The 144,179-nt window shown below is 45.2% G+C and overlaps 1 protein-coding gene across 1 annotated transcript; it reads left to right on the top strand.

Annotated features, from left to right (window-relative positions):
- Positions 1-51,849: 51,849 nt before the first annotated feature.
- On the top strand, positions 51,850-125,823 carry ASRGL1 (asparaginase and isoaspartyl peptidase 1). Its single transcript, XM_068249911.1, has 7 exons — positions 51,850-51,929; positions 82,818-83,009; positions 86,334-86,476; positions 96,154-96,308; positions 103,342-103,460; positions 110,826-110,936; positions 125,129-125,823. Exons 1-7 carry the CDS (start codon positions 51,905-51,907, stop codon positions 125,341-125,343), a joined length of 960 nt encoding a protein of 319 aa, XP_068106012.1. The 5' UTR covers positions 51,850-51,904; the 3' UTR covers positions 125,344-125,823.
- Positions 125,824-144,179: the final 18,356 nt, after the last annotated feature.

Genomic DNA, 144,179 nt, shown 5'->3' with positions numbered 1-144,179 from the left:
TTTACAGTACATGGAAGCTAAGTGTGGTGCCATCTTGTGGTCGAAAAGTAAAAATGCACCCATAAAAATGTATAGAAATACATACATTTTTATTAATTTTCTAAGCCTATCACCCCATCCTCTAGTTATCAAAATAAAAACCTGTTAAAAAAAGACACCATTCAAAAAAAAATAGTTACCTTATGGACTTTTTAATATGTATGTCATAAGGGTGTATTACTGTTTTATTTTTGCAAATAAAGGCTCGTTATTATTGATATAGTATTGAAAATCACTAAACAGAAAAAATACACCTTTATTTCCAAATAAAATATTATCACCATGTATTTGGAATAAGGAGGGACACAATTAAAATTTTGTAATAACCGGGACAAACGGGCAAATAAAATGTGTGGGTTTTATCAATCAAAGCAAATTTTATCTTACAACTATAATAGCTGAAAACTGTTAAATAATGATTTTTTTTTCTTATTATTTACTTTAAAATGCATATAAAATAAAATAATTCGGTACTTGCGTATTATATAGTTTGAAGAGTTTGGCAGTTCCTTGTTTAAGTCCTGTTTGCTCCACTACCAAGATTTAACCCTTTATGAAAAGCTGAAAGTCCTGGCTTTCCATTAAGTAGCGCTGTTCATTTCCTTGCCATGTACTAATTTAATAGATTTTTGGTCAGCTGCTCCCACTTAACAGCTTTGACCCCCAAAAAGGGGGTCAAAAGTTGGGGGGTTGGCTTGTATGCGACTCTTTCCTGGTGGTTGGTGGTCCGTGGCCCCCGCTCCCCCCTCTCCTATTACTTGTTTAGGCAGTGGCTTCCTCTTCCCCGGCGCTTCCTCTTCCCTGCTTCTCATGCGCGTATGAAGTGATCACAGCAGCGCGCCCGGCGCTGCTGCTGTGACGATGCAGGGGGCAGGAAAGATCGGTTCCCCTGGTAACGGCGATACAGATCGTCGCTACAGGGAGCCGCGCTCTTTCCTGCCCCCTGCATCGTCACAGCAGCAGTGCCGGGCGCGCTGCTGTGATCACTCCACATGCGCATGAGAGCGGGGAAGAGGAAGCGCCGGGGAAGAGGAAGCCGCTGCCTAAACAGGTAATAGCAGCGGGGGGAGCGGGGAGCTATATTGGCCACTACCTACCTATACTGGGCACTATACTGGGGCACTATACTAGCTATACTGGGGACTATACTAGCTATACTGTGGCACTACCTACTTATACTGGGCACTATACTAGCTAAACTGTGCACTTTACTAGCTATACTGGGCACTATACTAGCTATACTGGGGCACTATACTAGCTATACTGGGGCACTATACTAGCTATACTGGGCACTATACTACCTATACTGGGGCACTATACTACCTATAATGGGCACTATACTAGCTATACTGGGGCGCACTATACTAGCTATACTGGGGCACTATACTAGCTATACTGGGGACTATACTAGCTATACTGGACACTACCTACCTATACTGGGCACTATACTGGCTATACTGGGCACTATACTAGCTAAACTGGGCACTATACAAGTTATACTGGGGCACTACCTACCCATACTGGGCACTATACTAGCTATACTGGGACACACTGGGGGGATCACGCGGCCTGCACCAATCCAGCATTTCCTACCCCCGGCTTATATGGGGGTCAATCATTTTTCCCTGTTTTTTTCAGGTAAAAGTTGGGGGGTCGGCTTATATGCGAGTATATACGGTAAATGATTTAGTCAGTGTTTGCTCATTGTAAAATCTTTCCTCTCCCTGATTTACATTCTGACATGTATCACATGGTGACATTTTTACTGTGGGCTGCTGCTAGCTGTTTTAGCCGTTAGAGACAGCTGTAAGCAGCTATTTCCTGTCTGTGAACATTGTTACATTGTGGCAGTTTGCCAGGAGCACCACGGTCCTCAGAGCTTCTTGTGGGAGGGGTTTCACCACAATATCAGTCATACAGCGCCCCCTGATGGTCTGTGTGTGAAAAGCAATATATTTCTCATGTAAAAGGGGATATCCACTACTGATTGGGATAAAGTTAAATTCTTGGTTGGAGTTACTCTTTAACCATTTACTGACATCCTAATGTATTAAAACGTCATGCTTACCGCTATTAACAGCAACATGACGTTTTAATATGTCCCGCGTTCCCGCCGCTGCTACCGCCGTGTGTCTGCCGCTACCGCCGCTTTTTCCGTCGGGCTTCCGTGCTGGGTGATTGGGGAAGAGGACCGAACGGTCCTCTACCCAATCGCAGTGCCTGGAGTGAATGGACGTGACCGCGAACAGCGGCTACGTCCATTCACAATAACAGGAAATGTAACTTGGCTATGACATTGTGGGAATAACCGAGACATGGATGGATGAAAGTCATGACTGGATAGCCAATTTAAAAGGATACAATGTGTTCAGGAGGGATAGAACAGGGAAAAAAGGTGGAGGGGTTTGTCTCTTTGTTAAGAATTCTTTTACAGCTGTCCTCAACGATGAGATGGAGGAAGATTGCGAAGATGTGGAGTCCGTTTGGGTAAATATTCATGGTGGAAATAAAAGTTGCCTATTGCTTATTGGGGTATGCTACAGACCACCTCATATTAATGAAGCTGCAGAACTGCAATTACTACAGCAAATTGAAAAAGCGGCAAGTAAAAATGAGGTCATAGTTATGGGCGACTTCAACTTTCCAGACATTGACTGGGGTATTGAGGCTACCCATTCTGGTAAAAGCAGCAGATTTCTGGCAGCACTACAGGACAATTACTTGACTCAAATGGTAACGGAACCAACTAGGGGGAATGCGTTACTGGATCTGATCATTTCGAATAGACCAGATAATGTATCAAATGTGCAGGTTCAAGAACATTTGGGAAATAGTGATCACAACATGATAACGTTTGATCTGGTGACTGATAGGCCACGGGGCAGCGGGACCACTAAAACTATGAATTTTAGAAAAGCAAAGTTCAATCAAATCAGGCAGGCACTAAGTTTGGTGAACTGGGATAATGTACTACAAGGGGAGGACACTGAAGGGAAATGGCAAGCTTTTAAACGTATTCTCAATCAATATTGTAGTATGTATATCCCATATGGAAACAAAATGTCTAGGAATAAAAAAAGGCCTCTATGGATGAATAGAAAGGTTAAAGATAAAATGAAGAGGAAAAAGAATGCCTATAAGGTCCTAAAACAGGAGGGGACCGAGACTGCACTAAGCAATTATAAGGAGTGCAATAAAAATTGTAAAAAAGAAATTAGGCTGGCAAAGATCGAAGCTGAAAATCAAATCGCTAGGGATATCAAATCTAACCCAAAAAAGTTTTACAAGTACATCAACTCTAAAAAAAGAAAGGTTGACTGTATAGGACTCCTAAAGGATGAGGGTGGGAACTCAATGGTGGATGACCAAGGTAAGGCAGAGTTATTAAATGCTTTCTTTGCTTCTGTCTTTACAAAGGAAACAGCACTGTTGCAAATTACAGAGGCGGAAGAGTCTCAATCTTCTAACTGTAATATTAAATACTTAACGCAGGAAGAAGTAAAGGCAAGACTAAATAAATTAAAAATAGACAAGGCACCTGGCCCGGATGGCATGCATCCTCGGGTCCTAAGGGAATTAAGTTCAGTTATAGATAAACCCCTTTATCTTATCTTTTGTGACTCTCTTGCAACTGGCAGAGTCCCAGTGGATTGGCGTACAGCCCACGTTTTCCCATTATTTAAGAAGGGCAAAAAATCAGATCCAGGAAATTATAGACCTGTAAGCTTAACATCAGTTGTATGCAAACTATTTGAGGGGTTACTAAGAGATACTATACATGACTTCATAGTAGAAAATAATCTTATTTCTCAGCATCAACATGGGTTTACTAAAGACAGGTCCTGTTTGACTAACATGCTCAGCTTTTATGAGGTAGTGAATGCTAATATGGATATTGGGAATGCTGTAGATGTGATATACTTAGACTTTGCTAAGGCATTCGACACTGTTCCCCACAAAAGTCTGGTGCAAAAGATGAGGATGCAAGGACTGGGGAAGAGTCTGTGTGCTTGGATAGGGAACTGGCTAATGGACAGAAAACAAAGAGTTGTGGTCAATGGATCATACTCAAAATGGGAGACTGTTAGCAGTGGGGTCCCACAGGGGTCTGTACTGGGTCCAGTGCTCTTCAATTTATTTATTAATGACCTAGTGGATACAGTAGTGAGCAATGTTGCTATTTTTGCAGATGATACAAAATTGTGCAGAATCATCAACTCTGAGGAAGATAGTGTTATATTGCAACAGGATCTGGATAGGATGGCTATATGGGCACATACATGGCAGATGAAATTCAATGTTGACAAATGTAAAGTCATGCATTTTGGTCGTACCAATGGTCTAACACCATACAAAATAAATGGGATACAGTTGGGGACATCAAACTTGGAGAAGGACTTAGGAGTACTCATCGACAACAAGTTAAATAATCGTACTCAATGCCAAGCCGCTGCAGCTAAAGCTAACAAAATTTTGGGATGCATTAAAAGGGAAATAAAAACTCGAGATGCTAGCATAATATTGCCCCTGTTTAACTCTCTAGTAAGGCCACATCTGGAATATGGAATTCAGTTCTGGGCACCACATTACAAAAAAGATATTGCAGTTTTAGAGCAGGTGCAGAGACGAGCAACAAAATTGATACGTGGGATGGAAGGTCTCACTTACCAAGAAAGGTTAGATAAACTGGGTTTATTTAGTCTAGAGAAAAGACGCCTTAGAGGAGATCTAATTAACATGTATAAATACATCAGAGGGCAATATAATAGCTTGGCGGATGAGCTTTTTGTCCCTAGGCCTTCTCAAAGGACTAGAGGACATGATCTGCGCATGGAGGAAAAACGTTTTAGCCATTTATTTAGGAAAGGGTTCTTTACAGTAAGAGTGATTAAGATGTGGAATGCATTGCCACAGGAAGTCGTTATGGCAAACTCTATACCTGCATTTAAAGGGGGCTTAGATGCTTTCCTTGCGTTGAATGACATCCATGGCTACAATTACTAGGTAATGCCAATGATGTTAATCCAGGGATTTTATCTGATTGCCATCTGGAGTCGGGAAGGAATTTTTACCTCGTAAGGGTTTTTTCGCCTTCCTCTGGATCAACAGGGATATGTGAGGGAGCAGGCTGGAGTTGTACTTTGTACTGGTTGAACTCGATGGACGTATGTCTTTTTTCAACCAAAGTAACTATGTAACTATGTAACTATGTAACTTATTAAATAGGAAATGTAAATGTAACAGGAAATGTAACTATTAAATAAAGTGAAGAAAAAAAAAAGTGAACATTTCCTATGAGTGTTCACTAGCGCCATCTTGTGGCCAAAAAGTACATTACACCTACAAAATACATTTATTTTCAAGTACATACAGATCTTAATAAAATTAAACTTCCAACCCCCCCCCCCCCCCCCCAAAAAAAAAAACACTTGTAAAAAAAAAATCAGCTAAAAAAAAATAAATAAATAGTTGCCTTAGGGACTCAGCTTTGTTAATTTATATTTTATGGGGGGAAATTAATTTTAATTTATTACATAGGGGCTTGTAATTATGGCCAGAATAAAAAAAACACAACAGAAAAATAACACTTATATTTCAAAATAATATACTGTCGCCATACATTGTGATAGGGACATCATTTAAACTGTTTAATAATCGGGACAACTTGGCAAATAAAACGTGTTTGTTTTATCCACAGGAGAATGTTTAATTTTAAAACTATAATGGTTGAAAACTGAGAAATAATGATTTTTTTTATTTTTTTTCTGTTGTTCTCATTAAAACGCATTTAGAATAAAAAAATTCTTAGCAAAATGTACTATCCACAGAAAGCCTAATTGGTGGCGAAAAAAAACGAGGTATAGATCATTTTCTTGTGATAAGTAGTAATAAAGTTATTAGGGAATAAAAGGGAGGAGCACTGACAACTGAAAATTGCTCTGGTCCGTTAGGATAAAAACCCTTGGGGGTGAACTGGTTAAGCAGGTGCATACATTTGGGAACCACAAACAAGAAATTAAATCAATATTTAGTAGATCCTCCTTTTGCATAAATTACAGCCTTTAAATGTTTCCTGTAGGTTCCGATGAGAGTCTGGATTCTGCTTGAAGGTATTTTGGATCATTTGTCTTTACAAAACATCTCTAGTTCATTTAGGTTTGATGGCTTCCGAGCATGGACATCTTTCTTTAACTCACACCATAGATTTTCAATTATATTCAGGTCTGGGGACTGAGATGGCCATTCCAGAATGTTGTACTTGTTCCTCTGCATGAATGCCTTAGTGGATTTTGAGCAGTGTTTAGAGTCGTTGTCTTGTTGAAAGATCCATCCCCGACACAGCTTCAGCTTTGTCACCGATTCCTGGACATTGGTCTCCAGAATCTAATGATACTGAGTGAATTCCATGCGTCCCTCAACTTTGACAAGATTCCTAGTCCTTGCACTGGCCACCCAGCCCCACAGAATGATGGAACCACCACCATATTTTACTGTAGGAAGCAGACGTTTTTCTTGGAATGCTGTGTTATTTTTCCTCCATGCATAACACCCCTTGTTATGCCCAAAAAACTCAATTTTAGTTTCATCAGTCCACAGAACCTTATTCCAAAATGAATCTGGCTTGTCTAAATGTGCTTTAGCATACCTCAAGAGGCTCTGTTTGTGCTGTGGGCAGCGAAAAGGCTTCCTCTGTATCACTTTTGCATACAGCATCTCCTTATGTATATAGCGCCTAATGGTTGAACGATGCACAGTGACTCCATCTGCATCAAGATAATGTTGTAGGTCTTTGGTGCTGGCCTGTGGGTTGACTGATTGTTCTTGCCATTCATCGCTTCTATTTATCTGAGATTTTTCTTGGTCTACCACTTCAAACCTTAACTTGAACTGAGCCTGTGGTCTTCCATTTCCTCAATATGTTCCTAACTGTGGAAACAGACAGCTGAAATCTCTGAGACAGCTTTCTGTATCCTTCCCCTAAACCATGATGGTGAACAATATTTGTCTTCAGGTCATTTGAAAGTTGTTTTGAGACCCTCATGTTGCTACTCTTCAGAGAAAATTAAAAGAGGAGGGAAACTTACAAATAACCCCCTTAAATACTCTTTCTCATAATTGGATTAATCTGTGTATGTAGGTCAGGGGTCACTGAGCTTACCAAGCCATTTTAAAGAGGATCTGTAACCTCAAAAAATCCCCTGGGGGGTACTCACCTCGGGTGGGGGAAGCCTTCGGATCCTAATGAGGCTTCCCACGCCGTCCTCTGTCCCACGGGGATCTCGCTGCAGCCCTCCGTGCAGCCGTGACGTAATATTTACCTTCCTGGCTCCTGCGCAGGCGCTCTGACGGCTGTCGGCTCCGAACTACACGGAAATACCTGATCGCCGTCGGGTCTGCTCTACTGCGCAGGCGCAAGTTTCCGGCGCCTGCGCAGTAGAGCGGAACCGACTGAGATCGGGTATTTCCGTGTAGTTCGGAGAGGAAAGCAGCCACAGCGCCCCCGCTGGAGCCAGCAAAGGTAAATATTGAAATTACAGTCGGGCCTGTCGCGGCTGTTCAGAGGGCTGCAGCGAGACTCCCGTGGGACAGAGGACGGCGTGGGAAGCCTCATTAGGATCCGGAGGCTTCCCCCACCCGAGGTGAGTACCCCCCAGGGGATCTTTTTCATGTTACAGAGTCTCTTTAAAGTTCCAATAATTAGTTCTAAAGGTTTTGGAATCAATAAAAATGTATGCACCTGCCTAATTCTATTTAAATAATTATTGCGCACTTTCTATAAATCCAATAAACTTCATTTCACTTCTCAAATATCATTGTGTGTGTCTCCTATATGATATATTTAACTGACATTTTTTATCATAACAACCAACGATTTATACAGGAAAATCATGACGATTAACAAGGTTGCCCAAACTTTCGCATCCCACTGTATATACTTTTTTCCTTTCATAATTTTAAAATCGATTTTCTCCAAAACTATAAGGCCTTTTTGAAAAATCTTTTTTTCCTCTTATACCCACCGTTCACCTTAACATAGCCTACAAAATTGGTGATTAGCTGTTAAGGGGGCTTTGCTATTAACCACGAAAGTCTGCAGCCATTAGGCAAAAATGGAAAAATTTTAGCGAAATTACATGGAAATCTAAAAAAGCGAAAACGCGAAAAGCCAATTGTAATTTCACAAAAACATCTCGAAAAACGAAAAGATTTGCGAGCAGCACTGGTGGGCACGTTTGTGTGCGGCACAGGCGCACGTCCACACATGCTCAGAAACCACCGACCTAACACCGGAGCTGCATCGTGGGACCTCTAGGGGCTTGAAGGAGCCGCAGATAAGTACAGCTAGTTTTTATCCATCGCCATGATGTATATAAGTACAATGTAAGTGCATAGTGTTTGTTTTTTTATATGTAAGGGATATATCTTATTTTAAAATGTATGTTTAAGCTCTGTATTTAAATAAAAATTTGTAATGATTTTTAAAAGTCGCGATCTTACGGAGGGGAGAGCAGAGGCCTTACGCAGAGTGTAACTTCACCGTAGGACCTAACAGACTTCTAGAGGCTGGAAGAAGCCCCAGGTGAGTTAAACTTTTTTTTTTTTTTTTACAGTTTGCTAGATGTATCATTTAAAGCAAAAATCTTTAGATTAGATACTTACCTATGGAGCCTTCCCGATGGGTCCCATAGAGCCTTCTTGATCCTCGTTATGTCCCCTTATTCCACTGCTGTCCCCCGACTCCTCAGCACTGTTCAGAAGTATTCACGTCCCCAAGGTGTGTGTGATCTGTTGCCTTTGTAAGAACTTGAAGATGTGCGTACTTCCCAAGACTGCTTGAGAAAAGCTGAAGATGTATTTGACTAAGCTGGTCGAAGAACTTCACAGAGGGCCGGTACTGCATAGCCCCCAACCTTCCTGAATCCTGCGGGACTGTCCCGATTTAAGGGGCCCTCCCACTATCCCGTGCTGCTCCCCCTTGTGTCCCAGGCAACAGTGGCAGAGAGGGTGAAAAAAATGATCGAGGCGCCAGACGCGTCGAAGTGGGATGCGGGATGCCAGTCATGACATTCATCCCTTCCTCCCTTGGAATCTGCCCACCCCCCAGATAGCAGAGTGCGCAGCTGAACGGAGTGGGCTATCATCTTACCGGCATCCATCCATGCGTATCGGTATCCGACTTCACTCTGCTTCCTGTGACATCACAAGAAGCAGGAAGCTGGATGAAGCCAGACATCGGTACGTATGGATGGATGCTGGTAAATAACAGCCTGCTCCGCTCAGCTAGGCACTCTGCTAGCCGGGGGGGGGACGACAGGGGGGCAGATTCCCGAGGGAGGGAGGAAGGAAGGAACTTTATGACCGGCATCCCACTTCGGCACAGCTGGCGCCTCGATCATTTTTTTTTTTTTGCCTTCTACAGGCACCCTCCTCCCCACTCATGGCCATCCTCACCCTCCTCCCCACCCAAGGGCAGGGTATATGAGGAAAATATTTATTAAAAAAAATAAGGGGATAGTATTAAAACAAAACAACAACTTTATGGTAGGTGTTACTAGGGGTGTGTGCTGGGGTGTGGTTAGGGGTGTGGCCTAATTGTCCCGATTTCTAATTTTAAAATGTTGGGAGGTATGGTACTGGAACAACAGTACAGAGAGTGGACAGGGAAGGCTCTATGACTATGAGATCCAGAGCCCTCCCTCTCCATAGGCAAGTATATAAAGTATCATTATTTTTTTTACTCAAGTGTTGCTAAATAAATAACTGTTTTGCTTGGGGCATAGGAAGTCTGCCAAAAGCTGTGGGGTATTGTTCTAAAATGACAATGTACAAATAATGTCTAAGTAGCTGTGTAAACATTTTCCTACTTTTCATGTTAAATATCAGAGGCAAAAGCTGTAATTCATTGTGTGTAGGATTTAGTTCTATTGGAACAAATCATTCTCAAAAGGGGTGTCTGCTTCAATGCAAAGCCAGTGTTGTGTTTTTTGCTAATCAGACTACAGAGTATTTTTCTTTTGAAAGCAAAAAAAAAAGTATGAAAAGCTGTGGTGTCACAGACAGTGCTGCTCATCCGGATTCCGGATATCCAGGTAACCCGGATATCTGAACTTTTTTCAGCTATCCGACCAGATTCGGATTCCGGATACCTGGGCCCAAATCCGGATAGCAAACCGCGGATATTTGGTCGCATACCCGGATATCCGTGGATACCTGTCGGATATCTGAATCCGGATACTGTAACCATGGAGATGACGTCCATGACGTCATTGAGCCAATCAGAGGGCTCCCAACCTAAGGCCAAGCAACCAATCACAGAGGGGAACCTTGGCCAGTCCCTCCTGTATATAAGGAGGGGGGCCATGATGAGAATCTTGTCTTTGCTTTGTGACTGCACACTGAGAGACAACTCTAGTGCTGTTTGGCTAAGCAAGTGCATTATCACACTGTGAAACCCAGCATTTTAACACATAAACACCTTCACTACACTACTGTTATATTGTGTTATAGATAGCTAGTTTGTGTAATTTGTCAGTGTCAGTCAGTCAGACTTTGAGCTGCAGCAGCTGCCTGCTAGTTAGGTCCAGTGTCTGTGTGTGTGCTTTGCACACTGCTATTAGCCTTAGCTAGCTAGCTAGTAGTTACAGTATAGGTAGGTAGGATTACTGTGTTATTGTGTAGTTAGTTACTGCAGTGCTATTAGTTGTTAGAGAGTCAGAGTAGTACTGTTAGCTACTACAGATTATTGCAGTGCTGCTGTGCTGCTGACTGAGCAGTGAGCAGTGTCAGTGTGTCTTGTTCTACTCTGCTGTCTGTCACTCCATTCTGATTCAAAGTCCAAGCCCCATATTAATAAAGTACAAGTACCCCACATCATCTGTGACATCACTTATCTTGTACCATGTCTGGCACTGGCCACCGGGGGAGGGTCAGCAAGGCCAAGAGGAGAGGGAGCAACATTGCGGCCTCCGTCAGCAGTTCTGCCGCATCAGTCTCCATTCCGCCGCTACCCACTGGCCGTCCAGCTGTTAGGGGGAGTCACGCTGCAGAGACGCAGCAGCATGTAGCAGCCATTTTCAAGCAGGGTCAGCAGAGCAAATTGGAGGAGAAAGACGCCGCGCCTGTGATGTAGCCATTGCCGTGCAGAGGGTCCTTAAGTGGGGGGTGCTCAAATTTAAAAAAGGGCCCTGGCAATGCCTTCCCCCGCATGCCCCCCCTCCTTGTTTCTGGCTAGGGGGGTATTGATTGTTATGCTGCTGAATGCAGATGCTGAGTGCCATGTGGGTTATGGGTGCGGGTACAGGGTGTCATGTGGGTTCTGGCTATGGTTGGGTATCGAGTGTCATGCGGGTGTTGATTGCAAGAACTTAGTGCCATGTAAGATCTGGGTGCATGTACTGGATGTCATGTGGGTGCTGGGTGCAGGTACCGGGTGTGACATGGGTGCGAATACTTGGCGCCATGCCTGTACTGGGTGCTGGCTATGGGTGGGCTTTGGGCATCACATGGGTTTTGAATACAGGTACTTTGGGTGCGGTTACGGGTTAAGTGAAAACTTGGTGCAGATAGTGGGGGCCATGTGGAAGCTGTGTGCAGGTGTGAGTACTGGGTGCAATTTTAGGCCTGGGTGCAGATACTTGGTGTCATGTGAGTGTGAGTACTGGGTGCCAGCTATGAGGGGAAGGGGTGGCTGATGGGAAAAGTAGAGGTCAGTGTGGGTGCTGCAGGAAGGGGCAGGGCCATGCAGAGGATGCTCAAGGGTGTGGTACTCAAATTTGAAATCGATAAATCGTGCTAAATTGTGTATGTCATACCCCCTCTCCATAAAGCATAAGGCAGTCTTATCCCCCCCCCCCCCCCCACACACACACCTTTATAGCAGTATCAGGCAGACTGTGTGTCTCCTTTCAACTCTTTTGGTGCTACCACCCTCACATCAGCAGTGATAGGTGCCCACTGTTAGTGGGTTAGAGAGGGCACAGTGGAGCCCACTGTAGAGGCACAGACTCACCTTTCATTACTGGGACCTCTGTCCCTCTTGATCAGCACCCAAGCCTCTTTTCAGGCAAAGAAGTGGTTACCAATATGCAGTGGTTGCTAAGCATTAGTAGATGCAAAACTGCAGTAAGTGCCAAGGCACAGTGGGTGCCCAGATGCAGTGGATGGTAAGATGCAAAGGTTCACTTTGTGGTAAATTGCAGTGTGTGCCGAGATGCCAAAGTACAGTCTGTGTCAAGCTGCTTTGGGTACCAAGGTCCAGTTTGTATTGGGTGTTTATTTGCAGTGGGTGCTATGCAGTATTGGGTGCTGAATGAGTAGCAGATGGTGATAAACAATAGTGGGTGCCATGTGAGTGCTAATTGGTACAGGGGGGCATGTGAGTGTTGGACAGGAGTGAGTAGGGAGCGCCATGTGTGGTCTGGGTGTGTGCCATGGGGGGAGTACTGTGTCTCATATGGGTACTGGCTAGTGGGATATTTGTTGTCATGTGTGTGCTAAAGGCAGATGCTGGGTGCCATGTGGGTTCTGGGTGCTGGCACAGGGTGTCATGTGGATTCTGGCTGTTTGGGTGTGTATCAAGCATCATGTAGGTGTTGATTGCAGGTACTCAGTCCCTTGTGAGTTCTGGGTGCAAGTACTGGATGTCATATTTGAGTGCTTGGTGTGGGTGCTGGGCACCAAGTGGAGGCTTAGTGCAACTGGAACTACTGCAGATGAAGCATGTGGGTGTTGGGTGCAGGTAATGGGTATCACATAGGTGCAAATACTTGGTGCCATGCCGGCACTGGATGCTAGCTCTGGGTGGGTTTTGTGTGTCACGTGGGTTCTGAGTGCAGGTACATCGGGTGCTAGTACTGGTTATGTGAGTGGGTGCCATGTGGAGGCTGTGTGCAGGTGTGAGTAGTGAGTGACATGTCAGAGCTGGGTGCAAGTACTGTGCCATGTAGGTGTGAGTATTGGGTGCCAGCTATAGGGTGAAGGGGTGCAGGTATTGGGTGTCATGTGGCTGTTTGATGCAAGTACTAAGTGCCATATTGAGGCTAGATGTGAGTATTGGGTGCAGGGTGCTTGGTGCAAGTACTGGGTGCTTGCTATAGTGGGGGTTACTGGTTGAGTGTAATGTGGGTGCTGAATATTGGTGGGATTGCTGTGGGTGCAGGGGGTGGGAGGCCACTGTGGGTACTGCTATGAATGGCATAGTTGCTGCTAGGGGAGTTCGAGGTCAGTATGGTTGATGGGGGAAGGGTAGGTCACTGTGGGTGCTGGGGGGAGAAGTAACTGTGGGTGCTGTGGAAAGTAGAGGTCAGTATGGGTGCTGGAGGAAAGGGAGGTCAGTGTGGGTCCTTTGGGGAAGATCACTGTGGGTCTCGGGAGGTAGAGGTCAATGTGGGTGCAGGGGGTGGGAGGTCACTTTGGGTGCTGCTATGAATGGCATAGTTGCTGCTAAGGGAGGTAGAGGTAAGTGTAGGTGCTGGGGGAAGGGTAGGCCACTGTGGGTGCTGGGAGAAGTCAGTGTGGTTACTGGAGGAGGGAGTGGATGCTGGGTGTTGGGAGAAGCCACTGTGGGTGCTGGCAATGGGAGAGGTCACTGTAGGTGCTGCTTTTGGGATGGGAGGTCCCTGTGGGTGCTGCAGGGGACAGGAGGGTAGCCACTGGGGGAGGGAAAAATCACTGTGGGTGCTGGGGGAGGGATAGGTCAGTGTGGGTGCTGGGGTAGGCAGGATCACTGCTAGAGCTGGGGAGGGAGAGGTCACTGTGGGTGCTAGGTGGAGGGAGAGGTCACTGTGGGTGCTGGGGGAGGGAGAGGTCACTATGGGTCCTAGGTGGAGGGAGAGATCACTGTGGGTGCTAGGTGGAGGGAGAGGTCACTGTGGGTGCTGGGGGAGGGAGAGGTCACTATGGGTCCTAGGTGGAGGGAGAGGTCACTATGGGTCCTAGGTGGAGGGAGAGGTCACTATGGGTCCTAGGTGGTGGGAGAGGTCACTATGGGTCCTAGGTGGAGGGAGAGATCACTGTGGGTGCTAGGTGGAGGGAGAGGTCACTGTGGGTGCTAGGTGGAGGGAGAGGTCACTATGGGTCCCAGGTGGAGGGAGAGGTCACTGTGGGTGCTAGATGGAGGGAGAGGTCACTGTGGGTGCTAGATGGAGGGAGAGGTCACTGTGGGTGCTAGATGGAGGGAGAGGTCACTGTGGGTGCTAGGTGGAGGGAGAGGTCTCTGTGGGTGCTAGGTGGAGGGAGAGGTCTCTGTGGGTGCTAGGTGGAGGGAGAGGTCACTGTGGGTGCTGGGGGAGGGAGAGGTCACTGTGGGTACTGGGGAGGGAGAAGTCACTATGGGTCCCAGGTGGAGGGAGAGGTCACTGTGGGTGCTAGGTGGAGGGAGAGGTCACTGTGGGTGCTGGGTAAGAAAGAGGTCACTGTGGGTGCTAGGTGGAGGGAGAGGTCTCTGTGGGTGCTAGGTGGAGGGAGAGGTCACTGTGGGTGCTGGGGGAGGGAGAGGTCACTGTGGGTACTGGGTTGGGAGAGGTTAGCATGGGTCCTAGGTGGAGGGAGAGGTCACTGTGACTGCTAGGGAAGGGAGTGGTCACTGGGTACTAGGTGGAGGGAGAGGTCACTATGGGTGCTGGGGGAGGTAGAGGTCAGTATGGGTCCTAGGTGGAGGGAGAGGTTAGTATGCCACACTAGGATTCCTGTCTGGGCCTCTTCACTTGAAAGTGTCCCAGGCTGGGGGCGGAGCCTCCCGCGGGTGGGCGGGGCTTATCGCGGTCAGGAGCGGAGCTTACTTTGCACGGCGAGAGTGGCCTTTTTTGAAGATTTTAAAAAGGGGGGTGCCTGGGCACCCAGAGCACCCCCCTGTGCACGTGCCTGGATGTAGCTGATGGTGGATGACGAGCAGGCCACCACCAGACCTAAAAAACACATTCTGGACGTAATGGGCTTTGTGGAAGAGTCTGAGATGGTGACAGTAGTAGTTGGAGGGGAGTCTGTCGTCCATGATGTGTCAACAGAAGAGGCGTTTGGGACGGGCTCATCATCCCAGCAGTTGTTCGAGGAGGGGGAGTTTGATGTTGATGATGACGAGATGAAGGACCAGGACTACCATCCACAGTAGGGGGAACATGTCAGCTCTGACTCTGAGGAAGAGGATGATTCAGTGGGTCTGGCACGGAGGATCAGCATTGCAGGAATTGGCAGGAGCAGCAGTGGGCATGGAATGCGTGACCCACAGCCTGCTGCAGCAGCAGCATCCCATTCTGAGCGACATAAGGGGCAGGGCAAATTGCAATCCCCAATATGGCAGTTTTTTCATCTGCCCTCACTGGAAAGCAAGTTTGTGGCTTGTGAAGATGAGCAGAGGGTCTAACCCCTCCAAAAATGGCAACTCCAGCTTCATAAATCATCTTTTCAATAAGCACAAACCTGAACACAAGGAATTCAAGAGGCTGAAGGAAGCTGGCGCTGGCCCTTGCAGTGGTCAGAGCACCATAACCCCCTTTGCCACTCCTGCTGACACTGAGGCCTGTTCAGGCAACCAGTCCTCCTCAGTGGTCTCCTCTGCTTCCTCCTCGCCTTCCCGTGCAAGCACAAAATGCCACCACCACCAGACCCTGCTGAGTAAGTTGTTCGTGGTCAGGGCTCAGCCCCCCGGCAGCCGTCGCATACGCTAGCTGAACGGCTTGCTTACCTGGGCCATGTCCTCCCAGCTCCTCCCGTACTCGTTTTTGCAGGAGGGGAGCCAGATGCGTGCGCTCCTGCAGTGCACAGCGCCGGATTGGCCAATCCCCAGCCGGCACGCACTGCCATCCCAGCACTGCACCAGTTTGTGAAGGCCAACGTGGAACGTGGGCTTGACCATGCAGTGGGTGCACGCGTCCATGTGACCATGGACTCATGGTCAAGCCGGTTTGGGATAGGCCGATACCTCTCTTTCACTGCACACTGGGTCAGTTTGGTGGAAGAGGGTGAAGAGGGGACAGCAGCATCATCACCCCAGTGGGTGGTGCCACCCCACAGCAGTGTTAGGGGAAGTGCAGCAGGTTCCAGCTCTGATCCAGTTCCATGCTCCGGCAAACCCGCCACCAAACACCCCCGCCTCAGCAGCAGCGTGAAGGCCCGCCACTGCCAAGCGCTGCTGCAGATGGTCACCCTGGGGAAAAACCAACTTACGGCAGACCACGTCCTGGCCAAACTCCAAGAGCAGGAGAGGAGTTGGCTGACCCCCAGAGGCCTGAAAGTCGGAGAGGTGGTGGCCGACAATGGAGCCAACCTGGTTGCCGCCATCCGCTGGGGAAACCTCAACCACATCCCCTGTCTTGCCCACGTCCTGAACCTGGTGGTGCAGAAATTCCTGCGCACCTACCAGGGGTTGGACACTCTTTTGGGAGCGGCAAGGAAAACAGTGGGTCATTTTCGCCGCTTTGGTGGTGCCACAGCATCCCTGGAAATTGTGCAGCTGGAGCTGAACCTCCCATGACACCGGCTCATCATAGACGTTCCAACACGCTGGAATTCCACCCTGGCAATGTTGGTTCATCTGGTTGAACAAAAGCGGGCGGTCAACGACTACCTGGCCAAAGCCACCATGGAGGCCAACTTGTCCGGGACCGGCACCACCTACCTCCCGGACATCATCCACCCTGCTGAGTGGGGAAAAATGCAGCTGGTGTGCTTGGTGCTGGCACCCTTCCTGGAGGCCACCAACATGGTCAGCCGGGACCATGCGTCGCTGTGTGAGAGGGTGACCATGGTGTGCATGCTGGACAAGACCCTCGATGCTCTGCTAGAAGTGGGAGAGGCAGCATTGATCCAGCAGGAGCAGCAGCCACCTGCACAGTCCACCTCTGTGCGGCAGGAGGAGGAGGTTGAGGAGGACTTGCTGTTTGAGGAGTTGGAGGTCCCTGACCATGAAAAGGAGGGGGCACAGTGGAGTGCAGCTGCAGTGGTGCGGGGGTGGAGAGAGCAGGAGGAGGATCAGGAATCAGAGGAGGAGGACAGCACTGTCAGCGGGGCAGAAGATGATGTGTCGGCAGAGATGGCATCCCTCTTCCCCATGGCAGCGCACATGCTGCAGTGCCTGCGCAGTGACCCAAGGGTGAAGCAGATGCGTGCTCGGGAGGACATCTGGATCACCCTGATGCTAGACCCACAGCAGAAAGAGAAACTGGCTCAGTTCCTGCCTGTAGGAGGAGACCCTGTGCGCCGAATGAGGGACTTGCAGCGGATTCTGGTTCGGCGCTTGGAGGAAGCCTTCCCCACAGACTCCCACCTCCCCTGCTGTCACAGTCCAGCAAGCACAGCAGCAGGTGCCTGCATCCACCAGTAGCAGGCGCCCAACAAACCTGCTGCCTCTGACAAAGGCGCTCTACGCCACGCCAGTACCACTGCCTACAGAGGCGGTGCCTGCAGCAGCATCCGGCTCTCAAAGCCAGAACCAGCACCTGACCTGGATGGTGGGCGACTACATGGGGTCCTACAGCGGGCTTAACACCGACACCCCTGTGGACCCCTTGGATTACTGGGTCAAGCACCTGGATATCTGGAGCGAGCTGGCGCAGTACGCCCTGGAAGTGCTGTCCTGCCCGCCTTCCAGCATGCTGTCAGAAAGGTGCTTCATTGCGGCTGGTGGCGTGGTCACCAAAAAGCGCTCGTCTGTCCACCCAGTCTGTGGATAGACTGACTTTTCTGAAAATGAACCAGGCTTGGGTGGTTGGTAAGTTCCTGGCCCATGTTGTTGGCAAGAGGGGGAAATGAAGTGGCTGAGTGGGAATCACTATGCCTGCCTTACCACCACCCTTTACCACCACAACCTCCTGGCTCCCTCCATCTTCATTGATAAGCCAGGTTCAAATTTTTTTACAGCCGTGGTACTACCAACACTAGGTGCCATGGTGATTATCTGAACACAATTGCTGTGTAATTTTTTTGGAGGTGTCTGTGCTGTCCAAGTTGTGGGGAGGCCCCAACTGCGGCAGTACGACCGCTTCCTGGAACCTCTCCTTTTTAATGTTTTACCTGTGCCGTGGTACCAACACTAGGTGCCATAGTGATTATCTGAACACAATTGCTGTTTAATTTTTTTGGAAGTGTCCGGCCTGAAAACTGTCATGTCCCAGTTGTGCGGTTGGACTTTGGACACAATGTGGGCTGCACGACCGCTGTCTGGAACCAAGCCCTGATGTTAATTGACAGCCATTTTGTTTATTTTTGGGGGGTGATTTTAAGTCCCCACATCATCAATTAGTGTTTCCCTGTAACAAATAATGATGCTACATGCCTCATTTATTTAAAAAAAACATTTTTTAAAGCAATTTAAAGGCCACTTCCGGTTTTTGATCCAGATATTCGAATCCGCCGGGATACCCTGGATACTGAGGGCAGATATCCAATTCGGATCAGAAAATTTTGAACTCTGATATCCGACCTGGATCGGATATCTGGGTATCCGGATCCAAATCGAAATCGGATTTTGAAAAGGGGTATCCGAGCAGCACTGGTCACAGACAATTAAAAATGTTTATAACAAGTTACATTTCCTCTGCTCTTCTCTGCACTTCAGTCAGACACGGGACTTTCTCTCACACACACAGGGTTAACAGATCTCGCTAGTACGGCGTTTGATATATGGGGAACAGCAGAGCGCGGGGGGGGGGGGGGGGGGGCTGTGGGGAGACAGTATAGCAACAGAGGCTGGGTATTATATGCAGACCCAGCCTCTGTGTGCTAATAGAATTCTTAGAACCCACCTCGGGTTCTCTTGAAAATCACTATTACTTTTCTTGTTGATAAATGATCATTCCCCAGTTTACCTGACTCATATTTGGTACATTGCTGCACAAAGGAAGTTGCAGGGCATGCTGGGTTGTCCTTTTTTGCCTCTCTTCTTTCCCCTAACTAATGCAGCCTGAGTTGCTGAAGCCTCTTTCCCTCCTGTTTTCCCCTCCCGCACCTCTGTTCCTCTCTGATTGGCCAATATGTCTCATGCTGAGACAATGCACTTTCCATAGTGGAGTGAAAGCAATGCATAAACAATCAGGCAGAGTAGAGTAAAGGAGGAAATTACATCAGGATTGGCTTCAAAATAGCCACAGTTCAAATGGGAAATGCTAATAAGGATTTTCTTTTTTTTTACTGTAGAAGAATCACTAAAATCAAAACTTGGACAGTGCAATACATGTTATGTACAGTAAGTAGAGCAAGTATTTATCTACTTATATAGTGTTTTTTCTGAGATAATATGGCTGACAGCTCCTCTTTAAAGCTGTGGCTGGTGTACTGGTAGTGTGAGACCAGTCTGATAGTGTATTGGTAGATAGTCTGACAGTGCACAAGTTAAAGGCTCTGCCTCTGACACAGGAGACCAGGGTTTGAATCTCAGTTCTTCCTGTTCAGTAAGCCAAAACCTATTCAATATGTATGTTTATATCAGCGCAACCATTTAAAATGAAATAATAATTCTTGAATTAGAAAGCAGCCAAAGTCCAACACTCCAGTATAGTGTCCTCCAGAAACATATATAGAACCTTCGGCGCTAGTCTCAAAAGTCCACCACCAAAGCACCATAAAAATAGATGCGATTACCAGATCCTTAAAGACCTTAATTACAGGGTCTGTAACATAGCATCATAAGGTCAGCGGCCGGTATCCTCCCAGCTGGCCTCCTCTTCCCATATAGGTATCCACAATCATATGCAGTGGTTCCTGCGAGGATCCGCATGGCTGCCTGTTCAGGCAGGCAGCCTTTTGACCACAGTTCAGGTCTGCATTCTGCAGGTCTCTGGAAGAGAGACCTTTTGTCAGTTGTGCAGCTTGCTGCTGAGGAATTTGCATATGTTTGTCATGCAGATTGCCTAGCCACATCCTTTGTGGGCTTGCTCTATAAAGAGCTATGTTTCCCACAGTAAGTTGCTGGTCATAAGGATTCTTCCTGTGAAACACTCTGGAGAGTGTCAGCCTTGCTCATTGTTTGAATAGTAGCTTAGAGTAATTGCTGGGACTGTACTCGGCAGGTTCCCTAGTGCAGTTAGGATTGCATATCTGTTTTGTTTGTCTGTTGCGATTGTCCTGTCCCTGCGGTGGTCGACAGGAGGTCGTTCTGATCTTTGTTCTTGGAGTATAGCTGGAGCAGCGGTTGCTACCAGCTATCTCCTCTAACTGTCTTGCCTGGATCGCACTCGCCTAGCGCTAGTGCTGTGGATCCGTCTGATCTCCATCTCTCTGTCTCCCTGGATCGCACTGGCCTCTTTTCGCTAGTGCTGTGGATCCTATCTCTCGCTTGTCCCTGTTTTCGTGTGTCTGTCTTGTCAGCTACGAACGCTTGCTGGAGGCTCGGTGAGGTAACCGTTAAGCAAGTGCTCACGTCCTCTGTTTCATGTTTGTCTGTCAGTGGTTAGTTAGGCGTGCTTGTCTCTATTGTGCTTATCATGTGGAGACAGCGCATGAACGCGTGCACTGTTGCGAATGAGTGCGGTGTTCGCGTTCAGTTAGCGTTTGTTATTTTCCTTGTCTCCTCATTGTATGATTTGCTGTGCCTTTGCTACTCTCGTGCTCCGCCTTGCTGTAGCCTTGTGTCACGTCTGGCGATCGCACCTCTCGCGATCGCGTTCCTACTTCATGTCTGCTGTGGTGTGTGCATTGTCGCGGGTTGGTGACTAGTTTGGTGCACACACATACAATCTGTCTCTGTGCTCATTCTCAATCGCCTCTCTTGCGATTGCGTTTCTTCCCTTCGTACAATTCCTGTCTGGCGTGTGTGGTAGGGCAGAGGAGCTGTTCCTCTGCACTCCACAGCTCCACCTGCCGACAGGAATTTCCCTCTACAGGTGCATTGCACCTTCTGCTGGGTTTCCGCAAATTATACGTTTGTGGAGGATTTCCGCAGTTCCACAATCGTTACAGTATGACCAGCCAAACCAAAATTCCCAGCGTAGAGGGAATTTCCGATTTGTATGATTTTGTCGAGTATGGCTCCTGTACCTTTAAGAGATTTAAAAATCTTGAACCTGAAACAGTGGATGAATTTTTGTCTGAGTGCACTAAACTTTTAATGAATCCTGAATTCCAATGCACCCCAGTATCTACCAGGGCACCCCAAATGGCCTACCTTCTGTTTGGGGGCGAAATGTTAAAGTGGGCTTATGATGTGTTAGATCATACCACCCTGAGTCAAAGACCCCTGGAATTTTTGGCATTTACAATTCATAATTGGCTGAGACTACCTCAGTTACCATATCCCCTTAACGAGTTGTTGTCGGCAGCTCAATCAGCTGTTCCATCTACTCAGTGTAAAATCTCTCAGCCTGCAAAGATTTGCATTAACAGCTCATCCTCTTCCAAACAGCAGCCATCCAAAGCCTCTAAACGTAAAAAATCTAGGAAGGCTTTTCAGCGGAAAGATCCATTGCCCATAGCAACCACAACTAAAAAGGTTATTTCTGTCAAGTCTGAAATGTGCAAAACCATTCAGTATGATAATGATGTTTACCATGATGTTGATCTGTCTCCGGGTTTTTTGCCTCAATCCAAAGCTTGTGTGGATCCTACTATAGGTAGGATCGCCCACTATATTAAAGCAGTTAAAAAATCTGTTCTTGTTCCTGAACTCCACCCATATGGAGATTATCTGGATACTGGCCTGTTTGAACCTCCATTTGCCTCATGGGACATTGGGGCCTTGATGGAGGAATTTGATTTTGATTGGAAAGCCTTTTGCGATTTTTACAACGCAAAAAGCGAAGATGTCTTGAATGATTGTTTCGATTCTATGTACCTTTTGATTGATTCCAATGAATGTGACGAGGGTGATGTGGATCTGATGATTTATGTATGGCAGACGATTTTGGATGAGTTGCACACATACCGACCAATTGATTCCAATAAAGAGACATCGTTGTCGGATGATTGTTCCTGCCTTTCTGGGGTAAAGCATGTGAGTGTTGACATTGTGCGATCTGAAATGAGTGGGTGTGCCACTGTGGTTGATTCCTGTGCGAATCCTGGAGGGTTCTCTCCTGACTGCGTGCAGTTTGAATCTGTGCGATCTGATGCCTGTTTCTCGGATGTTCCTGCAGATTGTGATCGGCATGGATGTACCAGTTTTCTCAGGGATGTGTGGGACCCCTTGTCATTTGGAGACAGATCTTTGGGATCTTCTATCTGTGATACTGCTATGGGGAAAGTTCCTAAATTATGCAGCATCAAAAGTAAAATTAATATGTCTAATAAAGTTTTTCCTGATGTTGTTGCTATTTCTCACCCTGTTCACACCTGTAAGGGCCCGTTGTCTAGTGACAGTTGCTCCGGTGTTTCTGTCCTGAACGCCTTACAGTCTGCCCCGCAGATCGCGGAGGTTTGCGCTATGGAAGCGTCAGTTTCACAACCTGAAGCGATTTTTGATTCGCAAGTTTTGCGTTCTGGCTCCTCGGATTTGACATTGTTAGCCGAATCTAAGAGTGAGACAGCGCTTCGGTTTTGCGAATCTGACTCTGAAACATCTTTGCTGGGTCCAGAGAAAGTTTCTCTGAGCCTGCCCTGTACCATGAATAACAATATGATGACCAATCACACTGACATTTGTGAATCCCTTTCTTGTTCTGAGGAAAATGCTGATTCTGCACCCTGTACTCTGGATGAGTTAAGATGGCCTTGTTTAGAGTCTCCTGCAGTGTCCCTAGGGGCTCGTCTAGGTATTGCTACTATACTCACCTGTTTTTCTGCAGTTTTGGAGTTGCAAGCTAGTTTGATCTCACTGCACCCAGAATTCTGTGTAGCAGTCAAAGTTAGGGAGTCAGTGTGTGTTCCAGCAAATTATTCTGTACGTTCCGCTCATGATGATGAAATTCAGTCTCAGTTTATGGTGGAACCTTCCCTGGGACATCTGCCCTGTTCACAAAATAAAGTTCCAGTTTTGCCCTGTAACATGGATAGTACAGAATCCTTCTTAGAAAACTTGAAAACTGATGTTCCTGAGGTCTTGCCTGATTTCCTGGAGACCTCCGAGTTCCTCCCAAAGGGTCCAGAACTTGTAGGAGATGTCTCCTGCCCCCCAAGTCCTTCTGAGGTGCTGCCCACTTCAGTAGGCATTGCTGTTGTGCTGACTACCTTTGCAGCTCTGGTGGAGCTTCACTCATATGTAGTCAATGATGATATTATTGTCACAGAGATTTCTAGGTTTGAGTCCAAGCCTTCTTTTGAAAGTCCTGTGCTTGAGACCACTGCTCATGATGATTCTCTGCCCGGTGCTGGTTTTGGTCCTGTCGTGCCGGGCTCTGAGGTTGGCAGTTCCCCGACATGTTCTGAGGTTTCTCCTATGCTGGTGTACCCCAATGTGCTCTGTGACCCAGAAAGCCCAAGTGTGCCTCGGTTACCAGCATGCTCAGATGCTTCCTCGGTGGAGACATGCTCTGATATGGCCTGCCTGCTTGCATGCCCAGAAGTGGTCCCTGAAAGTCTTGATCTTGATGGGTGTCCTCGTAATTCTGAATCTGGAATTGTCATTGGTTCCATGGGGGTTCTTGATAATTCTCCATGTGAGCCTGGTGATGGTTCTGCCCTCTTGGGATCTCTGTGGAGCTTCGAGGGGTTCTGGGAGATTCCGGGAGAAAGTTTGCTTGGTACCCTGGATAAGAACAACAGTGGCTTTTGTGTTGTAAGGGACACTTCGAACAGGTATTGTGGCAGGTTTGGTATTTTCGGACGCTCCTTGGAAGGTGGTGGGTATTGTCTGGAGGGTGTCGATGGCTTCTTCTCTGGCGTTCACAGTCCTGATGGGTGTTATACTGAGACTGGTAGTACTGATCGGCATGTTTCAGTGGCGTTTGCTTCTGATGAGGTCGGTTTCGGCTGGACTGACTCTGGAATTGGGCCTTGTCGGGCTGTCCTGACCTTCATGAGTCTTCAGTTAGAGTCTTTTGCAAATTTCAGGTTAGAGGGTCGTCTGGAATCCGACCCTAGAGGGGGGGGGGGGGTACTGTGAGGATCCACGTGGCTGCCTGCGCAGGTAGGCAGCCTTTTGACCACTGTTCAGGTCTGCATTCTGCAGGTCTCTGGAAGAGAGACCTTTTGTCAGTTGTGCAGCTTGCTGCTGAGGAATTTGCATATGTTTGTCATGCAGATTGCCTAGCCACATCCTTTGTGGGCTTGCTCTATAAAGAGCTATGATTCCCACAGTAAGTTGCTGGTCATAAGGATTCTTCCTGTGAAACACTCTGGAGAGTGTCAGCCTTGCTCATTGTTTGAATAGTAGCTTAGAGTAATTGCTGGGACTGTACTCGGCAGGTTCCCTAGTGCAGTCAGGATTGCATATCTGTTTTGTTTGTCTGTTGCGATTGTCCTGTCCCTGCGGTGGTCGACAGGAGGTCGTTCTGATCTTTGTTCTTGGAGTATAGCTGGAGCAGCGGTTGCTACCAGCTATCTCCTCTATCTGTCTTGCCTGGATTGCACTCGCCTAGCGCTAGTGCTGTGGATCCGTCTGATCTCCATCTCTCTGTCTCCCTGGATCGCACTGGCCTCTTTTCGCTAGTGCTGTGGATCCTATCTCTCGCTTGTCCCTGTTTTCGTGTGTCTGTCTTGTCAGCTACGAACGCTTGCTGGAGGCTCGGTGAGGTAACCGTTAAGCAAGCGCTCGCGTCCTCTGTTTCATATTTGTCTGTCAGTGGTTAGTTAGGCGTGCTTGTCTCTATTGTGCTTATCACGTGGAGACCGCGCATGAACGCGTGCACTGTTGCGAATGAGTGTGGTGTTCGCGTTCAGTTAGCGTTTGTTATTTTCCTTGTCTCCTCATTGTATGATTTGCTGTGCCTTTGCTACTCTCGTGCTCCGCCTTGCTGTAGCCTTGTGTCACGTCTGGCGATCGCACCTCTCGCGATCGCGTTCCTACTTCATGTCTGCTGTGGTGTGTACACCGTCACGGGTTGGCGACTAGTTTGGTGCACACACATACAATCTGTCTCTGTGCTCATTCTCAGTCGCCTCTCTTGCGATTGCGTTTCTTCCCTTCGTACAATTCCTGTCTGGCGTGTGTGGTAGGGCAGAGGAGCTGTTCCTCTGCACTCCACAGCTCCACCTGCCGACAGGAATTTCCCTCTACAGGTGCATTGCACCTTCTGCTGGGTTCCCGCAAATTATACGTTTGTGGAGGATTTCCGCAGTGTCAGCGCACATCCTGTGCACTGATCACGGAGAGAATTCCACAATCGTTACAGTTCCCCAATACATCCATGAAAGATATTGATAAACTCATCTAAGCGTATCAATCTCAGGTTTAATAGCAATTCCGTAAAAAAAAAAAAAAAAAAAAAAAAACAACAATAAAAGGTCACTCACATCAGGGTCCTTGTAACAGGGACCCAAAGCAGCTAACAGCATATATGTATCACAGGACGCCGATTTTCAAACCCACGGACCGCAATGATTTTATTCCAAAAGGATACAAGAGATGTGACTTGGAGAAAGTAGAAAGAGATGTTTTGGCAACAGATAGGTCCCTACTTCTGGAAGAGAAAAGAAATGATGTGAAGAATAGAGATGTGGCGAACAGTTCCCGAACCGTTCGCCGGCGAACATCTCTAAATTCATGGGCCTCTTACTACTTCCGGGTCGCAATGACCCGGAGTAGTACGCCTGCGCTGCCCGGCGGAGCGCGTCCTAGATCGCGCTCCCGTTGCCGGGCACTCTCTGCGCATGTGCGTGACGTCATGAGTGACGTCACGCTCATGCGCAGAGAGCGCCCGGCAACAGGAGCGCGATCTAGGACGCGCTCCGCCGGGCAGCGCAGGCGTACTACTCCGGGTCATTGCGACCCGGAAGTAGTAAGAGGCCCAGAGAGGTTCGCCAGGCGAACTGTTCGGCCCAACTCTAGTGAAGAAAACTTTATTTTGTCCTTTCGTGACTGATTATAGTGTGCAACATAATAAAATAAAGAAAATTTTGAATAAACATTGGCCGATATTAACTGAGGATCCGATTTTGGGCCCATTAATACCCAAATGACCAGAAGTGATTTATAGAAGGGCACCTAATATCAAGGATATGATAAAAGGTAGTGCCAAAGACCAACCACACTATAGGGGATTAAAGAGAAATTCCAACCTAGAATTGAACTTTATCCCAATCAGTAGCTGATACCCCATTTTACATGAGAAATATGATTTTCACAAACAGACCATCAGGGGGCGCTGTATGACTGATTTTGTGCTGAAACCCCTCCCACAAGAAGCTCTGAGTACCGCGGTACTCTGGGCAAACTGCCACAATGTAACAATGTTCACAGACTGGAATTAGCTGTTTACAGCTGTCTCTAACAGCCAAAACAGCTAGGAGCAGCTACATAACCTGCCCACAGTAAAAATGTCACCACGTAATAAATGTCAGAATGTAAATCGGGGAGAGGAAAGGTTTTACAATGAGCAAACACTGACTAAATCATTTATACATAATTATGGTAAAAAATGAAGCACTTTTTTTACTACATTATTTTCACTGGAGTTCCTCTAAGTTTTTTTGGGGAAAAAGGTTTTTTTTTAAGTGTAGAAAGTGCACAGCATGCACTACATGTATTCAGACTCCTAGAAAGCAAACTTCTTTTTCTGATACATATGAAATTAAGGAATTCATCACTGGAGTCTAAATATGTGGTGTATTTGCTAATTTGCCTCTGTGGCCTCAAATATGTGGGTAGGACTAAGAGAAAATTGAAAGAACGCTTGGGGGAACATGTGAATAATATTAAAAATGGGTTTGAGGGTCATTCGGTTTCAGATCACTTCAGATTGAGACATCGTAGGGATCCATTGGGTCTAATTTTTTGTGGTATTCAAAAATATATAAATAATTGAAGGCTCTCTAATAAAATAAGGGCGGTATCTAAACTTGAAACTAAATGGATATATGAGCTAAATTGCATGTCCCCCCCTGGGTTTAAATATTGAGCTGGACTTGAATTGTTTCATTTCTACTGTATGACAATTTAATCTACATTTGTTTTCATTCAGTATGTAGTAATAGATTTTGACCAGAAGATGGGGGTGTAGGGTTGCTGTAATGATTTGATTGTAAACAGGATGCCGTTTATCCATATGTCCCTTTACAGTTAATTCTGTTCGGATTTTCATCTTTTTGATTACATTAATTTTTTATTGATGATGTGGCCGTTGTGGGACAAAATTTTTTAAAATTGTTAAAGTTTGATTCATTATTGTTGATGCGCCGAATTATGGGCACCATTGACACTAGACGCCTTGAGGGGATGCGTACGTATGGACGCATATCCCTCTTCCTGACGTCCTTTGTTTACTGCGCACTCTCCGCTCGTAAGCCATCTCCGGCAGAGCGGAAGTGAGGTGCGTGGAACATAGCGCCATACTATAGGAAGTTCCTAGTGGCCGTGCGGCGGGGCTTTTTTGACGAACTCCTCCCTGAAAAGGTAAATAGGTATATATATTGCAAATACAGCCATATGATTTTTTAGCCCCTGAGGAAACCAGGGCTGTGGAGTTGGTACAAAAATCTTCCGACTCCAACGCCTCAGTTTCTGAAACCACGACTCCAACTCCGACTCCGGGTACCCAAAATGTCTCAGACTCCGACTACTCAGTCTAATATTTAACAGGGCTGTGGATTTTGTACAAAAATCATCCGACTCCCGACTCCTCAGTTTATGAAATCAACGACTCAGACTCCAACTCCGGGTGCCCAAAATTACCCCGACTCCGACTCCTCGACTCCGACTCCACGGCCCTGGAGGAAACGATAGCAGTGAAACCGGTCGGGCAAGGCGGACATTTGGCTGGACGGCGTCCTGTGATACATATATGCTGTTATCTGCTTTGGGTCCCTGTTACAAGGACCCTGATGTGAGTGACCTTTTATTGTTTGTTTGTTTTTTACGGAATTGCTATTAAACCTGAGAGTGATACGCTTAGATGAGTTTATCATTATCTTTCATGCATGTATTGGGGAACCACTGCATATGAGAACCTGTATATGATTGTGGATACCTATATGGGAAGAGGAGGCCAGCTGGGAGGATACCGGCCGCTGACCTTATGATGCTATGTTACAGACCCTGTAATTAAAGGGACACTTAAGTCAAACAAAAACAAAATGAGTTTTACTCTCCTAGGGCTTCCAATAGCCCCCTGCCGCTGTCTGGTACCCTCGCCGTCTCCCTCCGATCCTCCTGGCCCCGCCGGCAGCCACTTCCTTTTTCGGTGACAGGAGCTGACAGGCTGTGGACGCGAGTGATTCTTCGCGTTACTGGCCACAATAGCGCCATCTAAGCTGCTATAGCATATATCATATACCATACAGCAGCATAGAGGGTGCTAATGTGTCTGGGAACACGAAGAATCACTCGCGTCCCCAACCTGTCAGCTCCTGTCACCGAAACAGGAAGTGGCTGCCGGCGGGGCCAGGAGGATCGGAGGGAGACGGCGAGGGTACCGGACAGCTGCAGGGGGCTATTGGAAGCCCTAGGTGAGTAAAACTCATTTTTTTTTGTTTGACTTAAGTGTCCCTTTAAGGTCTGTGAGGATTTGGTAAGTGCATCTATTTTTATGGTGCTTTGGTGGTGGACTTTTGAGAATAGCGTATACAAAACCTATTCAGTAAGAAGACCTTGCCAAGCCTCCCTAATGGTGCCCATACATGGTACAATGTTTTTTTCCCGATTAGATAAATACGTTCGATTATCCCATTAGATCGAAAAAAATTGCATAGTTGTTTTCGAGGTACCATACACGGACGTTTGATTAGGCTGAAAATCCAGGGAAAATGATTGAATATGCAGAAAATTCAAATTGAGCAAAAAGATAGAGAGAAAAAGGTGTGTTTTACCTCACAGTGGGGTTTTTTTTTTTTGTGCTGAGGGAATTTTTACCACAGAGCCATTACAAATGGCTCTATTGACTAACAGGAAGAAGGCCAAAATTGCATTCACATTGTACCTGTGGACTCTCCTTGATGAGGACAAACTTACTTTACTTTAGTAAAAAAACATATAATTGTAATAAAATGATAATAATCATACACATACTTCAATATTTAATCTTTAAAGGGAAGGTTCAGGCTGAGGGGGAAAAAATGAAAATCAAAATCCACTTAGGGCCCGTTCAGATCAGAAATGCGGATGGCTATGCGTGCGGAACGCGTGCGGACCGCAACGCGTACGAACGCATGGCCATCCGCGTTTGTGTGCGTTGCGTGGCTGATCCCATCACTGAAAAGTGAATGGGACAGCCACGCGTTTTTGCAAAATCTGCGTGCAGCATGCGTTCCCGGACCGCACAGGTCCGGAACGCATGCAGTGTGATGTCGTGCGTTTTGGCCACCTGCACGCGTTTCCAAAACGCGGCTGGAAACGCGTGCAGTGTGAACGGGCCCTTACTTGGGGCTTCCTCCAGCCCGTGGCAGGCAGGATGTGCCCTCGGCGCCGCTCCGCAGGCTACCGGTGGCCGACCCGACCTGGCCAGTAGTTCTGAGCCTGCGCAGTACAGCCCGGAGGACGTCCGACGACGTCATCGTGCCCGCGTGAAACATAGATTGGAGCGCAGATGAAGCCCGACCTGGCCGCCGGCCTGGCCAGTTCGGGTCGGCCACCGGGAGCCTGCGGAGCGGCGCCGAGGGCACCGCCTGCCTGCCACGGGCTGGAGGAAGCCCCAAGTTAGTGGATTTTGATTTTCATTTTTTTTCCCCCTCAGCCTGAACCTTCCCTTTAATCTTGTTATGAAGATAATGCAAATAAAGATTACAGTCTTTGAAACAATTCTTACAATTAGGATCTAAATGATCTTTTCATACAATTTAACATGCATGAAACAATTACAACACACAATCATCAAAAATTTTCCAGCATGTCCGATCAGATTTTTCTCGAAAAAACGGGATAATCATTCGAATTTCTTGATTGAAAAAAAAAGATTCTTTCTTCATTCAATTCGATCATTTAGATCGAATAAACGGGAAAATTGAACGTTTTTATTGTACCGTGTATGGGCAGCACAACACTGCTGCTGCCTATAGAACGTGCAGCTCTGGAGCTTTGAGTTCACCAGGAGAAAAGCGCAAAATAAATGTTCTGTGTCTTGTCTTACTTGCCTTGCTAGGTGTGGGCGGAGAGGCAGTGTGTGACTGATGGTTAGATGCAGAAGGCAGAAATGCATCTACACTGAGCAGACAGCTGCACTTGAATACACTCCTTCAGGGCAGTGCACTATTCGGGTGCAATTTAAATGCAGCCGAATGCCAGAGGTTGCAACATTACCGTATATACTCGGATACAAGTCGACCCCGTGTATAAGTCGACCCCCAAAATTTGACCCTCACAAGGTGGATTTTTCCAATTATTCAAGTATAAGTCTATAGGTAAGTCTATAGGTAAGCTAGTCAGGTATCTGCCTCCAGTATAGGTAGCCAGCATAGGTAGGCAGCCAGGTATAGTTGCCCCCAGTATAGGAAGGTAGCCAGTATAGTTGCCAGTAGCATAGGTAGGTAGCCAGTATAGTTGCCAGTAGCATAGGTAGGTAGCCAGTATAGTTGCCATCAGCATAGGTAGGTAGCCAGTATAGTTGCCAGTAGCATAGGTAGGTAGCCAGTATAGTTGCCAGTAGCATAGGTAGGTAGCCAGTATAGTTGCCAGTAGCATAGGTATTTAGCCAGTATAGTAGCCCCTAGCATCGGTAGGTAGCCAGTACAGTTGCCCCCATGTATAGGCTGCAGCGGTGGGGAGAGCGGGCATGGAGGCAAACATCTCACCTTCTATCCTCCATCTACTTCCTCTCCCAGGCATCCCATGCGTTGATACCAGCGTTTCCTGTGATGACATCATCACAGGAGACGCTGGTATCAGCACAAGGGGATGCATGGTAAAAGAAAGTAGATGGAGGATAGAGGCTGTGGGAAGGTGGGATGTTTGCCTCCATGCCCGCTCTCCCCGCCGCTGCAGCAGTCTCCCCTCACCATCCACCGCTGGGAGCAGTCTCCTCTCTTCTGCTCGCTTCTCCTCCACTCGCGCGGTAACTTCCGCTCCCGACGTCATGTGACATGACCGGACCATCTCTTAAGGGGGTAGACGCGCGAGTGAGGGAGAAGAGAGGACACTGCGCCCAGCGATGGATGGTGAGTAACCCCTCCACACACACCCCACATCCATAACACACACCCTCACCCCACTCAGGCTGTAAGTCGCAAAATTTAGGACTATGCGACTACAAGTCGACCCCCCTCCCCCCACACACTTTTGTACTTTGAATCAGTCCTAAATTTTGCGACTTATACCCGAGTATATATGGTACGTATGTCAGCACTTGGCACACGGGAACGTTACCCAATGGCCGAGAACCACAAGATGTCGTATCTGAGCACAGCTGCTCACCATGGGAGGCGAGCCTGTCAGTGCCGGTACCCAGCACTAACAAGCGCCCGGCCGATGCAAAAGAGAAGCAGACAGGCGGTGAATTTGCCAACTGTGAGGTGCCCATCTGAAAGAGATCTGAGGGCGAGTGTGTAAAAATCACGCCGCACGCACGCACACACACACACACACGCACACTGTTGTTACTAGGGATGATAAATGAGATGCAAATATTTCTGTGGTCATGCAGAATTATGTAAATTGTTATGCAAATATATACAGCTTGCAAAATGGACCCAGTTTAAACTTGGGTGGGACTTGATTGGTCCATTTATAAGCTGCATATATTTGCATCAAAATGTACATAATCCTGCATGAACTCAGAAATATTTGCATCACATTGATCATCCCTAGTAGCAGGGGCGTCGCTAGCCCTGTTTTAGGGGGGCACGTGCCCCCAATCTTTCCTGGGGTGCCACGGATCTCCGCCCGGCCGCCCCCTCTGTCAAGACTCAGCGGCTCCCTCCAGCCGCCGCGTCACTGACAGTCTCAGACCTCAGGATCAGGCGGCGAGCCGGCGACCAATCGTGCGGGCGCTAGGACCCAGCGCCCGCACTGATATGCGGAAGTGACATCACTTCCGCATATCGAGCGGGTGCGTCCAGCGCCCGCTCGTACATCTGGTCGGGTCGCCGCTGATCCTGAGGTCTGCTGAGAGGTAGGGGGGGAGCGGCGGCGGCTAGAGGGGGGGCCTCCCTGTCACTCACTCACTCACTCACTAAAGGGGCTCCCTGGCACGCACTCACTCCCTAAAGGGGCTCCCTGGCACGCACTCACTCCCTAAAGGGGCTCCCTGGCACGCAACCACTCCCTAAAGGGGCTCCCCTGGCACTCACTCACTCCCTAAAGAGGCTCCCTGGCACTCACTCACTCCCTAAAGGGGCTCCCTGGCACGCACTCACTCCCTAAAGGGGCTCCCTGGCACTCACTCACTCCCTAAAGGGGCTCCCTGTCACTCACTCCCTAAAGGGGCTCCCTGTCACTCACTCACTCCCTAAAGGGGCTCCCTGGCACTCACTCACTCCCTAAAGGGCCTCCCTGTCACTCACTCACTCCCTAAAGGGCCTCCCTGTCACTCACTTACTCCCTAAAGGGCCTCCCTGTCACTCACTCACTCCCTAAAGGGGCTCCCTGTCACTCACTCACTCCCTAAAGGGGCTCCCTGTCACTCACTCACTGCCTAAAGGGGCTTCCTGTCACTCACTCACTGCCTAAAGGGGCTCCCTGGCACTCACTCACTGCCTAAAGGGGCTTCCTGTCACTCACTCACTGCCTAAAGGGGCTCCCTGGCACTCACTCACTACCTAAAGGTGCTCCCTGTCACTCACTATCGGGGTCCCTGTCACTCACTACCTAACTGGAGGCGCCTGTCACTCACTAGCTAACCTGGGGGTCCCTGTCACTCACTACCTAACTTGGGGGGGCTACCATATTAAGGGGGCATTCTGCCTATTTATGTGAAATGCTGTCTATTTATGTGCCTCATGACTGCTGAATGTGTCTTGTTGGGAGCCTTATGATTTGTTGGGGGCCTCATGATTGCTGAATTTGTCTTGTTGGGGGCCTCATGATTTGTTGGGGGCTTCATGATTGCTGAATTTGTCTTGTTGGGGGCCTCATGATTGCTGAATTTGTCTTGTTGGGGGCCTCATGATTTGTTGGAGGCCTCATGATTGCTGAATTTGTCTTGTTGGGGGCCTCCTGATTTGTTGGGGGCCTCATGATTGCTGAATATGTCTTGTTGGGGGTCACATGATTGCTAACTGCGAGACTATGGGAAAAGCTGAATCCTTATCATATGAGACAATAGCATTAAACCTACCTTTTTAGCGTTTTAAAACAGAAAATAAAACTGGGAGGTTCTAAAAAATTGAATACATTTTTCAGGAGTAGGATGGATGAAATTGTTTATCTTCACAGTTTATTTTCAACTTGGATTTTCCATAATGTTCATGTATGAGTTAAAACGTTTGTACAGTATTTAGTTTAAATTGCTGTTGCCACTTTGCGATAGATACCGGTAAGTGACTTTTGGGTTGCAGTTTGGGCACTCGGCCTCCAAAAGGTTCGCCACCACTGTCCTAATCTGATGTCCCACCATTGCTAGGTTCATGTAAATTTGTCTCCACCCGTTACCACACCTATATTCTGGTCCATGGCCCACCCATTTTTTGGTGCGGCGCGATAAGCACGCCGCACAACGTGATCGTCATATTTTTGGCACGCTAGCTGCAGTGTGCTGAATTCTGCTGCCTACAGTATGTACAGTATACGCTGTTCTCTAGTGCTTGCACTGTGTGCTGATTTACCTCCAGTGTGTACAGTGTAAGGTGTTACTCTGTGCCTTTATTGATTGTAAACCAGCTGTATTGTATGCTGATCCCTGCTACTTTCAGTATGTACAGTATTAGCTGTAAAGCCTGGTACACACATACAATTTTGATTAGCCAATTTTAGCTCTGTTCATAAAATTCATTGACTGTTGGCCCACTTACTGCACGGGGGTGGGAAATTGGGGGTCAGTGATTGACCAATCAAAATTGTATGTGCGTATACATCTTTGATCTATGCCTATACTGATTGTAAATGATCGAAATAAAGGACAGGGGGCTCCGTCCAATATTTCGATGGGCAGGCCCGTTATCCGTAGCTTACACCGCTGCTAAGTTCATGTACATTTGGCCCCACCCATGGCCACGCCCACTCATCGCATGGCCACGCCCATTTTTTGCCACCCTCCCGCCTGGTGCCCACAGGTGCCACTGATCTCCAAGGACCCTAGAAACGCCCCTGCCTAGTAGCATCCAACGGCGGACACACCCAATTGATTTTGCTGCTGGGTGTGGTCTCCATGGATACAGTGGCTACCACTCTGGCCTTTTAACACTGGAGTCCCATGTTACAACTAGAGATGGCCCGAACGGTTCGCCGGCGAACTTTCGGTGGTTCTCGTTCGCCAGCAAAGGCGAACTTTTGCGGAAGTTTGGTTCGCCCCCATAGTGCGCCATTAGGGTCAACTTTGATCCTCTACATCACAGTCAGCAGGCACATTGTAGCCAATTAGGCTACACTCTCTCCTGGAGCCACTCCCCCCCCCCCCCCCCTTATAAAAGGCAGGCAGCGCTGGCTATTACACTCACTCGTGTACCTGCAGTAATTAGTGAAGGGACAGCTGCTGGCAGACTCTCATAGGGAAAGATTAGTTAGGCTCTTGTAGGCTTGTTAGCTTGCTCCTGGCTGATTGTTATTGCTAAAATAGCACCCCTCAACAGCTCTTTTGAGAGCTAATGTTCTCCTGATGTGTGTTTTTTTTTTGTGTTGGCCACTGACACTGGACCTTGGTAATTGCTATTACTGTGCCAGCCAGGCCCTGCCTAACTATCTATACTGGGACACCTACCTATGCCTACCTAACTACTGGGGAACCTACTTACCTATACGGGGACACCTACCTATGCCTAGCTAACTACTGGGGCACCTACCTATGCCTATCTATACTGGGACACCTACCTATGCCTACCTACCTATACTGGGACTCCTACTTATGCCTACCTACCTATACTGGGACACCTACCTATACCAGGGCACCTACCTATACTGGGACTCCTACCTATGCCTAGCTAACTACTGGGGCACCTACCTATGCCTATCTATACTAAGACACCTACCTATGCCTACCTACCTATACTGGGACTCCTACCTATGCCTACCTACCTATACTGGGACTCCTACCTACCTATACTGGGACTCCTACTTATGCCTAGCTAACTACTGGGGCACCTACCTACCTATACTGGGACTCCTACCTATGCCTAGCTAACTACTGTGGCACCTACCTATGCCTATCTACCTATACTGGGACACCTACCTATACTGGGGAACCTACCTATGCCTACCTACATACAAGAAGATAAGGTTGTTGCTTCATTATGGACAGGCCAAATTTGATCAGCTGGACAGTCACTTATGTTCTATCATTGAGCTACCACAGCCCGGCGACCATATGGGCTTGAAAACCGCCACGGCCTGCACTCTCGCCATGGTGCGCACCAGTCCAGCACGGACGGCCGTCACTACGCAAACAGCTGTTTGCGGTGCCAGGGCCGGTTTAAGCAACAATGGGGCCCCAGGGCAAAATAAACCTGGGGGGCCCCCCCAACTGATACCCCGGAGCAAAAATTGTTATTAAGGGACCTTTTTTGCAGCTGGTATAGTCAGGGTTTGAAGCCCCAATCGGTCGGAGCTCCACATTCTGGCTACCCCAGCCTGCATGGTGGACAAGGGGTTAAAAAGTTTCAGGAGGGGGGACCCCACATAATTTAAATAAAACTAATTCCCACACTCTAAGCATAAAAAAAAAAATTGGGAAAATAGAAAAAAATGCTAGGGATCTTCATACAGCCATATTGCGGCTGTATAGCGATCCCTGGCCAAACCGCTGCAGCTGCGTATGGACCCCCTGGAAACCCCGTCAGGAAATGTATTGCTCTTTCTTTTGATACATGTAAAATTACACTACCTAAAAGTGACATTTACCAGATTAAAAAGTATACTTTTCCTTCGAAATTTTAAAATCGATTTTCTCAAAAACTATAAGGTCTTTTTAAAAAATTGTTTTTTCCTCTTATTCCCAATGATCTCCTTAACATATCCTGCAAATTTAGGGTTTCTAGAATTTAAGGTGGATTTGCTATTAACCATTAAAGTCGGCTGGTTTTTAAATGTGTATTTTTTTTCCTTTGAAACTTTAAAATCAATTTTCTCAGGAACTATAAGGTCGATTTGAAAATTTTTTTTCCCTCTTGTAGCCACTGGGGGCCCCTACAAGCTCTGGGGCCCTGGGGCAGCTGCCTCCTTTGCCTTAATGGTAGCGCCGGCCCTGTGCGGTGCGATACACAGTGCGTTTGGTGTGTCAGTGTGAAGCAGTACTCTAATTACACTCCCTGATTGATGTATATGTTACGGCCAGAACCCGAAGTTTGGCCACTTCTAGTTCTGGCCGGCCACTTCGGGTTCTGGCCGGCCAATTTGCGAAGTGGCCGCTGCGCTGCGGCCAATGTTAGAAATGGATTGTTTACTCTGATATTAATGTATCTTCTGGCCGCAGCGCAGCGGCCAAACGTATTAATTTGTTGCAATTAAGCCGGCGGCAATGTAACCATTCAAGCCGCCGGCTTTTTATCTGCCTCTCTCTCCTTCTCCCCCCCCCCCCCCGCCTCTCTCTCCTCCTTCCCCCCGCCTCTCTCGCTCTCCTATGGGCAGCCGGCGGGGACACGAGTGTCCCCCCCCCCCCCGGAGTCGTTCGTCGCGGCAGGGAAGCCTGCCGTTCTTGCAGAGCGGGTGCTGGCAGAAGCAATGTCTGCAGCCTCCCCGCTCTGCTGCCCCTGCTGCGACGAACGACTCTGGGGGACTCGCGTGTCCCCCGCCGGCTGGCCATAAGAGGAGAGAGAGAGAGAGAGGCAGATAAAAAGCCGGCGGCTTGAATTGTTACATTGCCGCCAGCTTAATTGCAACAAATTAACTGGTTCTACGTTTGGCCGCTGCGCTGCGGCCAGAAGATACATTAATATCAGAGTAAACAATCCATTTCTAACATTGGCCGCAGCGCAGCGGCCACTTCGCAAATTGGCCGGCCAGAACCCGAAGTGGCCGGCCAGAACTAGAAGTGGCCAAACTTCGGGTTCTGGCCGTAACATATGCACATGCAAGATGTTTTAAAGCACTTTAGGCCTGCAATTTAGCATTCATTGTGATTTCTGCCCTTAAAACGCTGCTTTGCGTCAAATCCGGATTTTTCCCCGGGACTTTTGGCGTGTATCCCACTCCGCCATGCCCCCCTCCAGGTGTTAGACCCCTTGAAACATCTTTTCCATCACTTTTGTGGCCAGCATAAGGGTTTCTAGTTTTCAAAGTTCGCCTCCCTATTGAAGTCTATTGATGTTCGCGAAAGTTCACGCAAACCGAACCTTTCGCGGAAGTTTGCGAACTGAAAATCGGAGGTTCGGGCCATCTCTAGTTACAACCTTGGCCATTCCACTGTCTGCATAGAGTTTGTATGTTCTCCAAGAGATTCAGTGGATTTACTCCAAGCACTCTGGTATCCTCCCACATGCTAAAACATACTGAAAGCTAATTCATTCCTCCCAATAATTGGCCTAAGGACCTATTCACACTTGCTGATCGCAAAACATGATGACACCATTCACACCTGGCAATTTTTTAGCGATCGAGTTTTGCGCTTCTATAGCACTGAAACGCAAAATAGTGCAGGCTACGCGTTTGCATTTTTGTGCGATTTGCGGCGATTAACGCAAATCGCCCAAATGAGAACGGGCCCATAGACTTAATACCCTAGCGCTTTGAAAAGCGCTAGCGTTTAAGTATTTTGCCAAAATCTCCGGCAAAACGCTCAAGTATGAATGGGCCTTTAAAGTGTACCAGAGATGAAAAGTTAAAAAAAAAAATCATACATACCTGGCACTTCCTCCAACCCCCTCTGGCCTGATCGCTCACTCTGCGCCGTCCTCCGCCTCTTGGATCTTCGGTAACGGGTCCTGGTATCTTCTGCTAGTCAGCGCATGTGCAGTGCAGCTGCGCGTGCTCCTCTGTCTCGCTCCCGCAGCCAGGAGAGTTCTGCGCCTGCGCAGTAACACTGCACAGGCACAGAGAGCTCCTGGCGGCAGGAGCACGGCTGGGTGGGCGCACGGGCTGCAACGCTGCAGTAAGCCCCGACTGGCCAAGATACCGGGACCTGTTACCGAAGATCCAGAAGGCAGAGGGCGGCGCCGAGGGAGTGATCAGAGCTGAGGGGGCTGGAGGAAGCCCCAGGTATGTATGATTTTTATTTAACTTTTCATCTCTGGTACAGTTTAAGGTAGCCATACATTTAGCAATTTGGCGGGTGATCACCCAACTAATTCGATAATCATTACTGATTTGGATTAGAATCGGCACGGCAACAAACATGCCTGATTGATTATTCGACTGACCTCAGTCCGAAATTGGTTGAATGTATCAATTGGACATGCTGGGAAATCTTGGGCCAATGTGGTTGATCGTGTGCGCGGCGCGAACCAGCGCGTGATATTGCGAGTGGTGGACACAAAGGAATCCCCGCACTGCTGTCCTTCTCAGATGTAATATGTGCCTCCCTATGCATTAAGATACTTTACCTGTCATGCCGCCCGCTAGTGTCCACTGGACTTTTGCATTGGGGCCCCATGTGGCTGCTGGCACCTGCCCCACGTGCTATAACGTCAGCAGCCACATGGGGTCCCAATGCAGACACTCGCGGAACATCAGACAGGTAAAGTTTGTTAATGCACAAGCACTGGGGGCACATATAACATTTGTTACATGAAGCAGAGTCAAGAGGCCGACTAACAAAAGATTTCATGCTGAAATCGATCATGAATTAGACTGTAGTGTATGGGCAGCCAACAGATCTCTCCCTAAAAAAAAACAAAAAAAAAAAACTACACAAATCTGAATTTTAATATAAACACAATTTTAACCCTGTTTGAGACAACAATAAAATATAACTTTTAATTCATACTCATAGTGCCCAGTCGATAAATCCATTTCGCCTCTAATTGACGTAACTTTAAGTCTAGATTTCCTCCTCTTGGTCCCAACTTCCATTGTTGTAAAACAAAGAATTTAACGCAGTTTACATTACCATCATGGTATTCCCTGAAGTGTCTAGATACCGGTGTATCCTTTGGGTTTCTTATATTTCCTATATGCTCTAGGATTCTCTGTTTCACCTGTCTTGCTGTTTCACCGATGTATAGCATTGGGCAGGGGCACTCTATTCCATACACTACCCCCTCTGTTTCACAGTTAAAAAAGTCTAGGATTTGATATATTCTGTCGTCTTTGGGGGCCGCAAAATCTTTACAGATTTTGACATTTGGGCAAGCCTTACAACGGCCGCATCTAAACATGCCCTTCAGTTGTCTTTCCAACCATGTCTTCTTAATTGGCTTATTTGTTACCGGTAAAAAGGAGTAACACATTATTTATGCCCTGACGACGGCTCTATTTTTATGAGCCGAAACATGTTGGTTTTGGTGGAGGGTTCCTTTATATTTAAGTAGAATCTTATCAGCATCTGTACCTGATAGCGGGCAGCTACCCCAGTTAACCTATCCTGATATAGGGTCTCTGTGGGGGGAAACGTATTGCATACTGCCCTATCAGGTATTTGTTTGTAAATAAATAGAAAGTAAACAAAACACAACAAAAATCAAAATTTATATACCTATAGACCGATTTTATATCAATATGAATTAAAAGTTATATTTTATTGTTGTCTCAAACAGGGTTAAAATTGTGTTTAGATCTCTCCCTAATCAGATTCGATCAGAGAGAGATCTGTGTCTTGTTCGATCTGCCCATACATCACTAGATCTATGGGCATCTTTAAGCCCCATCTACACGATACGATTCTTTGTGCGATTCGATTACGATTCTATTTACAATCCGATTAAATCCGACATGTTCGATCGGGATTCGATTTGATTCAGTTTGATTTGCCATTGTTTTGCAATGGCAAATCGATTTGAATCGAATCCCGATAGAACATGTCGGATTTAATCGGATCGTAAATAGAATCGTAATCGAATCGCACAAAGAATCGTATTGTGTAGATTGGGCTTTAGACTGTGGATGGGATTTTGGATGCTGACTGTTGTAGAGATTAGATTATGAGCTTCCCGAGGGACAGTAAGGTAGCCATACACTGGTCGATTTGCCATCAGATTCGACCAACAGATAGATCCCTCTCTGATCGAATCTGATCAGAGAGGGATCGTATGGCTACCTTTACTGCAAACAGATTGTGAACCGATTTCAGCCTGAAACCGTTCACAATCTGTGGTGGTGCTGCCGCTGCTTCCCCCCATCCCGCATACATTACCTGCTCCGCCGGCGCGACTCCCGTGTCTCCGCTCTTCTTCTCCGCTCTAGTCTGGTCTGGTCTCCGGCATTCTTCCCTTCTTCCTGTCTGGGGGAAGTTTAAACAGTAGAGCGCCCTCTACTGTTTAAACTTCCTGCCTGGACAGGAAGAAGGGAAGCATGCCGGAGACCAGACCAGACCAGAGAAGAAGAGCGGAGACCCGGGAGTCGCGCCGGCGGAGGAGGTAATGTATTGCAGCTCTATTGCGTCGGTCGTCGGGCACTCGAACGCCGCTAGCGATGCGCTCTTTACCCGCGGGCGATCGACGGTTATTTTCCGCACAGCGCGATCGACGGGATCGGACGGAATGGATCGAAATTCGGCGTGTAGCGCGAACGATTGGCATCAGATTCGATCCCAGTGATCGAATCTGCTGTCGAAACGGCGGCAAATCGGGCCAGTGTATGGCCAGCTTAAGGGCCCGTTTCCACTATCGCGAATCTGCATGCAGATTCTCATAACCAATACAAGTGGATAGGCCTGTTTCCACATGTCAGAAATCTTGTGCGGTTTTGTGTGCAGGAAAAATCTGCACGGCAGTGCCATCAGAATTCGCGGTGTGCGATTCGCATACAATGCATCTAATAGGAAATTCGCATGTGTTTTCGCATGCGAATTTTAAAGTGAATTCGCATACGTTTTCGCATAAAATCAATGTAAAAGCACACAGGCACTGACATGGTTAAATTCGCCTACTTACTAACATATGTGAAAACGCACGCAAATTCGGGGTAAAATTTGTGTTAAAATTTGCATCCGTGTGTAAATTCGTTTTTGCGTTTTCAGCGACTGGCCCTTAGAATAGAGGCAAGAAATGTTCAAATTACTCTGAAATGCTGCGGAGACATGCTGCAGGCTATATAAATGCATAGGAATAAAAAGAATAATCGATCTACCAATGTTTCATACCTCATATTATCCACACATGATTCTACAGGCAGAAGTAAAGAATGCGTTTTATTTATATTTTGAAAATATGTGCTGACAGTTATACTGTTATCAAATATTAAAGAAATGAATAGCAACATTGTTATAATTATTACAAGTAGGAAAATGGAATACAGATCGATTAGCAATAAGTTCAGTTTAAAGGAGAACTGTAGTGAGAGGTATATGGAGGCTGCCATATTTATTGCCTTTTAATCAATAACAGTTGGCAGCCCTTCTGATCTATTTGGTTGCAGTAGTGTCTGAATCACACCAGAAACAAGCATGCAGCTAATCTTGTCAGATCTGACAAAAATGTCAGTAAAACCTGTTTTACTGCATGCTTGTTCAGGGCCTATGGCTGAAAGTATTAGAGGCAGAGGATCAGCAGGATAGCCAGGTAACTGGTAAATATGGCAGCCTCCCTATACCTCTCTCTAGTTCTCCTTTTACCCTTTCCATTTATTTATTTTTACTGTACGCTTTGGCGCTGCATACTTTCCTGCCTCCATCCGCTGGCCAGCCCCCGAATGCAGAGTAACGCAGGGAGCGTTTTAATATGTGCCTGACAGGATCGACTCCCCTCTTCCACCAGAGTGGCGCTGTGTAACTTCCGCCTGTCATATCATGTGATCAGGCCCAGGAGAATGATGTCAGCATACAACTCCACTTTGTGGTGGAAGAGGAGAACCATCCTGGATCTGAATCAGGTAAATATCAAATCGCTACCTGTGCTAATCTGAATTTAGGCTGGCAAGCTGGGGGAGGCGGCACAAGAATAGCCGGCTATGGCAGCGCTGCCCTGAGTTATCCGACACAAGAAACTTGGGCGGGGCTGCCAAAAAGTTAAAAGGAGCAGAGCACTACAGCAAAAGAAAAAAAGTAAGCAGTTAAAGGAAACCGAAATTGAAAACAAATTGCCTATTTACTTACCTGGAGGCTTCTTCCAGCCCCCTGAAGTCATTCTGGTCCCTTGTCATCATCCTGCACTCCGCCGATTCTTCGGTGTCCCCCTCCAATGCTGGATGTGAAGCCCTGAGCCATGGGCCTCCTCCAACGCACTTGTGCAGTCAGCAAACATTGCTACTGCTCATGTGCAGAACGCTCCAGCACGATAGAGCATGCGCACGGCCAGCCGGGGGCGACTTATCAGTTGGCCAGTTTATGGAGGGGGACAGAGGAGGAACGGCTGAGCGTGGAATCACGGTGAGGGAGCAGGAGGACTTCACAGGGCTGGAAGAAGCCCCAAGTAAATAAATGGCATTTTTTTTCACTTAAAGTGTAACTGTCGGGCATAAAATCAAAAATCAATTCTTTATATTTATCTTTTAAACAAGTAATAAGGATGCTAATAAGGTGTTTCAAAAGTTAAAATCTTTATTAGTTTTCTTGTTTATAAATGATCATTCCCCAGTTTACCTGACTCTTATTTGGTACGTTGCCGCACAAAAAAAAGTTGCAGGGCATGCTGGGTTGTCCTTTTTTGCTTCTGTACATTAGTTAAGTCTGAGGGGAAATAAATAAGCAAAAAAAGACAACCCAGCATGCTCTGCAACTTCCTTTGTGCGGCAACGTACCAAATAAGAGTCAGGTAAACTGTGGAATGATCATTTATAAACAAGAAAAGTAAGAGAGATTTTAACTTTTGGATTGCCTGGTTAGCATCCTTATTACTTGTTTACCAGATAAAAATAAAGAATTGATTTCTGATTTTATACCCGACAGTTACACTTTAAAGAGAACCTGAGCTGAAGCTACTTCTCAGAGAAGGAAGCCCACAGTGGTCTGCAGTAGGCCTGAAAGATAAATTGAATTTAAATCGAAATCGCGATCACCAAGATCACAATTTCGGAATCATCAAAGCGGCAATTATCGCGATTTCGTCATTTCCACATGGGGGAAGTTTGAAGAAGTGTGCTTGGCAAAACTCCGGGTTCCTGTATGTCACATGACATACAGGAAGTATTCTGTGCATTAGAAGCTATGTCCAGAACTGATGCAGCTTGGGGGACAGAGGAGGCACAGAGAGACACAGAGAGAAAGAGCGGGCACAGAGACACAAAGGGGGCAAGAGAAAGACCCAGAGGAGGCATAAAGAGGCAAAGGGGGCACAAAGAGACAGAGGAGGGAACAACTAGGCAAAGAGGGGGAACAAAGCTTGATTGGAAGGAAACCGTGAATCGAAATCGCAATTTCAGACAGAAATCGCTCAATTCAATTTTTTCCTAAAATCGTTCAGACCTAGTCTGCAGTGCTCCTCATGCTGAGAGCGGCACCCCTCCTCGTCCTGGCTGCATGGCTCCTCTTCTGCAATCATGGCCGCACATTGTAAGCTCGAGCTCGCCCGCACATGCCTAGTAGCAAAGAGTACGGGCGGGCTCGATCTTACAATGCGTGGCCATGATTGCAGAAGAGGAGCCACTGATAGGCACTGATAGGATTGGCATGCATTGTCGCTAATCTTCAAGAGGGGGGGGGCTGCGCTCAGCAACGGGGGAAAGGATCCTGAGGCTTCCCTCTTTTTAGGTAAGTTTCTGCTTTCGTCTAGGTGCACACATAGCAGAAATGGTGCGTTTTTGCCGCTAATGGAAGTCTATGGGCCACAGGAAAAAATGCATATCAAAAACGCATATACGTTATGCATGATCTTCAAAAATGCATGAAAAATACACATAAGGACAGTCAATGGAAACGCAATGGTATGTATTTCCGCTTCCGGTTGTCTTTCTAGTGATTTGCATAAAATGCAAAATGAAAACATGAAAAATGCATATGCGTTTTTTTATATGCAAACCGCAAATGCATTAAAACGCACCAAAAACGCTTGAAAAAAGGCACCTGCGGTAAAAAAAAAAACACTAACGCAAATTCACACATAACCATAAAACATGACATAAACTGCAGCTTTAATGTTATGTGTGCACCTAGCCTTCGTGTACCCGAGCTTCGGCTTAGGTACACTTTTAAGCAGGATCGTCAGCCATAAAATCAAACTCCATTTAGTTTACATGCAGTCTGCATTGCAATTATTCCAATATAATCATAAAAGTTTCTGCTGTAACCTTATTTCAGTCAGTCTGGCTCCTTTCTGGTACATTGCCCCGCATCTATTTATTTTGACAGTTGGACTTATCAGCTGCCATTCAAGAAATGCTTTTGAAAACAAAGAAAACCCTGAGAATTCCCCATGAGAAGATAGACTTGTCCATAACCTGTCTGTTCTGACAGATTTTAACTGCTTACTTTTTTCCTATAGTGGTCCTTTAAAGAAGTGCATCAAAGTAAAAGAAAAAAAAATCTGTGCATCATTCATTCACAAAAAGAGAATATATAGAAAAAAAAAATCCAGTAGAATAAACTCTCTTGTCAGCTCAGATGGGAGTGAGGCGACATCTGCCTCCCAGCATCCCCAGGATGTGAGGTATACCTGCCCCCATGGAATGAATGTGTCACTGCAATGAGCTGTATAGGAGTGAACAAAATAATAGATTTTGCTTCCTGTTTTGTAGAGATGTATGAACCAAAGTGGCAAACACAGAGATAGAATTCTGGGTAATTTTGACACCAAGTCTTAGGCCTCGTTCACATCAGGGCCGTTTCTGTGCGCTTTCCACAGCGCACTGCCCTGTGCGATCAGCAAGGTATTCATTTTTCCATGTAACTAAATGTAGCTGGTTCACATCTATGCGCTGCGCTGAGCAGCGTTACAGAAACGTAGTGTTGCATGCATTTCTGTGCGCTGAGCTGTAAAGCGCACATCAATGCAAGTGAATGGGGCCGCTTTTTTAGCGCATAGAAGCGCGTACAAGCGCATAGAAGCACGTACAAGCGCATAGAAGCGCATGCGTTTTTTACCCCTAGTTGGAGAAAAAAATACATTTACATACAAAAACAAAGTTTTATTGACAAGTGCTGCTGCTACAGTAAGCAAAACTTGCTTTAAAGAAGCGCAGCACAACGCATAGAAACGCGGACTAAAGCGCGCACAAGCGCATGCGTTTTTTTACCATGCGCTTTAACACGTTTTTCAGCGCAGCAGATGTGAACGAGGCCTTACTGTTGCCATAGTTTCCAGCAAGATTGCTAAAAAAAAAAAAAAAAAAAGAAAAAGTCAGAAAAGTCAGCTGAAAACTAAACTTGAAAGATATTTTAATGGCATTCAGTCATAATATTACCTGTATAGTCAACTCAGATATAATAAAAAGTAAAAGATACACAGCAGCATAATAACCTTCAAAGAGAGCCCAAGGTGGGGGGGAAAAAAAAAAAAGTAAGCTACTTAATCCGCAGGGCTGGGCAAATCAGGTAGCCGCAAAAAAAAAAAAATCGCTGCTCCTGTGGCCCGCAATGGCCCACTTTTCCTTGTGTGACCCCTAGGTCGCGATGCTGCTCTAAGAGACTGTTGCCTCTCATAGCGTGCAAGGAGGCGGGGGAGCGGCAGGAGGCGCAGCCAGGGAGAGAGCTGCCCAATGGCAGCTCAGGAAACCCTGTAAGACAGAGCAGTGCTTTTCAGCGCTGCTAGAATTGGGCGCAGCCGGCGCCTCCATAGACTACAATAGGAATCACTCCTATTGCAGCGCTCAGTGAGTAACGTCGGCGACGTCAGAAGGCGGAGCCGAGGTTGCTTAAAAAACACAATAATTCGGCCTCCAGCAATCGCTGGAAGCCGAATTATTTCATTCCCCCACTATCCATGGCGGCCTGGAGGAAGAATAGTAATTAAAACGGCCCGGACTTGTGCAGAAGCAGGATCAGCCATATACCGCTGTATCCTGCGCCCAAGTCTACCGGCGCCGATTTCAAATGTACTCCTGTAAGAGACCCCCTAGCAAGCGTTTTAAACAGGGAATTCCTCTCCCCTCTGTTTACCTCCGAGTTAGTGACAAATCTTGTCGCTAAACCTGGGTGGCTATAGAGCGGTGGTGGGCAGAGTTATTAGGCATAAAACATGGCTCTGTGTCCCATCTGCCCCCCAAAGATCCACCTCGGTTTCTCTTTAACCATTTCAGCCCGCAGGGATTTTTCACCTTAAAGCGGACCCAAACCAAACATTTTTTTTAATTAAAAATATTTAGTTGCACCACTCTGACACATACAAATATAAATAAACACTCCAAGCCTATGAGCATTTCAGTGCATGCTTTTCAGCCTCCTCTTTTCATAGCTAGGATTATACTGGGGGCAGCCATTAGCAATTCCTCTATTGCCAGACACCATCTACTCCAGCATTTTGCCGGATTCTGTCCCGGCAATTTGAAAAGATGGAAGGGGTTCCACCAATAAATGTAAAATATTTTATATTTGTCATTATGCAGCTGAAAAAAGGCTGCTATTTATTATTATAATTTAGAAAATAGATTTATTTCTGAAATCTTGTATTTTTAATTTGGGTCCACTTTAAGCATCAGAGCAATTTTCACCTCTCATTCATTCGCTAATAACTTTATCACTACTTATAACACAATTTATTGATCTATATCTTGTTTTTCCGCCACTAATTAGGCTTTCTTTGGGTGGTACATTTTGCTAAGAATTTTTTTTTTTATAAATGCATTTTAACAGGAATTTTAAGAAAAAAAATGGAAAAAAAATCATTATTGCTCAGTTTTCAGCCATTATAGCTTTAAAATAATCCACACTACCATAATTAAAACGTTTGTATTTTATTTGCCCGTTTGTCTTGGTTATGACACCATTTAAATTGTGTCCCTATACAATGTATGGCGCCAATATTTTATTTGGAAATAAAGGTGCATTTTTTTCAGTTGTGTCCATCACTATTTACAAGCTTATAATTAAAAAAATGTTCGTAGTATACCCCCTTCACATGCATATTTAAATAGTTCAGACCCTTGGGTAACTATTTCTGTTTTGGTTTTGTTGTTTTGTTAATTGTAATTTTCTTTTTTCTTCATTAAAAAATTGATTTGGGTAATTTTTTGGTGTTGGGAAAGTTAATTTTTAATGTTACAATATGTGTGAATTGGCATGAAAAATGTATGTAGATGTAGTTTTACTATTTAGCCACAAGATGGCCACCTTGAGTTTCTTTCTTTTTCCTTGTGCTTCTCGCTCACCGGAAGCACAAGGACATTTTTTTTTTATTTTTTTTTTAGAAAAACTGCGGTCTCTGATTAGAAACCGTCGGTTTTTCTGCTAGCAACTTAGATCGGTGAACAGGAACCATGTTCCCATTCACTGATCCCAGGGCTACCGGGGGACAGCACAGGGACACAGGGGCATGTGGGACCGCGCCGAAGCGCGCCTCTGCAGCAGAGCAGCCGCCTGGACGTGAGGCTCACGTCCGGGCGGCTGAAATCGTTAAACAAAAAACATTTCTTTGATACAGCTGATCCAAATCCTAAAATAAATCCGTAGTTTCCACTTCCTGATTCATGGAAGCAGACATATTGTTTACAGCCTGTACTTTCAAATGCGCTTATCTGCCATAGGCAGTCATGTGACATAAGGGGGAGATCAAATTACAACTAGTGATTAGACACACATGAGAATGGGAATTACACAGGCTAAACTCTTTAAATACATACAGGGTGCATTTCTGTAATGTTTTCCTTGTATCCTGTGCAAGAGTTCAGGTCCACTCTAAGGTGGCCACACACCATACAATTTTTTAGAGATTGCTCAATTCAAGAATAGCAATCCATTTTTCTGACAGATTGTAACAATTAAAAAATCTGACCAATGTACCACACACCTATGTTCAATTCTTCCCCAATCATGAATAAAATAATTGAAAGCTCAGAAAAAATTGATTGGATCTGTACATCAAGTAATTGACAAGCCACCTCACACCATACAATTCTTGATAAAGTTGGTCGAAATTTACAACATGTCCAATCTTCAAAAATCGGAAAAAAAACCCGGGAAATTCAATGGCATTTATAGATCAAAAACAAAGAAAAGCTCTCGACAACCGATTGAAATGGTGAAAAATTGGATCTTTCAATTGTATAATGTGTGGCCACCTTTACTCTTTAGCAAGGATACACAATTTGGTGGATGAACTACAAGGTTTAGAATACCTAAGGGCTGCATAACCAAGCAACACAAATCCCAGGCTGGACAAATCTCTGATACCTCCGCGGGTGAGACGTAGCACATGATTGACTGCATGATGATTGGCTGCATTTTGGAGAGAGGCTGCATGTTTGGCCCAGGTAAGAACAAGAAGTGTTGTCTTACCCAGTTACAGGACACTTGCTGCGATTTGTCCAGCCTGGGATTGGTGTTGCTTGGCTATGCAGCCCTAAGGTATTCTGGACATTGTAGTCCACCAAATGTGCATCTTTGCTAAAGAGTAAAAGCAGCACAACCCGCTATTGTGTGTCAAAAATATTGAATGCTACAAGTAAGGCAGGGAGGGCCCCCTTTGCCAGCCCAAAATGCTCTGGCTGGCTGCCGCCTGTGTGTCTCTGTGTGTGGTCTGACTGACTGGTGCCAATCGCTGGTGATGCATTTTTGCCATTGAAAAAAAAAACGTTTGTTTGTAAAACAGTAGTTAAAATGCTATTAGAACATTTAAAGAATTTCTGATATAGTAGACCACGGTAAACCACTTTTCCTGGTCACTTGGAGTTTACTATAACGAGATTCTACTGTAGTAAAGTAGGGTTACCTTTTAAAGAACAAGCGACACCCATGCTAACCTAGAAATAACAAAAAACACATATATAAGTAGATAAAAACTACTTCTATTTATATAACAGATGTATTGTGCTATCCACGTAATGATTCCTGTGAATTTTATAAAGGAAAAGCAAAAAATCCTATTCTAGGCAGCGGCCATCTTGCCGAGCTAATGCTGACATCATATCCTCCCTGACTCTTGTTTTCCCCCCTCCCTTCTCTTGCTCATTGTGTATTCATTAGCTGCCCTCCTCCCAGAGTCTTCAGACACTCCCACTGAGGTGTATACTAACAACTGCACTGTCTTTTATTTTATTTACACATCCAATCACTGAGTCACCTCAGCCTTGCTTGCAAACACAAGTAATCAGAGGGTGTTTCTGATAAGCAGCCAGGCAGGGAAATAAATGGAAGAGGAGGAATATATTCTAGATAAAAAGAACTCCCAGCATTCAACTCTTTGGCACTGTTTGGCACTAGGGCCAGTGCTCCTAAAGTATGTGATAACTACAAACCATAACAGCAGAAAACGTTTTGCAAGTTTTGAATGCAGGATTAGCATCTTTATCACTTAATACACTCAGACCAGTTGCTGTTGAAATTTTATTTTTATGGTGACAATACTGCTTTAAGGCACGGCATAAGCTGAAGTGGAAGTAATCAGTTAGGTGAAGGTCTAACCCTCCCCCACTTCATCAAATAGCCTGGAGCTCCACTTTAAATCAGGGTCAGTGACCCATCTGTGATATTAAAGCCGATATTTAAGGACCTGGCAAATACATAGTCACATCTGCAAATTATAAGAGGCATTTCAGAACTTACATCATAAAAGCCCAATACATTTGCATCAAAGTCCAGCTGCATTTTCAGGGTATTAATCTTCTGATTTCCAATAGAAAGGCTGGTTTTATTCCCTTCGTAGGAAAGCTGATTTCCTCTGTACTGCAAATATCGGTTATTTGATCCCCGATTAGTCAGACCAACACACCAGTCATTAGACAGACTGACATCCACTAAGCAGTGGTACTTGCTGGTGAATGTGCATTTATCAATGGAGATAGGGAGGACTATTGGGAGATTACAGTTACAAGGTTTCCGACTTCCAACTGCATCACCAGACAAACCACCGCTCAGTGGAGCCTTGTTTGGAGTACCAAAGGCAGACTGACTCCCAAACCCAAAACTACCACTCTGTCCAGACATGTTTGGAGTACCAAAGGCAGACTGACTCCCAAACCCAAAACTACCACACCCAAAACTACCACTCTGTGCAGACGTAAATGGAGTGCCAAAGCCACCAAGGGTAGGCTGACTGCTACTACCAAACAGACCACTATTGACTGAAGGGTCTTGAACCTTACGTTTAGATTGTAATGTTTTGTTTAGATTGGAAACTGTAACCACATAAGAACAGTGATTATAACATGTATTGCTAAAGTTTAAGTCAATCTTCTCAGATTTTTTGCACCTGAATTGAAAATCAGGTTTGCTTTGCTCCACTTTCTGCCGCTGTGTTCCAGACCACACCATCTGCTGGGTCTGCTGGGATAGGACAGTATGCATATATTTCAGAGAGTTTCCAAGGCTGGCTATGAAATCCGTGGTTTCCTCATCGATACTTGCTATCATTTTTTGATCAGCTTCCACATCCACAACTTGCAGTGAGTCAACTTTAGGATTTCCCTGTTTGAGAAGCGTTTGTGATCTTATATAGTCCTTTAAAAAGAGCAGGTCATCCGTCTGCTTGCTCACCGCATTCAGTTCCTCCATGGCCTGTTCAGTGGCTGCTTTTGCATCCTCCATATTTTTTAGAAGAGCAGTAATTTCTGAGGTGGCCTTCTCCTGATTGGCTGTTACTGCTTGTGCAATCTCTTCAAACTCCTTCTTAACCAGCATAGTGATCCTGTCACACAGATCCTCAAGTGGCCTAGAAAGCCTCACCGTGTTCTCCTTTACTTTTGCCAGTCCAGTGTTTAGGTCCTCTATGTCTTTGTTGAGGGCTTCCAGGTTGGCAGACAATGAGGATGTTGTTGCTGACAATGCAGTCAGCTGTTTTTCATGGGCTTCCTTTAAGGTCCTGATTCTGTGGCCATGGTGACCCCCAGCAATGTAACAGGTGACACAGACACAACAGTCATCCTCCTCACAGTAGTACTCCAGGAGTCTGTCATGCTCCAAACACTTTCTCTCCTGCAGATTATCAGTGGGCTCCAGCAGGGTGTGGCTTTTGTTTTTGTGCCTCTCCAGGTGCTGCTGGCACAGGGATACCTCACAGTTCAGACAGGTTTTCACCGCCATGTTGGGGTGGTCCAGGCAGTAGCTGCAGGGAATGGTATGGTCCTGGCTGGCCTGCATGGTGTGGCACTTCTGTACAGGGCTGGAAGCTTGTAAAGCTGGGAAGTCCTGGTATTGCTGCTGGCAGACAGGACAAGTGTAGACTCTGCCCTGAGCTCTCTGGTAGTCCAGCACTTCAGTGATGCACTCTCTGCAGAAAATGTGGCTGCAGCTTAGCAATGCTGGATTCTGGCAGCTGCTCAAACACACAGGACAGGTCAAGTCGTCTGCTTCCTCAATACCTGCCATACCCGAAGTATGAAGTTGGAGGGCAGGGTGTAACTTTCCCCTGTAATGCACAGTCAACAGACAGATCAATCGCACTCTGTCACTATTGCCCCGTTTATGTCCTTCCAGCAGGAGCGTTTCTCTGAGGAAGAGCATAGAGCTTTCAGTTACTATCAGTCTCCACTAAAATGGCGACGCATGAAGGCAGATGCAGCACACGTGGAGACAGAGAAAGTGAAAGGCGTTCCTTGGTTGTAGTCTGCTCTGCCCACGTGATGTAGGCGTGGCTCTAAGTAGGCAGGGATCTGCTTACACTGCACTGCAGTCTGCCTGTCTAAAAGGGGAAAGAGAGACAGGGGAAGAGCGTTATGGCTTCAGGCAGCTCTCAGTGCAGTAAGTAATGATGATGGCTTTGCTCTTTGACAAGTGTGTTTTACCATCTCTAGATTGTCTATAGTGGTATTTCTTTTTTTTTACCTTGTTGTTTGTATTACTGTTGCTTATTGTTGGATTCTGTTTGTTTAGTTTATGTATAGCCTCAGCCTGTCATGTGACTGAATGATAGAGTGATCATGTTTCTTTCTTATGGGTACACAAGATGCAATTTCCTGCCCGATCGACAGGTTGATCGATTATGTCCCACTTGTCAGATCGGCTCCCAGTCGGTAAAGCAATTCATTTTGCACACTAAAGGTGGCCACTAACGGTCCAATTTCTAGCGAAAAATCGTTTAAGCGATCAGAAATTCTGATCGGAGTGGTTGGAAATATTAGTTGATGGGCACAATTGATTATGAATGATTATATAAGAGAAAAAAATTGTCCGACTGGATTTTTGTCAAACCAAAATGTGGATTTTCTTGATTGGTTGTGATAGGAAGCAAAGATTGGTTCATTGATGGTGTAGTGAACAATTTTTCTTCCGATCAGAATTTCTTTTTTTTGATCACTTGAACGATTTTTCGCTAGAAATTGGACCTTGCAGCAGCTTGTGCAAGTAGACGTTTTACACGTGGAGTGAAATCTCTAGAAATATAGGCCGTGACCCTCAGGGGTTCACTTCTGTGGATTTTTGTTGAGTTTGCTGCTGCACAGCAATTATCTAGATAGGCGCATTGGGAAGGCACGCAAAGGTGTTTCAGTTGTTAATGGGTTTACTCAACACCTGAAGTAAAAATGAAAGCTTCCATATTTGGCCCCGCTCAGACTCTGCATAGGCGATTGCAGTTTTACATTGAGGGACTCACCTGAAAATGCTGCATATAATGCAGCGCGTTTGCAATTGGCGGATTACATGTGCTGCAGGGTTTTTTTCTGTTTATCTCTGTTGATCAGCAAAACGTTGGCATTTCGATTTTGCAGGTTTGCCAACGGCTCAGGTTCTCTTTTTAAGTGGTCTGAAACTTTTGACATAACATTCAATAAAATTTTGTTTTCCTACTTATTACTCATAGTTATCATATTTGCTTTTGTGCACAAGTAATGTCTGTCTACAAATTTCAAAGTTTCCGAAGTGTAGTTTAGCTTGCTCTGAAAGCTGCCATTGCATATTTTATTCCAACTCCAACTGCTTTTTATTATATATTAAAATCTTCTAAGGGCTCTTTCACATTAGAGCTTGCGTTGGAGACTGCTCAAAGCATACGTTTTGTTGTATGCCTTTTACTGCGTTTTGATATGCGTTGCACTGCAGTGAGTGTGCGTTTTTAATCCGTTTTCAATGCGTTACTGCACATAGAAAAACGCAGGTAATTTTTTTTTCTTTTAGTTGTCAACTTTCTACATTGTTCCTCTGTTGCATTCTGGGACTGATTATCTGCGTTAACGGATTAAAAACGCGCATAGTGTGCGTTTTACATTGACTAACATTGTAACGCATAAAGCTAGCGTTGGCCAAAAAACTGCGCCTGGGTGCAGTGGAACGCAACGCACAAAAAGGCTGCGTTATATGTGAAAGCTAAAATGAAAGTCTATGGACTTTCATTTCACCTTGGGTAACGCAAACTTTATCCTTTGCGTTGAAACGCAGAAAATCTGCCCTAATGTGAAAGAGCCCTAATGAGAGGTTCTGAAGTGTGTGTGTGTGTGTGTGTGTGTGTGTGTGTGTGTCTGAAGCACAGAGAGCTTCTCAGGGCTGGTGCACACCAAGAGCGATTCTGAGATCTATCTATCTATCTATGCACTTTGAGGGGGAAACCGCTTGGCTAATGTTAGTCAATGTGAATGTGACACATTCTCTGACTGTGCAGAAGCTCCTGGACACAGAGATACTGAAAGCATTTCTACCTTCAATACAACCTGTATAAAACCAGTTATGAATAAAATGCAAAGGCAGCTCTCAAAGCAAAAAACTGTACTTTTGGGAACTTGTAATTTCTAAATGGATAATAAAACTTACGCACAAATGCCAGTATGATAACCGTATGGCATATAAAGAGTAGGAAAACATGTTTTTTTTTGAATATTATGTCAGGGTTTTATACCGCTTTAAGAGCAAAGTAGAAATTCTGACTTTCAGACCCCTATAAAAGAAAAAAAAATGACGTGGGGCTTCTGCCAGCCTCCTGCAGCAGCTCTGTGCCATTACCAAGCAATTCTTCGGTCCCCGGCATGGCTCAGTTACCCGCCACTGCGCGGGCCTAGCTGCGTGTCCCCGTTCACACTCCCATTGCTGTTAGGATCCTGCCCAGGTGCAGTAGAGACTTTCTTGTACTGCGCAGACGCTGGGAGCACGAACAAGGTCGCCCATGGCCAGGGTGCAGGCCCAATGGACATACACTTGTAAGTTGGCGGTAACAAAAACTGAGCCGCGTCAGGGGACCAGAGGATCATTTGGTAATGGCACAGGGCGGCTGCAGGGGTCTGGCAGAAGCACCAGGTAAGTGAAACTTTTTTTTTTTTTTATTATCTTCTCATAGTATTCAAAATCTGAGTAGTCATTGGCGAATCAAAATTAAAGGTGTGTACAAGGCTTTAAAGAGACTCCGTAATAAAAATTGCATCCTGTTTTTTATCATACTACAAGTTCCAAAAGCTATTCTAATGTGTTCTGGCTTACTGCAGCACTTTCTGCTATCACAGTCTCTGTAAGAAATCAATGTATCTTTCCCTTGTCAGACTTGTCAGCCTGTGTCTGGAAGGCTGCCAAGTTCTTCAGTGTTGTGGTTCTGCTATGAATTCCCCCTTCCAGGCCCCTCTATGCACACTGCCTGTGTATTATTTAGATTAGAGCAGCTTCTATCTTCTCTCTTATCTTTTACAAGCTGGATAAATCGTCCTCTGAGCTGGCTGGGATTTCACATACTGAAGAATTACAGACAAGGGCAAAGCTGTTTGCAGGAGAAAAAAGAGCAGCCTGAAACTTCAGTGCATGAGAACTGCAGGGAGAAAGAAACACACAAATGATCTCTTGAGATTCAAAAGGAAGGGTGTATACAGCCTGCTTGTGTATGGATGTATTTTCTATGTGTGGACATACAGTACATCAACCTACTTCCTGTTTTGGTGGCCATTTTGTTTGTTTATAAACAAACTTTTTAAAACGGTTTTTAACCACTTTTAATGCGCGAGGAGCGGCGAAATTGTGACAGAGGGTAATAGGAGATGTCCCCTAACGCACTGGTATGTTTACTTTTGTGCGATTTTAACAATACAGATTCTCTTTAAAGAGACTCCGTAACAAAAATTTCATCCGGTTTTCTTCCATCCTACAAGTTCCAAAATCTATTCTAATGTGCTCTGGCTTACTGCAGCACGTTCTACTATCACCATCTCTGTAATAAATCAACTTATCTCTCTCTTGTCAGACTTGTCAGCCTGTGTCTGGAAGGCTGCCAAGTTCTTCAGTGTTCTGTGATGCATCTCCCCCTTCCAGGCCCCTCTCTGCACACTGCCTGTGTGTTATTTAGATTAGTGCAGCTTCTCTCTGCTCGATTATCTTTTACAAGCTGGATAAATCCTCCTCTGAGCTGGCTGGGCTTTCACATACTGAGGAATTACATACAGGCAGAGCTGTCTGCACTCTGCAGGAAGAAATAGCCTGACACTTCAGTGGAAGATAGCTGCAGGGGGAAAGAAACACACAAATGATCTCTTGAGATTAAAAAGGAAGGGTGTATACAGCCTGCTTGTGTATGGATGTATTTTCTATGTGTGGACATACTGTACATCAACCTACTTCCTGTTTTGGTGGCCATTTTGTTTGTTTATAAACAAACTTTTTAAAACTGTTTTTAACCACTTTTAATGCGGCGAGGAGCGGCGAAATTGTGACAGAGGGTAATAGGAGATGTCCCCTAACGCACTGGTATGTTTACTTTTGTGCGGTTTTAACAATACAGATTCTCTTTAAAGAGAGTCTGAAGCGAGAATAAATCTCGCTTCAGACCTCCATAAATAGCAGGGGCATGTGTTGCCGGGAGCAGTGAAATTTTGGGTACTGGAGTTGGAGTCGGGGGTTTCATAAATTGAGGAGTTGGAGTCAGATGAATTTTGATGTCAAATGAATTTTGTACCGACTCCACAGTGGCCATCAGGACTTCCCAAATACCCCCCTCCCCCCCCCCCCCCCCCCCCGTTTCTCCAATCTTTTTCGGCTCTGGTATCCTTTAAGCCTTTTTAACGCTTTTGAAAGCAATGAAAGTCAGTGGTTAACGCGCAGCTTTTTATCATTGTGGTGCGATTGCAGGGCAGATGCAGATTTTTTTTGATGCCGTACTTGCTGACCAGTAGGATACACGTGACTGATGGGTGCAGTTTTTTGAAGGCAGGTTGACTCCAATTTACATGTCAACGCAATCTGCCAAATATACTTAAGTGTGTGTAATGGTGCAGTACATTGCTATCCCCATTTTGCTGCTCGCAAATCGCATCACACCAGGGCATATGCAATTCACCTTTTCTCCTATGTTTTTTTTCTCCTAGGTGATATTTTCACACTTTATCAAGAAAATGCCTTTTAAGTCAACAGCAAGCAAGAAAATATTCAAACTTTTTAGTACTTTTTCAATTGGAGATTGCTAAAAAGTTATTTTAAACAAAAGATGAAAAATGATCTCCTAGGAGAAAACTTAGGAGATAATTTGGCCACAATTCACTAAGATCATGCAGGTGATAAGGCCAGAGAAAACTTCACACATCAATCTGTATTTTCAGTGTCAATTCACTAAAGACTCTTGCCTTATTAAAGTATAGAGATAAGTTTTCACAATCCTTAAAATAAAAACTAAAGAATTCTCCCTATATACTACATGTGGAAAGAACTAGGCGATAACTTAAAGGACTTACGAGGCGAACACACAAAAAAAAGTTAATTACCTCATGGCCATTGCAGTGCTCCTAGCAGACTATCAGCGCCTGGCCTGTCACTGTGTGGCCCTCTGTTAGCATTATCCAAGCTGTAGTTCAGGCGCCCTATCAATTTGCCATCAAAAACGCCGCTTTAAAAAAATCCTGCGTCTGCGCAGTTCTTAGCTGCTACTGTGGCTGCACAGGTTCTCTGGCCTGTCCCCGGCCCGTCCTCGCTCCCTTCACTCAGCTCTGTACGTCATGTGGGCGTGCCCGCACGGCCGCCCACTTGACTGATTGAGGGACAAGTCACGTCTCCCCACGCTCAGCGCTGCATGTCTCGGCTGAGGGGGCGCGGCTGACTTGGCCATGACCCCCACAGCCGCACTAGCAGCTAAGAACTGCGCAGACTCAGGATTTTTTTTAAAGCGGCATTTTTGATCGCAAATTGATAGGGCGACCCTGGGCAGGGTCGGGGCCTAAGCTACAGCTTGAATAATGCTAACAGAGGGCCACACAGTGACAGGCCAGGCGCTGATAGTCTGCTAGGAGCACTGCAATGGCCATGAGGTAATTAACTTTTTTTTGTGTGTTCGCCTCGTAAGTCCTTTAAGTTATCGCCTAGTTCTTTCCACATGTAGTATATAGGGAGAATTCTTTAGTTTTTATTTTAAGGATTGAAATGTTAACGTAATGCTGGGTACACACTATGCGATTTCCCGCTCGATCGATTGGTCAATCGATTATTTCTGACATGTTTGATCGGGCCTCGATCAATACAGCCATCGATTTACTCATGTTAAGTATACAAAATCGACGGCTGTATCGATCGAAACCCAATCGAACATGTCAGAAATAATCGATTGATCCTGCCGATCGAGCAGGAAATTGCATCGTGTGTACCCAGCATAAGAGATCTCTCCTTAACTCGAAGACATAAGAGTTAAAGTGTAAATGTCGGGCAAAAAATCAATTCTTTATTTTTATCTGATAAACAAGTAATAGGGATGCTAACCAGGCAATCCAAAACTTTGCCCGAGTTAAGTTGTGTAGTTAATACTACATGCCCTAACACCATGGTGATAACACTGGAAACAGCTCAGAAACATTATAAAGACAGGAGAGGAGCTTAGTGAATTGAGGCCTTTAGGGCTCGTTTCCACTATTGCGGTGCGTAATCGCCTGGATTCCAGCGCTGATGAAATCGCAAGCGGATGCGATTTCCCCATGCGTTTTTTGCCGCGAATTCGCATGCGATTTCGCATAGGTGAGGGTATATGCGAATTTTTAACCCTGTCACTGCCTGTGTGAATTTACATTGGTACCTATGTGAATTCGCGGCAAAAAACGCATGGGGAAAACGCATGCGATTTCCCTATTAAATACATTGCATGCGATTCGCATGCATTCCACTCGCAGGCGAATTCTGCGGCTCTTTTGTGCATTTTTTCACCGCTGAAAAAAACGAACCTCAACAACGCTACAGTGGAAACAGGCCCATCCACTTGCGTTGGATGCATGCGGATTCGCGATAGTGGAAACGAGACCTCAATGTGAATTGCATAATGCTGGGAACACACGATGCATTTTTTTTTTTACGGTCGATTTTTCAATCCGATCGATATTCGATTTTCCGATTCTATTCTCATCTTTTCTTATCTATTTCCATTCACTTCTATGAGAAATCGATCTGAAAAATTATCAAAAATAAGACCTTTCGGAAATTACCTATTGAACCATCTATCTAACACAAAATTGTATAGTGTGCTGTGTACCTCGCATTAGGGCCCAAGTGTAAAAAGACCCTGAAACTTTTGTGGATGCAGCTTGCACACTGATGCTCATGCTTGGTATTGCTCTCTGAAATTAGATAGCCTTCAATTACTCCATACCAGCTTGTAAACCTACACTAAAGTTGCCTGAATATAGCCTGCTAATTGATGGTTAAGGTACACTGTAGAAAGAAACTTTAGATCCGGCACTCATGTGCTTCAACTGGGGGCTTTTAAGGTTATATTATAGGGGGTGCTTTGCCTCCTATGTTACTTCTTATCACCACACCTTACAGTACTATTCCAAAGACCTCCGGAACGGATTGGTGGACAATGTTATGCACTGTGCAGCAAGTGGTTTTGTGCAGAGCACCTGAACATATGCAGCACATGTGAGAAATTACTGTGCACCTGTAGCATAAACAGTTCCCAGAAGATTTTTATTCCATTCCTTAGACAAACATGATCAATCTTGACATGCATCACAGAAAGTTGCCAAACCTGTGTATGTCGGAGTTGTAGCGGTGTGGAAGGGAGAGGTGACCAGGGGAAAATCCGGACGGCACTACAGCCGTTTCTCGCCGCTTGGGCGCTTGCTCACATGCGTGTCCGTATGGGTATGGCGCCGGAGAGCTTCCTGTATAGGACCTACTGTCCCCGCCTCCGGCGCCACCCCATTGGTGTGGAGTTGTGACGGGGAGAGGTCGGAGGTGAAGGGGCGGGGTTCCGCCGCCATACGGAAAAAGACTGTGTTAGTGTTGCACATCTCATTGGTGCTGTGCAGTGCATTTGGGAGGGACGGAGACGCCCAAATCGTGACATCAACCGTGTGTGAAACCGCTATTGGGTAAATTAAACATCGTGCACATCTCAAAATAAACATTATTAAACCATGAAGCAATCCATTATGTGGATGGGAAAGAAAAAGGGGCATATCGCCGTGCTCTTGTGCAAATATGCATCTACATACACCATTTCTATGCATGAGTTATCAATTTCGCCTGTCTTATCTTTATCTTATAAAAAAAATTATTATTTTATTTCATCCAATAAAAGTGAGAGACCCAGCCCTGCAGAAGGTGTTCCCGGACCCCCCCAGGGTTGTATTTAGAAGGGCCCCCACCCTGGGGGACACACTAGTTCGAAGTGAATATCGGTCACCTCCCATTCGGAATTGGTTATCGAGCAATCGCCCCAAAGGCAACCACAAATGTGGCCACTGTGATTTTTGTGCCAATATGTGGGAGGGTACTAATTATCGCTTGGGAGGTCTGCAGTGGGAGGTGAGAGCCTTTATCACATGTCAGACAAAGTTCGTTTCTTATGTGGTGTTCTGTCCTTGCCTCTTTTATTATGTCGGGAAGACCACCCGCCCCCTCAAGGAGAGGGTGGGAGAACATTTCAACTCAGCGGTTTCACACACGGTTGATGTCACGATTTGGGCGTCTCCGCCCCTCCCAAATGCACTGCACAGCACCAATGAGATGTGCAACACTAACACAGTCTTTTTCCGTATGGCGGCGGAACCCCGCCCCTTCACCTCCGACCTTTCCCCGTCACAACTCCACACCAATGGGGTGGCGCCGGAGGCGGGGACAGTAGGTCCTATACAGGAAGCTCTCCGGCGCCATACCCATACGGACACGCATGTGAGCAAGCGCCCAAGCGGCGAGAAACGGCTGTAGTGCCGTCCGGATTTTCCCCTGGTCACCTCTCCCTTCCACACCGCTACAACTCCGACATACACAGGTTTGGCAACTTTCTGTGATGCATGTCAAGATTGATCATGTTTGTCTAAGGAATGGAATAAAAATCTTCTGGGAACTGTTTATGCTACAGGTGCACAGTAATTTCTCACATGTACTGTAATTGATGGTTAAGTGGTGCTGTTTCCTGGATACTATTTACCCGTCTAACAGGTAACTTAAGTTGTTTTGGAGTTCATTTATTGGATTGATTTGGTGCTCACAATATAGGAGTATGTTTAAAACACTCATTCATATGCCTGCAATGTATAACTGAACTTTGTTTTTTTTTTTCGTTTCAAAGACTTTTATTAAAAAAAAATGATCATTCCCCAGTGTACCTGACTCTTATTTGGTACATTGCTGCACAAAGGAAGTTGCAGGGCATGCTGGGTTGTCCTTTTTTGCTTCTCTACTTTCCCTTCAGACTTGACTAATGCGGCCTAATTGGCTGAAGCCTCTTTCCCTCCTGTTTTCCCCTCCCACACCTCTGTTCCTCTCTGATTGGCCAATATTTCTCATGCTGAGACAATGCACTTTCTATAGTGGAGGGTGGGCATTGCAATGCATACACAATCAGGCAGAGGAGGGTAAGGGAGGAATTAACATCAGGCTTGGCTTCAAAATAGCCTTAGATAAAATGGGAAATGCTAAGAAGTATTTTCCCTTCCCTGTAGAAAAATCACTAAGATCAAAATGTGGGCAATACGTATGTAAGTAAAGCAAGTATTTATCTACTTGTATGTTGTTGTTGTTTTCTGAGATGGTATGGCTGACAGCTCCACTTTAACTTTGAAAATATACAGTGATAATATATGCATATAATATAAATAACAGTGTTCTGCACCAGGGCTGTGGAGTCGGAGCAATTTTGGGCACTCGGAGTTGGAGTGGTGGTTTCAGAAACTGAGGAGTCTGAGTCGGAAGATTTTTGTACCGACTCCACAGCCCTGTTATGCACAACTTCCATATAGTCAATCACTAGGGAAGTCATAGAAAAAGAAATGAAAATGCCCCAAAAGGGGTCCATAAGTTATAGTAATCAACTAACGGCACTATAACAGGCCTTGTCTACCAATAGCGGGGAACCTGTTGGGTGACTGCATGAAAAAGAGCTTACCAACGTAGAGACCAAAAGGATATGTCAAGTGGGTGCCCCCTTTTTATAATATTTGAGCCACTCCCCTAGAACAGGAGGCATCCAGCCACAGCTGCATGATATCATCCATTCTGTCTATAACAGATTCTGTCTAAAGCAGAGGATATCAAAGCTCTGGTTGAAGCCAGAGATGGGCAATATGAAGCTTAACCGCTGATGCGATAAACTGCACCAACTTGTGTATGGCATACTTTAATTTCCGGGATCTTATACCCTAGTAAAAATATCTTTGGGTCTTTCTCGATGGGGACATTCAGATCATTTTGAATAAGTGCATGCACTCTGCCCCAAAGTTTTTTGCTGCTTTTGGACATAACCAAAAAATGTGAAATAATGAATCCACACGAGAGCAGCCACAAAAGCATCGAGGTGATTTAGTGATCAAACCTGTGCATTCTCTGAGGAGTTTTGTAAACAATTTCACTGCTGTCTCAAGTCCTGAGCTGTATATGCTGCCCATAGATAAGGTCTTCATACATTCTAACCAAGTTTCATCATCTAGTGCTTACCCTAGATCTGTTTCCCAATCAGACTGGTGTTTGTGGCGGAAATCCTGTGATGGTTGATTAAGGCTAGTTATACACCAGGACGTTGCGTTTAGGGGACGTTATAGGGCACATAACGTGCCCCGAACGCAATGCCTGGTGCTCTCTGGTGTGGACGTCGGAGTGAGCCACGTTGTGCAGCTCACTCTGGCGTCCGTGATGCGTACTCTTGGACGCATGCGGCATCACGTGGTCCCAGCCGGCCAATCGCCGCACAGAGCGGGTGCTCCAGGAAGTAAACACTGCACGTCACTGAGTGCAGTGAATATTAATTAGCCATGTGCCCGGCCGCTCTCCCCTCCTCCCCAACATGACTGAGCATGTGCAAACAGTCTAACGCGGCTTAGCCGCGGAGAACGCACAGCATGCAGCCCTTTGCTGCGTTATAATGTAACACAACGTGGACAGTGTGAACAGCCCACTTGTGTTACATTGCTGTGCGTTGGGGGAGCGTTACAGGCTGCACTAACGTGCGCCTGTAACGTCCCTGTGTGCAAGAAGCCTTAAAGGGGAACTTCAGCCTAAACAAACATACTGTCATCAAGTTACATTAGTTATGTTAATTAGAATAGATAGGTAATATAATCTCTTACCCACCCTGTTTTAAAAGAACAGGCAAATGTTTGTGATTCATGGGGGCTGCCATCTTTGTCATGGGAGCAGCCATCTTTTTTGTTGAAAGGAGGTAACAAGGAGAAGGAGGCACAGTTCCAACTGTCCTGTGTCCTGATTACCCCTCCCAGCTGCACATGCTAAGCTTCAAAAGTCAAATTCAAAATGTAAAAAAAAAATTGCACCAAAACAGCAGAACGAGAACAACAAAATCAGAAATCCCATCCTGCTTTGCACAGCATCAGGGGAAAAAAGCCCGGGCAGTTTTCTTCTGTGCAGCTAAAAATGAGGCTTGTATAAGAGAAACAAAGTTCTGATGCTGTGAAACTGTTAAAGAAACACAAAGCCTTTTCAGTGCTGCTGAGTCGATTTTTAGTCCGGAGGTTCACTTTAAAGGAATACTTAAGTCTAGAAAAAAAATGACATTTACTCACCTGGGGCATCCCTCAGCCCCCCGAAGCTGGATGGTGCCCTCGCAGCCCCGCTCCGATCGTCCTGTCCCCGCCGGCAGCAACTTTCGGTTCGGCGACAGGCGCCGACAGGCTGGGAACGCGGCTGATTTTCCGCGTTCCCAGCCGCTGCTATCACTCTCTATGCTGCTATAGCGTGTATATACATACACGCTATAGCAGCATAGAGAGTGATAGCAGCGGCTGGGAACGCGGAAAATCAGCCGCGTTCCCAGCCTGTCGGCGGCTGTCGCCGAACCGAAAGTAGCCGCCGGCGGGGACAGGACGATCGGAGCGGGGCTGCGAGGGCACCAAGAAAGGCAAGAGAAGAAACCAGATATTTATGAAACCTAAATCCTGGATCTGATTATAAGGATGCAGGCTGGAGAGAATTGATGACTACCATCTTCCGCCAGCCCACATCGGTTAATAGCCTGTTACAATATGGATCTCCTGAACATTTAAAGAAGAATATACCTGTTGGAGAATTTATTCGGTTGTGCAGGAATTGCTCTGAGATCCAGGAATTTGAGAAGGAGGCCGGGAATTTGAAGAAAAGGTTTTAGGCGAGGATATACCTACATAAGTGTCTCGAAAGAGCTATTAGGAGGGCCAGGGCTACCCCTAAAACACAATTACTTTGCGTTGCAATAATAAGAAGATGCAATAAGGTGAGAATCACCACACCATCCAATACAAGATGGCGTGACCTGTGACAGATCGTTGCCTGACATTGGGACATCTTAAAAAAATGACACAGATATCTGACCGTTCTTGACTGATAAACCAAGTTTGACAGCAAAGATGGCTCCTACTCTTAAAACCCTTCTATGCAAGAGTCATTTCCAAAGGATGCAAACGGGCCCTACAGGGAGAGGGAGTTGCGCGTGTAGTGACTGTAATATCTGCCCCAATATGTAGAGTACTAAATACGTTACTAGCAAACACACTGGACAGCGATTCTCTGTTAATCAATATATCAATTATAAATCTACTGCTATAGTATATCTCATACAGTGTCTGTGTTGACGGAAATATATTGACCAGACAAAAAATGTGTTGAAGACTAGACTACAGAAACACAACTCCGTTGTGAAGGTGGCTGAAAGAGACCAGGAACAGGGCAAAACTTTAACATTACTTGCATCCCATGCTCTCAGTGCCCATGGGGGTTCACTGGGTGGATGGCTTTTTGGTGGATTGGTGGCTATTCAGTCTGGAATTAAAGGGGGCGACATTAGCAATAGGCTTCTGCGTTCCAAATTTTAGTGGATCTTCACCTTTTTTCTTTTTCCTGTTCTTCATGACGTCTCTAATGGTATATCCATTGTTCTATAGTGTGGTTGGGATCATGGTATCTTGCTTTTTGTCCCTCCATATTCACTTCTGAATTTTTTTTATTTTTTTTTTGTATTTTTTTTTTTTTGTATTGCATGTTTCTTGTAACTTAGAGGTGTTTGATGGTTGTCTAAGTTCCACACGTTATGGCACAGAGGTATATGGATATCAATGGCTTGTCATTTGTTAGTAATGACAGATGTGTGCTTTTCACTGGGATTCCACTTGTATATTTTGATTACTCTGAGCACTTTTATTTTTTAAAGCGGATCCGAGATGAAAAACGAACTATAACAAGTAACTTGTCTATATATCTTTTCTAAAGTTTAGATAGTTTACACAGCAAATCTAGCTACAAACAGCTTCAACAGTTTAAGATTATTTATTCCTGTGATACAATTACAGCAGCCATGTTTTGTTTGTCACATTACACACAGGCAAGCTGATAGCATCTCCAGCCCTCAACCTGTCCCCTGTCCCCTCTCCTCCTCCCTCCTCCCCTCTGCCTCTGAAATCTCTGGCTAGTAACTTCCTCCTCCTGCTCACACTGAGCTCCCATAAGCCCTTGCTACAGTGCCAAGGCACTCTGACAAAGCTGTGGGCGAAGCTTGTTTAGTTTATAGGGAATTAGAGTATTGAAACAAAAATATTTGGCTTGAGGAATTCCCTATAAACTATATGTAAGGAACACAATTATGCAATGAGTAAACTTTTTTTTATCTCGGATCCACTTTAAGCACTAGCACTTTATATGTTACATGGGAGTTTGTATAGGGCCCCACTTGTAAGTAGTGGGATCCAGCTCTTCACTTTATACTGGATTTGTGTTATGCAGTATTGATTATTTATTCATAACAACATTTTTTTGTTTCTAGCACTTTAGGTGGATACACATTTGCCACTCAGTTGAAGAATGATGTCGCTCTTATACAAATATTTACTAATACATTCTATTAGAATTTTATTTAGATGCACTTCATGGTCTTTTTCCATATGCCACTTTATATTTAAAGTTTTTGCACATTATTCATTTTTTATATATAAAAAAAATATTTTTTTGTACTTTTACAACCTAATATTATTTACCTGATGTGTATATATTATGCAAGCACATAATACTTGACTGTTTAATATAGAAGAGGGGAGATTCAGCTCATAGAAACGGCACCACACATGATTGATGAAAAATATATAAATCACACTTTAATAGAATATATTTCTTCCAAATTCATCATAAAAACATTAAAAACGGCGCACACCACAAAAAATCCATGTATGAAACGATCAATGCTCACAATAATAATGCATAATGATAAATAGATCAATAATCTCAGATCAGATGTGGGTGCTCAGTACAGAGCACTCCAACATCAGTATGAACCCGGGTTCAGTACCTCCTATAGTGGTATAAAGTGCAAACAGTGCTAAAGATGTGAAACATTATACATGATAACATGAAACCGTGTATATAAATAAATAGAGACACCTGTATAAAGTGTCATGAATGACTACCATACGTAGTCTCCAGAGATCCCCTCGTACTTCTTGAAGAAGCGGCGTGACGGCCGCGGAACCGGTGGAAGTGTCCACCGAGGGTCTCTATTGCCACCACCATTCCCTTTTGATCCTCGGCACCCGGCTAAGTATTCCTCCTTCTTGTCCACATCACATGCTTGCTTGTTCATGGACTGTCTCTCTCAAATCACTCCTATCCTTCACGTATGGTAGTCATTCATGACACTTTATACAGGTGTCTCTATTTATTTATATACACGGTTTCATGTTATCATGTATGTTTCACATCTTTAGCACTGTTTGCACTTTATACCACTATAGGAGGTACTGAACCCGGGTTCATACTGATGTTGGAGTGCTCTGTACTGAGCACCCACATCTGATCTGAGATTATCAGAGTCATTTGTCGCGGCAGGCAATCCTGCCGTTCCTGCAGAGCGGGTGCTGGCAGAAGCGATGTCTGCAGCCTCCCCGCTCTGCTTGCCTGCAGCCACGAACGACTCTGGGGGATGCGTGTCCCCCCCCCCCCCCACCCACCCGCAGCGCCCATAGGAGAGAGAGGCAGGGGGAGGAGAGATGGCTGAAGCCGCCGGCTTCATTTCATTAAATTAAGTTCGCACATTGACCGTCCAGAACCCGAAGTGGCCACACTTGGGGTTCTGGCCGTAACATATATACTATTCAGTGAGCGGTAATATTGTATACAGCTGGAGCCAGGCATTTACTTATACACTTTCCTTTTGGATTCATATATTGTGTTGTGATAGCCCTTGCTAGTGAGTCATTAGTCTATTGTGACTTTTATGGATATTGATTACTTTGACTGACCATTGCTCTGTCTCTGCAGCAATTTTTAATGGTTTTTAAAGGGATACGTCCCTAAATACATTTGTTATATTCTTTGCATACTATTGGTGTCTATGCGATTTTTGGATTTTTCCGTCATGGATGTCTTTGCTTTTGAATAGATTGATGAAACATATTCGTGGGTACCAGAAACTCTTATAGCAGTGAGGCATGTGTATGCTTAATTAATCCTCCATAGGAAGTATTTAAAGTCTCCTTTTCTGGTGCGATGACTGAGTCTCTGCAATCTAGGACCACCCAATATTGGGCGCTATCACCAACCCCACCAACCTCTTCATTCTGCAACAGATTCTTAGGATCAATGTTAACGCCATATTCTGCCCATAGACCTCCATAGGGGCTATAGTAGATCACCCGCCATGTGCCACAGGGTCTCTGAGGGCTAGAGGTGCATCGTAGGAACAAGACTCCCATCCGTAGAGATCCCCGCTCTACATAGCTCTGAGGAAATGTGCATGAATTCAGTCAAATATTGATCCTTACCCTAAGTTAGATAAAATATATATATATATATATATATATATATATATATATATATATATATATATATATATATATATATATATATATATATATATATATTTGACCCCTCACTGATTTTGTAAGTTTGTCCAATGACAAAGAAATGAAAAGTCTCAGAACAGTATCATTTCAATAGTAGGTTTATTTTAACAGTGGCAGATAGCACATCAAAAGGAAAATCGAAAAAATAACCTTAAATAAAAGATAGCAACTGATTTGCATTTCATTGAGTGAAATAAGTTTTTGAACCCCTACCAACCATTAAGAGTTCTGGCTCCCACAGAGTGGTTAGACACTTCTACTCAATTAGTCACCCTCATTAAGGACACCTGTCTTAACTAGTCACCTGTATAAAAGACACCTGTCCACAGAATCAATCAAGCAGACTCCAAACTCTCCAACATGGGAAAGACCAAAGAGCTGTCCAAGGATGTCAGAGACAAAATTGTAGACCTGCACAAGGCTGCAATGGGCTACAAAACAATTAGCAAGAAGCTGGGAGAGAAGGTGACAACTGTTGGTGCGATTGTTCGAAAATGGAAGGAGCACAAAATGACCATCAATCGACCTCCCTCTGGGGCTCCACGCAAGATCTCACCTCGTGGGGTGTCAATAGTTCTGAGAAAGGTGAAAAAGCATCCTAGAACTACACGGGAGGAGTTAGTGAATGACCTCTCAAATTAGCAGGGACCACAGTCACCAAGAAAACCATTGGAAACACATTACACCGCAATGGATTAAAATCCTGCAGGGCTCGCAAGGTCCCCCTGCTCAAGAAGGCACATGTGCAGGCCCGTCTGAAGTCTGCCAATGAACACCTGAATGATTCTGTGAGTGACTGGGAGAAGGTGCTGTGGTCTGATGAGACCAAAATAGAGCTCTTTGGCATTAACTCAACTCGCTGTGTTTGGAGGAAGAAAAATGCTGCCAAGACCCCCAAAACACCGTCCCCACCGTCAAGCATGGGGGTGGAAACATTTTGCTTTGGGGGTGTTTTTCTGCTAAGGGCACAGGACAACTTAATCGCATTAACGGGAAAATGGACGGAGCCATGTATCGTGAAATCCTGAACGACAACCTCCTTTCCTCTGCCAGGAAACTGAAAATGGGTCGTGGATGGGTGTTCCAGCACGACAATGACCCAAAACATACAGCAAAGGCAACAAAGGAGTGGCTCAAGAAGAAGCACATTAAGGTCATGGAGTGGCCTAGTCAGTCTCCGGACCTTAATCCAATAGAAAACCTATGGAGGGAGCTCAAGCTCAGAGTTGCACAGAGACAGCCTCGAAACCTTAGGGATTTAGAGATGATCTGCAAAGAGGAGTGGACCAACATTCCTCCTAAAATGTGTGCAAACTTGGTCATCAATTACAAGAAACGTTTGACCTCTGTGCTTGCAAACAAGGGTTTTTCCACTAAGTATTAAGTCTTTTATTGTTAGAGGGTTCAAAAACTTATTTCACTCAATGAAATGCAAATCAGTTGCTATCTTTTATTTAAGGTTATTTTTTCGATTTTCCTTTTGATGTGCTATCTGCCACTGTTAAAATAAACCTACCATTGAAATGATACTGTTCTGAGACTTTTCATTTCTTTGTCATTGGACAAACTTACAAAATCAGTGAGGGGTCAAATAATTATTTCCTCCACTGTGTATATGTATGTATGTATGTATGTATGTGTGTGTGTGTGTGTGTGTATATATTATTTGCAAAAGTATTCAGCCCTCTTGCAAAAGTATTCAGCCCCCTTGAAGTATTCCACATTACTGCCATAAACATGAATCAATTGTAATGAAATTCCACGTGAAAGACCAATACAAAGCGGTGTACACGTGAGAAGTGAAACAAAAATCATACATGATTCCAAACAATTTTTTACAAATAAATAACTGCAAAGTGGCGTGTGCATAATTATTCAGCCCCCTTTGGTCTGAGTGCAGTCAGTTGCCCATAGACATTGCCTGATGAGTGCTAATGACTAGAGTGCACCTGTGTGGAATCTAATGCCAGTACAAATACAGCTGCTCTGTGACGGCCTCAGAGGTTGTGTAAGAGAATACTGGGAGCAACAACACCATGAAGTCCAAAGAACACACCAGACAGGTCACGGATAAAGTTTTTGATAAATTTAAAGCAGGCTTAGGCTACAAAAAGATTTCCAAAGCCTTGAACATCCCACGGAGCACTGTTCACGCGATCATTCAGAAATGGAAGGAGTATGGCACAACTGTAAACCTACCAAGACAAGGCCATCCACCTAAACTCACAGGCCAAACAAGGAGAGCGCTGATCAGAAATGCAGTCAAGAGGCCCATGGTGACTCTGGACGAGCTACAGAGATCTACAGCTCAGGTGGGGGAATCTGTTCATAGGACAACTATTAGTCGTGCACTGTACAAAGTGGGCCTTTATGGAAAAATGGCAAGAAGAAAGCCATTGTTAACAGAAAAGCATAAGAAGTCCCGTTTGCAGTTTGCCACAAGCCATGTGGGGGACACAGCAAACATGTGGAAGAAGGTGCTCTGGTCAGATGAGACCAAAACTGAACTTTTTGGCCAAAATGCAGAACGCTATGTGTGGCGGAAAACTAACACTGCACATCACTCTGAACACACCATCCCCACTGTCAAATATAGTGGTGGCAGCATCATGGTCTGGGGTGCTTCTCTTCAGCAGGGACAGGGAAGCTGGTCAGAGTTGATGGGAAGATGGATGGAGCCAAATACAGGGAAATCTTGGAAGAAAACCTCTTGGAGTCTGCAAAAGACATGAGACTGGGGGGGAGGTTCACCTTCCAGCAGGACAACAACCCTAAACATAAAGCCAGGTCAACAATGGAATGGTTTAAAACAAAACATATCCATGTGTTAGCATGGCCCAGTCAAAGTCCAGATCTAAATCCAATTGAGAATCTGTGGCAAGATCTGAAAACTGCTGTTCACAAACGCTGTCCATCTAATCTGACTGAGCTGGAGCGGTTTTGCAAAGAAGAAGGAGCAAGGATTTCAGTCTCTAGATGTGCAAAGCTGGTAGAGACATATCCTAAAAGACTGGCAGCTGTAATTGCAGCAAAAGGTGGTTCTACAAAGTATTGACTCAGGGGGCCGAATAATTACGCACACCCCACTTTGCAGTTATTTATTTGTAAACAATGTTTGGAATCATGTATGATTTTTGTTACACTTCTCATGTGCACACCACTTTGTATTGGTCTTGTACGTGGAATTTTAATACAATTGATTCATGTTTGTGGCAGTAATGTGACAAAATGTGGAAAACTTCAAGGGGGCCGAATACTTTTGCAAGGCACCATATATTATATCTCTTTCACCATCAAGCTCTGACACATGAGGAAATATTGTTTTGCTTGCATTAGATTCGGGGTCAATTGCATACAGTGGGAATCTGTAGAACCCCTATCATGGGGATCTAATCTCCCTGAGTCAGAAGATACAGTGTTCTCCGTAGAGCCTATTAGCTGGATGCGCCGACAACCTTACATTCGTGAGCGCCCGGCTGCCAATCAGCCACCGTATGCAGCAGAACTGCTTTTGCAGGCAGCCCGCTGTCGCTCAAGGACGCTAGACCTGCCCTCCTGCTCAATTTCCGTCTCAGTGGTATGGAGGGAGGGACAGGGGAAGTACTGTATGATGACATGTCCTCACGTTCTCATGCAGCTCAGAAAAGTTTGCCTCCCACTACCACCGTTAGCCAGTCACAATACAGCTTCACCAGTGGGAGGCGTAGCCTGTCGTGTGGGTCAGCTAATGTGCTGCTGTTATCGATGCTCCACAAGCCACTGGGTCGGTGTATTTCCTGGCTGTGAGCTGGTGGACACCAGAAGAGCTTTTCTCAGCGCTTTGTGATTATTTATTTTTATTTTATTTTTTAAAGCTTCTGCTAATGTTATCCTATGTGTGTGTGCACTGGAGTGATGTGATTTTGTAAAAATCTCCCATAGCATTTCATTAGCAAGCGCTTGTAAAATCTCTAGCGTTTAAAAAGCTCTTGTGGTGTGCACCAGCCCTGCAAAAGCGGTGGGAGAGGGGAGAAACTGAGGATGCTTTCTCAAGGGGCTAGTGTGATCTAATCTGCTATTCTCCATAGACATACTGGCCTCTTGTTTTCAAAGCAAACATGGGAGAATTGCTAGGCAAACAAACAAGGTATGAAGGACTCTGTCAAATCAAATGAAATTTTGTATGTTATGTGCTTTTCTAATTTTATTTCTTCCCGTGATTTTAATGAAAGTGAATGGGAAAAAGTGCTCAGCAATCACAAGCGCTCACACAAAAGTGCTTATAGTGTGGATCCAGCCTAAAAACGAAACCAGCATCAGTAGCAGCATGTATGTGTCCCTGGCTCTCTGTGTGGTACGATTCCCATCTCTCCCCTCCCCGCTTGTTTCCAGTCCCCTTCCACTCGTGTGTGTGCGCTCCTTTTCCCCGGGTGTCAGCATAGCGGCAGTCTTACTATTCCAGCTGCTCTGGGGATCGCAGACCTGGTCTCCTCTCTTGTTGCTTCTCTAGTGATGGCGTCTGCTGATGACGCGTATTGCAGAAGCCATCACTAGAGAAACAGCAAGAAAGGGAGACCAGGTCTGCGATCCCGGAAACTGCTGGAATAGTAAGACTGCTGCTACGCTGACACCCGGAGGGGAGCGAGGGGAAGCGGACTACACAGGGAGCCAGGGACACATACGGGCTGCACATGCATACATGCTGCTACAGGAATTACACGGGGAGCAGACCACACATGTAGCGGGGGCTACACTAGGGACTCCTGAGGGAAACATTAACCCTCCTGGCGGTTTGCAAAAAAATCGCCAGGGGGCAGCAAATCTTTTTTTTTTAATTTTTTTTTTTTTTTTTCATGTAGCGAGACAAAGTCTCGCTACATGATAGCCGCTGCTCAGCGGCATCCCCCCAGCCCCTCCGATCGCCGCCGGCGATCGGAGATCCCGTTCAAAGAACGGGATCTCCTGGAGGGCTTCCCCCGTCGCCATGGCGACGGGCGGGATGACGTCACCGACGTCATCGATGTCGTGACGTCAGAGGGGACTCCGATCTGCCCCATAGCGCTGCCTGGCACTGATTGGCCAGGCAGCGCACGGGGTCTGGGGGGGGGGGGGCGGCCGCGGCGAGAGGAATTGCGGCGGATCGGCGGGTAGCGGCGGCGATCGGGCACTGCACGCAGCTAGCAAAGTGCTAGCTGCGTGCAGCAAAAAAAAAATTATGCAAATCGGCCCAGCGGGGCCTGAGCGGTGCCTTCCGGCGGCATAGCCCGAACTCAGTTCGGGCTTACCGCCAGGAAGGTTAATTGGGGGACAACCGCTACAAGATGCTCCTGAATATAGGCGCACCAGGTTTAATACAAATTTATTTATTTTTTTATTTTTATTTTTTTTTCTAAACCTAGGTGCATCTTATATTCCAGAGCTTCTTATATGGTGGAAAGTACGGTATTTTGTGCTTTTTCTCCTGGCAGACTCAATGGACGAGGGCTGCAGCCACTGGGACACGCTCTGTAGGCAGTAGCAGTGTTAAAGGGTCTAGCCCAAGGTCTCCTTGCTGAATAGGAGCTGGCTTACTAAACAGGAAGGGCTGAGATTTGACCCCAGGTCTCCTACGTCAGACGCCGAGCTCTTTACCAGGACACTATCCAGCCACCACTAGGACATGAACCATGAACAACCTATTAAAGTGGACCCAATCCAAACATTTTTTTTATTCAAAATATTTAATTGCAGCATTCTGACACATATAAATATAAATAAATACTCCTTCAAACCTATGAGCATTTCAGTGCATGCTTTTCACCCTTCTCTTTTCATAACTAGGGTTATGCAGGTGGCAGCCATTAGCAATTCCTCCTTTGCTAAACACCATCTACTCCACCAGTTTGCCGGATTCTGTCCCGGCAATATGAAAGGAAGGGAGGGGTTTCTCCAATAAATGTAAAATATTTTATATTTGTCATCATGCAGCTGAAAAAAGGCTGCTATTTATTATTATAATTTAGAAAATAGATTTTATTTCTGAAATCTTGTATTTTTAGTTTGGGTCCACTTTAAGCAGAGGTGTCAAACATACATAGAAAGTGGGCCGAAACGAAATACTTTGACTGAATCACAGGCCAACTTCAATGTCGAGTAACAACCTCCCGCCCTTATAAAGTTCCCTGGCAGTGGCGTAGCTAAGGAGCTGTGGGCCCCGATGCAAGTTTTACAATGGGGCCCCCCAAGCAGTCTATACATAACGATTGATACGGCGCATCAAAACCTGCTAATGGCAACTACAGTGTCAGAGGTGCAAGAAGGGGATGGGGAATAGTTTATTAATGATTACTAGTATTCAAAGTATCTATAGAAGTGATTATTAAGAGCACAGGACCAATAGAGAGCTAATACTGCAGTTGACGGAGGGCCTTTCGGGGCCCCTCTAGCCCAAGGGCCCCGATGCGGTCGCAACCTTTGCAACCCCTATTGCTACGCCCCTGTTCCCTGGTGTGTAATAGTAGACACTAGGACACTGTATCGGGGAGAGAGGTCACGAGACACCAGGGGCCGTATGCAATTCACTTTTTCACCTGCGTTTTCTCCTAGGTGATTTATTTCCACAACTTGTAAATAAAATGCCTTTTACACCACCAGCAAGCAAACCAATACTCAAAATAATTTTGACAGTACTTTTTCAACTACTTTTTTTTTTTTTTTTTTTTTTTTTTGGTACTTTTTTCCATTGCAAAGTGCTAAAATGTTGTTTTAACCATTTCAGCCCGCGGGGATTTTTCACCTTATGCATCGGAGCAATTTTCACCTCCCATTAATTCGCTAGTAATAACTTATCACAATTTATTGATCTATATCTTGTTTTTTCCGCCACTAATTGGGCTTTCTGAGGGTGGTACATTTTGCTGAGAGCCACTTTACTGTAAAAGCACTTTAACAGGATTAATAAGAAAAAATGGAAAAAAGTCATTATTTCTCAGTTTTCGGCCATTATAGCTTGAGGGCTCGTTTTCCACTATTGCGGTGCGGAATCGCCTGGATTCCACCGCTGATGAAATTGCATGCAGGTGCGGTTTTTACGCGTTATTTTACGCGATTACGCATGCGGTTAGGCTATATGCGTTTTTAACCGTGTCACTGCCTGTGTTAATTTACGTTGGTTCCTATGCAGAATCGCACGCGTAATCGCGTAAAAAAACCGCGTAAGAAAACGCATGTGATTTCCCTATTAAATACATTGCCTGCGATTAGCATGCATTCCACTCGCAGGCGAATTCTGCGGCTCTTTTGTGCGTTTTTCACCGCTGAAAAAAACGCACCTCCACAACGCTACAGTGGAAACAGGCCCATCCACTTGCATTACATGTGCAAATTTTTATTTTTTTTTGATTGTGGTTTTTTTTTTTTTTTCAATTAAAAATTTTATTTGGGGAATATTTTGGTGTGGGACAAACAGTTATTTTTTTTTTTTAATGTTAGATGTGTACATTTTAATGTAGAAAATGTGTTGATGTAGTTTTACTATTTGGCCACAAGATGGCCACCTTCATTTTTTGGTTTCCCTCCTTGTACTTCTCACTATGCGGAAGTACAAGGGGGATGCGTACATTTTTTCCGGGCAGAAGAACTGAAGCCTCACGGGTGAGCGCTTCGGTTTTTCTGCGGGGGACAGGGATCGGTGATCGGGAACCATGTTCCCTTTCACTGATCCCAGGGTTACCGGGGGACACAGCGGGGGCACGCTCGCGATCGCGCGCAGGAGCACGCAGCTGAGCAGCCGCCCGGATGTGAGCTTCACGTCTGGGTGGCTGAAATGGTTAAATTGAGGATTAAAAATTATCTCCTAGGAGAAAAGTCAAGAGAAAAAGTGAATTGGATATGAGCCCAGTGAACTGAAGAGTGATACAGTTCCCTGGTGTCTAGTGACTCCCTCCCCATACAGTAAACTGGTGTCTAGTGGCCCTCCTGCTTCCCCTATACAGTGCCTTGGTGTCTAGTGCTTTCTCCTCCCTCCTCACATATGGCTGCAACCCAATATACAGTAGCTTCCCCGGTGGTCTAGAGTGGACCAGACCTAATGCAAAGTGGAGAAAGCACTTGTGGGCCAAATGTAATGGCTGTGTGGGTCAAATTTTGGCCATGACATGCATGCTATAAAGGGACAACATCACACAAACTAAGAATGCTAGTAGTTCCAACAAGCAGATAGGGAGGGGAAGATGAGGCAGTAATCTTCATCGACTGGTCAGAATGAGTCACAAAGTAGTCAAAAAAAATGTATACACACACTTTTTTTTTTGGGGGGGGGGGGGGGTGTCTCCTATCCATTTAACTACTTGAGGACCACAGTGTTAAACCCCACCCTAAAGACCAGGTCATTTTTCACAAAAGGGCCACTGCATCTTTAAGGGCTCGCTGCAGGGCCGCACAACTCAGCACACAAGTGATTTCCCTATACCCCCCCCCTCCACCAACAGAGCTTTCTGTTGGTGGGGTCTGCTCACTCCCCCGATGTGTTTTTTTTTTTTTTGTTTTTTTTTTTTAAATATCTATTTTATTTTTAAATAAAATGCTGTATTTTATTATTATCCCTGCCCTCCCTCCACCAGCTAGCCTATCACTGTGATCGGCTGTCATAGGCTTCAACCTATGACAGCGGATCACCCTTGAGCCAATGGAGGGGACAGCCGTGTCACACGGCTGTCCCCAGTACAGCACTGCAATAAAAGATGGCGGTTTCGCCGTCTAACAGTCTCCCAGCGCCGGTAGGGAGGCTGAAGGCGGAGCAGGGCTCTGCCATCAAAGCAGGGCTGCACGCGCACTGGCCTGCAAACCACATCCCAAGGACCTTAGGCGGTCCTGGCCTGCAAACCACACCTCAAGGGCATTTGGCGGTCCTGGGGCTGCCGCCACGTCCACACCCATCGGCATAACGCGGTCGGCAAGAAGTTAAAAGGTTGAGAGTAAAGGTAAGCTTGCCTCCTCTCATAATGAGTTTTTTTCATTTGGACCAATGAAATTACAGTTCTTAATCTCTCCATTGAGTTTCCCAAGAGAGGAGGTAAGTTTACCTTTTTTAACCACTTAAGTACCATAGGTTGAAACGCCCCTAGTGACCAGGCCATTTCTTATAATTCTGTACTGCACAACTTTAATGGTTTAGTGCTCAGTCTTACAACTTACCACCCAAATGAATTTTACCTCCTTTTCTTGTCACCAAGGGCCCATTCACACTAGAGTGTTTTGAGACGATTTTGGCATAATGCTCAAACGCTATCGCTTTTTAATCGCCGCAAATCACCCAAAAATGGGCAAAATCGCGACACGCAAACGTGTCGCCTGCACCATTTTCAGGCGATTTCCCAGCGATCGCATTTCAGCGCTATATACGCGCAAACCGCGATCGCTGAGAAATCGCTACACTGTCCAGTGATTTTTCCACGTGAAATTGCAAAAAAAATCACTCCCACAAAACAGCGGCGTGAATACAGCCTAATACAGCTTTCTTTTGGTGCTATTTGATTGCTGCTGCAATTTTTTTATTATATTCATCAAAAAAGACAGGAATGTTGTCCCAAAAAAAATGATAGTTTTAACTTTGTGTGGTTAAATTTTTTTAAATTTTTCTATACAAGATTTTGTCCAAATTTATTGTGCTACATTGGTATTGGGCACAGTCAGATATATTATTGGTTAAAACATTATTTGACAGACTAATATAATTACTCCCTCTGGCATCTTCTCTTTCTGTTACTGTTCTTAAAGGGGAACTTCAGCCTAAACAAACATACTGTCATTAAGTTACATTAGTTATGTTAATTAGAATAGATAGGTAATATAATTTTTTACCCACCCTGTTTTAAAAGAACAGGCAAATGTTTGTGATTCATAGGGGCTGCCATCTTTGTCATGGGGGCAGCCATCTTTTTGGTTGAAAGGAGGTGACAAGGAGCAGGAGACACAGTTCCAACTGTCCTGTGTCCTGATAACTCCTCCCAGCTGCACACGCTAGGCTTTAAATGTCAAATTCAAAATGTAAAAAAAAAAAAATTGCACCAAAACAGCAGAACGAGAGCAACAACATCAGAAATCCCATCATGCTTTGCACAGCATCAGGGGAAAAAAGCCTGGGCAGTTTTCTTCTGTGCAGCTAAAAATGAGGCTTGTATAAGAGAAACAAAGTTCTGATGCTGTGAAACTGTTAAAGAAACACCAGGCCTTTTCAGTGCTGCTGAGTCGATTTTTAGTCCGGAGGTCCACTTTAAAGGACTTACGAGCCCAAATAGCGAAAAAAAAGATAAGTACCTTAATCAGTTTTAAATGCATGGAGGACGCCGTCCGCGCCCTCCGTGCAGTTCCGCCGGGTCCCCGCAGTCTGATCGCCCACCGTGACGCTACTGTGCGTGGATCGGGGGGAGGGCCCTAGAGCTGCGCAGCCGCACTAACGCGTATGCGGACTGCGCAGCCGCGGCCGGCTCCGGCGGCCATCTTGGGAGAGGAATGGGAGCCTGACCCCGTCCGTAAGGTCGGGAGCGGCACGGGGGGGCGATCAGACTGCGGGGACCCGGCGGAACTGCACGGAGGGCGCGGACGGCGTCCTCCGTGCATTTAAAACTGATTAAGGTACTTATCTTTTTTTTCGCTATTTGGGCTCGTAAGTCCTTTAAGAGTGGGGAAATGCCTGAGGAGTTGGCTGCCACATTCCTACCATCAGCAGGCAGAGGAAACAGGGCAACTCCATTGTCTCTTCTGGCCTGCGGGAATGTTGCTAGCAGGTGCTTAGTCGACCAACAGGCCAAACAGGACTTTCTCACACTGTTCTTTGTAACAGCTGAAGTGGCATCTCTGGATGGGTGGGCCTGGGCTCTACACAAGATGCTGTCCTGGATGCTTCACAGACACACAAATCCTCTGGTAGATGCACACCTGTGACCGGTTCTCCACCAACTGATCGACCAGCTTTGCAGCATCTCTCATTGTTGGAGGGTTCTGATCCAACACCCACATTTTCACCTCTGTAGGACAGCAGCTCAGGAATTGTTCCCACAAACAGTTATTTTAAGTCCTCCAAAGTCCTGACACCACTGCCTTGAATCCACTGATTGAAAATATGATTCGGCTTCACTCCGAATTCAGTAAAAGAGGTTTGTGAGGTCTTACACGGTGATCGGAAAGACTGTCTGTGTGTTTCGGGAGTTTTGCCATACCGAGCCAGCAATGTCCGTTTTACTTTAATAAAGTTCATTTGTGGCACCAGAAGGAGCGATTTTAAAGCAGACCCAAACCAAACATTTTTTTTGTAATTCAAAATATTTAGTTGCACCACTCTGACACATACAAAGATAAATAAACACTCCTTCAAGCCTATGAGCATTTCAGTGCATGCTTTTCACCCTTTCACTTTTCACAACTAAGGTTATACAGGTGGCAGCCATTACTTCTGAGCTTAGTAGGAGGTTTTAGATCATGTCTATGTGAAATCTCACACAAGCTGAGATCACCTCCCCTGTGACATCCTCAGTAGCAGCCTGTTTGTTTGTTTCTTTTTTTTATCTCCTCCACCAGTCGCCGGATTTTGTCCCGGCAATATGAAAGAAAGGGAGGGGTTCCTCCAATAAATGTAAAATATTTTAATTTGTCATCATGCAGCTGAAAAAAAGGCTGCTATTTATGATTATAAGTTAGAAAATAGATTTTATTTCTGAAATCTTGTATTTTTAATTTGGGTCAACTTTAAAATTGTCACTGGCACGGCCTGTCAGCCTTCACTCTGTGCCTCAGCATTACTGGTAGCTTGTATCCTGTCCTTGTATCCTATCCTTTCCACTAGTAGTTCCACAAGCTGAGGTTTCTTCAGTCCATCAGGATGTAAGCCCCTCTTACAGCATAACTTCCGAAGGATTGTGATTTCCAGCTCCTGCAGCATCTCCTCCATGCTTCTGGTGTTCCAATGTCTGCTCTGTCCCACCGCTGCTCACCAATATGACATGAGAATTGTCCATACAGTGGGCAGACATGGAGTCCAATGATGAACACTTTATTCTGAAGCATTTGCAAGCAAAGCTACATCCATAGAGTAGTTTACAGCTGTCACCTGGCTGTCTTACACCAAACATACTGTCTGGTAGAGAGGGAGAGACAGTCAATCAGGCTTGTCAACAAACAGACCTCAAATGTTATCAAGTGATAAGGATAAGGCCAGTCTGCTAAAGCTACCTACACATTCCTGGTTTCTTCAAACAACGGGTCGTTAGACCCGCCTTCGGGTCAGCCATTCTGTGTGACTGTTTCCCCGTGTGTGTACAGTCTGTCGGCAGGCTGATGAGGCTGGTTTTGACTCAAAGCCAGCCTTATCAGCATGCTGACAGACTGTACACACTGGCAAACTGTCGTCGGAACAGCCACCCCGCGTGTGGGTCTGACGCCCCATCGTTTGAAGAAATCAGGAGTGTGTACGCACCTTTAATTCTGGGCATACACGGTAAGTTTGTTCCTTTATCAGATGGCTCGATTGATAATATCGGACAGGTTCCAATGACCCGCCGGATAGATTCCCCGCGGGTGGACAATAGCTGGGAATAGAGCGGAAGATAAGGAGCAAAGAAATGAAAAGCGCTACTTAACCTTTTCGGGACCGGCCACCTACCCCCCCTTAAGGACCAAGGCATTTTGCGCGGGAAAGGGGTGCGCGCGTTTAGGGGGGTCAGGCGGCCGGATCCCGTGTGTGGCTGGCTAGAGTGGTGTCCCCCATGGTGGCCTGTGCCTCCCCCTTCTGCCCGCAGCCTTCACTTACCTTCCAGGCTCCAGCGATGAGCCGCACGGGACCCTCTTCTCCGGCCGGCATCTCCGTTCTGTCTGACGAGCAGTTCCGGGTCGCGGCTTGATGACGTCATCAAGCCGGGACCCGGCGCTGACGTCGGATGAAGCGGAGATGCCGGCCAGAGCGGAGGGGGGTGCCGATCGTCGCTGGAACAGCAGGGAGGTGAGTGGATCCTCTTCTTTCCCCCCCTGCCGCCGCAGCTGTCAAACAGATCACTACGATCCGACGGCGATCGTAGTGATCGTGTGATCAGCAGCCATACGCGATGGCTGCTGATCACTCGGGGGAGATGTCGGCTGTCATATGACAGCTTAATCTCCCCCTCCGGGTGCGCACGATCGCGTCGGGAGCGGAAATTGCGGGCTGGCGTAGATCCTACGCCGCATCAGGCTAGAACAGCCACAAGTGCGGCGTAGGATCTCATTCACATGGTCCCGAAAAGGTTAAAAACAGATGAATGCTTACCTGCAAAAAAGTGCAGACCCCACTCATGGGATACAAATACACAATGAGCACACATACAACCTGTCTACCACTTGGAGGATGTTAGTTTCCACTAACACCTTGCATGCAATTTGTTAGGTACTCGTCCCTCCCACTGCGAAGAAGTCTTTCCTCCATGGGAGGGGACCTAACACTAACTAAATCCTACCTATGCATATGCATAGCCTGGGCGCGCTACCAGTAAAATTAAGAATTGCGCAGAAAAAGTGGGATCAGCGCATCACCAGGCCGCCTCCGAATGGCCTCAGCTCAGAGATGCGCTGAGCCCCCCCAGAGACTACGAACGCACCTCCAAGTGGTAGACAGGTTGTATGTGTGCTCATTGTGTATTTGTATCCCATGAGTGGGGTCTGCACTTTTTTGCAGGTAAGCATTCATCTGTTTTTAAGTAGCGCTGTTCATTTCTTTGCTATGTTTGATTTAATTCTGGTCAGCAGCTCCCACTTGTTAGTTTTTCTTTGGTGTATATGCAGAGCCTCTGTTTGGGTTCAAGGTGCGTTTGTAGTCTCTGGGGGGGCTCAGCGCATCTCTGAGCTGAGGCCATTCGGAGGCGGCCTGGTGATGCGCTGATCCCACTTTTTCTGCGGAAGATAAGGAGCGCCCGCAGGGACGAGCGGGGTTCGATACAGGCGCCAGCGGGGATGCGCCGGGATCGAGCCAGCGGCTCGATCCGGCGCATAATTGCATCCGTGTATGCCCAGCATTACACACAACAGAACAATAGTATATCACCCACCTGACTCCAGTAACACAATGCAGGGTCCTATCACAGCAACCAAACAAAGCAAGAACAAAATACATTAAGCAAAAAATACAGTTATTACATATTATACATCACTCCAAGGTATTTGCTAAGGGGCATGGTGAGTTCATAGAAGAGCTCGTCCATACCACAGGGGAGATCAGAGGTAAACAATAGCATGGGGGGGTGATCAGAGGGGGATCTGAGGGTGGGGGGGGGTGATCAGGAGCCCGCAGGGAGCTGATTAAGGCCTGATAGGTGGGTGATGAGTAGGTGATTACAGGGGAGATCAGGTGTAAACAATGGCACTGGAGGGTGATCAAGGGATCAGTGTGCCTAAAAAGTGCGACTCACAGGGCTGCTTGTCCTCTCTGGTGGTCATTCGAGCAAGGAGGAGGAGGCAGCCAGTATAATGCATGCTGTTTAGTGAACCACGTGTATTATACTCTTTTAATTGGTCTGTTTGAACTATCACTGCCTGCCAGGGCTGTTGATTGGCTGGCAGGCTACCGACGCAGGGGGGGGCCGTGCGCACTGCCGAGGATGCACACTTTCCCCTGTAAAACCTTTTGGTGTTAGGTGGCCCTGGGGCTGCCATCCTTTCGACGTCGAGATAGCGTTAGGTAGTCGGAAGGGGGTAAATACAGATATTAAATAAGGATTTTGATTTTTCTTAGTGAGAAAATCAGGGCCGTGGAGTCGGTACAGAAATCCTCTAACTCCTCAGTTTATTAAAGGACACCCGAAGCGAAAATAAACTAATGAAATAAACGATTGTATCCATCTTCCTTCTCCTAAAAATGACTTTTTTTAAGATATTCCACAGTTTTATTTTATGTTTAAATCTACTTTTTAAGTTTTAACTGTTTTATTGTTATTGCTCAATGACACATTCATTGAAGTATGCCAGAGCTAATATCTATGAACCATTGACCTTTTTATCTCTTTCCTGCTCTCAGAAGCCATTTTCTGCTAGGAAAGTGTTTTATAGTTGGAATTTCTTCCTGTCTGAGTCAGGACTTAGTCAGCCACTTACATACCTGATATTTAACTCTTTCAGGCAGAGAAAGAAAAAAAACACAGCATAGTTATTAGTGTGCTTGGCACTGTACATACCCATGTCTATCTCATAATGTCACACGTCACTTCGGGTATGCTTTAAACCTCCAACGCCAGGTACTCAAAACTGCTTCAACTCCTCGACTCTCACTCCACAGCCCTTGCAGCACTATGGCGTGGGTGCAAAGTCATCAGATTCCTTAGTTTATGAAACCACGGACTCAGACTCCAGGTACTCAAAATTGCTCCGACTCCAACTCCACAGCCCTGGAAAAAATAAATTTAACCTTTTAGTGTCTACACTAACCAATAACTTCTCCATCATATCTCTACAGATAAAATAAAGCCTGTGATAGTTGTCCATGGCGGTGCTGGGGCAGTCATGCAGGAATACGAGGATAGGTATCGTGCTGGAGTGAAGAAAGCTGCTCTTGGGGGGTACGACATTCTGAAGAACGGCGGTGATGCAGTAACAGCAGTAGAAGAGGCTGTGGTAATCATGGAAGATGATCCACATTTCAATGCAGGTAAATCCTTCATCTGACTGGGGAGTCTGGTGCAGAGCAGAATATCTGTGGGAGAGTACAACAGTCCAGTCCCTCGCCATCCTCCTCTGCTGACTAGGCGGCCTAGTATCTTTGCAGGTCGGGGTGTACTGCGCATGCACACCCTGTGGTGCTACCCATGGCCGGGAGAGTTCTGTGCCTGCACAGGACTACAGCGCAGAACACACGCGACGGGGGAGTGAACCCGGTTGGACTGCGCCTGCGCTGAGTGGGGACAATAGCAGGACTCATAGCAGAGGAGGACAGCGAGGGACCGATCAGCTTGAAGTGGGCTAAAGGAAGCCCCAGTTTGATCAACTCGGCTGAGGGCAATGTCTGCCTCACTCACCCTACATGCCCCGCCACATGAGTAAAGTCCTACTTTAAAACTTAACAGAGCATGTGATTCTATGCTAGAAAGGCTGTGCTTTGTAAGTCTGCATACCAGAGGTCTAATTCCAAGAACAACAAAAGTAAATTATCTACCAAAGAATGAAATGGCAGTTTTTGGTAGAATGACATTCATACCAGAAGACTAAGATTAAGCCAAGCTCTACCAGGCCTTTAAAAGATCAGCACTTACCAAAACAGACTACTAGATATCAAGTTTAAAGAGAAACCGTAACCAAGAATTGAACTTCATCCCAATCAGTAGCTGATACCCCCTTTCCCATGATAAATCTTTATCTTTTCTCCAACAGATCATCAGTGGAGTCTGTATGGCTGATATTGCAGTGAAACCCCTCCCACAGTGTGATGTCAGCGCCTCACAGCTCTGAGATCCTGACATCACACTGTGGGAGCCTTGTTGCATTGTGGGAGATGACCGCTGTTTCCCACTGCCAAAAAAAGCAAGCAGCATCTCCTTTCACTGACATCACCTGCTAACAGTAAAAATGTCACCATGTGATAAATGTCAGAATGTAAATCTGGGAGAGGTAAGATTTTACAATGGGCAAACACTGACTAAATCATGTATACATAATTATCGTATAAATGAAGCAATTTTTTATTTCAATATTTTCACTGGAGTTCCTCTTTAAGTGTACCTGTAGGGGGAAAAAGTGTCCAAATGGGTAATCACCTTTTAATAGAAGGGAGCCTCTTGATAATACGGAGGCTTCCCCTGTTGTCCTCCACCATCCTGTTCCTGCTCTGTCCCCTCCCCAAAATGTCAACGGCTCGTGCGCAGTAGCAGAGACCCAATGGAGCTTGGCATTTTCTGCAGAACCTTGAGCAGGTCTGTGCTACTGCGCAGGCGCATTGTGCCTTGGGGGTCTTGGTGGAGGAATGTTGAGGTGGAGGGAGGCTGGGGAAGCCTCTGGAGGATCCATAGCAGGGGTGTCAAACTCAATCAAGGAAGGGGCCAAAGTCTAAACATAGCCTTACTTGTGGGCCAAATTAAAATTTAACAGTCTCAGTGGAGTAACTATGGGGGGTATCGCCCCCACCCCACCTCCACCACCACCTTCTGCAGAGTTGCGCAGTGGAGCAGTTTAATAGGTATCTGCCTCTGTGCTGCTTTCCGACTCCTAATCTTCCTGATAGACACACGCTCTATGCTGCATACCTCTGGCTCTGAATGCATGTCACGTGATCAGAAGCTGGAGGTATGGAAGTATAAAGCGTACAGCTGCTATGGAGAACAGAGGAGATCCCACCCATTGAGCATGATTCACAAAAGCTTTTTCACCTGTTTTCACCTTATCCATTTTACACTTTTAAGCTCCCAAAGAGCAAAAATATAATATAATTAAGAGAAGAAAAGTAATATTGAAGTTAATCAGGAACCACTTACTTGAGTCCTTATTTTGCTTGTAAATGGGCTGAAAGGTTATTTTTTAGGTGATAAATAAGTACCTTAGGAGAACTTTTGTGACTAGAGCCCGTTGCCGGAGCAGATAAATAGTTACACTGCTCCACTACTCTTTGGGGAGAGGGTTCGGGGAGAGGGGGGGTTTAGGTGTGTTTGTGGGTTTTTTTTACCAGCTACATGGGGGAATTTGGATCCAAGGAGGGTGGCCCCATGCTAATTGTGTGGGCGGGGAGTGATTTCCATAGGCTTTGCTGCGCCCGGCTCAACTGACAGCTTTAATAGAAACCCGGTCCTCCTCTGGTTGGGAAGGCAGTGTACTACTGTTGTTCTTCTACTGCTTACAGTGATGCACATTTGAAGCTCTTGAGGACCACATATAATGGCAAGAATGGCCACATTGGGCATTGTCTGACACCTGTGATCTAGAGGCTTCCCTCTCCCGAAGAAAGTATCCTATTTTATTTGTTTTTTTGTTTTTTTTTACATTTTATATCCTTAGTTTACTTTTAAAGTGGATCTTTGGACTAAATGAAAACTCCTGCTGCCTCCCTGTAAAAGGAAAGTTATAGTTACCTGAGGACCCCGAATCACCCAGTTTCCAGTGCTTGGCCCTGCCTCCGCTCTCTCCCAGGAGAAAACTCCAGTATATTTATTGCAGTCCTTCAGGGCGTTGTTCTCCAGGAGAGAGGGGAGGCGGGGCCAGGCGCAGGAAGTGGGGTGACTTGGGGTCTTCAGGACAGCTTCGAGGGAGAAGGCTCCTCAGGTAACTATTATGCTGGGAATACACCATACAATTTTCTGTTGGATTTTTCTGTTAGATTTTTCTGTTAGATTATTTTCTGTAGAGACTGGCCATTATCTCTGTCTTCTGGTTATCTCCTGCTGAGTAGAACAATGCCTAATTGCTCGGCAGATAGATGGTTAGATAAATCATTTCCAACATGTTGGAAATTATCTATCTGTCAGGAAAATCTAACAGAAAATCTAACAGAAAATTGTATGGTGTATTTCCAGCATAACTTTATTTTACAGGGAGGCTGTAGGATTTTTCATTTAGTCCGAAGATCCGATTTAAGTTACAAAACATCAAAACCACCAGTATATGTAATGGGCTTCAATAACACTATAAGCTCTCCACTGGACAAGAATTGTCTAAATCAACAGAACGTAGATGCAAGTTATACATGAAAAGGATAACTGGGAATTGCAATACAACAAACTGTCGCTCAAGCGAACGCACTTTACTTCTTCCAGCATGACTGGGAATTGCCTGCTGTTTTCAAGCTTCTGTCTCCTAATGCAACAACTTCTTGGGTTGTTGTTTAACTTATGGAATTGAGTAATGGACTTATGAACTTATGGAATTGTAGCACTAAAACATGTTTGTGTATTGCTTTTGCGTTTAAGATAAGTAATAATAAAATTTATTTTCTGTCCCTTTAATATCTAGAGTGAATGCTCCTCCTGTTTACCTTTCTGTCTTTTTCTAGGCTATGGGTCTGTTTTGAATGAAGAGGGAGAGGTTGAGATGGATGCCATCATCATGAGTGGCAAGGATTTGGCCTCTGGAGCTGTCTCTGCAGTCAGATGCATTGCTAACCCAATAAAACTTGCACGCCTTGTCATGGAAAAGGTATTTAATGAAACAATCTAAAATGTATATGGTGTAAGCCACAGATGTCAAACACAAGGCCCACCTTACATTGTATGTGGCCCTTGAGGGCTTCAAGAGAACCCGAGGTGGGTTTGAAGAATATTATCTGCATACAGAGGATGGATCTGCCTATACAGCCCAGCCTCTGTTGCTATCCCAAACCCCCCTAAGGTCCCCCTGCACTCTGCAATTTCTCATAAATCACAGCCACGCTGCTGACAAACAGCTTGTCAGAGCTGGCTGTGTTTATCTCTATAGTGTCAGTCTGCTGCTCTCCCCGCCTCCTGCAGAACTCCGGTCCCCGCCTGCATCCCTTCCCTCCCTGCTGATTGGAGGGAAGGGACAGGGGCAGGGACCGGAGCTATGCAGGAGGCGGGGAAGCAGCTGAGACTGACACTACAGATGTAAACACAGCCTCACAGCACAGCTGTGATTTATGAGGGATTGCAGAGTGCAGGGGGACCTTAGTGGGGTTTGGGATAGCAACAGAGGCTGGGCTGTATAGGCAGATCCAGCCTCTGTATGCAGATAACATTCTCTAAACACACCTCGTGTTCCCTTTCAATGTCCATCATTGTAAGCAGAAAAAGACAGCACGCTGCCTTCCTGTATGGAGGAGTACATCGGTGACAGTGTTTCTGATTGGAAAGTTGTCATTTTGAGTCGGTGTGCAGTAATAACTCATGGGACACCCACTAACAAAATTGGCATTTGGCCCCCTCCTTGGATCCACACCCTACCACCTTGGTATCTGGTAAAACACACACACACACACACACCTCTAAGTGTAGCACCACGCGCCAGTGTACTACTAAGCGCCTCATAGAGGCGTTTACTGTTACACTGATCCGCAGCTGTTGTATACTCCGTTTTTTACTGCCTGATGAAGCGGGGTTACGGCCTGTGAAACACGTTGCACATTTTCTTGGCGTGTAAATAAAACTTTTCACTGTTGAAATCGGCAGTTTGTTCGTCTGTATTGAGGAGGTAAGTCCACCACTAGCTCCTCTTTATTTATGTTACAATTTTTTTAGTGGATTTTATTTTTTTGGCGCCTCTGTTCCCTTTATACAAAATCTGAGACCACCCCTGGTGTTGGGGTAATGCCCCTTTCTTTCCTGATCTACAGAGCGACCTATAGTGTAGATTTACTACACTATATTTGGCTCTCTGTGTCCTGTGTTTTACATCCTCTGCTAGCTTTATATATTGTCACAAAGAGAGAGGCTACATCTGGATTTAAGTGATTGCAATAGTATGGCTCCAAAACTTTTGTGAACTTCGGTAAAGCATCTTGTTTTCGTCTTACTTTTATACTTTATCTCTTTATCTGCTCTGTAGCTTTTTCACCAATATCTAATAGCCTGCTGACATCTAGTGGTCAATTTGCAAAGTGCCATTTACAGGTAGGTGTTGTTAGGTTAGTGACAGCAGTATTAGAAAGCTAAATTCCTGCTTCCAGTATTAAAGTAAGGATAGGGATCAATAACCTCTCTATGCCTGGTATAGAGGTATGGTTATTGATGGACTATATTTGCAGCACGTGGCATATAGCAAAAAATGCGGCTATGCAGCACTGGTGTTCTAGGTTCAATTCCAATCCTGGACACAATCTGTGTGTAGTGTGTATGTTCTTCCTGTGTTTGCGTGGGTTTCCCATATTCCAATAACATGCTGGTAGGCTTATTGGCGTCACCCTAAAATTGAGCCTAGACTGCAGTACTGATAGCAGGTCACAGCTGGCGTGTACTCTACACACATGGCCACGGCAGCTTACCTGAGCATGGTGTATAGGGATGGTCTGTGAGATGCTTATAATTTCAAGTTAATGCAAATTTATGCAGATTGGAATTGGAACAATCAAATGGAACAGCAACCAAATTTCATTGGACCAATTCCAAGGAGCAGAAAAGTGGCTTTAAAGCGGATCCAAGATGAAAAACTAACTATAACAAGTAGCTTGTCTATATATCTTACCCAGGGATGCAGCTAAGGTTTTTGTGGCCCCAAGTGGACTGTAGTGCGAAAAATGGGTGTGGCTATCCCGCATAAGTGGGTGTGGCCATGACATGTGGGTGGAGCGGGAGGGCGGATTGGGGCGGGGCTGTTTGCGGGGGAAAATGGATGCGGGGGTGATTGAGGCGTGCTTAGCGCGCCACGCCTAAAAATGGGCGTGGCCATGACCTTGTATGGGCGGAGCTTAACCGTAGCACAGCAAATATAGCCAACTATGACCATTAAATGATAAATGCAGCAACAGTTATCCCAGACACCAGAAAATAAAAACGCAATTTTGGGCCACATTTCAGCAGAAATCAAACGCAATTTGGGCCACATTTCAGCAGAAATCAAACGCAATTTGGGCCCATTTTCAGCAGAAATCAAACGCAATTAGGGCACATTTTCAGCAGAAATCAAACGCAATTAGGGCACAGTTCAGCAGAAATCAAACGCAATTAGGGCCACATTTTCAGCAGAAATCAAATGCAATTAGGGCACAGTTCAGCAGAAATCAAACGCAATTAGGGCCACATTTTCAGCAAAAATCAAATGCAATTAGGGCACCGAAAAATGGGCGTGGCCATGACCTTGTATGGGCGGAGCTTAACCATAGCACAGCAAATATAGCCAACTATGACCAATAAATAATAAATGCAGCAACAGTTACCCCAGACACCAGAAAATAAAAACGCAATTTGGGCCACATTTCAGCAGAAATCAAACGCAATTTGGGCCACATTTCAGCAGAAATCAAACGCAATTAGGGCACAGTTCAGCAGAAATCAAATGCAATTAGGGCACATTTTCAGCAGATAAGGGCTGCAAAAAGAAAAGAATTTACTCACCTGGCACTGGCAGAAGTCTTCTCTCCCAGTCTCCTCTCCTGGCCGGTGGCCGGCTCCTCAGGCGCGCAGTTCCCACAGAGCTCCCTCCCTCCCTCCAATCTCCCGCGCTGATTGAATGCAGGGCTACGGGAAGATGGCCACCCGAAGCCCTGTACTGGAGACATAAATAGTCTCCAGAGCAGGGCTTCGGCGGTGGCCATCTTCCCGTAGCCCTGCTGCCCTGCTCTGCTCTGCCAGCCCCGCGGGGCTGCAGGAAAACAGTGACGTCACGCCGACGTCACTGAGCCGCCGAGGCCCCTACGATCTTGAGGCCCCAAGCGGCCGCTTGGTTTGCTTTATGCCTCGCGGCGCCCCTGATCTTACCTAAAGTTTAGATAGTTTACACAGCAAATCTAGCTGCAAACAGCTTCAATAGAATTTGATTATTTCTTCCTGCGATACGACAGCAGCCATGTTGTGTTTAAACATTACACACAGGCAAGCTTATCTGTATCTCCAGCCCTCAGCCTGTGAAAACTTCACTCCCCTCTCCTCCTCTCCTCTGCCTCTGAAATCTCTAGCTAGTAACACCTGCTCCTCCTCCTGCACAGACTGAGCTCCCATAAGCCCTTGCTACATGAGTCTGAGAGTGCCAAGGCACTGGAGAAGCTGTGGGCGAGGCTTGTTTAGTTTATAGGGAATTAGAGTATTAAAACAAAAAAGTATTGTGCTTGAGAAATGCCCTATAAACTATATGAAAGGAACACAATTATGCAATGAGTAAAAGTTTATCTTGGATCCACTTTCAAGGGACTCCGAGCAGTGCAGTAACTATGGAAAGATGCATATCATTTAGAAGCTCTCTTTCTCTTCTTTCCAATGATATATACAGGATCTTCTAAAAAAATTAGCATATTGTGATAAAGTTCGTTATTTTCTGTAATGTACTACTGATAAACATTAGACATTCATATATTTTAGATTCAAATACACACAACTGAAGTAGTTCAAGCCTTTTATTGTTTTAATATTGATGATTTTGGCATACAGCTCATGAAAACCCAAAATTCCTATCTCAAAAAATGTGCATATTTCATCCGACCAATAAAAGAAAGTGTTTTTAAAACAAAAAAAAAAAAGTCAACCTTCAAATAATTATGTTCAGTTATGCACTCAATACTTGGTCGGGAATCCTTTTGCAGAAATGACTGCTTCAATGCGGCGTGGCATGGAGGCAATCAGCCTGTGGCACTGCTCAGGTGTTAGGGAGTCCCAGGATGCTTTGATAGCGGCCTTAAGCTCATCCAGAGTGTTGGGTCTTGCGTCTCAACTTTCTCTTCACAATATCCCACATATTCTCTATGGGGTTCGGGTCAGGAGAGTTGGCAGGCCAATTGAGCACAGTAATACCATGGTCAGTAAACCATTTACCAGTGGTTTTGGCACTGTGAGCAGGTGCCAGGTAGTGCTGAAAAATGAAATCTTCATCTCCATAAAGTTTTTTCAGCAGATGGAAGCATGAACCCACTTTTGAACCAGAAACAGCGGCAGAAGCGCCTGACCTGGGCTACAGAGAAGCAGCACTGGACTGTTGCTTAGTGGTCCAAAGTACTTTTTTCGGATGAAAGCAACTTTTACATGTCATTCGGAAATCAAGGTGCCAGAGTCTGGAGGAAGACTGGGGAGAGGGAAATGCCAAAATGCCTGAAGTCTAGTGTCAAGTACCCACAGTCAGTGATGGTCTGGGGTGCCATGTCAGCTGCTGGTGTTGGTCCCCTGTGTTTTATCAAGGGCAGGGTCAATGCAGCTAGCTATCAGGAGATTTTGGAGCACTTCATGCTTCCATCTGCTGAAAAGATTTATGGAGATGAAGATTTCATTTTTCAGCACGACCTGGCACCTGCTCACAGTGCCAAAACCACTGGTAAATGGTTTACTGACTATGGTATTACTGTGCTCAATTGGCCTGCCAACTCTCCTGACCTGAACCCCATAGAAAATCTGTGGGATATTGTGAAGAGAAAGTTGAGACGCAAGACCCAACACTCTGGATGAGCTTAAAGAGTAACTGTCAGGCTGCAGAAGCTAATTTAAACCTCTAGTCTCCTGTGTTAAACAGTTTAGAAGGAAGCCAAAAAGACATTACTGAAGATAAAGATCTATCTTACCTTTGATGTATGCTTATCAGCAATGCTTAGAGCTAAGCAGGACGCAAGCCGCATAACATACTGCAAAGCATTCTGGGGCCCTCCCCTCGGCTGCTAAGGAGAAGACGGGATCAAGTTTCAGCAGCTTCTAAAACTCAGTCCAGCCACAGCACAGATAAATCTCCTGGCAGAAGTACACTGCAGGAGTCCGCTATTGTTCCTAGCCACATGGCTCATTAATATGCACTGCACACTGTGTTATTCAGTATGAGCTGTTCTGTGATCAGAAGCAGGCAGGACATGACGACACATTTGGCTTCACAAACATGGAACCTGCCATGAGCTGTCAGGAGCATCATTCTCTGCATATACTATATACAAATTCTGTGAAATCCAAACGTGGACAGTGAAATGCATATGTAATGTAAGTACAGCCAATCTTTAGCTACTGATATATGTGTTTATTTTCTCTGAGACCCTATACCTAACAGCTCCTCTTTAAGGCCGCTATCGAAGCATCCTGGGCCTCCATAACATCTGAGCAGTGCCACGGGCTGATTGCCTCCATGCCACGCCGCATTGAAGCAGTCATTTCTGCAAAAGGATTCCCTACCAAGTATTGAGTGCATAACTGAACATAATTATTTGAAGGTTGACTTTTTTTTTGTTTTAAAAACACTTTTCTTTTATTGGTCGGATGAAATATGCAAATTTTTTGAGATAGGAATTTGGGGTTTTCATGAGCTGTATGCCAAAATCATCAATATTAAAACAATAAAAGGCTTGAACTACTTCAGTTGTGTGTATTTGAATCTAAAATATATGAAAGTCTAATGTTTATCAGTACATTACAGAAAATAATGAACTTTATCACAATATGCTAATTTTTTGTGAAGATCCTGTAAATACGCCTTTTAGTTTTCGCTATTTTCGCGATCAAAATCGAGACCGCAGCAATTTCGATCACGAAAATAGTGATAGGGCGGCGGTTTATATATCATTGAAAAGAGGAGAAAGAGGGCTTCAAAATGATATGCATCTTTCCATAGTTTCTGAACTTTTTGGAGTCCAGCATTGTATTACACAGGACGACAGTTTACCCAGTGTCGGCAGCTCCAGCACAATGCAATGAAATACAAGGAACCCAGGGGGATATAGTTACAAACATTGTGCTGGTAGGTGTGAGGATATAATTAATTAGTTGTGGGTATGCTTAAAGCAAACCTTAAGTCAACTAAAAAAAATGAGATTTACTCACCTGGGGCTTCCCTCAGCCCCCAGCAGACGATCGGTGCCCTCGCAGCTCCGCTCCGATGTCCCAGGACCCGCCGGCGAGTACTTCCGGTTTGGCCGTCACCGGCCGACAGGCATGGGAACGCGAGTGATTGTTCGCGTTCCCAGCCTGTATATCGCCCCCTATGCTGCTATTGCGGCCTCCTGGCCGCAATAGCAGCATAGGGGGCGATATAAAGGCTGGGAACGCGAACAATCACTCGCGTTCCCATGCCTGTCGGCCGGTGACGGCCAAACCGGAAGTCTTTGCCGGCGGGTCCTGGGACATCGGAGCGGAGCTGCGAGGGCACCGATCGTCTGCTGGGGGCTGAGGGAAGCCCCAGGTGAGTTCATCTCATTTTTTTTAGTTGACTTAAGGTTCGCTTTAAAGGCATACCCACAAGCACTGCTCGGAGTCCCTTTAAGCTTGCATTTAAACTTGGAATTATTAGGACAACCGGAAAAAAAGTGCTTTACAGAGCACCTTTCCTTTTCACACTTGTGGGTTCAAATATGGAGTAAATTAGTAATTGTCATTTTGTGCCAAAACTGGTCACATGTATTAAACAGACAATGCTGCAAGATGTCGGGCCATTGTGATCGATGGGTATTGCGGTGGTAACAGCGAGTGTTATCGGGAACAGTGACTAAAGCACATGTGTCGAACTCCAGGCCTGGAGGGCCAGATCCATGCCAGTGTTTGGGATGGACTGAGAAAGAGAGGAATGTGTTCTACCTGATGGACCACACCTCTCCTGATTCAGACCCATCAATTCATTTGAGCTGTATCAAAAATGTGTGAGGATCTCGGCCCTCGTAGGACCGGTTTGACATGCCTGGACTAAAGCAATGATGCAGTATACTTTACCTATCCAGTGCTGGCCCCGAGCTCCGTCCGCAATCCACATACACACTTGCCACTTGGTTGCCGGAGTAACGTGGGCATGTTTGTGACATAACATTCACGGCCACATGACGGCAACCATGTGGGGTGCGTGTATGTGGATTGCGGATGGAGCCAGCCACCGACGCTGCTTTTGTGGGCTCAGCTATGTCATAGCCAAGCGCCCGCGCCAAATCTTCAGTCGGATGCCCCTGATGTCAGAATTGAGCATTTTGGCATCCCATAGCCACAAATGTTACATCACCATCTGTGAGGGTGCTGCCAAACAGGTACTGGTATGGTAAAAATGACTGCTTCTGCAAAGATGACCTTATATATTTATATAATTTATTTTTTTCAGTTTACTATTAAAGTGGGATAAAACTCTGGCATACCAGCCAATTAAAATGTGTTTTCCTAGTTTTTATTATTCATACAGTTATTATATTTGCTGTTGTTCACAAGTACCATTGCCTGTCTACCAATTCCCAAAGTACAGTTTATCTGCTCTAAAAGCTGCCATTGCATTTTATTGCATAGCTGCCATATTTGTAAATTAAATTCAATCTAGTGATCACTTCTCAGCTCAGTTTTGACGCTTTGCTAAGGTTTACTAAATGTATCTGATAGGAGTGTAAACAAGATATGTTATCACCTCTTAGGATGTGGCCAGAAGCTTTCCACTGAAGAACAAAGCGCTGTGTTGTAACTGTTTCAATGCTGTTCTGCTACAGTTTTTGTGGTAGTAGATTTTATGCTGCAAATCTTTAAGAACAAAGCGTTATCTATCAGTTAGCCATTAAAAGGTATTATTTTTTTTTTTTACCAAACGTTGCTTTTTCTACCTATATAAGAACGAAGAGGAAATGCTGAGTTTTGTGCCACTTTAAGAAAACCGTTTCAGAGTAAGATGTTTCTGCAGTAAAAACAAATATATCCGTATGCTCACAAAACTAATATGGGATACCCTTGTGCACATTGTGGAATTATGATTTTTCAGACCATGGCCCATATGCAATTACTTTTTTCACCTGAGTTTTCACCTAGGAGATATTTTCATAACTTGTGTTATATATGTCTTTTTTTATATCATCAGCAAGCAAAAAAATACTCAAAATAATTTTAATAGTACCTTTTACCTACTTTTTGGTACTTTTTCAATTGGAAAGTGCTGAAAAATACTTTTAAATAGAAGATGAAAAATTATCTCCTAGGAGATAACTCAGGTGAAAAAGTGAATTGCATATAGGCCCCATGTGGTAAGAGATTAACTAGTTCAGATCACCTCTCACACATGGTCCAAAAGGACTTGGTACTCAAAGTAAATAAAATATATAAAAAAGGAATTCTACATCCTACATCCGAAAGGGAATTAAATAACAGGTCTGTCAAGGTCCAAACCAAGGGTGTTGAGGTACAATAGCAGGTTTAAACCCTCTATAGGCAATCCATTCCTCCTAGATAGCCTAATCTTTGTCCAGGTTTGGCATAGAAGATCCTGTTGGCATAGCCAGGACAAGGTCCTCCAGCGCCCAAGGCTGAGACACCAAAGTGCGCCCCTCCATCCCTCCTACCCCAGCCGCCACACACTGATTGCTATTCGACTAGAGGTTCCCCAAGGCCCCTAAAACCTTATTTTATCTCTAGTTATCTGGCTTGCCTTCACTGCCATGTATCCCGTTTTCTTATTTATCTCTGCTTCAAGCACAATAGGGGAATGATAGCTGAGTGAGTTGTGCTCCCCGTCCTACACTGCGCCCTGAGGCTGGAGCCTCTCTCGCCTCTGCCTCGGACCAGCCCTGCCTATTGGTGAGCATGACCAAATCGAGTCTATATTGAACCAACTGAATTGGAGATAAGGAACTTTTCATTTAAATGCAATAGACCAATGGGCTAATAACATAATGATGCACAACCAGAAACAAGCATGCAGCTAATCTTGTCAGATCTGACAAACCTCTGATCTGCTGCATGCTTGTTCAGGGTCTATGGCTAAACATATTAGAGGCAGAGGCTCATCAGGATAGCCATAAAACTGGCATTACTTAACCACTCTGCTAATGCCGATGGGCTATCGCAGAGTGACTCTCCTGGGACCGCCCAACTCCGATTGGCGTCCTCATGAAATTAGGAGGAAACAAGCACTGGCTCGAGTGTGTGTTCACTGCAGGTGGACACAGGAAGCCGCCGCGAACAGCCTGCCAGCCGCGATCGGAGCTGGCTGGCTGAATTTGCAAAAAAATAAAAGTAAAAAACACGTGTACTGCGCTGCGATTTAATTTGGGTGGTAAGTTGTATGACTGAACAATAAACCGTTAAAGCTGCAAAGTGCTGAATTATAAAAAAACTGGTCACTAGGGTGTAAACCTGCGGTCCTCAAGAGGTTAAATGGAAAAAAATATGGCAACCTCCATATCCCTCTCATTTTAGTTGTACTTTAATGTAAATGGGCCAAAATGGACATTTTTATTAAAGAATGTGACATGTATCAGTGCACCTTTCATTTGCTGTCCGTTTCTCTTTCTGTAGACTGATCACTTACTTCTAACAGACAGAGGGGCGTCGCAGTTCGCAAAATTACAAGGCATCCCAGAAATCCCCGGTGAAACACTCATCACCGAGCGGTCAAGAGAAAGATGGAAGAAGAATCAGAAACCCGGGTCAAACCCAGTTGCATCTCAGCTGTAAGCCTAAATGTTTAATAATAATTATTTTTAGGTTATTGTGAACTGCCTTTAGGAACTTTTCCATTTCCGTCTGTCACTTGTGGCCTGTGTATAGTGTTTCTAAAGCATTCTGTTCTGTTCCCACATATATAGCGCACTTGCATGGCATATTTCTTAAATGAAGTATTGGCATTTTTAGTGTAATATATGGGACGGTTGCCCTAGTTGTTGCTTTTGGCAAGCTTTGGTTTGTACAGTAAAGGCAGCATATCCTGTTCAGTTGCATTTCAGATAGTCATGTGATGCATAAAGGTCAATGAATACGGCATGTAAACATACAGCAGGCACAATGCAGGCTTTGCAGTGCACAGGCCCGGATTTACATCACAGGAGCCTATAGGCACAGATGTCCTGGCACCCTAAACTTCGCCCTCAAACCCCCGCTGAACTGCACCGCAAGTGTGCTGGCTGACCAGCTAGTGGTGCCCTGACTGAAGGGAGATCTTGTCAGTGGAATGCAGAGAGCTGGGTGGCTAAACTCTTAATTACGCTCTGCTCAGGACTCTGCATAAGGAAAGAGGGAGGGGCTAGGGAAGGGGAGTAAGCCGCCCCTCCATCATCAGGCGCCTGTAGGCGCGTGCCTACAGTGCCTTATGGTAAATCCGGCCCTGGCAGTGCATGTTTAAGTCACGATTTTACATGTCCTATTTGTAGCGGAAGATAGAGTTCTAAAATGAGTGGCACACTATACAGCCTTTCCACACAGCCTGCCCCCTCCTTCTCAAAGCTGCCAATGCCAGGATTACTCAGCAGTCAGCATAATCTTGTCTCTGTCCCTGCCTGTGGCTGCTGAGAGAAGTGTGGGGCTGCCTGTGGCGGCTGGGAGAGGCGTGGGGGCTGGCTGTGGCAGCTGGGAGAGGCGCGGGGGCTGGCTGTGGCAGCTGGGAGAGGCGTGGGGGCTGCCTGTGGCGGCTGGGAGAGGCGTGGGGGCTGCCTGTGGCGGCTGGGAGAGGCGTGGGGGCTGCCTGTGGGGGCTGCCTGTGGCGGCTGGGAGAGGCGTGGGGGCTGCCTGTGGCGGCTGGGAGAGGCGTGGGGGCTGCCTGTGGCGGCTGGGAGAGGCGTGGGGGCTGCCTGTGGCGCTGCCTGTGGCGGCTGGGAGAGGCGTGGGGGCTGCCTGTGGCGGCTGGGAGAGGCGTGGGGGCTGACTGTGGCGGCTGGGAGAGGCGTGGGGGTTGGCTGACTGTGGCGGCTGGGAGAGGCGTGGGGGCTGGCTGTGGCGGCTGGGAGAGGCGTGGGGGTTGGCTGTGGCGGCTGGGAGAGGCGTGGGGGCTGGCTGTGGCGGCTGGGAGAGGCATGGGGGTTGGCTGTGGCGGCTGGGAGAGGCGTGGGGGCTGACTGTGGCGGCTGGGAGAGGCGTGGGGGCTGGGAGAGGCGTGAGGCCTGGCTGTGGCAGCTGGGAGAGGCGTGGGGGCTGGCTGTGGCGGCTGGGAGGGGCGTGGGGGCTGGCTGTGGCGGCTGGGAGAGGCGTGGGGGTTGGCTGGGAGAGGCGTGGGTGTCACAGACCGCAAGGCCGGTCTGCGGGTGGGTCAGTCGATCAGCGTCAGAAATCCTCTCACACTGTCATTTGTTCATCACGAAGGGTAACCCGCGTTCGCAATTTGAACTGACTAATGGAGGGAGCGTTCTGCCACTACCGGATTCACCACACACATATACAATTCAAAGATCTGCCACCAAGCGAGTTACACAGCCCGCTACTGTAATTATACTAGGACTTGGAGAATGCTCTATTAACCCCTAGCAGTATGCAGGAACCTGGGTCAGATCGTTATATCTGGGCCGGGTTCTCGCATACGGGTTATAAGTGTATACTTCTATTAAACACAGGGTGGTGGCTGGCTGTGGCGGCTGGGAGAGGCGTGGGGGCTGGCTGTGGCGGCTGGGAGAGGCGTGGGAGCTGGCTGTGGCGGCTGGGAGAGGCGTGGGGGCTGACTGTGGCGGCTGGGAGAGGCGTGGGGGCTGGCTGTGGCGGCTGGGAGAGGCATGGGGGCTGGCTGTGGTGGCTGGGAGAGGCGTGGGGGCTGGCTGTGGCGGCTGGGAGAGGCGTGGGGGTTGGCTGTGGCGGCTGGGAGAGGCGTGGGGGTTGGCTGTGGCGGCTGGGAGAGGCGTGGGGGCTGGCTGTGGCGGCTGGGAGAGGCGTGGGGGCTGGCTGTGGCGGCTGGGAGAAGCGTGGGGGCTGGCTGTGGCGGCTGGGAGAAGCGTGGGGGCTGGCTGTGGCGGCTGGGAGAGGCGTGGGGGCTGGCTGTGGCGGCTGGGAGAGGCGTGGGGGCTGGCTGGGAGAGGCGTGGGGGCTGGCTGTGGCGGCTGGGAGAAGCGTGGGGGCTGGCTGAGGCGGCTGGGAGAGGCATGGGGGCTGGCTGACACTGCTAGGGGTTACTTTCGCCCCTCCAGCTCCAATCAGGCAAAACTGACAAAATTGAGCTTTTGCCATGCACTTAGATTTCTGTATTTCCAAGTATACTGTGTAACTGTGGGCGGAGCTTCGGTCAGTTGATCACCTCACAGCAGCGTGTGCCCGCCAATGCTCCGAGCCCGGCGTGCTCCCTCCTCTTGCCGGCGAATCTTTACAGGTGGATCCCCTGCTGCGATTGAGCAGGGGCGACGAGAGTTCCAGGATCGGCTGGGTCCTTGTGAGACGGCGGTACTTGTTGAACGGAGCAACTTAAGTGTCCACGTTGGTGAGATCTCCCCATTACAGTGTTTATCTTTTGCGCAATAGGGGAATCCTTACGGACATAAGATCCAAGTTACTGCAGTGATTGGACTACAGTCCCTGTTGCTGGTGGATTCTTTCAAGGGGGCCCCCAACGTATGAACACAGTGCTGGGCACGGTGCATTTAGCTATGAATGCGCGGGCAAGTGATGGATGTGTGATTGATGTCATGCCATACACGTATTGCAATTGAGGCATATAATTTTTCTAAACAACTGACTTATGAAGCCATCTGCTGTGCTCTTGTTTTTAATGCTTTGAGTTGTTGATGACAATAGGTTGTTATGTATTGTTCTAGGAGATAATTTATGTCAGTTTTGTATCAATACATTTTGTATTCCTTGGTGACACTTAGAGCCCAAGCTTTTTCTGTTTTATTATATACTGTGTAACCTGTTGTAATACACAAGAGTATGCAGGTGGCCTTCAGTATATTGACAGCTGTGTGTGTAATGAATACTATTTAGAGTCAAGATAACTCTGTTTAATCTGTAAGTACCAGAGATATTGTATTCTGCAGAAAGCTGTGAACTGTGTCTGAAGTATATACTGCACTTTGTTCAGAAAATATTTTTTTTTCTGATCAACCATACCCAAAATTGGAACAAGAGAAACTCTCAAAGCAATAACATTGATTATAAGTGTCTCATTCGGATTGCAACTTTTCAAGCTGAAAATGTATTATGTAGCTGTGCACCTATCCATACAGGCCTAAAGTACACATGCGGCCCCATTGCCGTCCCACCGAGCACTGATCAATGAATGGGAATATGTGTCCCCAAAGTGATGAAAGTGTCTGGGTCACTGGCTTCAGCGAAAAGCGAGTCCAGAGCGTCATGTGCTGAAAAATATAGTATTTATTTTAAGTCTGAATGTAAAACAACCTACATATGGTGCGTTGGAAATTTGGGCACCAGATATTCTACTGATTATGCCGATCTTTTACTAACCCTCTGTACCCTAACTCTACTACTAACCTTCCCCTATCTACGTCTAACAACCCCCCAACTACTACTAACACTAACCCTCCCCTATCTATGCCTAACACTAACCACCTCCCAAAGTCCAGAGTCTACAATGTTGCCAAACTCTCTGGTGCAGTTCTGGCAATTGTAGCCAGAGAAGTTTGGGCACCACCACAGGCGCTCATGTAAAACTGGAATTAGTGGCTACAACAGTAGCGCTGGAGGTGCCTGAGAAAAAACAGCTGCTACAAATAGTGGGTGCCAGCTTCTCACTAGTTGTACTAGCTCTATAGCAGATCAAACACATACCATTACACCATAGTAACTGTAATACATAGAAAATAGGCGCTAGTCTACTTTAGGGGAGCCAGCAGGAATCCTCATAGTCAGGGTCGGACTGGGACACTGGGGGCCCACCAAAGAAATTTCAACCTGGGGTCCACACATCCCATGATTGCGGTGAAAAAGGGCGTGACCATGCACCGGAAGGTGGGCGTGGTCATGATTTATTATGAACAGGGCCAAATGTACATGATCTTAGCAGCATTGTAATTCGGAGACACTGCTGCCCAGCAAAACTTTGCATAGAGTCCCCTCCTTCAATACTAAGTAATGTCCTACTTTGCAGAGGTTTCGACCGCAGAGGTTGCGACCGCATCGGGGCCCTTGGGCCAAAGGGGCCCCAAAGGGCCCTCCCTCAACCACCGTATTACCTCTCTATCGGTCCTGTGCTCATAATAATCACTTCTATAGATACTTTGAACAGTGGTAATCATTAACAAGCTATTTCCCATCCCCTACTTGCACCTCTGACACTGTAGTTGCCATTGGCAGGTTTTGGTGCATCGTATCAATTGTTATGTATAGAGTGCTTGGGGGGGGGGGGGGCATTGTAAAATTTGCATCGAGGCCTCCTCAGCTACGCCACTGCTCTCAGCATGAGTGATTACAGCACTGAGAAGAGAATTTTTGTGCTGCAGGCAGCAATTGGAGCTCTGTCAGACAAGGAGGGGGGGACCACCCGAGACCTGGAGGCGGGGCCCACCGAGGGAAAAAACTGTACTACTGTGGCCCAGTCCGACCCTGCTCATAGGGAACAGTTCTCCAATCACAGCACCCTCTACAGCACAAAGCTTTGTGATTGGTCAAGTAGTATGGGCATAGTTTACTACAAAATATCTGTAACCTAGCATTTGAGAGGGTGCCGTCCACCCAATCACGTTAGCTAGATTTCCCTATGAGGTTTCCTGCTTGGTCCCCTAGAGTAGACTAACACCAATATATATACAGGATCTTCTCAAAAAATTAGCATATTGTGATAAAGTTCATTATTTTCTGTAATGTACTGATAAACATTACACTTTCATATATTTTAGATTCAAATACACACAACTGAAGTAGTTCAAGCCTTTTATTGTTTTAATATTGATGATTTTGGCATACAGCTCATGAAAACCCAAATTTCCTATCTCAAAAAATTTGCATATTTCATCCGACCAATAGAAGAAAAGTGTTTTTAAAACAAAAAAGTCAACCTTCAAATAATTATGTTCAGTTATGCACTCAATACTTGTTCAGGAATCCTTTTGCAGAACTGACTGCTTCAATGCGGCGTGGCATGGAGGCAATCAGCCTGTGGCACTGCTCAGGTGTTATGGAGGCCCAGGATGCTTCGATAGCGGCCTTAAGCTCATCCAGAGTGTTGGGTCTTGCGTCTCTCAACTGTCTCTTCACAATATCCCACAGATTCTTTATGGGGTTCAGGTCAGGAGAGTTGGTAGGCCAATTGAGCACAGTAATACCATGGTCAGTAAACCATTTACCAGTGGTTTTGGCAGTGTGAGCAGGTGCCAGGTTGTACTGAAAAATGAAATCTTCATCTCCATAAAGCTTTTCAGCAGATGGAAGCATGAAGTGCTCCAAAATCTCCTGATAGCTAGCTGCATTGACCCTGCCCTTGATAAAACACAGTGGACCAACACCAGCAGCTGACATGGCACTCCAGACCATCACTGACTGTGGGTACTTGACACTGGACTTCAGGCATTTTGGCATTTCCCTCTCCCCAGTCTTCCTCCAGACTCTGGCACCTTGATTTCCGAATGACATGTAAAAGTTGCTTTCATCCGAAAAAAGTACTTTGGACCACTGAGCAACAGTCCAGTGCTGCTTCTCTGTAGCCCAGGTCAGGCGCTTCTGCCGCTGTTTCTGGTTCAAAAGTGGGTTCATGCTTCCATCTGCTGAAAAGCTTTATGGAGATGAAGATTTCATTTTTCAGCACGACCTGGCACCTGCTCACAGTGCCAAAACCACTGGTAAATGTTTTACTGACCATGGTATTACTGTGCTCAATTGGCCTGCCAACTCTCCTGACCTGAACCCCATAGAGAATCTGTGGGATATTGTGAAGAGAAAGTTGAGAGATGCAAGACCCAACACTCTGAATGAGCTTAAGGCTGCTATCGAAGCATCCTGGACCTCCATAACACCTGAGCAGTGCCACAGGCTGATTGCCTCCATGTCACGCCGCATTGAAGCAGTCATTTCTGCAAAAGGATTCCCGACCAAGTATTGAGTGCATAACTGAACATAATTATTTGAAGGTTGACATTTTTTGTTTTAAAAACACTTTTCTTTTATTGGTCGGATGAAATATGCTAATTTTTAGAGATAGGAAATTTGGGTTTTCATGAGCTGTATGCCAAAATCATCAATATTAAAGCAATAAAAGGCTTGAACTACTTCAGTTGTGTGTATTTGAATCTAAAATATAAGAAAGTCTAATGTTTATCAGTACATTACAGAAAATAATGAACTTTATCACAATATGCTAATTTTTTGAGAAGATCCTGTAAGTTCATATGGGGTTTTAAAATTCTTTTATTTTATAACACTGTAGTGGTAATAATAAAAACTTTGTTTTTGTGGCCTTAAACAAACAATAATTGTAACAACACACTTGCAAAACAAGCTACTCCAAGGCTAAGACCACACTTGCAGGTGCAAAAGCAAATCCTTTTAAACAGGTACGCATTTGGTTTTGCACGTTTTTGTGCATTTTTAACACATGCTGTTTTTTTCTCTTGTATGCAAGTCACATGCTTTGCATGCAGTTCACGATTTAATGCCGTAAGGAATGTTTTTAACACAGCATGTAAGAATCATGTACACATTCATACTTAGCCGCATGTCCCGCAATTATTAGCAAGCGTAGTCCCAGCCTCAAAAATACTTGTGGGTTTTTTTTTTTGGTTTTTTTTTTGTTTTTATATAGCACCTGCCTTACCTGGGATTGTGTTTCTGCCTTTGCAGAGGTCTAGGCACGGTTGGAGCCGTGGCTGTGGACAGTGAAGGGAATGTGGCGTGTGCGACCTCTACTGGTGGATTAACAAATAAGATGGCTGGACGTGTTGGAGATACACCATGCATAGGTAAGAGACAAGGCCACACACCTGGCAGCTGTACAGTGATCACCAGTTCTTGCTAATCGCCATACTGGAGGAGTCTTAGTGACGGAAGCAGTAAAGTACACATCTTACATAACTCAAAAGACTTGAAAGCATATTTTCTAATACTGTATAGTAAAAAATTTGTGTTATGTTAGAATTTGGAATGTTCTGAATTCTTTAGAAAATGGGAATGAGTTGGAACCCGGGAGGTAATCTTATTAGACTAGAGGATCTGTAGCATGTGTACTTTTGACTGAATAGACTCCTTAAAGGGCAACTGAAGTGAGAAATATGCTGCCAAATTTATTTCCTTTTATACAATACCAGTTGCCTGGCAGTCCTGCTAGTCTATTGAGATGCAGTAGTGTCTGATTAACACCAGAAACAAGCATGCAGCTAATCTTGTCAGATCTGACAATAATGTCACAAACGCCTGATCTGCTGCATGCTTGTTCAGGGTCTATGGCTAAAAGTATTAGTAGAGGATTAGCAAGATAGCCAGGCAACTGGTATTGTTTAAAAGGAAATAAATATGGCAGCCTCCATATCACTCTTGCTTCCGCTGCCCTTTAAGCGTGGTTCACACCTTCAACTTTGGCCAGTTTTACCACCTCCAAGTAGTATAGGGGCAACAGATGTTGAATACTATGAACACATTGTGTAGGTAAACGCTCAGGGTCTTTTTACATGAATGTGCTGCAGTCTCTGCGATCTGGAAAAGTCGCACTGCTGCCCAAAAGTTTTAACGCGCGTTCTAGCCATGGCGCGACTAAACTCTTGTGTGTTACTTTTGACCAGAGCACATTGCAGTGCCCTGCAGGCAATGAGTTCTGGATCATTTGCATTTAAATTGAACCCGTGGTGAGAGTTGTATGGAGGCTACCATTTTTGTTTTCCTTTTAAGCAATACCAGTTGCCTCGCTGCCCTGCTGATCCTCTGCCACTAATACTTTCAGCCATAGACCCTGAACAAGCATATGAAGATCAGGTGTTACTGAAATTCTTGACAGAACTGACAAGATTAGTTACATGCTTGTTTCTGGTGTGATTCAGACATGACTGCAGCCAAATAGATCAGCAGGGATGCCAGGCAACTGTGTTAATTAAGGTGAAATAAATATGGCAGCCTCCATATTCTTCTCACTTCAGTTGTCCTTTAATGGCCGCTACGACGAGCCATAGTGGGGGAGAGTACCACGATGTGACACGGTAAGTGTAAAATGGCCTCAAACCACATGGAGGTGGTAAAATTGTTCAGTGATTGGCCAACCAAAAGTGAAGGTATGTACCAAGCTTAAAGAGACACTGAAGCGAAAAAAAAAATTATGATATTATGATTTGTATGTGTAGTACAGCTAAGAAATAAAACATTAAGATCAGATACATCAGTCTAATTGTTTCCAGTACAGGAAGAGTTAAGAAACTCCATTTGTTATCTCTATACAAAAAAGCCATTAAAGAGGAGCTGTTAGGTATGGGGTCTCAGAGAAAATAAACACATATATCAGTAGCTAAAGATTGGCTGTACTTACATTACATATGCATTTCACTGTCCACGTTTGGATTTCACAGATTTTGTATATAGTATATGCAGAGATAGATGCTCCTGACAGCTCATGGCAGGCTCCATGTTTGTGAAGCCAAATGTGTCATCATGTCCTGCCTGCTTCTGATCACAGATAAGCTCGTTCTTGAACAACACGGTGTGCAGTGAATATTAATGAGCCATGTGGCTAGGAACAATAGCTGACTCCTGCAGTGTAGTCTGCCCGAGATTTATCAGTGCTTCGCGCTGGACTGATTACACAAGCTGCTGTAACGTCTCATTAGCAGCCGAGGGGAGGGCCCCAGAATGCTTTGCAGTTTAGCTGCGGCTTGCGTCTTTATGGGTCTATAACAGACTTTAAGATAAGCACACATCAAAGGTAACTGAAATGTTTATCTTCACTAATGGCTTTTGAGCTTCCTTCTAAACTGTTTAACACAGGAGAATAGAGGTTTAAATTAGCTTCTGCAGCCTGACAGTTACTCTTTAAGCTCTACAACTTTGTGGAGAGGGCTGTTTTCTGACTTTTATTATCTCAACTGTTAACTATTTACTTTTTCTCTGCCAGAGGAGAGGTCATTAGTTCAGACTGCTCTGAAAGAATCATTTTGAATCTGCACATAATAGAGAATGATGCAATGTTAGAAAAAACACTATATACCTGAAAATAAAAATATTAGAATATTTTCTTTGCTGCTAATCTTCTAGTAATTATTCATAGTACACAACCAATTCATTATATCATATATATATATTTTTTCGCTTCAGTGTCTCTTTAAGGCTATTTTCACATTGGGACGTTGCGGTTTGATGCAAAAAGTCGCACCACAAGCTTACAACGCAACGTCCCCAAAAAAGTTGCATCGTAACTTAATGCGCTGTTATAGTTGCATACAAGCAATGAAAAGTATGCTTCCAAGTTAGTACTGAGCATGTGCAAACAGTCCAACGTAGCTAATAACGTGTCTAACGCACAGCATGCAGCACTTTCTAATAATGTTACACGTTACACACAAATGCAACGTCTGCACTGTGAATGTTGCACAGACTTAGTGTTGCTGTGCGTTAGTCCACGTTAAAACATTTTCTAACGTGCAACTTTAACGTCGCATTGTGAAAAAGCCCTTAATGTTTGATTAACCCCACGCAAAGTTTTGGTTTAACATTTAAAGTGAATTACTTTCTCCTGATATAACTAAAAACAATGGATTTCAGACTGTATATACCTGTGTGTATATAAATGTGAAAAAACAAAACAAAACGTGGTTTAAAAAATTTTTCCCTTTTTTCATTTCTATCGGTGCACACCAGAGCGGTTCTGGAGCGTTTTTTAAAACGCTTGCAGGGGGAAAACCGCTTGGCTAATTAAAGTGAATGGGCTGGAGCACACCAGAGCGGGTCGTTTTTTCCACAAACGCAAACTCGGGGGCTGCAGCATTTTTTTAGATTTCGGAGGCGTTTCTGCCTCAATGTTAAAGTATAGGAAAGTCAAAAACCGCTCTGAAAAATGCTAGATCAGAGTTGTTCCAGGCGTTTTTGTTACAGAAGCTGTTCAGTAACAGCTTGAGGGCCCATTCACACTTGCTGATCGCAAAACGCTAGCGATTTTGCTAGCGTTTTGCTCTGGTGTTTTTTAATGCCAAAAAATCACCATTCACACCTGGGGATTTTTTTATTTTTTTTTCCCAGTGATCGCGTTTTTTGCTTTTATAGCACTAAACCGCGATCACCGGGAAATCGCCTGAAAATGGTGCAGGCTACGCGTTTGTGTTTAGCGTTTTTGGGCGATTTGCATTGATTAGCACAAATCGCCCAAATGAGAACGGACCCATAGACTTACTAGATATTACCCTAGCGTTTGAGCGCTTTGCAGAAATCGCCAGCAAAATTCTCAAATGTGAATGGGCCCTTACTGTAACAATATTTGTAATCTGCTACACAAAAACGCTCCAAAAAACACTAGGCATGTTTAGAAAACGTCTCTAAACATGCCTAGAATTGCTCTGAAAATCTGCTTCAAAAACCTCTAGCGTTTTGCAGATCTGCTAGAGGTTTTTAGTGTGCACTGGGCCTACATCAGGCAAGGCCATGTTGCTAGAGATAATTAGGGATGGTCTTCGTTGATTTCGGGTTTGTGCGAATTTGCATCATCTGGGCAAGAGTGCAGTTCAGCCTCCCATCTGAAAGAGACCTTAGGCCCAGTGCACACCGAGCGGTTTTGGATGCGATCCGCCGGCCTCATCCGCCTGTAAAAACGCTTGGCTAATGTATTTCAATGGGATGGTGCACACCGGCAGTTTGAGGTTTGTAGCAAACCGCAAACATGCCTCCTGCTGCACGTTTGCGGTTTGCAGAAGCGTTTCTGCCTCAATGTAAAGAATAAGGAAACCGCAAACCGCTCTGAAAAACTCTAGATCAGAGCAGTTTTGCAGGCGTTTTTGTTACAGAAGCTGTTTGGTAACAGCTTTTACTGTAACAGTATTTGTAATCTGCTACCCAAAAAAACGCTCCCAAAACCGCTAGGCATGTTTAGAAAAGTCTTTAAACATGCCTAGAATCACTCTGAAATCCGCTCCAAAAACCGCTAGCGTTTTGACGATCTGCTAGCGGTTTTGGTGTGCACTGGGCCTTACTCTTGTGTAGTAGGACTCATGGGGAACCATGTGACCAGTCTTCAATTGTTTGTTCATTTATCATCATCTGAACGACTTTTGAACAGCTAACACAGATTATTGTCTGAACATATCCACCGTTATAGATCACTTACATAGGTGATAATTCTGGTCTTTTCCTGTTCTTGTTAACTCCACCTTCCCATATTATTATATAATTTATTTTTTATTTTTTTCTTTATTCCTTGTTTGTTATGGTTGACAGCGGTTGACTGTGTGTATAAGGCTTTACAAATGTATCAGATGATCATATTGAGCACATGGATACACGTGGGTCTGCTACACATCTACAACCAGTGGCGTAGCAATGGAGTATGCAGAGATTCCGCCCGCACCAGGGCCCCTGGACTGAGGGTGCCACATTAGGCTTTGCAGCAAAACTGAGGCTGGGGCAAGGGAGGTGCAGTGAGATTCTGCACCACTCTCCACACACAGTAGGTGTCATTATGCCATATTTTTAGCACTAGGGTATACTTAAAGGGCAACTGTAATGAGAGGGATATGGAGGCTGCCTTATTATTATTACCAGTTGCCTGGCTATCCTGCTGATCCTCTGCCTCTAATTCTCTTAGCCATAGACCCTGAACAGCCATCCAGCAGATCAGGTGTTTCTGATAATATTGTCAGATTTGACAAGTTTAGCTGCATGCTTGGTTCTGGTGTTATTTAGCCACTGCTGCAGCCAAATAGGTCAGCAGGGCTGCCAGGCAACTGGTATTTTTCAAATGAAATAAATATGGCAGCCTCCATATCCTTCTCACTTCAGTTGTCCTTTAAACAATCCACTCAGTTTCCTCTGCCTGTGCCTCTTACTGGCTTACCTTGGATTGTTTTGGTGGTCTGCATTAGGCCCAGTTCACATTAGCGTTCTGAGGCAAAGGATCCGGTGAGCGGATCCGGTCTCCGCTTCACCGGATCCAGATGGCTCAGTCCGTGGCCCGGTTCACATTGTGAAAACTGATCTGCTCAAGGATTGATCGGATCCGTTTTCACTCTGAAAATACATACTTAATCTTCCGTAGCATTCGGCGGTAGAGGCTTCCTCTTCTTCCGCTGTGATTAGTCACATGACGCGGAGGAAAACGGAAGCCTCTACTGCCGGCTGCTAAGCAAGATTAGGTTTGTATAATATAATTCCCATTCACCGATCTAACTTCCACGCAGAAATACCGACGCTTTCTCTCCAGAGAGCGCGGTATTTCTGCCCCCAGGAAACTTCTCCCCAGCATTTTAGTTCCTGGATGCGAGATCGTTCGCATCCAGGACTTTTTTCACTGTGGCCATCTTGTGTCCAAATAGTAAACTGCACCAACATACATTTTTAATTAAAAAAAATATTTTACACTTAAAATTAGCAGTTTCCCTCCAACACACCAAAAATTACCCACATACACTTTTTTTATTAAAAAAAAAAATACAATTAAAAAAAAACAATAACATAAATAGTTACCCAAGGGTATAAACTTTTTAAATATGCATGTCAAGAGAATATGTTACTATATTATTTAAAAGTATAAGCTTATAAATAGTGATGGACGCAAATTTAAAAAATGCACCTTTATTTCTAAATGAAATATCGGCACCATAAATTGTGATAGGGACATCGTTTTAAACGGTGTAATAACCGGGACAGATGGGCAAATAAAATACATGAGTTTTAATTACGGTAGCATATATTAATTTCAAACTATAATGGCCAAAAACTGAGAAATAATGATTTTTTTTCATTTCTTTCTTAATCTTCCTGTTAAAATAGATTTAGAAAAAAATAATTCTTAGCAAAATGTACTACCCAAAGAAAGCCTAATTAGTGGTGGAAAAAACAAGATATAGATCAATTCATTGTGATAAGAAGCAATAAAGTTATCGGCGAATGAATGGGAGGTGAACGTTGCTCGGATGCATGAGATTTTCGGACTGCGGTGCTGAACCGGTTATATACAGTGCTGGGGGGCCCAAGTGCAAAATTTACCAGGGCTGTGGAGTCGGTCCAAAAATAATCCGACTCCCACTAGGACTCTCTGTTTATGAAACCTCCAACTCCAGGTACCCAAAATGACGCTGACTCCAACTCCACAGCCCTGAAATTTACACTGGAATTCCAAAGCTATGCTGCTGTTGGCAATACAATAGGTACAGTGGAGGAAATAATTATTTGACCCCTCACTGATTTTGTAAGTTTGTCCAATGACAAAGAAATGAAAAGTCTCAGAACAGTATCATTTCAATGGTAGGTTTATTTTAACAGTGGCAGATAGTTTGCCAATGAACACCTGAATGATTCTGTGAGTGACTGGGAGAAGGTGATGTGGTCTGATGAGACCAAAATAGAGCTCTTTAGCATTAACTCAACTCGCTGTGTGTGGAGGAAGAAAAATGCTGCCTATGACCCCCAAAACACCGTCCCCACCGTCAAGCATGGGGGTGGAAACATTTTGCTTCGGGGGTATTTTTCTGCTAAGGGCACAGGACAACGTAATCGCATTAACGGGAAAATGGATGGAGCCATGTATCGTGAAATCCTGAACGACAACCTCCTTCCCTCTGCCAGGAAACTGAAAATGGGTCGTGGATGGGTGTTCCAGCACGACAATGACCCAAAACATACAGCAAAGGCAACAAAGGAGTGGCTCAAGAAGAAGCACATTAAGGTCATGGAGTGGCCTAGTCAGTCTCCGGACCTTAATCCAATAGAAAACCTATGGAGGGAGCTCAAGCTCAGAGTTGCACAGAGACAGCCTCGAAACCTTAGGGATTTAGAGATGATCTGCAAAGAGGAGTGGACCAACATTCCTCCTAAAATGTGTGCAAACTTGGTCATCAATTACAAGAAACGTTTGACCTCTGTGCTTGCAAACAAGGGTTTTTCCACTAAGTATTAAGTCTTTTATTGTTAGAGGGTTCAAAAACTTATTTCACTCAATGAAATGCAAATCAGTTGCTATCTTTATTTTTTCGATTTTCCTTTTGATGTGCTATCTGCCACTGTTAAAATAAACCTACCATTGAAATGATACTGTTCTGAGACTTCATTTCTTTGTCATTGGACAAACTTACAAAATCAGTGAGGGGTCAAATAATTATTTCCTCCACTGTATGTAGTAATGTTTTTTGTGTCTATTCTTACAGGTAGCGGCGGTTATGCTGACAACAACATTGGTGCGGTCTCTACCACAGGACATGGGGAAACCATAATGAAAGTAGTGCTAGCCAGACTTATCCTTCATTATATGGAACGAGGTAAATCATCAGTAGTATTTATGTTGGTGGTGGTTATAACTGTAATGATGCCTAATACAAGGAAGTAAGGCTCACACTGCTGGCGACTAGTTTTTCGAATTTCAAACGCATTTCTGCTACCAAGCAGAAAAGCATTTGCCGTCAACTCCTCCTCTTGTTGCATTTTAAACCACTAGGTGGCAATGCTACTGCAAACACCGCCAAGCATCACCAGGAGCGGACTGCGCAGGAGCAGACCTACTGGGCCTGCGCAGTACACTCAGGGCCGGGCCGAGGCATAGGCTGGAGAGGCTCCAGCCTCAGGGCGCAGTGTAGGTGGGGGCGCAGAATTCATTCAGCTGTCATTCCTAATTGTGTTTAAAGCAGAAAGAAATAAGAAAATGGGATACATGGCAGTGGCTGCAAGCCATATAACTAGATATTAAGGTGTTGGGGAGGTTGTGGGCCCTGTGGCGCCTCTTAGTCTAATAGCAATCAGTGTGTGATGGCTGGGGTGGCAGGGATGGAGGGGCGCACTTTGGTGTCTCAGCCTTGGGTGCTGGAGGACCTTGTCCCGGCTCTGAGTACACTACTGGTGACGCGGGAGCGAGGACACAGGCGCAGTGGTTTTTCGACTTCAAAGTGAACCAGAGACGAAGCACCCTCATGTATTTTACCATATAGATCAGTGGGAACATTAGAGAAAACACCTACCATGCTTTCTGTTTCATTCTGCACTGCACAGCTTGTTTCTTATCAGACCGATAAAATCCCCGACTGAGCATTCAGTCTGGCTTTGCTATAATGATTCCTGAGCAGAGCCAGCAGGGGGCAGACTTGGACTTGAAAAGACATGAGAGAACACAGACTGAGCTATAAATATTCCTGAGCAAAGCCAGACTAAATGCTCAGTCAGGGAGGGATTTTATCAGGTCTGATTAAAAGCAAGCTGTGCAGTGCAGAATTAAACAGAAAGCAAGGTAGGTGTTTTCACTAATGTTCCCACTGATTATATATGGTAAAATACATGAGGGTGCTTCATCTCTGGTTCCCTTTAAAGTTTGAAATTCCAGAGGTGAGACGGGGACTGGAGCAGCAGTGAGTGACTGCGTGGGCACAGGACTTCTGCGGGGGACCATTAAAAGCCTCAGGCAAGTTCAACTTTTTTTTTTTCCCTACAGTACTCCTTTAAAGTTATTTTATTTTACAAAATACCCAAGTAAATCAAGAAGAACCAGAACCACCAGTATTTTTTGTAATGGGCTAAAGGAGACCTAAAAAACATTCTACAGAAAGCACTGCAATGTACAGCATTGACTCTTTAAAGGGACTCCGAGCACCTCTCATGGGTATGCCTTTAAGACTCTGACCAGCACTGCAAAGTACTAAAAAATGCATACCTTTCTGTAGCTTGTGCTCTCCTCTTTCATTTGATGAATCTCCGTTCTACACCAAATAGTATTCGATTTCAATTTAAAAATTGCGGCTGCCATCTTGGCTATGTTATAGCTTCCCGGTCACCCCTGTCTTCTCAGTTAGAGAAGTGCATCACTGAATGAAGCAGGAAGAGGAAGTGACACGCATGGCCATTGCAAGAGGCTCCTCCAGAGGGGTCATAGCACGACTTTGTTGGAAGTCGTCTGTCTTAAAGGCATGCCCATGAGAGGTGCTCGGTGTCCCTTTAAAGGGGAACTGAAGAGAGAGGTATATGCAGACTGCCATGTTTATTTCCTTTTAAGCAATACCAGTTGCCTGGCAGCCCTGCTGATCATCTGCCTCTAATACTATTAGCCATAGCCCCTGAACAAGCATGCAGCAGATCAGGGGCTTGATTCACTATGCGGTGCTAACCTACTTAGCACGTCTAAAGTCTTTAGGCGCGCTAACCAGGGTGCTAAGTAGGTTAGCACCGGTTTTCTCAATCAGATCGATGGACGTATGTCTTTTTTCAACCAAAATAACTTTGTAACTATGTAACTAAGTACCGCGCGCAAAGTCCTATGCGCGCGCTAAGTCCCATAGGCTTTAATGGGCACTTTGCGTGGAGCGCCCTGCGCTCTGTGCAATGCGCATAAAGTTTTGTGCGCGAAAAGCTTGTTTAGACGTGCTAAGGGGGTTTTCACAGGCGTGCTAACCGTTCGCACCGCTTTGTGAATCAAGCCCCTGGTGTTTCAGACTTTAAAGTCAGATCTGACAAGACTAGCTGCATGCTTGTTTCTGGTGTTATTCAGATACTACTGCAGAGAAATAGACCAGCAGGGCTGCCAGGCAACTGGTATTGATTAAAAGGAAATAAATATGGCAGCCTCCGTATACCTCTTACTTCAGTTCCCCTTTAAAACAGTAGGTAATTCTCCCTGGGGATTGGGGCCTGATCCCTTGGGCAACAGTTTGAGACAGAGTACAGTGGCTAACATAGAGGCTAGCGACATGTTCTGTTGCTACAGAGTGGCGTGGAGGGGCAATGGCAGAGCGCACCACAGCAGCAAGGGTGTGTAGGAGAACAGTGGCTAGGACAAGATGATATGGCTGCATGTATCTCTCGCCGATGCATCAGAGAGGGTCGGAGGCTTCTGTACACACTAAATTCTCCACTAAATTTGTGTGCACTGCAGTTCAAAGACTCGATGTCTCATTCCCCCCCCCCCCCCTTTTTTTTTAACCACCACAATGCATGCTGTGAGATATAGTCCATAAATGTGATACCATCTCCTGAAATGCATTGTGTGACATCAACGCAGCTGCTTTTGAGCTGCTTAATCTGCGGCACAGGAAGAAGGAAGATGGAGGCGTGTGTATAGACTAGAGGGCATCCTCCCCACCATTTTTTTTTCCCCCGCCTAGGAGCACTCAGGTGCATCACTTGAAGACAGTCAGGGGAGCCATGCTAATCATTCCTTTATGCATTTCCTAAGCCTGGCACACACTTTCAATTCTGATTGGCCAATCACTGCCCAATTTTACCACATCCAAGTAGTACGAGGGCCAACAGAGTTTGAAAACGATGAGCAGATTGTGTAGGTAAAACCTCATACCATGTGGAGGTGGTAAAATTGGTCACTGATTGCCCAATCATAATTGAAAGCATGTACCAGGGCCGGAAGCCACTAGAGCGCTTTTTTGAGCGTTTAGGGATTGTTTTAAATCGCTAGCAACTTCCCTTAACACTCTGCCAATGTATATAAATGTAACAAATTCCATAGCAGCGATTGCGATTCGCAGGACATGCAGCATTTTGGGAGCATTTGCGATTCAATGTAAAGTATGCAAATCGCTCATGAATCGCTACACATAGCGATTTGTGTGCAATTTTGAATTACTGAAAACTGTAAAAAAAAATTTTTATAATAAATTGAAAGGACCAACCAGAATTAAAATCGCTAATTGCAAATCGCTGCCTAGTTGCTGGCAAAAAGCTTACACGTTTTAAAATCGCTAATTGCTGGAAAACGCTCATGAAATCGCTTACATAACGCTAACTAGAAAATGCTAGCGATGGCACTAGCGATTTGTAGTGGATTTCAGGCCTGAAGGAGCTTTGCAATTAAAGTTCCTTGTGTGTAGCAGGACCCATGAAGAGCAATGTGATTAGTTTGGTCAGGTGATTATTTCCTGCTGTGTCCCGGACAGGAAACATGGGTGACACACAATCATTACTCATCACCTGAGACATCTGATCACAACCTTCTTCATGTGTTTTGCTACACAATAGCAACTCTGATGATTCCATGCCCTGAAGCCATTCTTTGCGAATGGTGGCAGTCAGAGTCGGGACAAGGTCCTCCAGCACCCAAGGCTGAGACACCAAAGTGCGCCCCTTCATCCCTCCCACCCCAGCTGTCACACACGGATTGCTATTAGACTGATTTCTAAATGGTTTGAACAAATTTCCACTAGCTTGCGGATCACAAAGTGCTATGTCCTGTCTAAACTAACAGAACGGTAATGTTTTTATTAGTGTGATGCAATTGTGAGTTGCGATGTGATTTTTTTTCCTGGTCACAAAAGTCATGCTCACTGCATTTTTATTCCGTTCACGCTACTGTACAAAGTATAGCAGCACAAGAAAATCGCATAGCGCTGTTATAGTTTTTGTTTTTTGTTTTTTCTGTGACCCGATAATTAAAAAATGTTCCTGCTTCAATTTTTTTTTCTCCCATTGAAAATAGCAGTTGTGCCACAATCACGTCGTACACTGCCGGATCGCGCACAGTGTATGCGTTAAATCCCTAAAGATGTGTAGGTACTCTAGATTGAGCTTGGGGGACAATATACTGGTGTCCCCTGAGGTCGGAGAGAATGTTTTCTCAGCTACTGTAATGGTAGTTTCTGTACACTCATTTATTACTTTTTACTGCCTAATAAAAGTATCCTAAAATTGAAAGTACTACTGTACCTTAAAGGGATACTTACGCATTGAAATAAAAAAGTTGAACTTACCTGGGGATGCTTGCAGCCTCCTGCACTCACCCTGTGCCCGAACCATCCTTCCGGGCCCTCCAGTCAGCAGCAGGGACCCTCTCAAAGCTGGCCGATTGTGGTCAGTTGCAGGCTGCTGGGAGTGTTCTGTGCGTGCTCAGTGGCGATTTCACCCTACTGCTCATGCGCAGAGCGCTGCCATGCATGGGGAAGCGATGAGTCGCGTGGTCAGCCAGCTTTGAGGGAGTTGCTGTTGCTGACTGGAGGGTCCCGGAAGAACACGAACACAGGATGACTACAGAAGGGCTGCAAGTAGCCCCGTGTAAGTGAAAGAACAACTGTTAGCCATAATCTACCCCCCTAAAAAAAAATGTTTTAATCCTTTTACTAAACTATCCCCCCCCCCCCTCCCCCAACCTATCCTCCTGGCAGGGACCATCTTGTTTCCTCCAGGTAGATTCTTCAGCCCCCCCCCCCCCCCCCCCCCCTGCCCGATCCCTCTCCTCCCCTCCCCACACTTATTCTGAGCACAGCGGGGAGGATAAATGGAGCAGGCACAGACTCACCTAATAATGGATCCAAGCACTGCTGCTCTCATTTATTCTCTGCACTACTGCCAGCGCCAGTGCAGAGTATAGAGGGGAACTGCAGCACCTGGAACCATTGTTAGGTGAGTCTGTGTGCGCCGCCTTTATCCTTCCCCATTGATCAGTGCAGGGAAGAGGGGGAATGTGGCGGAGGCAGATGCAGCAGGCTGGCGAAGACGGAGCGGACATTCTACTGGGGGAGGGGACAGAGACAGGAGATAGCCTCTTCCATTTAATGCCTAACAGTTACTCTTTAAGCCTGATAATAAAAAAAAAAAGATAAAAAAAAAAAACAATTTAACACTTCCTTTACACCCCCCTTGTGACCAGGCTATTTTTTACAATTAGGGCCACTGCAGCTTTAAGGCCTGCCTCCCTGCGGGGTCGTACAACTCGGCACACAAGTGATTTTCCCCTACCTTTTCGGCTCGGATCGCTCCCAGGATGTTTCTTTTTTATATATATATATATATATATATATATATATATATATATATATATTTCCCTTTTTTTTTTTTTTTTTTTTTTTTTTTTTACTCCCCCGCCAGCCAATCACAGCAATCGGCTGTCATAGGCATCATTCTATGACAGCAGACCACTTCTGTGCTTCCAGAGGGGACAACCGTGTCACATAGCTGTCCCCAGTACAGCGATGCCTTAGATCGCAGCACTGTACACTGTAAACCATCTATTCGCCGTCTAACAGTCTCCTAATGGCGATCGTCGCTGGGAGACTGATGACAGAGCGCAGCTCCCTCATTGAAGCGGAGATGCACGCGTGATCTCCTGCAAATCCCCGCCCCAGGACTTGACGTCAGTGAGGCGGTCCTGGGGCTGTCGCTGTGTTTACGCCAATTGACGTGACGCGGTCGTTAGGTAATTAAGTGCTGGGGCTCACTAGAAATCACAAAACACAATCGCTAAGCACTTTTGTGCATTTTTTTTTTTTTTGCGTTCTTCAGCACTTTTGGATTTAATATTGGTTTTAATGTGATTTTCTACAGTGATCTGCATGTTTTTTTGTTTGTTTGTTTTCCTGGGTAGTAAAATCGTTGGAGTAAAATTACTCTGTACAGCAATTTAAAATGGGTTTTGCAGCAATCCTGTAGTTTGTATGGAAGTCCAAATGCTCCACAAAATTCTGCAGGACCCGCGGTTGCAATTTGGAGAAACCCAGAGCAGGATTATTCGCCAGGCAACCTAGGCAGGTGCTTGGGGCCTAATGGGTGTCAAGGGGCTCAACTGCCACCTTCTCTGACCCCTCTCCACTTCAACTTACCAAAAGGACCACTAGGGGGCCTCAAATCTACTGCCTTGCCTAGGGGCCCATTACATCTTAATCCATCTCTGGGAAAAACCGCAATTGCTCCAGTGTAATTGACTTTCATTACCTTGGCTGGCTATTCAGCTCCTGTGGCTCCCCAGTGCTTACAGTCAGCCAGGACAAACTGGCGAGGCCCACTTAAGATTCTAGTGAATTCCAGGTATCAGGTTTAAATTGTAATTGCAGGTCCATTAGATGCTCACCTCAGGCTGTTTCTACCAAGTACGAGTGTGTTAATTCTGCTTCTTACCTGGAAAACCTATCCTAGCATGCTGTACCCTTTGCATAAATTAGGGAGGAGTGGCATCATTCAGCTGTGAGATGACAAATGCTAAACCTGAAAAACGAATCCGTTCCAATATTATTTCCAGCATGTCCAATCTGAGGATCAATAGTGTGTTATTATTTTAGCAATTTTCTGATCGATTTCTTTTCTGATCGATTTCCGTTCGCTTTTATGGAAATAGATCAGAAAATCGCTCAAAAAAAGAAAAAAAAATTGTATGGTGTGGTTCCAGTAGATGGATGTCTGTTAAAAAAAAAGTGTCTGTTAAAAAAAAAAATGGGCAAGCTCTGTTAAAGGACAACTGTAGTGAGAATATGGAAGCAGCCATATTTATTTCCTTTTAAAGAGAACCCGAGGTTGGTATTTACAATCTTAAAGGATACCTGAAGTGACATGTGACATGATGAGATAGACATGGGTATGTACAGTGCCTAGCACACAAATAACTTTGCTGTGTTACTTTTTTTTTCTTTCTCTGCCTGAAAGAGTTAAATATCAGGTATGTAAGTGGCTGACTCAGTCCTGACTTAGACAGGAAGTGACCACAGTGTGACTCTCACTGATAAGAAATTCCAACTATAAAACTTTCCTAGCAGAAAATGGCTTCTGAGAGCAAGAAAGAGATAAAAAGGGACATTTCTTATCAGTTAGGATCACACTGTAGTCGCTTCCTGTTTGAGTCAGGACAGAGTCAGCCACTTACATACCTGATATTTAACTATTTCAGGCAGAGAAAGACAAAAAGGAACACAGCATAGTTATTTGTATGTTAGGCACTGTACATACACACCTCTATCTCATTATGTCACATGTCAGTTCGGGTATCCTTTAAAGGATACCCGAACTGAAATGTGACATAATGAGATAGACATGTGTATGTACAGTGCCTAGAACACAAATAACTATGCTGTGTTCCTTTTCTTATTTCTCTGCCTAAAAGAGTTAAATATCAGGTATGTAAGTGGCTGACTCATTCCTGACTCAGACAGGAAGTGACTACAGTGTGACCCTCACTGATAAGAAATTCCCCTTTTTTTTTTTTACCTCTTTCTTGCTCTCGGAAGCCATTTTGTGCTAGGAAAGTGTTTTATAGTTGAAATTTCTTATCAGTGAGGGTCACACTGTAGTCACTTCCTGTCTGAGTCAGGACTGAGTCAGCCACTTGCATTCCTTATATTTAACTCTTTCAGGCAGAGAAAGAAAAAAAGGAACACAGCATAGTTATGTGTGTTCTAGGCACTGTACATACACATGTCTATCTCATTATGTCACATTTCTCTTCGGGCATCCTTTAAGAGAACACAGAGGCATATCCTGTGTGCTATAACATGCCTCTGTGTCTCAGTATTGCCGCCTCAGTCTCCCAAACCCCCCCCCCCCCCGGGTCTGCTGGGCCCACCTGTAAAAGGCGCTAGGCTAGCGACAATCTCCTTGCCACTAGTAGTAGGTTTACCCCATCCTGTCATTCTATCTGGGCTTCCTCACCGCTGTACCCACTGCTCCCAGCCCTATTAGCTTCCTCCAATTGGAAGCTAAGCCGTGACCCAGGAAGTACCTTCCAGGTCACGGCTTAGCTTCCGATTGGATGGAGGTAAATACACGGCTAGCCTAGCACTTTTTACAGGGGGGCACAGCAGACCCCGGGGGGACTTTGAGGCGGCAATACAGAGACACAGAGGTATGTCATAGCGCACAGGATATGCCTCTGTGTTCTCTTAACATTTTAAATACCCACCTCGGGCTCTCTTTAAACCATACCGGTTGCCTGGTGGCCTTACTGATCTATTCGGCTGCAATGTGTCTGAATAGCACCAGAAATAAACATGCAGCTAATCTTGTCAGATCTGACAATGTAAGGATCTGATGCATGCTTGTTCAGGGTCTACGGCTAAAAGTATTAGAGGCAGAGGATCAGCAGGACAGCCAGGCAATGGTATCGTGCAAAAGAAAATAAATGTGGCAGCCTCCATACCCCTCTTGCTTCAGATATCCTTTAACTATATACAGTGGGTTGCAAAAGTATTCAGCCCCCTTGAAGTTTTCCACATTTTGTCATATTACTGCCACAAACATGCATCAATTTTATTGGAATTCCACATGAAAGACCAATACAAAGTGGTGTACATGTGAGAAGTGGAACGAAAATCATACATGATTCCAAACATTTTTTACAAATAAATAACTGTAAAGTAGTGTGTGCATAATTATTCGGCCCCCTTTGATTTGAGTGCAGTCAGTTGCCTATAGACATTGCCTGATGAGTGCGAATGACTAAATAGAGTGCACCTGTGTGTAATCTAATGTCAGTATAAATACAGCTGCTCTGTGACGGCCTCTGATGTTGTCTAAGAGAATATTGGGAGCAACAACACCGTGAAGTCCAAAGAACACACAAGACAGGTCAGGGATCAAGTTATGGAGAAATTTAAAGCAGGCTTAGGCTACAAATAGATTTCCAAAGCCTTGAACATCCCACGGAGCACTGTTCAAGCGATCATTCAGAAATATAAGGAGTATAATTAAAAACAATGGTGCATGAGCCAGCCTGGGGCCCCGGGAACTCTCACTGCCCGGGGCCCCAGAACCAGCATCTGACACCATATGTGAGCGCAGCCAAGACCTTGGAGCTGCCACATCCAAGGCCTGTCTCCTACTGCTCTAAAACTTACCAAACACACAATTGGAGAACCTCACTCCCAAACAGTTCTCTGCTGCTTTATAAAGCCTGCAGGCTGCTCATAAGCAATTGTGTGTTTGGTAAGTTTTAGAGCAGTAGGAGACAGGCCTTGGATGTGGCAGCTCCAAGGTCTTGGCTGCGCTCACATATGGTGTCAGATGCTGGTTCTGGGGCCCCGGGCAGTGAGAGTTCCCGGGGCCCCAGGCTGGCTCATGCACCATTGTTTTTAATTATTGTAGTATCCCATGCAGTTTAGTTAGGAGGGGGGCAGATGAGAGGGAATATCCTGCACGCTGGTGCCCCCTGCTGGTCATATAGCCATTGTCTATATGCAACTGAAGCCCTCTCCTACTAATTGGCTGACTTGCTCAGCTTTTGCTTGATTATCACTGCAAGCTAGGTGTATTATGTGTGCACTTCTCATTGGCTTATGAGCAGCCTGCAGGCTTTATAAAGCAGCAGAGAACTGTTTGGGAGTGAGGTTCTCCAATTGTGTGTTTGGTAAGTTTTAGAGCAGTAGGAGACAGGCCTTGGAGGTGGCAGCTCCAAGGTCTTGGCTGCGCTCACATATGGTGTCAGATGCTGGTTCTGGGGCCCCGGGCAGTGAGAGTTCCCGGGGCCCCAGGCTGGCTCATGCACCATTGTTTTTAATTATTGTAGTATCCCATGCAGTTTAGTTAGGAGGGGGGCAGATGAGAGGGAATATCCTGCACGCTGGTGCCCCCTGCTGGTCATATAGCCATTGTCTATATGCAACTGAAGCCCTCTCCTACTAATTGGCTGACTTGCTCAGCTTTTGCTTGATTATCACTGCAAGCTAGGTGTATTATGTGTGCACTTCTCATTGGCTTATGAGCAGCCTGCAGGCTTTATAAAGCAGCAGAGAACTGTTTGGGAGTGAGGTTCTCCAATTGTGTGTTTGGTAAATATAAGGAGTATGGCACAACTGTAAACCTACCAAGACAAGCCCATCCACCTAAACTCACAGGCCGAACAAGGAGAGCGCTGATCAGAAATGCAGTCAAGAGGCCCATGGTGACTCTGGACGAGCTGCAGAGATCTACAGCTCAGGTGGGGGAATCTGTTCATAGGACAACTATTAGTCGTGCACTGCACAAAGTTGGCCTTTATGGAAGAGTGGCTAGAAGACAGGCATTGTTAACAGAAAGCATAAGAAGTCCCGTTGGCAGTTTGCCACAAGCCATGTGGGTACACAGCAAACATGTGGAAGAAGGTGCTCTGGTCAGATGAGACCAAAATGGAACTTTTTGGCCAAAATGCAAAACGCTATGTGTGGCGGAAAACTAACACTGCACATCACTCTGAACACACCGTCCCCACTGTCAAATATGGTGGTGGCAGCAGCAGGCTCTGGGGGTGCTTCTCTTCAGCAGGGACAGGGAAGCTGGTCAGAGTTGATGGGAAGATGGATGGAGCTAAATACAGGAAAATCTTGGAAGAAAACCTCTTGGAGACTGCAAAAGACTTGAGACTGGGGCGGAGGTTCACCTTCCAGCAGGACAATTACCCTAAACATAAAGCCAGGGCAACAATGGAAGGGTTTAAAACAAAACATATCTATGTGTTAGAATGGCCCAGTCAAAGTCCAGATCTAAATCCAATCGAGAATCTGTGGCAAGATCTGAAAACTGCTGTTCACAAACGCTGTCCATCTAATCTGACTGAGCTGGAGCTGTTTTACAAAGAAGAATGGGCAAGGATTTCAGTCTCTAGATGTGCAAAGCTGGTAGAGACATACCCTAAAAGACTGGCAGCTGTAATTGCAGCAAAAGGTGGTTCTACAAAGTATTGACTCAGGGGGCTGAATAATTACGCACACCCCACTTTGCGGTTATTGATTTGTAAAAAATGTTTGGAATCATGTATAATTTCCGTTTCACTTCTCACATGTACACCACTTTGTATTGGTCCTTCACATGGAATTCCAATAACATTGATTCATGTTTGTGGCAGTAATGTGACAAAATGTGGAAAACTTCAAGGGCCCGAATACTTTTGCAACCCACTGTATATCATTCAAAGTGTGCTTAAAGTTTAGTATATAGCATAACATACAATAACAAACAGCCTCCCAACTCCTTTTTGACCATTAAGTTATGGCACAAAGTAATGTCATCTGTGTAAACAGGAATTTCCCCAGGTTTGCAGGATAGCTAGAAATGACAGCAGCCAGTTGCATTTTTATATCTCATCTGGGACAACGATTTCATGTTTACGGTGAACTGGCAATGGGAGGTGAAGCAGTTCATTTCAGCAGGCTTCTAACAGACACCAAAAATCGGAACCCTCTGGCTCCTAATAAGGCTTCCATGCTTCCTCCTCTGCAGCCCCGATCCAGCGCTCGGGAACCCCAGAGAAACGGGCACCATAATATTTACTTTGGGAGCCTCGCACAGGCACAGTATCGGCTTTCTGTTCAGGCTGTGGTGGAACTAGCCAAGCCAGATCGGGTCCACTCTACTGCGCAGATGACTTGCGCCTGCACAGTAGAGCGGACTCTATTGCGCTCGGCTATTGTTGCCGGAGACAGAGGGGAAGCTGATACTGCGTCTGCATGAGTTCCTGACAAGCAGATATTTGAGGGTCCCAAAGAGGATCATAAAGAGGCTTCCCCCATCCTCACCAGACAGAAGCAAACAGAGGTAAGTATCTCCTTGGGTCAATTTGTTTTCTTTCTTTCAGGCACACTTTAAAGAAAACCTGTAACGAGAAAAAGTTCCCCTGTGGGTGCTGACCTCTGGTGGGGGAAGCCTCCGGATCCTATCGAGGCTTCCCCCGTCCTCCTGTGTCCCACGGCGGTCTCCAAACAGCTGGGATGTACATATTTACCTTCCCGGCTCCAGTGCAGGGGCAGTATCGGCTCTCTGCTCACTGTCGGGCCACTCTACTGTGCAGCCGCAAGTCCCCTGCGCCTGCGTAGTAGAGCGGACCCGACAGAGATCGGCTATTTTCGTCTATTTCCATGCTGAGAGCCGACACAGCGCCACCTGCAGGAGCCAGGGAAGGTAAATAAATCTAGCTGGTCAGGCTTATCGAGCCAGGATTGCCGGAGACTTCGGGATGGCCAGCGCTGGATTGCCTGCAGCTACAGGGGAGGGGGAAGCCTCATTGGGACCCTGATGCTTCCCCCTCCCGAGGTTTTTTTTCAGTACAGGGTCTCTTTAAATACCAGTTATGGGGCATTGAGGCAGTGAGCTGTACACACAATGCTAGTCGATTGGCTATTAGTAGCCATTGGGCAACTATTTTGGCTACAGGTAGGCTATGGCTTGATTAGCCAAACGGCTATTAGTTTGAATAGTGCTTATGGCTGTTGCTTACTGCTTCTGTACTTTGGGGGGGGGGGGGGGGTTACTGGTTAGTGTTGGGCATTAGGTGGGTGGATTCGTGTGAGAATTGGGGTCTGGGTAAGGCCCCGTTCACACTTGCGTTTTGGCATGCAAACGGACCGGATCTGGATCGTATCAGGACCTGATCCGGATTGGAACCGTACGGTTCTGATCCGGATCCGGTCCGTTTGCATCAGGACTGTATCAGGCTGCCATCCGGATCCGGATCGTAAAAAAATAACAAAATACCTTTAAAGTTGTTGGGGTCAGCAGAAGGTGCACCTGGTGCACCTGTACAATCAGGTCCTCTGCTGTAGGCCTCACCTCCACCTCCGACATACTGCCAAACAGCTCCAGCACGTGTGTCACTGCTGCTCCACTCCAGATATGCTGGGCCCATGTGTCCCCATCCGAAATGGCCGCTATGATACGCATAGGAAGTGGGGTAGAACGTCAGGTGTTTGTATCCTGTGTGTTCTGTGCTTTCCGTTCCCCATAGGTTTCTATATCCGCATGGTGCAGTCAGGCTCCGGTCCAGGTGTGTGGGCCGGATGATCCGGACCCAAAAAATAGCGCATGTTGGAAAAGCCTCCGGAGTCCGGATCCGATCCGGCTCCGTTCTGTACGGAACGTACGCATGTGAACGTCCGCATAGCCTTTGCATTGCTATGCGGAACGTACGTTCAGTTTGTACAGTATACGGTCCGGATCCGATCAGGCGGATCCGGACAGGGAACGCTAATGTGAACCAGGCCTAAGTCTATTGCAAAATATCGGTAATATGGCGTTACTGATGTATTCCCTATCAGCATCACATGGGCAGAAAGCTCAACATGTGTGTTGCTATACATACCCATGGAAGGGCAGGGATTACCGCCCGTTACCAATAGATGAAAATTTGTGTGGATTTGCTGCACACAAATTCGCATACCAGTGCATTTCAGTGGGTGGGCTTGTTTGCATTATATGTAAAATTTGCATCCAGGAAAAATGTGGACCACAGTGCTACAAGTTTCCGGTCGCCACATGAGATTTTCACACCAGTTTTTTCATTCGTGGGTTTTGTTTTTGTACGTTTCTGTGTGCGTTTTTGTCAATGTCAGTAGAAATGAACAAAAAGTGATAATGCATGCAAATTTTTATGTAAAAATGGACCTCTACGTATGTGAATTTGCGTGCGATTTTGCATCCTAAAAATATAATGCGACTTTGCATGCTTCTAGTAGAAACAGGCCTTACTACTACTACAGCTGTCACAATTAGTTCAGCAGATATTCCAGTAGACCACAATACCTCCTTTTGTTTACTTAGTAAATGGCAGCCTTTCTCTTCCATATACTTATGAATTAGCCATTGGGAGATTTTGGCGCAGGGTAATGGCAATAAACTGCTCACCCTACTCCTGCACAAGTCCTGGTGGCGGTAATTACTATTCTCCCCCCCCCCTCCTGGTCACCGTGAATTAGTGGGAAAGATGCAATTCGGCTTCTTTTTTTTGGGGGGGGGGGTATTTTGATTACAAAGTGACAGAGTCTGAAAGGATATGAACTCCGTTATTCTTATTTTCTAGGTATGTCCTTGGAAGAGGCCGCAGATGAAGGTCTGAAGTACATGAAAACCCGCGTGGACGGCAGTGGTGGGGTTATAGTAGTGAACAGTGCTGGCGAATGGACTGCTAAATTCTCCACGAAGCACATGACCTGGGCTGCTGTGAAAGATGATTGTTTACAGTGCGGTATTCATCAAGGGGATAATGAGATTGTCCCGCTCTCTGAAATTCTGTAACTGTTAATATGACAATAAGATCCCGCAATGTGATTCATAGGGCTGATCAATGAGATGCAACTATTTCCGAGTTCATGCAGATTTATGTACATTTTCATGCAAATATATGCAGCTTGAAAATGGACCAATCAATTTAAACCCGAGTGAGACCCAATTGATCCTTTTTCAAGCTACATACAGTATATTTGCCTAAAATGTACATAAATCTGCATGAAATATTTGTATCTCATTTACATAGTTACATAGTTACATAGTTACTTTGGTTGAAAAAAGACATACGTCCATCGAGTTCAACCAGTACAAAGTACAACTCCAGCCTGCTCCCTCACATATCCCTGTTGATCATAAAATCCCTGGATTAACATCATTGGCATTACCTAGTAATTGTAGCCATGGATGTCATTCAACGCAAGGAAAGCATCTAAGCCCCCTTTAAATGCAGGTATAGAGTTTGCCATAACGACTTCCTGTGGCAATGCATTCCACATCTTAATCACTCTTACTGTAAAGAACCCTTTCCTAAATAAATGGCTAAAACGTTTTTCCTCCATGCGCAGATCATGTCCTCTAGTCCTTTGAGAAGGCCTAGGGACAAAAAGCTCATCCGCCAAGCTATTATATTGCCCTCTGATGTATTTATACATGTTAATTAGATCTCCTCTAAGGCGTCTTTTCTCTAGACTAAATAAACCCAGTTTATCTAACCTTTCTTGGTAAGTGAGACCCTCCATCCCACGTATCAATTTTGTTGCTCGTCTCTGCACCTGCTCTAAAACTGCAATATCTTTTTTGTAATGTGGTGCCCAGAACTGAATTCCATATTCCAGATGTGGCCTTACTAGAGAGTTAAACAGGGGCAATATTATGCTAGCATCTCGAGTTTTTATTTCCCTTTTAATGCATCCCAAAATTTTGTTAGCTTTAGCTGCAGCGGCTTGGCATTGAGTACGATTATTTAACTTGTTGTCGATGAGTACTCCTAAGTCCTTCTCCAAGTTTGATGTCCCCAACTGTATCCCATTTATTTTGTATGGTGTTAGACCATTGGTACGACCAAAATGCATGACTTTACATTTGTCAACATTGAATTTCATCTGCCATGTATGTGCCCATATAGCCATCCTATCCAGATCCTGTTGCAATATAACACTATCTTCCTTAGAGTTGATGATTCTGCACAATTTTGTATCATCTGCAAAAATAGCAACATTGCTCACTACTGTATCCACTAGGTCATTAATAAATAAATTGAAGAGCACTGGACCCAGTACAGACCCCTGTGGGACCCCACTGCTAACAGTCTCCCATTTTGAGTATGATCCATTGACCACAACTCTTTGTTTTCTGTCCATTAGCCAGTTCCCTATCCAAGCACACAGACTCTTCCCCAGTCCTTGCATCCTCAACTTTTGCACCAGACTTTTGTGGGGAACAGTGTCGAATGCCTTAGCAAAGTCTAAGTATATCACATCTACAGCATTCCCAATATCCATATTAGCATTCACTACCTCATAAAAGCTGAGCATGTTAGTCAAACAGGACCTGTCTTTAGTAAACCCATGTTGATGCTGAGAAATAAGATTATTTTCTACTATGAAGTCATGTATAGTATCTCTTAGTAACCCCTCAAATAGTTTGCATACAACTGATGTTAAGCTTACAGGTCTATAATTTCCTGGATCTGATTTTTTGCCCTTCTTAAATAATGGGAAAACGTGGGCTGTACGCCAATCCACTGGGACTCTGCCAGTCGCAAGAGAGTCACAAAAGATAAGATAAAGGGGTTTATCTATAACTGAACTTAATTCCCTTAGGACCCGAGGATGCATGCCATCCGGGCCAGGTGCCTTGTCTATTTTTAATTTATTTAGTCTTGCCTTTACTTCTTCCTGCGTTAAGTATTTAATATTACAGTTAGAAGATTGAGACTCTTCCGCCTCTGTAATTTGCAACAGTGCTGTTTCCTTTGTAAAGACAGAAGCAAAGAAAGCATTTAATAACTCTGCCTTACCTTGGTCATCCACCATTGAGTTCCCACCCTCATCCTTTAGGAGTCCTATACAGTCAACCTTTCTTTTTTTAGAGTTGATGTACTTGTAAAACTTTTTTGGGTTAGATTTGATATCCCTAGCGATTTGATTTTCAGCTTCGATCTTTGCCAGCCTAATTTCTTTTTTACAATTTTTGCACTCCTTATAATTGCTTAGTGCAGCCTCGGTCCCCTCCTGTTTTAGGACCTTATAGGCATTCTTTTTCCTCTTCATTTTATCTTTAACCTTTCTATTCATCCATAGAGGCCTTTTTTTATTCCTAGACATTTTGTTTCCATATGGGATATACATACTACAATATTGATTGAGAATACGTTTAAAAGCTTGCCATTTCCCTTCAGTGTCCTCCCCTTGTAGTACATTATCCCAGTTCACCAAACTTAGTGCCTGCCTGATTTGATTGAACTTTGCTTTTCTAAAATTCATAGTTTTAGTGGTCCCGCTGCCCCGTGGCCTATCAGTCACCAGATCAAACGTTATCATGTTGTGATCACTATTTCCCAAATGTTCTTGAACCTGCACATTTGATACATTATCTGGTCTATTCGAAATGATCAGATCCAGTAACGCATTCCCCCTAGTTGGTTCCGTTACCATTTGAGTCAAGTAATTGTCCTGTAGTGCTGCCAGAAATCTGCTGCTTTTACCAGAATGGGTAGCCTCAATACCCCAGTCAATGTCTGGAAAGTTGAAGTCGCCCATAACTATGACCTCATTTTTACTTGCCGCTTTTTCAATTTGCTGTAGTAATTGCAGTTCTGCAGCTTCATTAATATGAGGTGGTCTGTAGCATACCCCAATAAGCAATAGGCAACTTTTATTTCCACCATGAATATTTACCCAAACGGACTCCACATCTTCGCAATCTTCCTCCATCTCATCGTTGAGGACAGCTGTAAAAGAATTCTTAACAAAGAGACAAACCCCTCCACCTTTTTTCCCTGTTCTATCCCTCCTGAACACATTGTATCCTTTTAAATTGGCTATCCAGTCATGACTTTCATCCATCCATGTCTCGGTTATTCCCACAATGTCATAGCCTTTGTCATTCAGAATGAACTCTAGTTCATCTATTTTATTTGCAAGGCTCCGAGCATTGGTTATCATGCACTTTATATTTTTACCACCACATTTACCAATTTTGTTTACCTGAAATGGGCTACTTGAAGTTTTACCAACCTCCTTAATCTTTACACTGTCCCCACCCCCCTCTCCACCCCCCATAATGTTAGGCTCCCACTGTCTTTTTACCTTATCTTGTCTATATGTTGAGACTTTATCCTCCCGCCTCCCCCCAGATCCTAGTTTAAAATCTCCTCCAACCGTTTAGCCATCTTCTCCCCCAATGCAGCTGCACCCTCCCCATTAAGGTGCAGCCCGTCCCTGCTGTAGAACCTGTAGCCGACTGCAAAGTCTGCCCAGTTCTCCAGGAACCCAAACCCTTCCTTCCTACACCAATTTCTCAGCCACTTATTTAACTCCCTAAGCTCCCTCTGTCTCTCAGATGTAGCACGTGGCACTGGCAGTATTTCAGAGAACACCACCTTGGAGGTCCTTGCTTTAAGTTTATCTCCAAGTACCTGAAAATCATTTTTGAGGACCTTCCATCTCCCACTAACTTTGTCATTGGTGCCAATGTGTACCATGACAGCCGGGTCTTCCCCAGCCCCACCCAATAATCTGTCAATTCTTTCCGCTATATGCCGAACCCGAGCACCCGGGAGGCAACAGACTGTACGGCATTCACGGTTTCTTCGACAGATTACCCTGTCTGTGCGCCTAATAATTGAATCCCCTACCACCAGTACCTGTCTAGCCTTAGCTGCACTCCTATTCCCTTTCTCGTTACAGCAGTCTGCCCCTTGGTTGCTAAGGAGCACATCCTGCTGCAGCATTGCTACTCCAGAGTCGTCCTCACCAATATTACGCAAACAAGCATACTTATTAGTGAGGGACAACTCGGGACTAGCCTCCCTGCCACTTTTTCCCCTACCCCTTCTAACTGTGACCCAACTAGCGGCTACCTCTGCTTCTTGCTCCGGCTTTACTCCACCCGCCTCATCTTCAAGGGTTCCATCAAGTGTCTGGATCGTGAGATCCAAGCTCATCTCCATGTTGTGTATGCGTCTCAGTGTTGCGAGATGCTTATTTAGCTCTGCGACTTCCGCCTCTAACCGAGCAACACGCACACATCCAGGGCAACAGTAAACACCCTCAATCCGCTGATCAAGGCATGCATACATGCTGCAGGATGTACACTGTACTGCATTGTCCAACATGATGACTATTGTGTGGGGAAAATTTATTTAAAGTAAACTATGGTGGTAAAAGATGAAACGGGAGAGTGAGTGACGTTCGGGAGTAAGTGTAGCTGGGGTGGAAGAGGGGGAGGGGTGGAGGAGGGGGAGTGAGTAAAGTTGGGGTGGGGGGGAGGAGGGGGAGGAGGGGAGGGGGAGTGAGTGAAGCTGGGGTGGAGTCCTCAAAACTTAAAGACTACACCACAACGTGTTAGCACATTCTAACCAATGCAAAAAAACCGCAATATTGGTTGAAGGTTTTTTTTTTTTTTTTAGTCCTTACCTGTTTCCTCTCCCTTCTCTCTTTGTGCCTGTGTTCTAACGCCTGTTTTTTAACGCCTATGCCACTTGTGTCGAAGCCACTTAGTGAGCAAGCCACAGACTGAGCAAGCTCAGTACTGAGACCTGAAGCTGTCCAAATACCTCGTGTTACAGCTAATCCCTCCCCCTAGCTGATTGACAGCCTGCTGCAAACAGAGAAAAAAAAATTGTACTTTTAAAACAAGCACTTGCTGTTAGATATCTGATGAATCGCTATGCACAAGCCCCAGATATCAAAGCAGCAACACACACACTTTACAAACAACAGCAATATAATATAATCAGAGCTCACAATCTCCCAGCAGTGAAGTGAAAGCAGCCCACCACCAAGATTAGAGCTGTAGCTTACACTTCCTGTTAATTAATCACCTGTGTTACAGCTAATCCCTCCCCCTAGCTGATTGACAGCCTGCTGCAAACAGAGAAAAAAAAATTGTACTTTTAAAACAAGCACTTGCTGTTAGATATCTGATGAATCGCTATGCACAAGCCCCAGATATCAAAGCAGCAACACACACACTTTACAAACAACAGCAATATAATATAATCAGAGCTCACAATCTCCCAGCAGTGAAGTGAAAGCAGCCCACCACCAAGATTAGAGCTGTAGCTTACACTTCCTGTTAATTAATCACCTGTGTTACAGCTAATCCCTCCCCCTAGCTGATTGACAGCCTGCTGCAAACAGAGAAAAAAAAATTGTACTTTTAAAACAAGCACTTGCTGTTAGATATCTGATGAATCGCTATGCACAAGCCCCAGATATCAAAGCAGCAACACACACACTTTACAAACAACAGCAATATAATATAATCAGAGCTCACAATCTCCCAGCAGTGAAGTGAAAGCAGCCCACCACCAAGATTAGAGCTGTAGCTTACACTTCCTGTTAATTAATCACCTGTGTTACAGCTAATCCCTCCCCCTAGCTGATTGACAGCCTGCTGCAAACAGAGAAAAAAAAATTGTACTTTTAAAACAAGCACTTGCTGTTAGATATCTGATGAATCGCTATGCACAAGCCCCAGATATCAAAGCAGCAACACACACACTTTACAAACAACAGCAATATAATATAATCAGAGCTCACAATCTCCCAGCAGTGAAGTGAAAGCAGCCCACCACCAAGATTAGAGCTGTAGCTTACACTTCCTGTTAATTAATCACCTGTGTTACAGCTAATCCCTCCCCCTAGCTGATTGACAGCCTGCTGCAAACAGAGAAAAAAAAATTGTACTTTTAAAACAAGCACTTGCTGTTAGATATCTGATGAATCGCTATGCACAAGCCCCAGATATCAAAGCAGCAACACACACACTTTACAAACAACAGCAATATAATATAATCAGAGCTCACAATCTCCCAGCAGTGAAGTGAAAGCAGCCCACCACCAAGATTAGAGCTGTAGCTTACACTTCCTGTTAATTAATCACCTGTGTTACAGCTAATCCCTCCCCCTAGCTGATTGACAGCCTGCTGCAAACAGAGAAAAAAAAATTGTACTTTTAAAACAAGCACTTGCTGTTAGATATCTGATGAATCGCTATGCACAAGCCCCAGATATCAAAGCAGCAACACACACACTTTACAAACAACAGCAATATAATATAATCAGAGCTCACAATCTCCCAGCAGTGAAGTGAAAGCAGCCCACCACCAAGATTAGAGCTGTAGCTTACACTTCCTGTTAATTAATCACCTGTGTTACAGCTAATCCCTCCCCCTAGCTGATTGACAGCCTGCTGCAAACAGAGAAAAAAAAATTGTACTTTTAAAACAAGCACTTGCTGTTAGATATCTGATGAATCGCTATGCACAAGCCCCAGATATCAAAGCAGCAACACACACACTTTACAAACAACAGCAATATAATATAATCAGAGCTCACAATCTCCCAGCAGTGAAGTGAAAGCAGCCCACCACCAAGATTAGAGCTGTAGCTTACACTTCCTGTTAATTAATCACCTGTGTTACAGCTAATCCCTCCCCCTAGCTGATTGACAGCCTGCTGCAAACAGAGAAAAAAAAATTGTACTTTTAAAACAAGCACTTGCTGTTAGATATCTGATGAATCGCTATGCACAAGCCCCAGATATCAAAGCAGCAACACACACACTTTACAAACAACAGCAATATAATATAATCAGAGCTCACAATCTCCCAGCAGTGAAGTGAAAGCAGCCCACCACCAAGATTAGAGCTGTAGCTTACACTTCCTGTTAATTAATCACCTGTGTTACAGCTAATCCCTCCCCCTAGCTGATTGACAGCCTGCTGCAAACAGAGAAAAAAAAATTGTACTTTTAAAACAAGCACTTGCTGTTAGATATCTGATGAATCGCTATGCACAAGCCCCAGATATCAAAGCAGCAACACACACACTTTACAAACAACAGCAATATAATATAATCAGAGCTCACAATCTCCCAGCAGTGAAGTGAAAGCAGCCCACCACCAAGATTAGAGCTGTAGCTTACACTTCCTGTTAATTAATCACCTGTGTTACAGCTAATCCCTCCCCCTAGCTGATTGACAGCCTGCTGCAAACAGAGAAAAAAAAATTGTACTTTTAAAACAAGCACTTGCTGTTAGATATCTGATGAATCGCTATGCACAAGCCCCAGATATCAAAGCAGCAACACACACACTTTACAAACAACAGCAATATAATATAATCAGAGCTCACAATCTCCCAGCAGTGAAGTGAAAGCAGCCCACCACCAAGATTAGAGCTGTAGCTTACACTTCCTGTTAATTAATCACCTGTGTTACAGCTAATCCCTCCCCCTAGCTGATTGACAGCCTGCTGCAAACAGAGAAAAAAAAATTGTACTTTTAAAACAAGCACTTGCTGTTAGATATCTGATGAATCGCTATGCACAAGCCCCAGATATCAAAGCAGCAACACACACACTTTACAAACAACAGCAATATAATATAATCAGAGCTCACAATCTCCCAGCAGTGAAGTGAAAGCAGCCCCCACCAAGATTAGAGGTCATCCCGAACTAATAACACCAATGCTTACTGTGCTAGGCACACACAAATAATATTTCATGTTTGAGTTAAAAGCTTATTTTTATAATCTGGGAGTGTTGATCAGCGTGTCCAAATTGGTAAAATAATATTTTTTATAAAATCTACAAAGTTTTTTTTAATTCAAATATTGGTCGGAATTCATAGTGTTGGTAAAATATGTATCATGCCAACGCTGGCCAATGCTGTTTTTGGGATATAGATTTATTGAATTGAAAGTGCCATCCTCTCTATTCACTCAAGTGGAAAAAATGATCAGATTTCTCTGGTTGAAAAGAAAATTGATACACCACTCATTAATTTTTTTTTTTTTTTCTGATTCGATAATTGCAATCCATTTTTCTCATTGATTGTATTTTTGCAAGCATCTGACCAATGTATCACACATTACCATCTGACCAATATTTCCATTTGAGGCCCAGTGCACACTGAGCGGTTTTAGCAGCGATCCGCCAGCCGCATCCGCCAGTGAAAACGCTTGGCTAATGTATTGCAATGGGATGGTGCACACCAGTGATTTGAGTTTTTTTCCAAACCGTAAACGTGCCTCCCGCTGCGCGTTTGCGGTTTTCAGAAGTGTTTCGTCCTCAATGTAAAGTATAGGAAATAACGCAAACCGCTGTGGAAAACGCTAGATCAGAGCGGTTTTCCAGGCGTTTTTGTTACAGAAGCTGTTCAATAACAGCTTTTACTGTAACAGTATTTGTAATCTGCTACACAAAAACGCTAGCCATGTTTAAAAAACGTCTCAACATGCCTACAATCGCTCTGAAATCAGCTCCAAAAACCGCTAGCGTTTTGACGATCTGCTAGTGGTTTTGGTGTGCACTGGGCCTGAAAGTTTATTAAAAAAAAAAGTAAAACCTTCTCAGGCCTGGTGCACACCGAGCGGTTTTTGAAGCGTTCCGCAAACCGCTTCCGCCTGTGAAAACGCTTGGCTAATGTATTTAAATGGGATGGTGCACACCAGAGGATTGAGGTTTTTAGCAAACCGCAAATGTGGGTCCTGCAGCCCTTTGGAGGTTTGCAGCTGCGTTTCTGCCTCAATGTAAAGTATAGGAAAAGCTCAAACTGCTCTGAAAAACGCTAGATCAGAGCTGTTTTCCTGGCGTTTTTGTTACATTCCGTTCAGTAACAGCTTCACTGTAACAATATATGAAATCTGCTACACAAAAATGCTCCAAAAAACGCTAGGCATGTTTAGAAAACGTCTCTAAACATGCCTAGAATGGCTCAGAAATCTGCTTCAAAAACCTCTAGCGTTTTGCAGATCTGCTCGAGGTTTATGGTGTGCACTGGGCCTCAGAGTGATTTCCACCTGAAACTGTTGTGGTGCTTCCAACAGATAATCACAGCTAAAACTTGTGTTTAATGGTCATTCTATAACAAATCACTATTTTTATATAAGAGATGTCTCATGGTTATGAATATCTCCATTTTGTTACCTTGTGTTAATATATCGATTTCCACACTGCTTTTGCATCACTTCAGCTCGATTTTTAGCAGATATCTGATTTGTAAAAATGATTGCAATGTCCCCACCTTTGAACTGCTTGATGAAGGACAGAGCATTGTCAGAAATGCCAATCCCCCCATGACTATTCTCAATCCATAAGAGTGGACACATTCAATCAATTTGTCTGTATTTTGATAGATTATATGTTGTTGTTTTAAGTCAATCTGTTAATATTGGACGTTCTATAGCTAGCTTTACGCTGCTTCAAATACCTCTGGGTGTTCCATTCTACACAGAAATGAAGAAATGGGTAGAAATGGACCCCTAATACTCAGAGCAGCAGGGATGATGTTGTGGAGGGAGGTATGGGCTCCAGTGGGAATTTTACATTGCAGTATCCACTTCTGCTACAACACTGCAAGTCAAGGATATGGGCCTGAACTTCAAATGGGAAGATCTTACCACCCAAGAAGCCATGCAGGGATGTCAAACTCTAGTCCTCAATAGCTGAGGTCCTCACACATTTTGGAACAGCTCAAATTAATTGATGGGACTGAATCGGGAAAGGTGTGGTCCATGAAGTAGAACACATTTTAGTCCATCCTAAACGCTGTCATGGATATGGCCCTTGAGGACGGACATTAGAGGTTTCAGGTACAGATTTTTAGGCTTTTAAAACAGACCTGAAGCGAGGAAACTCTCTATGCAAAAGGAAGGCTCTGGATCCTATAGAGCATTCCTGGTCCTCTTTTCGTCTCTTTGTTCCCCTGCTGTACCCATTCATATCTCCCACCTTCGGGACTCATTGTGTCCTCAAGTGCTTCTGAAGATGAGCCTCTTTGCACATGCTCAGTGCTGAGCTGCTCATCTTTGGAAGTATTCGGGAGACCCAAGTACTTCTGAAGCCTGCCCAAGGAGGGCTGAAGACTTATTTGACCTGCAGGTTGAATAACTTTACCAGGGGGGACAGCGCTGGAATGAGGACAGTGAAAGGTCTATGGAAAAAGGGCTCCTTCACACCTAGGGCGTTTTGCTGTATTGTTTTGTTTTTTTGAGTGCCGATTTTTTAAAAACCGCCCTCAAATCGCATGTGGACAGGGCCGGAGCTACCATAGGAAAAAATAGGCAGTTGCCCCAGGGCCCCAGAGCCTGTAGGGGCCCCCAAGTTGTCCCTCACCCATCTGAACTGTTGCTCCCCGGGGACACTGCAGAGTCTGTTAAGTTGGGGGATGATTGGGGGAGGGTCAGCAGCCAGCTCAGGGTCCCAGGAGGGAAATTTGGCTGCAACAAAGGGCTTCTGAAGACGCTTTTTGGTCAGGGTGGTGTCTGTTGGGGGGCCCCCAGGCTAATCTTGCCCTAGGGCCCCATTGTAACTTGAACCGGCCCTGCATGTGGAATGAATCCTTATGTCATATCAGCGCGTTCCTGCTCAGCAAAGCATTGCCTGTACCAATTTTAGGCCGTTTTTGCTACAATGGAAGGTATAGGTAAAACGCAAAACGCTCACAAAATCACTTTATGCTGCGTTCGCACTTTTAAGAATAAATACATTGGCCTCAATTCACTAAGATTAATCAAACACTTTATGAAACGTTTGATAATTTACCTCATGGGTAAAATATAATTATGAATTCACTAAGGTGTTATAGATTTATTGAACATTTTATCGATAAAACATTCGATAAATCTATAACACCTTAGTGAATTCAAAATTAGATTTTACCCATGAGGTAAATTATCAAACGTTTGATAAAGCTTAGTGAATTGAGGCCAGTGCGTTTACTCTTTTCCGGGTCAAAGAGTTCACTTCCTGACTTGCGTCAGGAAGTGAAAAAAACAAACTGCTCTGCTAGAAAAGAGCTTTACAAAAAAACGAAGCGCGCAGGTAAGCGCCGGGAGGGGGGAAAAAATCATTCACAAAATCGAAAATCGCTGTTGTCCGTGATTTCGATTTTTAGATGTGAACAAAGCCTTAGACTCCTTGCACACTGCATGCGATTCCGATTCAGATTCCGCTTTTTAATCGGCTTTTACATCCGATTCTGATTCCGATTTTTAATCTTTACTGCATGCTGCATTTTTTGATCCGTTTTTCTGTTGAATGTATTCAGGGAAAATCCTAATTGAAAATCGGAAACGGAATCGGAATCGCAAAACAGATTTGCAGTGTGCAGGGAGCCATAGAGCGTTAACTTCCTCTATTGACCATTTTCCTTTACCTCTGAAATAAAGAAAATATTTTATGAAGAAAAGAAAGGGAAGAAAATACTCTACCAACTTTCTTCCTCCTAAAGAAAAAAATTATATTATAAACCAGAAATGGGACCACTTTCACTCCCAACTCTCATTTGTATTTTGAAATCCCATTCAAATTTTAGGTCTGCCTTAAAGTGACACTAAAGTGGATAAAAAAGCATAATGAATTGTATGTGTAGTACGGGTAATTAATAGAACTTTACTAGCAAAGAAATGTCTCTTCATTCTTTAGTTATATACCGGTAGCTTTTTTTTTTTCTTCTTTTTTTTTTTTTTTTTACATTGCATCATTCTCTAATATTTGCAGTTAACAAACTATATTCTGCATTTTAAACGATGAAACTGAGCAGAGGTAACCCTTTGAACTTCTGTACAGTAAAATCTTACCTGAAGTTGTTTTTCACTGTTTCTTTCATATATAAGTGCTTGAGGCCTGGAACCCACTACAAATAGCTATCGCTAATCGCAGTCGCTAGCGATTTGTATCAGCTTTTTGTAAGCGATTTCATGAGCATTTTCTGGTGATTTGGGTAGCCATTTTAAAAAGGGAAAGCGTTTTGCCAGCGATTGTGTAGCGATTAGCGTTTTTAATTCTGATTGGTCCTTTCAATTAATATTAATTGGTTTACAGTGTGCAGTAATTTCAAAACGCTAACAAAATCGCTCTGCGCAGTTTTGATGAGCGATTACGCCAGCGTTTATATACTTTATATTGCAGAAATGCTAACGCTAACTGCTAATTCTAAACGTGAAAAATGCTGCATGTCCTGCGTTTTGCGTTTTTGGTAATCGCAATCGCTCCAGTGGAATTTGACCCATCCGTTAACATTAGCCGAACGTTTAGGGGAATCGCTACCGGTTTGAATCGCTCCCTAAACGCTCAGAAAATCGCTCTAGTGGGTTCCAGCCCTTCGAAAATAGCACTGCTCTCTGACTAAATCAGTCGGGGAGCTCAGAGAAGCTCTTTTGCATAGATAACAAGTGAAGTTTCTTAACTCTTTCTGTACTGGAAACAATATGAGACTTTTCTTTGCTACTAATGTTCTATTTCTTAGCTGTACTACACATACAATCATACGTTTATTTTCACTTCCCTTTAAAGCAAACCTGAAGCGGATATGATCTGCATGACAGGCAAGCAACTGGCAGCTTTAAAGAGAATAAATAGGGCAGACCCCATATCCCTGTAATTCACCAAAGTTTACCAAAAACTGAAATATCTACTTGGGTGTAGAGATGGCCCAGCCATGATCAGTTTGATCAGCTGATCATGTGCTGATTTTTAAGCCTCTGATTTGCTGTGATGACTTCCTGGTTTAACACATGACCATGACCAGCAAATCAGAGCCTTACAAATCTATCAGCTGATCAAACTGATCATGTGCTTCTCCGTGAGTTCTCCAAGGCTGGGCCATCCCTACTTGGGTGAACCGACCGTCATAATGTATATTGGTTTATTGAAAAGGGAAGTTTTCTTTGTTTTTTACATTACATCTCAGGTTGCTCAGTCAGGAACTGCATAAGGGGTTAAGTGAAAGCCATGAAATAAAACGTAGTTTCTCTGTAGTGCACTTATACTTACATGACAACGATCATGAAATATTGTAAAATTTGCAATACCAGTACATACAGTATAATAGAATATTATATAATTTTCCCAGAGTAATATTCACTATAATTTTTGTTTCCTTGTTGCTGTCATATAGAGTAGATTCTGAATATCGGACAGATCTAATTTGGGCTAGCCCATCTCCTCATGGGAGAATTGCTGGTATTTCCATTTTCTTTCCCTAGTATTTCCTTTTTCTTTCCTCGCAAATGGTGAGAATCTCCCATAAGGAGATGGGACCAGTCCAAAATCTGTCAGCTCTTGAATATCTAACTTAAAGAGAACCTGAACTGAAAATTAAAAGTCAAAATAAACATACACAAGTTATACTTACCTCCTGTGTAGTCCCCTCATCAATCTTTCTCCTCTCCTGCAACTTGTTTGTCCACTGTGATCAATGTAATTCTCCGTCTTCCATATTGAAAATGGCCATTACCCCATAACAGCTTCCTGGTCAGCACACTGTTAAACTGTAATATTGCCCACTTGAGCCATAGGGAAACATGGACATTATCTTGCATATTCAGTTGTAACTGACAGCAGCTGATATACAGTATAACTGACAGCAACTGGTATATTTCAGTTCTGACAAAATATTGTCAGAACTGGATGGGATCACTGTAAGAAAAAAATGGTGAGCATCTGAGAGGAACTGATGGTGAGGTTAGTATGTAATATTCATTTGAAGCTACGTAATGTGTTAAATTTAAATAATTTTTCTCAGTTCACGTTCCCTTTAAGTAAAAGCAACATAGGAAAGCCATTTACTCTGGGAGAAATGTACATTTTTCTTTGTATGTTTTTTAATTTTTATAATTTTTTGTGATCGTGGTCTTTTTTTTTTTTGTTTTTTTGGTTTTTTTGTGCATTGTGGACCCAGTAACTACAAAAGTGCATGAAAATGTTTTTTTTGTTTTTTGTTTTTTTTTTTCCACTTTCAGTGTAATCCAGCCCTGAGCCACATTAAAACAAATGTAAAGCGAACCTTGGAGGAAAAAGAAATTAAATCTCCTATGGAGTTGGAAGGCTGTGGATCCCATATAGTCTTCCCGATCCTCTCTCCATGCCCTCAGTCCATCGCTGTCCCCTATATACAGTGGTGTGAAAAACTATTTGCCCCCTTCCTGATTTCTTATTCTTTTGCATGTTTGTCACACTTAAATGTTTCTGCTCATCAAAAACCGTTAACTATTAGTCAAAGATAACATAATTGAACACAAAATGCGGTTTTAAATGATGGGATGGGACGACGAATCCGGCGAATCCACGAATCCCTCGAATATTGGGAAATATTCGAGATTCGTGGATTCGAATCCCGACGCCATTTTCCACTTTACGAATCCGCCGAATCCCGACGCTGCATCGCCGCGCATCCGCCGCTCGCACTCGTCCTCCTCCGACCCGCGCCTCCTCCGACCGCCCCGCGCCTCCTCCGCCCGGCCGCCCGCATACTTTGTATCAACTCACCCGTCCAGTGGAGCGCAGACAGAGCGGCAGACCTCTCGCTGACTTCCTGGTTCCCTCTAGTGACGGCTTTTACAATGACGTCATCAGTAAAAGCCGGTCCGGCCACTAGAGGGAACCGAGAAGGAAGGAAGAGGTCTGCCGCTCTGTCTGCGCTCCACTGGACATGTAAGTTGATACTTATGCAGGGGTGAGCGAGGAGGCACAGGGGACGGAGGAGGCCATGGGGGTGAGCGACACCTACCTACCACTTTACCTACCTACCTGCCACTATACCTACCTAAAGGCCCCCTATACGTACCTACCTACCTACCTACCGGGCACTATACCTACCTACCTACAGGCCCCTATACCTACCTAAAGGCCCCCTATACTACCTACCTACCACTATACCTACCTACCTACCTACAGGCCCCTATACCTACCTAAAGGCCCCCTATATGTACCTACCTACCTAAAGGCCCCTATACCTACCTAAAGGCCTCTATACCTACCTACCTAAAGGCCCCCTATACGTGCCTACCTACCTAAAGGCCCCTATACCTACCTACCTAAAGGCCCCTATACCTACCTACCTATTTACCTACCTATACTTAAGGCCTTATACCCTGCTACCTATACTGAAGGTCCCTTTAACTACCTACCTACCTACAGGACACTATACCTACCTACCTACCGGCCACTATACCTACCTACCTACCTACAGGCCACTATACCTACCTAAAGGCCCCCTATACGTACCTACCTACCTACCTACCTAAAGGCCCCTATACCTACCTTCCTACCTAAAGGCCCCTATACTTACCTACCTACCTACCTAAAGGCCCCTATACCTACCTACAGGCCTCTATACCTACCTACCTACTTAAAGGCCCCCTATACGTGCCTACCTACCTAAAGGCCCCTATACCTACCTACCTAAAGGCCCCTATACCTACCTACCTACATACCTACCTATACTTAAGGCCCTATACCCTGCTACATATACTGAAGGTCCCTTTAACTACCTACCTACCTACAGGACACTATACCTACCTACCTACCGGCCACTATACTTACCTACCTACCTACAGGCCACTATACCTACCTAAAGGCCCCCTATACGTACCTACCTACCTACCTAAAGGCCCCTATACCTACCTACCTAAAGGCCCCTATACCTACCTACCTACATACCTACCTATACTTAAGGCCCTATACCCTGCTACCTATACTGAAGGTCCCTTTACCTACCTAAAGGCCCCTATACCTACCTACATACCTACCTATACTTAAGGCCTCTATATACCCTGTTAACTATACTGAAGGCCCTATACCCTGCTACCTATACTGAAGGTCCCTTTACCTACCTAAAGGCCCCTATACCTACCTACATACCTACCTATACTTAAGGCCTCTATATACCCTGCTACCTATACTGAAGGCCCATATACCCTGCTACCTATACTGAAGGCCCCTATACCCTGCTACCTATACTGAAGGCCTATATACCCTGCTACCTATACTGAAAGCCCATATACCCTGCTACCTATACTGAAGGCCCATATACCCTGCTACCTATACTGAAGGCCCATATACCCTGCTACCTATACTGAAGGCCCATATACCCTGCTACCTATCAGAGGCGGGACAAGGTCCTCCAGCACCCAAGGCTGAGACACCAAAGTGCGCCCCTCCATCCCTCCCCCCCAGCCATCACACACTGATTGCTATTAGACTAAGAGGTGCCACAGGGCCCACAACCTCCCCAACACCTTAATATCTAGTTATCTGGCTTGCAGTCACTGCTATGTATCCCCTTGTCTTATTTCTTTCTGCTTCAAACACAATTAGGAATGACAGCTAAATGAATTGTGCGCCCCCTCCTACACTGCGCCCTGAGGCTGGAGCCTCTCCAGCCTATGCCTCGGCCCGGCCCTGCTACCTATACTGAAGGCACATATACCTTGCTACCTATACTGAAGGCCTATATACCCTGCTACCTATACTGAAGGCACATATACCCTGCTATCTATACTGAAGGCCCCTATACCCTGCTACCTATACTGAAGACCCATATACCCTGCTACCTATACTGAAGGCCCATATACCCTGCTACCTATACTGAAGGCACATATACCCTGCTACCTATACTGAAGGCACATATACCCTGCTACCTATACTGAAGGCACATATACCCTGCTACCTATACTGAAGGCCTATATACCCTGCTACCTATACTGAAGGCCCATATACCTTGCTACCTATACTGAAAGCTACCAATATTGAAGGCACCCATACCTAGCTAGCTATACTGAAGGCACCTTTACCTCGCTACCTATACTGCGGGCAACTATACCACGGATCGCACAATTCGTATGTGCAGGATTCGTTAGATTCGGGATTCGAAAGGTTCGAGATATTCGAGAACCTTTTTAGATTCGGATCCGGATTCGGATTCGAAGAAATTGTGGATTCGTCCCATCCCTAGTTTTTATTATTTAGTGAGAAAAAAAACTCCAAATCTACATGGCCCTGTGTGAAAAAGTGATTGTCCCCCCTGTTAAAAAATAACTTAACTGTGGTTTATCACACCTGAGTTCAATTTCTGTAGTCACCCCCAGGCCTGGTTACTGCCACACCTGTTTCAATCAAGAAATCACTTAAATAGGAGCTATCTGACACAGAGAAGTAGACCAAAAGCACCTCAAAAGCTAGACATCATGCCAAGATCCAAAGAAATTCAGGAACAAATGAGAACAAAGTACTGTAATTGAGATCTATCAGTCTGGTAAAGGTTATAAAGCCATTTCTAAAGCTTTGGGACTCCAGCGAACCACAGTGAGAGCCATTATCCACAAATGGCAAAAACATGGAACAGTGATGAACCTTCCCAGGAGTGGCTGGCCGACCAAAATTACCCCAACAGCGCAGAGAAAACTCATCCGAGAGGCCACAACAGACCCCAGGACAACATCTAAAGAACTGCAGGCCTCACTTGCCTCAATTAAGGTCATTGTTCATGACTCCACCATAAGAAAGAGACTGGGCAAAAACGGTCTGCATGGCAGATATCCAAGGCACAAACCACTTTTAAAGAGAACCCGAGGTGTGTTTAAAGAATGTTATCTGCATACAGAGGCTGGATCTGCCCATACACAGCCCAGCCTCTGTTTCTATCCCAAACCCCACTAAGGTCCCCCTGCACTCTGCAATCCCTCATAAATCACAGCCATGCTGTGAGGCTGTGTTTACATCTGTAGTGTCAGTCTCCGCTGCTCCCCCGCCTCCTGCATAGCTCCGGTCCCTGCCCCCGTCCCTTCCCTCCAATCAGCAGAGAGGGAAGGGATGCAGGCGGGGACTGGAGTTCTGCAGGAGGCGGGGAGAGCAGCAGAGTGACACTATAGAGATAAGCACAGCCAGCTCTGACAAGCTGTTTGTCAGCAGCGTGGCTGTGATTTATGAGGGATTGCAGAGTGCAGGGGGACCTTAGGGGGGTTTGGGATAGCAACAGAGGCTGGGCTGCATAGGCAGATCCAGCCTCTGTATGCAGATAATATTCTTCAAACCCACCTCGGGTTCTCTTTAAGCAAAAAGAACATGAAGGCTCATCTCAATTTTGCTAAAAAAAAATCTCAATGATTGGCAAGACTTTGGGGAAAATACCTTGTGGACCGACGAGACAAAAGTTGAACTTTTTGGAAGGTGCATGTCCCGTTACATCTGGCGTAGAAGTAACACAGCATTTCAGCAAAAGAACATCATACCAACAGTAAAATATGGTGGTGGTAGTGTGATGGTCTGGGGTTGTTTTTGCTGCTTTAGGACCTGGAAGGCTTGCTGTGATAGATGGAACCATGAATTCTACTGTCTACCAAAAAATCCTGAAGGAGAATGTCCGGCCATCTGTTCGTCAACTCAAGCTGAAGCGATCTTGGGTGCTGCAGCAGGACAGTGACCCAAAACACACCAGCAAATCCACCTCTTAATGGCTTAAGAAAAACAAAATGAAGACTTTGGAGTGGCCTAGTCAAAGTCCTGACCTGAATCCTATTGAGATGTTGTGGCATGACCTTAAAAAGGCGGTTCATGCTAGAAAACCCTCAAATAAAGCTGAATTACAACAATTCTGCAAAGATTAGTGGGCAAAAATTCCTCCAGAGCGCTGTAAAAGACTCGTTGCAAGTTATCGCAAACGCTTGATTGCAGTTATTGCTGCTAAGGGTGGCCCAACCAGTTATTAGGTTCAGCAGAGGGCAATTTCTTTTTCACACAGGGCCATGTAGGTTTTGAGTTATTTTCTCACTAAATAATAAAAACCATCATTTAAAACTGCATTTTGTGTTCAATTATGTTATCTTTAACTA

This window comes from Hyperolius riggenbachi, chromosome 8, assembly GCF_040937935.1.
Source record: "Hyperolius riggenbachi isolate aHypRig1 chromosome 8, aHypRig1.pri, whole genome shotgun sequence".
In the NCBI taxonomy this organism is placed as follows: domain Eukaryota; kingdom Metazoa; phylum Chordata; class Amphibia; order Anura; family Hyperoliidae; genus Hyperolius; species Hyperolius riggenbachi.
This window is presented reverse-complemented; position numbering and strand designations above follow the sequence as displayed.

Excerpts from the sequence above, each read along its gene's own strand:
- ASRGL1 (XM_068249911.1), top strand. The coding sequence starts at position 51,905 with ATGGCTTCAGGCAGCTCTCAGTGCA. Across the intron at positions 96,309-103,341 it reads AACCCAGTTGCATCTCAGCT|AGGTCTAGGCACGGTTGGAG; the intron begins GTAAGCCTAAAT and ends CTGCCTTTGCAG. Across the intron at positions 110,937-125,128 it reads CCTTCATTATATGGAACGAG|GTATGTCCTTGGAAGAGGCC; the intron begins GTAAATCATCAG and ends CTTATTTTCTAG.